Raw genomic sequence first — 135,825 nt, 5'->3', positions numbered from 1 at the left:
GCCAGATCAAACAGCAGAGTTCAACCTCGGAGTCCATCAGCTATCGTCTGACGAACGAACAGTATTGACGACTGTAACGATACCGGTCAGAGCATATCGGATGTTTCGTGTATCAGGTCTGCAGATGACCAATCCGCTAAATATAAACAGAAGCTGCAGCGTCGGTGATGAGCACGAGGTGATATCACCGGACTCGGGCGCTATCACTGCTTCGTCATCGAGACCTTTCATCAAAAAGGAAACGACTTGTTTGTTCTTGTTGTTGTGAGTCTCAGATTGATTCTGGTCATGTTGTGGCACAAAAGGCGACTGTGACACCACCATTCCTCCTTTACTGCTTTTCCCTTTATTATACAAGCTCTAAAAACTGACCTTGTGTGGACCAGTAGACCTCATGGGACCAAATCCCAGTCCTAATGAGGCAAAACCTAATTTCCGAGGTCCTGGTTAAGGTTAAAGGGGTAAGTAAGTGGTTAGGCTGTCCACAGTGAATGCAAAGTCCTAATAAGGATAGCTTTGCAACCCTGTGTGTGTGTGTGTGTGTGTGTGTGTGTGTGTGTGTGTGTGTGTGTGTGTGTGTGTGTGTGTGTGTTTCAGTATCCCAGAGGTCTTGTTATAGGATTAAAGAACCCAGCAGTGACAGCAAGCCTCAGAGGACTATAAAAGTACAGCAAATCATGGCTTGGATCAGACACACACACACACACACACACACACACACACACACACACACACACACACACACACACACACACACACACACACACACACACACACACACACACACACACACACACAGCGAGAGAGTGATTTCCTGACAGAGTGAACAGTATGTGGGTTAAGGAACGAGGAGGCAGACAGGAAGTGATTACGAGGAAGATGACGTTTTAACGAATAGTTTGTTAAATACGCTCATTTCCTTGATTTTGCCAGAGGACATGACGAGAATATCTAAACCCAGTTAAATATAAAGCTGTACTGCTCATCACAGTAAAGGGAAACTGCTGGAAACCGCTGACTAGGTGCTGTTAGACCGTATCAACCAAGCAGCAACAAGTTATATCTGCTTGTATGAAAACCTCAATTCGTGGGACCATTTGCAGTTGCCAGGTAACCAGCAGAGACGGCAGGAAGTTACCTGTGATACATAACTCCAAATATTTAAAAAGCAAATTGATGTTTGTATATATTTGTTCTTCATATTTGTTCCGAGATGTGGTTTAAATTTTCTCATCTGATTTGGCAACAATTGATTAAATCATCGTATAGACATTAGTGAAAGGTGTGTCAACAAAAAACAAAGAGAAGCAACTGTTGTGTGTGTGTTTGTGTGATTGTCTGAGGTCTCATGTGAGCCGTCCTCGCCGTACCCCCTCCCTTCTCCTTCCTCCCCTGAAGCCACAGCTCCTGCCAAGCAGACGGCCGTGTTGATTTTCACTTAACGTGTGGGTTTAGCTGTAAATGTCAGCGGATGAGCGTCGAGTCTGCGTCTTGTGGAACATGCATCCCCGCACGCTGCTGATCCTCGAAGCAGTTTGATTTGGCAACAGCTTTCAAAACGTAGCAGATGACAGATAAAAGTCTGATGCAGAAATGTGAAGTGTTTTTTTTATATACAGACAAAAGAAGATAAATAACTTTGTGTTTAATGGAGCAAAAGCAAAATGAAGATAAATGAATCCCAAGTTATGTGATTATTAGGTTTTCGCACTTGCACGGCACCTGAGACGCCTCCGAATCCGCATCAACAATAAATATTAACTCAGTAACACAGCGAGTTTCTTTGAGAGGTGACAAGTGTATCTCCCAGTTGCACACATGCTCCTTCTCACTCTTCCTTGTAGTAAAATCTTTAAAAGGTAAATAAATAATTTCAAAGTGCTGATTTATTTTACCGCAGGCCCGAGTGTAATGATGCGGAAGACGGTTGGAGGATCTACTGGGGTAATGAGGCGGTTTATGGGCGTCAAAGAAAATCCACCAGTTAATACATATCGCAGATGGGGCCACACACACATATGTTCACGCACAAGATCAGACACACACATGCACATACATGGACCTCCGCTACAGGCTGTCGGCCACTGTTAGCTTGTTTTTAGTGGTAGCAAATATGGAAGGTTTCATCCCTGCATGTTCGGACTTGATTCAGCGACTTTTCATGTTTTATGCCAGCAGTGAAAAAAGCTGAAAATCATCCACGATAATAAAAATCACACATAAATGGCAACTTATATATTTTTTTCTACATTATTTTTCTAATCAACATAAAAAATAATCGATCTTCAGATCAGATTAACTGTTACCGGGTCACTGTAACTCGCGTTCACGCTAATTAAGCTCGGTGAAAACAAAGGAGAAATTTCTGCTGCGCTTGCCACTACAACTTTAAAAGAAAAATCCATATTCAAATACTCTGTTGTACAAGATAGCGTCTCTCTGTGGAACGAACCCTGCCTTACCAAATAAATGTTAATTGATGCGGTTAGCGTGACAGGTCAGCAGTCTGGAGATCACAGAGCCGCTCTCAGATGTGAGAGAGGAATCCGGTTTTAATAGCAGCTCAGGAACACGTTAACACTGTGTGTGTGTGTGTGTGTGTGGGCACGTGCACACTGCTGTGGGGGTGTACTACGGAGTTTGATATATGTAAATGCACCAGGTTGAATCATTTATGAAGTCACATACTATACATGTTATACATACTGTATTGTTTAATGTTTGTGTGTGTGTAGGAAGGAAAGAGGGAAACCAGCACTAGATACATTTGGTAATTGTTCAAATCAGATATTAGGCTACTTTGCCTGGAAATGGTTTTGAACAGTTCTCGTCAGTAATATAATACGCAGATTAAAGTACGTTTGTATTGTGCTTTCTTACATAATGGCAGCAAGAAAGATATGAGGGGTGTGGCATTGCTTATTGAGATGAAGAAATGCACGAGGGGAGTCAGTTTAAAACTCACATGGACATGAGACTTCTAACTTTTGCCATTTGTTAAAGATGGTAAAATGCTGATTGAAACACAAAGTCTTTATTTCATAGATTTGGAGCCTGTACATGTTGAATACTAGAGACCCAACAATCAAACCCTGTGGGACTCCATATTTAGTGTCTGCATTGATGATCAAATCAGTACTGCAGTATTATAGTCTCAGTGTTGTGATGTGGTCGAAGGAAAGACTGAAAGTGGAACTAGATCCAATTACATCGAAGAAGTTGTTGAGTATCTCAACTATTTTTTCCAATCAAAGGAATATTGAAGGGAGGGAACACACGTGGGGATTATCCAACTTTATTACACCATGTTGAGTTAGGGCCGTATCTCAAAAATGAGAACAATTTTCCTGCAGTAAAAAGATACTGCATATTATAAAAGCCCAGAAAAACTAGAACTAAGGGATTAGAACCAGTAAGAAGGAAAACTTCCTGTTGAATACAGATTTGTGTGTGTGTGTGTGTGTGTGTGTGTGTGTGTGTGTGTGTGTGTGTGTGTGTGTGTGTGTGCGTGAATGTATTAAAACTGGTGTACCATCGGTCTCTCTCGCTGCAAGTGAAAGTAAATGCTCCGCTGTGTATTTCCAGTCGTATAAAACAGATTCACAGCGAAGGTGATGTCACTGCGAGGGGAGTTGAAAGGGTTGCCATGGTGACAGGCGAAGGCAGTCGTGTTTGGCCCTGACTGGGTGGGGTGCCGTGATAAACACACACACAAGAGTGCATGGGTACGTGTGTGTGTGTCTGTGTGGAGACACGTCTTTATGCTTTCGGTGGGTATGTTTGTGTGTATACATTTGAGCGTGGATGTGTGTTTGTGTACTCTCTGTGTCATCCAATTACCTCCACACACACACACACACACACACACACACACCTCTTCGCTGATGGGCACCGAGCTGTCTCATTATGAAGAATAAAAACAGAACCAGAGGCTATTACATGAGGCTGTTACTGCTCGGTAAATAGACGTCTGCAACAAAGCGTGTGTGTGTGTTTGTGTGTGTGTGAGTGTGTGTTTCCTGTAGTCTTGAGGTATGCATTGCGGATTTGTCAGTTTATGAGATAGCACATCACACATCACTGCAACTTTATTATGTATTTAGGATATAAAGTTTTGTATTTGTATGTGTATTATTGGTGTTCAGACAGCAATGGTTCATATAATTCACAAGAAAAAAGGGATTCAGGTTTAAATGAATAATTATATTAATTATCATTTTCCCAAAGGCTTTTCACAAAATCACAAAATAAAATGCAATGAAAGAAAATTAAATATCATAAATTCTAAGGGTGGTAGGAAAAATACAAGAGTAACAGGAGATAGTAGTAAAAGTAGTGACAATAGAACATATGTACATCTGCAGGTGTGTGTGTGTGCATGTAAGAGAGGATGTTATAAATAAGTCATAACCATAATCTTTTAAATCAGACACTTTAGTTCATATGGTACAACCCCTGTCTGTCATACCAGGTATATCAGCACTGAAAATGTCCCAGAAAACGATTCCTAGAAAACTATTCACAGTCTGCGTGTTTTCACTCCCTGGAGGTGCAGATGAGGTTGGATGCTATGATGCAATTTTTTCAACTTGCAGAAGACATGATGGGATGTCTATAAATCTCAATATTGAATCAAAGTCCATGATGAAATCCAAACCCCAGATGACTGGAGCTAAATATTTACTTCTGATGTGCTTTGCTGAACATGTTACATCTTACTGTGAGACAGAGGTCAGCTTTCATCATTTTACATGCAGTTGGATGACTTTCCTCTCACTGTGGCTGACAGTTAATGGTCACTGGTTCCCAACAGAGGGAACTTCCCATAGACTTTATATAAAGATGGACGACATGACTGCTCCCTAAAAACACAGCCCTAGAGTCTCAATCCCTCGTGAATGGGAATTGAGATCACCTATAATAGAGATCACCTATAATAGAGTGTGGGACAAATAAAAACAATGGTCTGGAACCCCCCCCTGTAAAAACAGAGACATGTTGACGGTCTTTTCCTCCTTCTCCTCCTCTCTGGAAGGTCTGGTGGCTGACAAGAAGGATTTAGCTATCGAGGAGGTAGAGGACGAGAGAAACCTCAACTATAATCCTCCGGCTCAGAAGACTCTGCAGGAGATCCAGGACCTGGACAAGGACGACGAGAGTCTGGTCAAGTACAAGCAGACCCTGCTGGGGATGGGACCACTGGCAGGAGGTTTGTGTGTGTGTGTGTGTGTGTGTGTGTGTGTGTGTGTGTGTGTGTGTGTGTGTGTGTGTGTGTGTGTGTGTGTGTGTGTGTGTGTGTGTGTGTGTGTGTGTGTGTGTGTGTGTGAGTGTGTGTGGTTATTGACAGAAGAGCTGGTGATTCACACTGGTACAGAGTGTAACTGCAGCTTTAATAACACCATTTACTCAATATAACTACTTGGTGCGTAGTTCCTTTGAGTTATCAAGTTCACACACACACACACAAACACACACACACACACACACACACACACACACACACACACACACACACACACACACACACACACACACGGTGCCACCTGCTTGCCTCAGCATCTCCAGTCCAGCAGTGGTCCTGCCAGCTGATATCGGTGGAATAGCTCTGACTCCCTCACGACTGTAACTCAACACCACCTCATCTACATCCTAGGATCATGCAGCACAGTGAGAAACACGTGAATCTGAAATCTGTAAGAACCATATTTGTTTTTTCTTTCTCTCCAGACGCCTCTGGGCCCAATGTCTGTGTGACCAGGATGACCCTGTTATGTGACCAGGCTCCTGGACCCATCACCATGGACCTGACAGGTACACAGCACATTCACCCACAGCCACTGTCGCAGGCAGGATTCATAAAACTTCACAGGTTAAAAAGAGAGATCTCAATGAAGGATGATGGGTATGGTCCAAATCATGAATACCCAATACTCATGCGATGATATAGCTAGTATTATTCATGTATTTATGTAGTAATACTCCTGAGTACTTATTGACTGTTGGTCTCTTGTTTATTCTCTTGCTCCTCTGTCTTGCTTTACCTCTCCACCCAAACCCTGAGCACTTGTGGATGTGGTATGATGCTGCTCTGCCCTCTCATGTTACTGATATGCTCTGGAGCAAGGCATCCCACCCCACTGTGCTGCAGTTGGCGTGCAGAAAGACTGCAGTGGGTGTGTCCATGCTTGAGAGAGGAGACACAGCTAAATGTTTGCTTAGTGGGCAGTATTGACATTTTCCCCCGGGTGCAGGCGAAGGCGACAGGCAGGGAAGGAGAGTGAGGTGTCTGTAGGGTTGTGTGTGTGTGTGTGTGTGTGTGCATCCGCAGTGCATTGTAATCACGGGGCTGCAAGAAATTATGTCACAGAGGACAAAGTTGAGGAAAAAAATCAATCTGTGTGTGTCTGTGTGTGTGTGTTCCTGACTACACTGCATTCAGAAGTTGCTTTGATTTTTTCCTCGTCTGAGAATTTCCCTGCCTATCGCACACAGAATGTATCATCTACCTACCGTGTATGTTCATTCACACTCGAAAACTCCCAATCACAGACTGCAAAGACTAAAAAGAAAGGCCACCTGGTTGCTAGGCAATGCTGACTTTGTACTTTACCTTTTTCTCCATCTCAAACACAGAGAGCTGTGAAAAGTAGCTCACTGATTCGGTGCTAGTTACAGAGGAAATGAGAGGCAGATGGAAAATCACACAGGATTTTCCTTGAAAACCATTGACCTTTGACCTTAGACCTCCAATCTAATCAGTTCATCTTTGAGTCCAAGTTAATATTTGTACCAAATTTGAGGAATTTCCCCATGGAATTGTCCAGATATGGCGTTCACGGGGAATGGGACAAACAGACCAACGTACGGACAACCCAAAAACATTAGCCTCGCTTGCACAGAGGTATAAAGACCATTCACGCTCATGTTCACACTTATGGTCAATTTAGAGTCTCCAATTAATCTAGTCTGCGTGTCTGTGGACTGTGGGAGGAAGCTGGAAGTACCTGCAGAAAAAACCCACGCAGGCACAAGGGGGAACACGCAGGTCGCATAATAATTGACTTGAATTATGCTGTTCATGCTGTGGAATTAGAGAGAAAATGAGAAATAGGCTCGTGCTGCAAGAGAAAAGCGTCTCCCATCATAAATCTACAGCGTAAGCAGCAGTGTAATAATCTTTTCTGCTGGTGTATCACGTTACACACAGATAGCCGAGCCGGCACCAGGCTCCATGTGAAATGGACTTTCTGTCCGTGGCTGAATGCATTAGCGATCTCATTATACACTATAGGCTGTTACCAGTGCAGCACGGTGCCCTAATTGATGACGGGCATTTACTGCTGTGCATGTGTGTGTGTGAGTGTGTGTGTGTGTGGACAGAGAGAAGCTGCACTATAGCTGCTCTACACTCTGAGTTTAAGTGAAGAGGAGAAGGGAGATGATGCTAGTTGTCCTATCAGTTTTCACCTCTGAGATGTTATTTGGGTCAGAGTCTCGACCTTAACTTCTCAGTACTGAATCTGATGTGATCTGTCTGCAGCTCGTCAGACCTCTGGCTCTCGGGACAGCTGGACATGAACTCTGGGAAATGTCTGGAAAAATTGGATCCGGAACATTTTCTCAACTTTCACATTTGAAGAAGGCAGCAGGAGATTGTTCGGGACGCAGACAGTGAAACTTATACCCGAACAGGATAATGATCCTTCAGTGAGGAGGATTCACTACAAATTGTCCCCCTGACTTATTAAAGAAAGAGACTAAACCCAAATATCTTTGAAATAATAGGATTCATTCAGTCTGTGTATAGGATCCTTGCTTTCCTCGTCTTAATCCATCACTTACTTTCTGCCTTAGATATCATTCATTACATCCCAACCTTCTTTCACTCCATGTGAATGCAGGCCCACTGCCTTGCTTTCAGATTAATCTTCCGCAAGAGCCGACAGTCATTCCAGCTCTCGCCGCGGCTTCTGTTTAGATCAATGGGCCTGAATGTTTATGCACTGAAATATGAAAAACGATTTTCATCAGACTGAGCTGGCAGCAGAAAAACAACTTGTGATATATTTCAGTGTCTCGGTGGATACGGCAATAAGACGACCAGAGATAGAAATTCGATGTGGTCGGTCAGCCGTGCAAGAGCTGTGACCTAGTTTGGGTTAAAGGACACGTTACACATCAAATTTCAAGAGGATTGTAACATTTTACTACAGAACATGTGCTGTAAACTGTGATTTCTATGCGGGGAAATCAAACTTTTATTATGACGGAGGAGTCCACTACCACCTACGTCCTGTTTTAGCTCTGAAATGACCATAATATCCGAACTCATACATGTCTCAGTTAATGACGCACTACACAACAATATGTCTACACTATAATGTTAAACACAACCCTACCTGCACTTTGATATATGGTGCATTATAAACTGTATTGTGTATTTTGTGGCCTGCTGCCTGACCAATCTACACAAAGCAATATCCTTGCCTGTGACTTCTCGGTGCTCCGCTGCCCTAAATGCAAGCACGCCGGCTTTGTTAAACTTTCATGCAGCCTGGGTTGTTTTGCTGAGCAGGCTACATATAGTGCTGCTCATTTACTCGCTCACAACGAGCAGCCTCTCCATGTCAGTCACTCATCTACCTGTCACCATTCTGTGTTGTGTCGAGGATCATGTCAGTAACACACAGCCTCTGTAAGGGTGTTGCACTTGTAAAATTTGTGTAATAAAAGGAGGAATGGAAAGTAGGGACGTTCATTCAGAAGAACGGCATGTTGGCTTAAGGGGACCTGAAACCCGTTTACACAGTCACATAATGGGGACTTGTCTTCCTTGTGGTGACGAAAACCAAGTCCCCGTAATGTAAATGATACATTTTCAGGTGAAGACATGACTTAAGTTGAGTTTTACGTTAAGGTTAGGCTTAGGTTAAGGTTATGGTTAGTTAGTGTAGTAACTACGGTTAAGGATAGAGTTAGGAAATCAATATATGTAAAAGGAGACATGACTATGTGTGTGTGTGTGGGTGTGTGTGTGTGAGAAGAGAACAGGTAGACAGCTCTCCACACTGACCTATTTTTCTCAGTCAGACGCTCCCAGGAGGAGGTCGGCATCTTTTCCTCTCGAGAGAGAGAGAAGAGGAGGAGGAGGAGGAGGGGGAGAGGAATCAGAGGGGGGGAGAGGTGAGGATCTGCGGAGGCGGATGGATTGACAGAAATAAGACAAAGATACAGAGCAGTAAAAATAAATCTCCAAAAGTCAACTGTTGAGGAGCAGCTTTATTAAGTCCGTGACATATACGTCAAATCACAAGGGAAATATATTTTATTTTCAGTAAGGGTGAAACATTAGGAGAGTTGTATACAGTAGAAGTGACGGAGCCTAGACCCTTTGTTGGAGGCCTTTAATGTCTGAATGTGCCACAAAAAAATGCATATACAGTATATATATGTTTCTTTTTAATATAGGTTACACCAGTGGGAATCAAACCTGTGACACCAAACTGAGTTCTGCACTGTCTGCACTCAGTGTGTGTGTGAATCTTATCTGTAGGTCACTTCCTTTCTCTTCCTGTCTCCGTCCTCGCTCCCTCCACTGATGTCTGTATGCATTCACCCCTCTATCTCGCCCTCATCTCGTCCGTCCTCTCTCTCCATGTCCATTAGGAAGCACTCAGGACGGATGGTTGAGTTTAAATTGAGATATAAAGTGATTAGGTGGTGGATGCATTTCTGATTGCTGTGTGTGGGTTTTTTATTTATTTATTTTTTTTACAATGGCTCGGGATGCTTCTTCCCCTCAGTATGAACCCATTCAACCCCACAGCACGGCAACAGCAGTGTTACTGTGCAAAGACGGTGTTTTGGTTTTAGCAGTAACACTAAATCACCAGTATTATGACAGAGTTGTACAGAAAGCATCAGACCTTCAAGTGACTGTTCATCTTACAGAGCGGAGAGGGAAATGCTTCAAATCCCCAGGTTCAAGGATATTTCTTGTTTGGCAGTACATTTGCTACTGCATTAAATTTAACTGAGTTGACTTTCATGCCATATTCTGTATTTGTACGGAATATCCGTCCATCCCAGTGTTGTGAACACGATATCTCAAGAATGCTTACAGGGAATTTCTTCAAATTTGGTACAATCGTTCACTTGGACTCACAGATCAACTGTTTGGAATTTAGTGGTCAAAGGTCACAGATCATTGTCACTGTGACCTCTCAAACTATATTTTCTTACCTTGTGAACATGATATCTCAGGATCACCTCCAGGAAATACTTTCAATTTTGGTGTGAACATTCACTTGGACTCACGGTGTTACTGATTACATTCGGGTGGTCAAAGGTCAAAGTCACGGTGGCCTCACAAAAGATTTGTTTGGGCCTCTTAAACATAATATCTCAAGTCCTCCCTTTAATTTTAACGTAGAATTTTGACCAGTTGTCATTTGTTCTCAAAGATGAACTGAATAGATTTCAGCTGTCAAAGGTCACTATGATCTCGTATTGTTGTGAATGCAACACGTCAGGGACACCTGGGGAGTTTCATTACATCTGAAACAAACGTTCACTCGGACTCAAGATAAGAAAAATGGGAAGGAAGAAGGAAAAAGAAGAAAAATAACAACAAACTGCTGAAAATGTCAAATATAAATAGAAACTAACCTTTTCAAAAACCTGCAATATTTGAAGATGAATATTCACCAATTCCTCCAGAAGCAATCTCTGGTTTTATTGGTTCTCCTACCGTATTACAATATATTTGCAGAGTCGTATCATGAGTCATTTTCCAGCACGTGTCTGCAGTGGTAATGTAAAAGATGATGTCATTAGGGCCATGTTGTCCATGTGTGATGCTTCACTGTTGTTTTGTTCTCGTGTGTTCGCAGGAGACCTGAACTCTCTGAAGGAGAAGAACTTCTCAGTGCAGGAAGGAGCGAGATACAGACTAAAGATTCACTTTAAGGTACGATGGATGGGTGAGGTCACAGAGCTAAATAAAGCATGTGCATTAAAACATAGAAGGATGTGTATAAACAAAGAGAGACCATGCTGAGTAAGCCTCTGTGTCCTGCTCAATCGAACCACAATATCAAACAGGAACATTATCATATTTAATGAGCCTTTTCAGTGCTGTTCCATTGTAGAGTGCCAGTAAAGGTTAAAGCTGGACAAGCAGTAAGTCATGTGATGTCAGTAAGTTAGTTTCTCATGTTTGACGATGGATTATCATCTCTAAAATTATAAATTTGTTACTTTTATTTTTATGAATAGCAAACATTTGGCTCTGTTGACGACAGTGAATGACATTGAACTGAAATTAAAACAGTTTCCAGAGGATGAAGCCGACTGACTTTAGCACCATCAACAGGCTCAACAACTATCATCTGGATTTCCATTTTAATTTTGTACATACATTCATTGTGCCCAGAGGAGGAACTCTGGTCATTTTCACTTGTCCTGGTTCCGATGGTTGATGTTAGACGTGCTGAGAATAAACAAACAGTTGAGAGAGCGACTCTGCTGTGCTCTGAGGACTCCTGCTGGACAAACGCCTTCACTGTATAACCATTGTGTTTTGTAGACAATTGTGGTATTTATAATTAAAAAGTAATTTAATAACAGTTAGATAGATACATTGCTACCTGCAGTTATTGAATGTCTAATAGGGTTGATGCTGCTACATGGAGTGTGTTTACCCTTCATGTTCCACTTTCCTCCCACTGACAAACACACAAACCCTTCTGAGCTCATGTATTCAGGTGAACCGGAGACTTTAAATTGCCTGTAATGCGTGAGATCTTAGCAAAGATTTAATGAAACTGTGTGTCTGTCTCCAGGTGAACCGAGAAATTGTTGCTGGCTTGAGGTACCATCATGTGACGTCCAGAAAAGGAGTAAAAGGTAAATTCATAAAGATGAAATAAGACCAAATAGAAAATGACCCCAACACTGACAAGGAGACAAATGAACATCAATCATTGTACATAGTTATATTGTGTGTTTAATAAACTTAAATGTCCCCATTTATACCTAAAAACATGTGAGTATGAGTTTATATTTGTCTGTGTCCTATTTTTCAAGTAAGAATATGACTTTAACAAGAAAGTGTGAGTGAAGCTGAAGTCATTTTATGAAATTTGGGCCTATATTCAACAGACCTCTAAGAATTACACTTTTGTATCTTCCTGCAGTGGACAAGGTGTCGTACATGGTGGGAAGTTACGGCCCAAAGCCAGGGGAGTACGAGTATCTCACCCCGGCTGACGAAGCACCCAAAGGCCTGATGTCACGTGGCCACTATCAGATCAAGTCCTACTTCATCGACGACGACAAGAACGTCTTCTTGTCCTGGGAGTGGAACCTCGACATCCTAAAGGACTGGAACGAATAGAGGGGAGAGAGAGAGAGAGAGGAGGATGATGCTGCTCTCTTCCCTCCTCTAACTCCTACTCTTCACCTCCCTCTTTTCTTTACACCGCCCAAAACTGGAGGCTCTACCTCTGCCTCCTCCTCTTCCTCCCTGTTCTCCTCTTCTACTTTTTCTCCCCTGTCTGTTTGATGCAGGTCCCATGAAACCTGTGAGCAACTGGGACGTTTAAAGGAGAGAATCCTTCCTTTCTCTATTAACTCCGGGTTGTAACTGCATTTTAAAGTTATCCACATGAAGGAGTCTTCCTTCAGTTTAACTTTCAGTCTCCTTCCTCCTCATACTGTTATATTTCCAGGGGCCCGAGCTGAGAGGGGGACCCCAAGAACCCCCTTAAATACTATAATGGGTATGTACAGTAGACTGCGACAACCCCGTGGTCAGAACCCCCCACGAGGCCCTTGCCTCTATCTTTCTGCCAAAAGCTTCGTAATTTTAGAGGTTTGGATGGAGACGAAAACTGTATCATGTATCATGTGTTTCTTAGCGAGAGGGTCCATTTTGGTTTTATGTAGGGTCCCCTCAGGTCCCTTTAAACGCCCCTGCATGTTTCCATATGTTCATACAGCAGCAGGTGATTAAAGGAAATCAGTTCAGGCACAAAGGGAAGAACAATATACATATGATTTAAGGGATAGTTCACCGAAAAATGAAAATTCACTCATTATCTACACACCACTATGCCGGAGGAGTGGGTGAAGTGTTTGAGTCCACAAAACACTTTTTTTTCAGTGTTTCAGGGGTAAACAGTGTTTAGCCCAGGCGAACTCGTCTTCAGACATAATAAAACAACAGAAAATACACAACATGCCTCCATACTGCTTGTGTGGTGTCATCCAAGTGTCCGCAAACCCAGACATTCATATATACGATTCGAAACAAGGTCATTTCCACCGTGTTTTAAGTCCACTACCGGAAGTGGCTAAGCTAGCAGACAAAAGCAGACAAAACTTGGTGTAAATGACCTCGTTTCAAGTCGAATATGAATGTCGGGGCTTGCGGACACTTGGATGACACCACACGAGCAGTATGGAGGCATGTTGTGTTTCTTCTGTTGTTTTAATACGTCTGAAGACGAGGTCGCCTGGGCTAAACACTGTTTACCCCTGAGACTTCTAAAGTGCTTTGTGGACTCAAACTCTTCACCCACTCCTCCATCGGCACAGTGGTGAGTAGATAATGAATGAATTTTTCAGTGAACTATCCCAATAAGTCCTGGAAAGACTTGTTTCAGGTGAAGGGCCCCATATCTTGCACCCAAGCGTGACGCAAGTGTCACTAAAGTTTCAAACCAATGCAGTTGTTGTTTGCGTGTTCAGCGCCCACGTTGTCTCTATAGCAAATGTATGAGGTGAGGTCAGGACCGTTGTTGTCTTGAGGCTGTGGAAAAACCTGATCTTAGTCAGAGACGCAGTATGTCACTGTAAATTTAAGGTCGCGTTACGTTCTTTCTTGGAGTCAGTCGGGCGGGATACGTTAATTTCTAGATCCAGGATATCAAAACCTCCAATATCCACTACAAATACATTTTAATAAGTCCACTTAAAATATGAAGAAAATAAGTAGTTGGAGTTCCAAAACGTAAGAATGGCAGTTGTCTCAGATTTGTCATATGAGTTGAAAACATTAGAATATAAGGAATCAAAATGTCACCAGAAATTTTACTTTATGTGTTTTCTTATGTATTTATTTAGTTTCTACATGTTTTTAATTACATGCGATAGGGTTTTTATTGATCTGTCTGTTGATCGATTAAGGGACGAGGTTCAACCATCTTCTATCTTATTTTAATATTGGGTCCTCCCTCCTGATTCTCACTTTTTATTGCAGTCATGTATTTTACATCGGTATAAATCCTCAACTTCAGTTTTGATACAACATATAAAGGAATATTTTAGAGTCCTTTGATAAAATGACCCACTAAACGATCAGAACATGACTTTCCAAACCATTCATTCACTGGTATGAAAAGAAAAATGAAATCACTTCACTTAGATTATTTTATCAAACTTTTTTAGGAGTTTTGTTTGCTTTTAAAGCAGCAGTTTGCTTTGTGGAGCTTTTTGAAAGAGCAGACCAATGAAAGACGGAACCTGAACTGTGTATATTGTAGAAAGAGATGCATGTATGTCCTTGAGTATTTGATACTATTCACACAGTGAAAATAAACAAACTTCGCCCTTTCTGAACCGCTCTCCTGTTCCGAGGACACAAGATGTGAATAAAAATATACATTTGAAGGAAACACTTTAAGATGGTAGCTGGAGAACAGTGACGTAGTGTCAGAGAAAGGACAAACTGATTCCCCCTTAAAAAATAAAAGAAATATCATTATTGTGTCAAGTCTTTGGATATGATATTATCATCGTTGCTGAACATATTGATCATTGAACTACCATTTGAAACTGTTGTGATCTAAAACTAACTGTAAATGTTGGCTTGTTGGGTGTTGCATGGTGTAACCGGATTCTCTCTCTTCCTTTTTTTTTTAACAACTTAACTGTAAAAACTTTAATGTGGTTTAAAAAGAAAAAAAAAGATGCTGATGCAATATCCAGAGCTCACTTGTTGCCAGATACTGCAGATCAGTATTTACATGGGACATTTTAAAGGCACAGATAGCAGCAGCAGTCTGTGTCTCCTCCCCCCCCCCCCAGGCTGCAACAGTCAAGTGCTGCATCGTCAAATATTGGTGTCAAATCGAGCATCCTGTATCTTTTAATAAAGGCAATTCAAACAACCAGTGACGTGTCTCCTTTGAAGTATTTGTCCTCTGGAAATGTCTTTGTTCCAATAATCTAAACTAAAGTAAACCTGTGAATGTCCAGCCTGTAACTCACACAGAACACGGGCACGTAGTGAAAAGTGACATGAAGAAGATCCAACTTCTGCCTCATGTGCCACATCTCCTCTCAAATGAAGAACTTTGCATGACGACTAAGAGCCAGAGTGTGGTGCTAGAGATCAGACATCAAACCAAACATCGCTCCAAGATGGACACCAAACCCGCAAAAAAGGTCGGACCAAAACAATATGGTGGCAAACTGTGACGGCCGAGCTCAAAGAGACGGGTCTGACATGGGGAGAGGCCCGACACGTAGCCCGGGACAGGCCTGTAGATGGAGGCAGATCGTCGATGCCTCATTCCCCTCAAAGGACAAAGAGGATTAAGATAAGAAGAACTCACAGGACAGAAAAAACTTGAGAAATCTGTCTTTTTATTGTCTGCTTTCTTACATTATTGACATGATGTTAAAATGTGAACACGGCAACATGTTAAAATCCATTCTACATGTGGATTAAATCAAATGTTACAATAAAGAAATGTACATGTAAGTTAAGTTCTAAATCCTTTGCCGAGACATGTAAAGGAAACATAGAAATACTAATGCTTATTATCTCCTCTGCCAGGGTTATTATTGACAACAAGATATTGACCTTTGTCTGACATTATTTGTATTATGATGTTTACATTAGTTGAATATTCTAATCATAGTCATGTCAACATGTTGCAGATCATAGTCTGATTCTAACGACAACAAGAAATAACTGCCGTACATGGCAATGTCACAAAATGCTGTGAAAACTTCAATAGGATGTTATAATGTGATTAAGACATAAACACGTCTACATGATCCCACTAAGGTCGGAATTCTCCAAATTCCTTCATTTGATAAGGTAAAGGTAATCAGATGCTGTTTCTATGGCAGCGTCTTATTCAGACGATTAATCAGGTTAATATCAGAATATTTTTGACCCAAACAATCTGTTTCATGATCCTTTTCTCCCACTGTTGGGTAAAACACTTGAGAGCAGGTTTATCCACATCACCTGCTCAGGGACTGGGTCACAGCCACATGACAACTGACAGCTCTTCTCCATCCTTCTTCTGTCCTCACGTGTGGGTCAGTCCTCCTCGGAGGCCGTGGGTACTGCGGCGGTGGTGTTGTTGCTCCTGAGCGCCTGCTCCAGCAGGGCTCGCTGGGCTGTGGCCGGCAGATAGAGGAAGGTGTAGAGCAGAGCCAGCAGCAGCAGAGCCAGCAGCAGAGGCAGGCCCCAGTCCGATGTCATGATGGGCTCCTCACAGCGAGCCTGCAGAAACGACTTGTTCTGCATGATGCACGGAAAAGTCACGAGACTGATGCAGGTGTGAAGTGCAAGAGAACTCTAAGTCTAAGAGATTGACAAAATACAGAAATGCGTCCAACGACCAAGGCTTAAATAATCAGGATCATCAATTTAAATCAATTAAGGTGTTATTATTCCTTAAATTAGGCATATTTCACTCTGCTGTACTGGATCCAGATGAAGGGAACACACCAAATCAGTCTGGTGTTCTGGTCGTCTCGTTCCAGACTCAATCCAAGAGTTTCAATTCCTGGAAAGATCCAGAGAGCAAAAAGCAGGGAGTCAGCCTGGAGTCAGTAAAATCCACGGTAATGCAACATCCAGGTAAGTCTTCATTCACAAAGCCGGAAAATTATTCCTCTGCTTCCCTCACATGCAAATAATCTGACATTTGATGATATTTCAAGTTCAAAGTAAAGCAAGTTTTGTAACATAAGCAACAATATACGCTTGTTATTGAGAGTGATCATCATAACTGTCTGTAATATCTGAGAGCTTGAGGCAGCGACTCTCTCCTCTCTCCTCTTGATCCTCTGTCATCTGACGGAAATGTTTGTGATGGAAAACTGCTTTGTGCCACGTGCCTGTGTGTGTGTGTGTGTGTGTGTGTGTGTGTGTGTGTGTGTGTGTGTGTGTGTGTGTGTGTGTGTGTGTGTGTGTGTGTGTGTGTTAGATATTGATATCCTTTGTGTTATGGTTCATGCCCAGGTAAACATGCCAATCTGCCATTCAGCTCTTTGAGATTATTTTCTCTCAAATATTACGCAACAATAACCTCAGACACAATTATAGAGACACAGTGCTTCATCTGACACACACACACACGCACGCACAGACACACACACACACACACACACACACACACACACACACACACACTCAAGGAGAGGCCGAGCGGGTTATGAAATGTCAATTATATAATAATTCTTAATCTTCTTAGCTGAAAACACATTGCTACCTGGCTGCGTTCAGGGATTACTGGAGGTCCCTGCTCTTTATTCAACCTGTGCGTTTCAGCACAGTATGTTCCACACAATCAGCACTTTGATAATAATCCAGTGTGACATGGAGAAACGTTGAGAGGAAATTTAGATCCACAGCACAGAAGATGATTAAAATTTCTGAGGGAGTAGATTGAGAGGATTCCTCCGAACATGCGAATGCTGACAAATCACAAGATTATAAAGAAAAGACCCTGCTTCTAAAAACCCAGTGACTATTTTAGGAAAACTGTTATGATTTATATTTTTTAATTAGACTTGCCAAACACTATTCTAGTACAACATACTGGTGATAAGGGGCAACCATGTGAAACTCCAAATAGCCATAATTAGTTAGCAAGTACAGTGTGTTTTTCATGTTTTTTATTATGTGGAGCAACTTTTGCTGACAGCTGTAGAAATAGAAAACATGAGCACTAGTGAGACACCAACGTCTCAGCGGCTTTCAGAGGCCGCACGGCGACACGGTGGTTCAGTTTTTACACGGTGGCACCACAGACAGATCAGAGCTGCTGAGTCTGCATGTTCCTGCACTCCAGACCTTACCAGTCTGGAAGGTGATACACCACAGAGGGTAAATGACCTTTAGAGCCTGGTGTATGCTGGAAGGTTAAAATGATTAATGGTGTTACTGTCAAAATACACATTTTGTTGATTTCTTTCAATTAAAATAATAATAAATTATAAAATGAGATTGTCCAAAAAAAACTGACTGGTACTTAAAGCATCACTGTCCCTCAAAATTTGACTGTGACAAAAAATATGAATATGATCTAAATTTGCATGATAAATGGTTCATAATAATCACCTGAACTTTTATTTATGACATCATTCATCATATGTGTTATACTCATAGACTGTATATACTTCACATTCATCCTTGATAGTACAATAATAAGACTTATACACAGTGTAAACTATTTATACATGTCTTTAATGATGTTACACAGACGGTAGGTGTCGCTGTTCGTCTTACACGGTGGTTTGTCCTCCGCCATTACAAAGCAAAGAAGAAGAAGAAGGAGCGAGCAGCTGCTGGATTCCTCGTGGGTTTGTTTACATTCGTGTTTTCACGCGAACTTTCACTACGTCAGAAACATCCCACGTGTTATTTGCGGGTTGTCTAATCCGTGGTGATTATCCAGATTATTTGATAACCAGCGGGATATCTAGTTTGATGACGTTGTTAGCTTGGAGCAGCTAGCAGACCAGTGGAGCTAACAGGCTAACCAGACAGCTAGCAGCAGGTTGTTGTGTCTGTGCTTCTCCCTGATGAGCAGAAATCACCTCTTTATTATTATTCAGTTAAAAAAGTAACTCAGACACGAGAGCAGCTACGACCTGTTCCACACATTCAACCAGTTTAAAACCAGTTTAAACACTGATGTGCATGTGGCTGGTTTATGTTCGTCATGGACAGTTTTACAATGTTCTCTTCATTCATAGTTACTATGAAATACTAACTTGAGGTACTTTCTCTGTTTATTGCAGTATTTCTAATTTGTGCTTCTATTCTACTACATGTCAAATAGGAGTATTGTACTTTACTCTGCATAAGATTTGACATAACAGTAGATATACAATGTACTAATTTAAATGTGACTAAAATACTTTAAATTATCATACACTAGGTCTTAAATATGGTAACGTCAGTCCTGCTTTAAATTCAGCATATCTTTGATTATGGGTAATTATTATATTATATTCTAGGACTCTGTTCTTCCTTTATATCTGTTGTACTTGACATTGGTCTTAAATTTAACTTGTTGAAACCTGCAGAAACCCTGATAATAATAATAGTAATAAAATGGTAATAGAATGACACTGCACAAAATGTTATATTTGTGTGTAATGGGTCATTCACAATGATAAATACTTCTTAAACGTCAAGGCAAATTTGTTTAAAATACACATAAGAGGTCAAATTTAATTTCAGGATCCAGATGTTGTGCCTGATGCAGTCAGGGCCTACGTTTTTACCAGAGAAGGTTTATAGTTAGATAAATACATAGAGGAATAACATGATCATCCATATTCTCTCCACAGGGCTACAGGTGTTGTGTCAGTCCATCGCTGCACATGATGACCACAGAGCCAGAGAGCCTGGAGAGCCTGGAGAGCCTGGAGAGTCTGAGTGTGCTCTACCAGAGCGATGACTTCATTGTGGTCGACAAGCACTGGGACATCCGCATTGACAGCAAGATGTGGTACGAGAAACACACCGTGCAGGCTCAACTCCGGCACCGCTTCCCTCAGCTGGCGGACCCGAGCACCTACTACGGATTCAGGTCCGAATCACACTGCTACCTAAATCAGCTCGTGGACATTGTACTCATAGAGCATTATAGTCTCATCATCTTTCTTCTTTCCCCTGCAGGTTCTGTCATCAGTTGGATTTCTCCACCAGTGGGGCCCTTTGTGTTGCCCTCAATAAAGCTGCGGCCGGCCGCGCCTACCGCTGCTTCAAGGACCGCACTGTCACTAAAGCATACCTCGCCCTGGTATGAACTACAAACCATAAGGATTCAAACACACACACATGCATCTGTTTGTCTGCAAAGCTGCAAAACTCATATTAAACTCACTTATGTTTGATAGAAAGTCTCAATAAAGTTTAAATTACTTACACATTTTTGCTATCTAGATTCGCGGCTGCGTTGAGGAACAGACGCAAACTCTGGACTTCTCCATCGGCAAGAACTCCTCAGAGGGAAAAACACATATGATGTGTATTGAGGGAACAGAAGGTACATACATTGGGCCGGGTTAGCACTGTGTGTGAGTGTGAGTGTGAGTGTGCGTGCGTGCGTGCGTGCGTGCGTGTGTGTCTGTGTCTGTCTGTCTGTCTGTCTGTCTGTCTGTCTGTCTGTCGGAAACTTCAGCCTTTGTTCATATGTTCAGCATGTTTTTTAAATTTTCCTCTGTAGCAAATTTGATAGAGTTGGAAATGATTCATATAATTGTGACTAATTCAGGCTTCAAATGACCAACTGCACTGCCTGACTATTTATTAAACTACACCAGGCTGACACAAACATGACTAATAGATTCATATTTCTCTCTTGTCAAATGTAAATATAACTGCACACATTTTCTTCTTCTTTTTCCTGCTCATGCTCAGTCTGTCCTTCTCTTGTCAGGCTGTGAAAACCCCAAGCCGTGCCAAACCGGGCTGACAGTGCTGGAGTATGGGCTGTATGATGGAGATCCTGTGACCAAGGTGCTCCTGCAGCCGCTCACTGGTAACAGCACTCGTTTGTTTCCTTTCATATATACACATATATTCACCTCAAGATCCATTCTGTAACAAATGACACTACAGCAGGTTTACACAAGGAACAGGGGTCATTGCTGGTGAAACGGCTTCATCATACATTAAATGATGAAATGATTACATTGAAGCTGAAAGATGACTAACTCATCACTGACTAATTAAGCATACTGTGTTGTCTACCCTCTGTGATTGATTGGTAAAAAGATTCATATTTAAGACCATAGTAATATATTATTTCATCTTGAGATATCATGTTCATGACAAGGCTCTTCTTCCCTGTTTGACACCGCACCACTTCTTTCCCCCTCAGGCCGGACCCACCAGTTAAGGGTCCACTGCAGCGCCATTGGCCACCCCATCGTCGGTGACTTCACCTACAGCTCAGGAGCGGACGACGCCCCGTACCGCATGATGCTGCACGCCCACTTCCTCCACATTCCCTTGGATCCACAGCCCCTGCTCGTCTCTGCCGGAGATCCCTTCCTCCCCGCGGTGGATCCCAAGTGGCTCCCGGAGCGCTCGTTACGTACACTGACGGCCACTGTAGAGGCCCTGCTGGAGCGCAGGGTGGAGGAGGACAGGAAGGTTAAAGAGGAGGAGAAGGAGAGCGCAAGAAAAGAGGAGGAGAGGAGAAGGAAACGTCGCAAGGAACAGAGGACTGAGAAGGAGAGCGATGAGCAGAGGAGGCAGTGTCAAGAGTGGCTGAGTGAATGGGCTGGAGACTGATAACGAGTCTTTTGTGTTGTTATTTATGTTAATTTATTTTAGCTTTTTACTTATGAAAGCCACGTTGAACGTGTATACTCCACCAGTGTAGTTTTTTATTGGCATATGTGGTTGTGGACCAGGACGTTAATTCCCTCACAAACCAGTTATAAACATTAGGTTAGAAAACTTACTTGTGTGCGCCTGTAAACTGCTTTTTAACAATTCAAACCACTGACATCTACCCACGATTGGACCAGCGCCTCTGCACTAGTTTACAAATAAGTGCCTTGCTCAAGTTTACCTTTATAGTTTTCAATAAATCTATTCCTGTAGATTTATTTAGCCAAGCAGATCATCTCAATGTGCCAAAGTTCTGAGCCACTGATTCACAGAAATTGATGTGAAAATCAAAGTAAAAGCTGTTATATGTTAAATGGGCTTTTAGTGTCAGTTTCCAACCCTCTTCCTCGGTCTTTGTCATGTTTTATGGTTTTACAGCTTTTGAGTACACTATTAAAAATAAAAAGAATTTTGTGTCAATGTTAAAAATACAGATCTCTCCAAACTAAGCGTTAATAAAACTGTACTAAACAAAAATCTGTGATAAGTTTTTTGTCTTTGACATTTTAATAAACTATCTCTGAGCAGAGAAAAAAAACAAAAAAACACACTGTTTCAGTGTCGTATCTGACTTTTCCAAGGAACACTGTGGGTTTGTGCAACTGCCAGAAGGTGACACATTGAACAAGACGCCACATGTACACCTGCTACCCACACAGCATAAAGTGGCAGCACCAGTCAGATCACAACTCTCCCTGTGTAGTGTTAGTCCCGTATGAAGGTTGCCTTTGTGTTCTGTTGTCATCAAGGTGATCTTCAGGAATCTTTCAGTCGTCTGTTATCTATCTATCTATCTGTCTTTCTTTTCTCTTTCAGTAATTAATGCTCCATTATTGTTGTAGTTACAATTTACTTATTCTAAAAATCCAATATTTTAAATTGTGTTTGTCAGATCTCAAAATTAAAAATGTGTGATCACCACTTCAATGCATTGTTTTCATTCAGTTTGTGTGAGGACACTAGGCTGTGTTTACAGAGAGGGGTGTCAAGAGAACTACGTTACCCACAATCCAACAAGAGCAGTGGCCATAGGCTCACGCGTCTCTTCAGTCAGACACCAGGAAGTGAGGCGAGCAGGAGTGAGACAGAATCAAGAGTCAGGGAAACAGTTTAAAGATTCAAATCAAACTAATCCAGGTGAACATGGCTGCTGAGGTCTTCTCCTACGAGAGTCTGGTTCACGCTATATCCGGAGCTGTGGTGAGTTAACTTCAACTTTCTCCATGTTCGGTGCAAACTGCAGCTGTCAGTGCGCACACGCTGTTTTTTTTAACATCTGCCAAACCAAACTCCATTCAAGATACTGCGAATTCTGATGATTTAGAAAACGATGCATGAGACGCTGTGTTTGAAATCCTAACGTGCACATTAGTCTTCGATTCGGGAATCAGCAGCTGTTATTTATAATCTACCAATGCCGAATTGAAGAGCACCATTTGCTGACAGGAGAAGACCCACTAACTTCTGCTTTACTGCATGATTCCTGCTATAGAAACTTAAATCCATTCAAAATTATGAGATTTAGCAATGACATTTGGTGTGGGTGTTTTTTTCTTTCTTTTCTTCATATGGAACAATATGACATGTACAAATATTAATGTTGCACAACTGACTGTTGCCTGTTCCAGGGAAGCGTGACTGCGATGACAGTATTCTTCCCCCTTGACACTGCCAGACTACGGCTGCAAGGTGAGCAGGATAACAGAAATGTGCAAGACACATTTTCTATCTGTAAAATCCTGTTACGCTACTTATATTTGCTTTGCATTGTACTATTTTCTATTATCTTTATTGTTATTATGGCAAATTTACCCATAGTGGGACTAATATAGGATTATTGTATTGTATCTTAAATGTAGTCTTTTGTTGTTGTTTTGTATTTTCTCAAAAACCACTTGTTGTTTGTTTGTGTTCAGTGGATGAAAACAGAAAGGCCAGATCCACTCCAGCCATTCTGGCAGAAATTGTCAAAGAAGAAGGACTGTGAGTGGAAATAATCACATTTTTCTCAGCTTTGTCAGTTACTACATGTAAAACACAGCCTTTGTTTACATCCTGTACATACTTTGTGTACATTGTCTTTTTGAATACTACAAATGTTGACGCCAAGGTGGAACATTTTCATGTCCAACAATTAACAGCTTGTTTAACCTCATGGTAACGCCCGTAGTGGTTTGGTATCGTGTCTTCTTTTGAAATCGTTTTCCCACAACACAACTGACACACAACACCAGAAACCATGTCCTATGTGGAGTTTAAGAAGTGGTCTGAGATGTGTTCCTGTGTTTTCTAGTCTGGCTCCTTACAGAGGCTGGTTCCCCGTCATCTGCAGCCTGTGCTGCTCCAACTTTGTCTACTTCTACTGCTTCCACAGCCTGAAGGCGAGATGGCTGAAGGGAAAACCGTCAGCACCCAGTACTGACTTAATCGTTGGCATCACTGCAGGTGAGATGGTCCTTGCAGGTGAGAGTAGAAAACCAATCAGAAACCACAACCCTATAAAACCCTATAAATCCTAATAGTCCATCTTGCAAATGTGATTGTGTCAAGAGATAAGTGTGAGCCGTCCTAATTGTGTCAGCCACATTGAAATCTGAGTTTACTCAATATTACTAGATTTACAGATGTTTAAATTAACCACAGCTGTTTCTGGTGTTTCAGGTATTGTAAATGTTCTCGTCACCACACCCCTGTGGGTGGTCAACACCAGACTGAAGCTTCAGGGTTCCAAGTTTCGCAATGCAGACATCCGGACCACCAACTACTCCGGCATTCTGGGTAAATGGACATTGTCTATATGTTCTTAGAATTTATTCACATTTATTCACCAAATACATGATGATTATGACCTAATTGTACGTTTGTTTTGCTCCTGCAGATGCGTTTGTGCAGATTGTCCGCCAGGAGGGCGTGGGAGCTTTGTGGAACGGGACCTTCCCATCCCTGCTGCTGGTGCTGAACCCTGCCATCCAGTTCATGATTTATGAAGGGCTGAAGAGGCATCTGAAGAAAGGAGTTCCCAGGGAGGTGAGAGAGACAAGGACAGAAACGGACGAGGGAGGGGAAGGAGGACAGAGACATCTGAAGGAAAGGGAAGTGCATTTAAATTAGAGACGCAGGCTAGAAGAAGGAATGGTGGCCAAGAAAGTCCAGATGCAGGGAGGAGGATAGATGAACTGAAAACTAAAACTAAAATTAAAGTTGAATGCTTTTATAACTTATCATATATATATTTAAGAACACAAATACTGGAAATGATCCACTGAAAACAAGTAAACCTATAATAATTAATAATAATAATACAGTTAATTTCTAAGAGATGTCTGTAAAACGGCACATATACACCTGTGGAAAAGTATAGAGAGGTTACTTCAGGTCATCCCATTATCTGGATGAGTAGACGCTCGATATGCGTCGACATGGTGATTCTCACATGACTTTCTCTTTGGCTTAAAAACAGAGGTGAGAGGGAATGTAGAAGCAAATATAACGAGACAATAACATTTTGACATTTTCACTGTCTACAGCCTCATTTGTGGATAAACACATTAGCTGAGGAGAATCGGGTGAACACGGTGAGGGAGCGGAGGACCAGCTGGTCTGAGCTCTGTTCTTCTGATAATGTTACGTAGAATTGTAACAAGAAATGTAACGAGCTTTCTTTTTCCCTCCCAAGCTGTCGTCCATTGAAGTCTTCCTCATCGGCGCTGTGGCCAAAGCTGTGGCCACCACTGCTACATACCCACTGCAGACTATACAGTCCATCCTCAGGGTAGGTGCTATGTGTGTTATACGTCTGTGTACGTGTTATAGACTGTTTATAGAGATGGTCGACATGACAGATCCCCAACAGTGAAGCCTAAGGGTCTCGATCGTCATGTGGTGGCTGTCTGCAGTGTAGGTCATAAGCTCCTCCATGTTAGTTGATGGGACATGCACCAAACTAAAATGTCATCAAATACATTTTCTCAAAGGTCTTTGTTATTTAAGTTAGTTCTAATCACACTGATGTTTGTTCGAGTGCTTATTTTTGGCTTTACTTATCTGATTATATGAAAATGGGGTGAAACGTCATGATTGACAGCTGAGGCTCACTAAGGATTGATCTAAATGTTGCTGGCATCCAAAAGACGGCAGCGTTCGTGTCTGGGATATTTTGGCTTAATTTTTGGATAGTAGGAGAAAGTGGAGATGCATTTTTATATACAGTTATTTAGCTTTTACAGTTTTTCATACTTTTTTCATTTACCACAGTTTGGACAATACAGCAGGTCAACAGACGAGTCAAAAATCCTGTCCAGTCTAAGGTCTATCAAGTGTCTACTGGTCAATAGAGTCAGGTGGGTACACACACACACACACACACACACACACACACACACACACACACACACACACACACACACACACACACATTACATATTTATGTTTGTAAAGATTTTTAGTCTCATGTCCTCTATTTGACCTTTTATATAATTCATAATGCGATGTTGAATCATACATTTGACTTAAAACACCTCTAGCAGTTCAAAAGCAAGAAATTTAATATCAAATGTAGAAATGCACTTGTTTAAATGTTTTCAGACAAGCAGGTCAAACCTGCTTTTCACATATTCAGACTAGGACTGTTTGGTTTCAGATAATCTGGCTGAGAACAAACAAATTAAACCATTAATTTTCACTTACATCAGGTTTCACATTGCACCAACTAACCTATTTTTGTCAACATAATTTGAGAGAAGCACAGTTCTAGAGAACACATCTCCCAACATCCGGCGTACAACTTGCCCTCACGGCCTTCTGACAATGTCCTGTGACAGTGACACTGATTCTCTGCTGCAGGAAGTACGGCATGTTGGGTCTGTTTAAAGGCCTGGAGGCCAAGCTGCTGCAGACGGTGCTGACCGCTGCCCTCATGTTCCTTCTGTATGAGAAGATCACCAGCTACACCTTCAGCGCCATGGGACTGAGCCACAACAACTACAAGAGACGCTAGCGAGACGCTTCACAGCCGCTAACAGTCACCTGCGTTAGATCATTGTATAAATGTATGAATCACTACTTATAGACCCCATGATGGTGAGGTCGAGGAAATCTGTCACATGACACTGGAAAAACTACGGTTATTATCATAGTCATGATCAGATGAGAAGTGCTGCCCACCGTGTAGATGGGGCTTCACACACAGTTTGTTAAATGTGTGTACAGGAAGGTGAAGGGCTGCTTCAATGCTCCAGTATTTTTATGTATTTTCCTGGGACCTGGATCTTTTCTCAAATACATCTGCTCAAGTTTTACTAAATCTGTCAAATGCTCAGTTGGAGTTTGGGTCCTGCTGAACTGGCCTGTGGTCGTTTATGGACGAATTCATTTCCACTGTCACTGAATGTAACATGAGAACCTACAGCCTTGTCTGTGTGCATGTGGGTCAGAGGTTTTACCACCACAAGTTTTTATTTTTGAGTTGTTTTTATTCCTGTCAGTTCAGATTGTGAGTGTGTGTGTGAACTCAGACACAATCATGTCACTTGTTTTGAACCTATGTAAAGACTGTGGATCATTGTTAGAAGAGCTACAGTATATACTTTACATCAGATGTGTTATTCTTGTATCCCTACATCAAAATACAGCATCAGTCTCCTCCCTCGTGTTTATTGTGTGTGTGTTTGTTTATAAAATAAATAAATAGTTGCGACCACTTCTTCAAACGTAAAAAAACCAAACGCAACATGCCTCCATACTGCTCATGTGGTGTCATCCATGTGTCCGTAAGCCAGTACATATTCATATTTGACCTGAAACGGCGTCATTCACACCATGATTTTAGCCTAAATGTCTGATATCCTCTTCTTATAGTTACTGCTGCAGTTCTAGTGAGAAGAGACAAGGAGCAGTAGAGGACATCCAAGCACATTTAGGGTGTAAATGACACCGTTTCGAGTCAAATTTGCTTAGTCGAGCAGTATGGAGGCATTTTATATTTTTCCCCCCTGTTTTGTACGTTTGAAGAAGTGGTCACCATTTACTTCAATAGTATTGAATTTCTACTGCGACGCTGTTTACCCCCTGAAACTCCAAAAGTGTTTTGTGGACTCAAACACTTCCTCACCCTGGCCCCTATCTGCATAGTGGTAGAGTAGATAATCAATGAATTTCCATTTTTTTTGGAGTGAACCATCCTTTGAAGTCTTTAAAGTCATTAAAGCCTCATGAATTGAATTGTGTGCGTTTTTTTTTTTAAATTGTAATTGGCTGAGTTGAATTAAAGTAGAATCCTGGATTAAATGTTAATTACACGTGATCTCCATCGATGTAAACACGTAGATAATTCACATATATATCTCTGTCTTTGCTTTAAGGCGCGTGTCAGTAGTTAACGTTTCTCTAAGTCCAGTGATCCACCGGTTCTCACTGTGCTTCACACGTGGACCACGGAAACACAGACTCACAGCAGCCGGACGGGTCTAAGTCGCGCTGCTGCGTCCGTCCACATGGTTTACACGTCGGACAAAAACGTAACGTACGTAACGCGGCGGCGGCAGCGGCAGCGGCAGCAGCAGCCCTTTTCAGCATTACGTAAGAATCCCAGCGGCCGCGTCTCTCTCCGCAATAACAAACACTTCGAGGTCGACTCGCTCCTTCTTCCCAACCAAACATGGCTCCCACACCCGCCAAGGAGACGGAGAGGCACTGCGTCCTGTGCTGCCAGGAGGTCGACATCTTCGCGCTGGGCAAGTGCGACCACCCGGTCTGCTACCGCTGCTCCACCAAGATGCGGGCGCTGTGCGAGCAGAAGTACTGCGCCGTCTGCCGCGAGGAGCTCGACAAGGTGGGCATCGCGCCGCCACTGTGGCCCGGGGATGGAGCCCCGGTTCGTGCTAGCTAGGCCGCGTCCTCCACCACCCCCCCGGTGCTGGTGGTGATTGTAGAGGAGGGAGGGAGGGGGGGGGCAGCAGAGTTTGAAGGGTACAGTCAAAGCTGGTTTTATTATGAATTGGAAACCACTGCTGGTTAAAACATTTTTTACAAACAGCGGCGTCTGCTCACTGGTTTTTCTCTCGCTGTCGTTAGCTTAGCTTAGCTTAGCTAGCACTGGTAGTTCCATTAATGTGGGCTAGCTAGCAAGCTCCATTTAAAAGTCCCAAGTCACTGTACTAACCACGTGACTACAGTGTGTTCATTTGATCTCAGTTATTTAATGTGTCAATGAAATGAAACTGTTGTGTCGATGTCAGCTGTCAAACTCTCACGTTAACCAGCGCGTGCACGCCCCATGGTTCACTGTGCTTCCTCGGCCTCTGTACATGAGATACCTGTGTGTGTGTGTCAGCTGGCCTTTACTTCCGGGGACTCGGACATGTGTCACTCAGCGTCAGATAAGTGGACTTTAGCTCATGTCCAGTCCAGGTGGACAGTGTCGTGTGACACGGGCCAAACTGGGCCACTCCCTCCTGTGATCATCTTCCCTAAAAACGAAACTGAGAGCTGCGTATTGCTTGTTGTGGTTTATTTGATGGATCCTGTCTGTGACTGTCTTTCCCTTCTGGGCTTTGCACAGTAAGTGCATTCCCAGAATTCCACGGGGTACTCTACACAGTGTGGGATAGCAGTGGTGCATGAGCTGAGTTTTTACTTTCCCATTACAAAACCTGCCTTTAGGATATAAGTAATAGTTTCAACTGTGCATTGCAGCCTTTCTCATGTTCTTCCCGACTGTCACGTTGCCCTCAGGTGGTGTTTGTGAAGAAGCTGGAGGCCTTCTCGTCTCTGCCCTTCCAGCAGTTTGCATGTGAGAAGAAGCACGACATCTACTTTGGAGACGAGAGGATCCACGCTCAGTACAGGTGCGGTTCTGCCCCACTGTGTTCAGACTAATTCTTCAGATGTATGTGAGAAGGCAAATGTCAGATTCCATTGCCCTGCACATTTTCCAGAACTTTTCCCTCACATTCATATTTTTGGAAAGTTCAGTGCGAGCGAGTGGGTGTGTCGATGGTACACGTGATGGATGCAAAATTGAAAAAAATTACCCAATGTAATTACATGGAAAGTTAACTAAATATACACTAATACGCACAGTAATAAGATTGTGGTTTTCTACCGGAGACCTTCCAAAAACCACATCTCTTTGACCATGACGTGTAAACTTTAAAATGGCAACACACACACACACAACTGTACTTAAAGTGACTAATGCCACACACCTATATTCTGAAAAGCAACTTTGTCATCTTAGGCATGCAGGAGTCTGATTGACTTGACGCACAGAAACGACTAAAAGTAGGAGCGTGAATTAAGCAATAGCTCCAGCATTGTCTCCTCATGATACTATTCCATAATGTGCTCTTGTTTTTAACTACCTCTCCTCCTGTCTCCAAATTACAACAGCTACTTCTCTGCATTGCATTGCAAATACCAATTTTGCATTAAGCAAGTATTTTTGTTTTTTATGTATGTGTGGGAATATACCGTCTGGCAAGCAGGTAAGGATGCAGTTACTGTCAAGAGAGCATGCACCTAAACTTTCTCTATGTACCTAAATTATAATTGACTCTTATTGTTTGACTTTTCTTGTTCTTGTATATAACTGGCTTTTTTTGCCCGGATGACTTCCACCATTTTACCAGGACCTTTTGGATTAGCTTCTTATCACATGTCGTGTGTTTTCTCAGGCATCTGATGTTGTCAGAGTGTGTCCGCTGTCCAGAGCCAAAGATCTTCGCCAGGTTTGAGGAGCTGGAGCAGCACATGAGGAAGCAGCACGAGCTCTTCTGCTGTAAGCTCTGCTCAAAGCATCTCAAGGTTAGTCTTTCCAGGTCCACCACATGTATAAGTACATCAAATAGGAACTAGTTATTAGAAGCAGTTTAAGGCCATTTTACATCTATAGAAAACGCATCAGATATAAACCTTTTTTATTTTCAAGTATAATGAATATTGCAGTTTCCCAGGCCAGGTGAAAATACATGTGTTTTCTTATATAAAACTCTTTTGAGGACATTTTCTTGACACAACATCAACATTATAGCGCTGTCAGACCCTTATTCTTTAAACTCTCCCGCCAGATCTTCACCCATGAACGGAAGTGGTACAACCGTAAGGAGCTGGCACGTCATAGAGCACATGGAGACCCAGACGACACCAGTCACAGAGGACACCCGCTCTGCAAGTTCTGCGATGACCGATACCTCGATAATGACGAGCTGCTGAAACACTTGCGCAGGGACCACTACTTCTGCCACTTCTGCGATGCAGACGGTTCTCAGGAATACTACAGGTGTGTATTGCTGTTTCACAGACCTGTTTGGTCAGGAATCTTCAACTGGTGAAAGCCAGTTGTTTATTTATAATTTAACTTTTCACCCTGTGGCCGACAGTGATTACCTGTACTTGAGCGAGCACTTCCGAGAGAGTCACTACCTGTGTGAGGAAGGGCGCTGTGCCTCAGAACAGTTCACCCATGCATTCCGCTCTGAGATCGACTACAAGGCCCACAAGGCTGGAGCACACAGCAAGAACCGGGCAGAGGCTCGACAGAACCGCCACATCGACCTGCAGTTCAACTACGCCCCGAGACCACAGAGGAGAAATGAAGGTTGGTGAGGAGAGCGTTGTTTTGTTGTTTTTCACCATTCACAGTACCGGACATTTGAATAGGATTATTGTTAATATAACTGTGTGATGAAGGCAATGAATGTGAAATAAAAGGAGGGTGCGTATATCCGCAGGTGTAATGACAGGAGAGGACTATGAGGAGATGCGTCACAATCGAGGAGGAAGAGGAAGGCCTCATGGGGGAGGAGGAGGAGGAGGGGGAGGGGGACAGAAGAGCTGGAGATATTCCCGGTGAGTCTAAACCATCAGTTCTGTGTCTAATACATGAGAATCTGTATAATAATATTTAATGGTCACATGACATTGTCTCTTTCGTACACATGCACACATTCTATCTATCTGTGTGTGTGTGTGAGTGTTTTTCTATTTACCTCTGTGCGGTATTTAAATGTAGCACTTGTCATTCACTGAATGCTTCACTGTTTATTTTGTATTACTGTTCAATCTTATCTTTAGTTGCTGTTGGAAGTGACTTCTAGCCCATTTTCAGTCCTTGTGTATATTTGTCATGCTTGTTGTTGCATTTGACTGTAAATGTGTGTTTGTCCTTGCAGAGAGGACGAGGACAGGCAGATGGAAGCTGCCATGAGGGCCTCCATGGCGATGAGTCGACAGGAGGAGAGAGGAGCAGTGCAGGAGAGGAGCACTCCCAAACACTGCAGAGAGGAGAGGACAAAGAGAATAGAACTAGAAGAGCCCAGACACAGGAACGGACCCATTGAGCCGACAACCAAACCTCCAGGTGACAAAAGCTAAAAGATGTTTTTCCAAGTGCTTTTATGTGTTTAAGTTGTGAAGGTTAGTGATTCTGACACGTTTCTTGTCACCTCTTTGACAGTCAGAACAATGAAGAGCAGTAATCCAGGAGAAGAGGATGACTTCCCAGTTTTGGGAGCCACAGCTGCAATACCCATGTAATATTTTATACACAGTACAAAACCAAAAGTCTTGCATTACTTAAGTGAGCTGAAATGTTCAATCTCTCTTGTTGTGTGTCTCCCTCCAGTGTAAAGCCAGCTCCTGTAGTAGTTCCAGTCGCCCCTGTAGCTTTGAAGGAAGACGATTTCCCGAGCCTGTCAGCTGTTGCTGTGACATCCCTCATGACCCCGGCTTACTCTGCACCACCTAGGAAGACTTCCTCTTTCCAAGAGGAGGATTTTCCTGCTCTTGTGTCCAAATTGCGCCCCCTCAGACCCACAGCAGGCACCAAGTCTGCTTGGTCCAGCAAGACGGCCGTAGCCAAACCAGTCATCCATCCTCCACCTTCCTCCAGACAACCGCCTCCCCTCTCATCTGCTTCCTCTGGCCCTCAGCTCCTCTCCTCCTCCGCTTCATTGTCTTCAAGGAGGAAAAAGAAAGTAGGGGAGAACGGGAAGGCAGTTCCTCTTTCCTCAGATGATGAGAGCGGAGGATTGACGCAGCAGGAGTTCCGCTCAGTGCCCACCATGTTGGATATCTCCTCTCTGCTCACCGTTAAAGGAGGCAGCAGCAACAACAGCAGCAGCAGCAACAGCAACAGCAAACCCTCCACCATGACCTCCAGCCCTTCAAACCTGACCCCCAACCCCGATGTCTTTACCTCCAAAGCCAGCAAGAAGAAAAAACCGCAGAAGAACACGGCTGCTCCCTCCTCGTCTGTGTCTTCGACTGTGACGACACCTGTAAATACAATCTCTGTGGAAACGGCTGCACAGAAGGAGAACGTCCCTGAGAAAAAACGCAACAAGCCGCTTTCTAGCACTGTGACAGCGGCACCGATGAGCGGATTGACAAATGGCCACACTGAGAAATCGCCACCCATTAGTAAGGAGACAGTAGCAGTGAACCCTCCTCCCAACACAGACCCTCCTCTTCATCAAGAGGAGGACTTTCCTGCTCTCATGACAAAGAAACCTCCACCAGGTAATAATAAGAATAATAACTTTATTAGTAAAGTACAGCATGCTGTTATCTTCAATATTCTATTATTATCTTTTGTTTTACATCCAATCTCTATTCACAGATAATCAAACATCAGCAACTTGTAAAGATGCCATGAAAAACTGTTCAATTCAAGTTTAATTTTGGGGGTGTGAATTGTTTTTTCTTTATGCTAAATCATTTACAATTACAATGCTGTTTGCACACGCATGTTGCTGCCTCTCAGAGCTGTCCATTCAGGTCTGCGTACGGAGCGCACCCATTGACTTAAACCCTAGGAGCTCACTCAGTGTTTTACCTGTCAGGCTTCAAGTCCTCCTTCCCGATGAAGGCCTCAGCTCCTGCCTCTTCCTCCACAATGCCCCCACCTCCACCTGGTCTGGGACTCTCAGGCCCGAAGCCTCCACCAGGCTTCACTGGGATCCCCCTCAACAGCAACGTGGTGGAGCCGGCTCCTTCTGCAGTCAACCTGTAAGCGGCTGTTTGTGTTTAACAAATCTAGATTTTGGTGATTAAACCGTTGACCCAGTTCCTTGCTCTATTACAAAATGTGTTTTACTCATGTATTCGTCCCCTCCAGGCTGCCCAAGTTGTCAAGCAGTGGTTACCTAGTGCCAGAAGACTTCCACCAGAGAAATCTGGAGCTGATCCAGTCCATTAGGATGTACCTCCGCGACGATGAGACAAAGTTCAACCAGTTTAAAAACTACTCTGCACAGTTCAGACAAGTAAGTTAAAATAATGAGAATCTTTTACAGATGTTGAACTCTCATCTATTAATCACTAGCTTCTCCTGGAACTGTGTATTTTTAAATTGTACATCAATAATTATTACAACAAAGAATCAGGGTTTAGAACAGAAACTTTCCAAAAAAACTTTTGATAACTTGAATCTTTATTCCTAGGGTGTGGTATCAGGAGCTCAGTATCACTGCAGCTGTAAGGACCTGCTCGGAGAAGACTTTAACTGCATCTTCAACGAGCTGCTGGTGCTCCTGCCGGACACCGGCAAGCAGCAGGAGCTGCTGAGCGCCCACGCAGACTGCAAGGCCCTGGAGAAACAGTCGGGGAGTGGGGGAGGAAAGAAGAACAAGAACAAGAAGAACGCCTGGCAGATGCCAACCAGTGTGGCCAGCATAGCAGCTGAGCTGGAATGTCAGGTGTGCCCCACTTGCAGACAGGTGCTGGCCCGCAAAGACTTCAACTCCCACAAGACCCTGCACATCAGGGATACTGATGAATTTCCTTCCTTGCAGTCGATTAGCCGCATCATTAGCTAGCCCCTCGTCTGCTCCGTTTGCCATCATGGGTGTATTTTCAGTGGCCCCTGTCGCCCTGTCAAAGCCCTGCAGAAGCCAGTATGTAAAACAGGCGCCTGTTTCCTGCGTGAGCGTGTCTCAGAGGAGCTCGGGGTCTATATCTCCATAGTGAAGCTGAATTAAAGAAGGTTGATGGTGTTTTTACTTTCTGATGAGGGTTATATTGATCGGTTTGCGTGAACGGTTTCACAGTGTCACTGGGTTGCTCCAGCTCAACTTTTCCTTCAGCTCGCATCCTTCGAGGACGTCTCTGGTTGCCGCCGGCTTTGTATAACCACAACCATCATTTTATTTAATGGGAGACAAGCTAAGGCTTTACTTGAAGAATGTTCTGCTTCCTAAGACAAAATTGTATTGAGTTACATTTTGTAGCATCATTCGTTGTGCTTTCACACAGATAACAAAAGAATCTGATGTTATGTCAAAATCGGGTAATATTTCTGTATAATTCCCCAGAGGGGCTGTTTGTTTAAATAACAAAATAAACAGACGTCTTCAGTTCAACATTTTTAGCTACAAACTTATTTAACTTTAGCTGTTTAATTGCTTTTTAATGTCGGCTGGTTCAAAGAGAGGAAAGTGTTTGAGTGACGAGGTTGTTCCCTGTCAGAGGCGAAGGAGGGAGGGAGGGAGGGTGGGTGGCAGGAAGAAAGATTAATTAGAACAAATATGGTTCACGGTTTAAATTTTGTATGATTTTTGTGTACAATTTTCATTTATTCTGTTCATGTCACTCGCCAGTGGATCTGGTTTCTTAGTTGACTGATGGGCTGATCAATCGGAGAAGTGGTGTTGCACAAATTTTCAAATGGAAACTAAAAAATCCTAAACAATGAACATGTGTCCTTGCCTGTTTTTCACCGTGTATCTTTTCTTTTCAAGGATGAAATGATGACATGAAGCTCCGTTTCTATTTAAGTCTCCAGGTTATAATAATGAGACATTGGTGGAGACTGTTTCCTCATGTTTAATGGACAAAATCACCCGATTGATTAGGAAAAATTGCAATTAAATAAACAATTTCACTAGTTGTATGCTTAATAATCGATGTACCATCCTTTCCTTCCTAATCAGCTGTTTGTAGTGCAGTGGTGTGTATTAGCATTAATTCTTACTGTGCATGGAGAAAGTGAAACTAGCTGAAAAGAACTGCAGACATACTCGGATCAATTTCTAAAAGGGAACATTTGTTTACATTAATAAAAAATTCATCAACTGATTTTTCTGCTCCTCACTTCATTCCTAAAATAGTGAAAAAGAAATCTACAACTGGTATTTCCTCAACTAGTTTAGAGCGATTATCCCGAGTGGAGTTGATCAATGGTTTCCTAAGTGGTCCGGACGTCACACATGAAACTCAGGGACAGAAACAGGCAGTCCAAAACATGGTCTCTTTTTTATTTCGAGTGACGGTCAGACTGCAGTCCGGAGACATTCAGGTAATAGACAGTGACACACATCTCTGTACACAGCGTTTTTACACTGAAGAGGTCAAACGCCTTCAGAACAGGAAGAAACGACCCAGAAGAAACATGTTAAAGGGGGAGCACACAAAAATCAGTGTTCACTTGTTGGGTCGATGGAGTTAAAATGTTTTTTTTATCATCAGTGTTATATGGGGGAGATATTTTAACATCAACAAACTGTATTATACTGGAATCCCCACAGGTGATGGCACTGGCTTTACTACAGATCAGAACCTTTTTGTGTCCGTCGAACAAAACGTCACACAAAGCTTTGATTTCGGTGCTGACGGTCAAACAAAGTATTTCCAACAAAGAGTGCATTCTAGTTAATAAATAATTACTATTATCATTGTTTATTTTTTTTTCATTAATACAGGACAAACCAATTCTTGGACATCATCACACACAGTTTCCATTTACTTCAATAACGTACTGTATTTTACAATCGACCAATAACCACAGTAGTGTACATGGGCCAGAGCACAAAACACATATGCTTGTATTATTTTTTATCTACCACACAGACTGAAGAGACTGAAGCACTGAGAACAATAATACAACCCGACAGTACCCCAATAGTACCTCCATCAGTACCCCAGTCACACCCAACCATTCAGCTGGTTACTAGCAGGCCAACATAACCCCAGAGTTAAAGGACTACAGTTGTGGTTTTTCATATTTCCGCATGCTTGTATATAATTTAAATTATTGATGAACATAAGATTTTAAATTGATTTCCTTTACTATACGATGGACAATAAACTCTGTCTCTGTTAACACTTATTTAGCTTTAAATCCCAGACAGGAATCAGGACAGACTCAGCCACTAATGATGCAAACCACTACATTTAGGTGATTTCAGAGTTTAAGTGCGTTAAATGGTTTGATGATCATCCCATTCAACATTATTGCAGCATGACAGTGCATTTGTGTGCAGGGGCCTGACTTCACCCAACACAGACACGTGACATTTGAGCGTCCGCTTGTGAAAAGCTGCGTATTATCAGGCAAAGTCAAACCTGATGGAGACAATGAGCAATAATGCCAGATGTGATGAAAACAAAAACGAGTGACTGTCTGAAACACGAGGAGTCCATCAATCCAAAAAATGAAAAAAGAACCACAAGTGTAGACCTTTAACAGCTCCACATAGATCTAACAGCATCCCACCACCACACACGAGTACCTGAAAGTATTTGGAAATCTAAAACCCCAACCAGTCAAATTCCAGCACCCAGTGTTGCACTATTTCCCAAAATATCCCTCAGTTCAAGTCGATCACTCACTGAACTACCCATTCACAGATAGTCAGGTGAAAGAAAAATGCAGAAACCCATGCTCTTTGTTTTTAGTACTTTTAAGTGATTGAACTAGCAAAGTATAGAACAGATAGGGCTTTATCTCCGTTTACCTACAGAACAACTCTATACGTTGATGACTTACCTCTAAACCTCTAATAAGAAGAAGTTGCTTTAAACACTGTCTCCTGTTTTGTCTATTAGCTTTCATAACAGAAATTAAAGCGTCCTGCAGCTCAGGCTCCTGGATTCTGGTGTCGGATTTGAGGTTTTGGAGATTTAAAGTCCACATCAGGGGACACATATTTCCCCCCCTGGATGTTTAAAAAAGATATACACACTCGTGCATGTATTGATGTGATTAACAAGATCATGAGCTCGAGGTAACGTCACTAAAGAGAAAGTTGTTTGGGGACAGTTCTGATAACAAACAGCGATTAATACAACACAAGAGGGAATCCTGTCAGCTGCGTCATTGGCCGGCGAGTCTCACTTTGCAAAACACTGTGGAGTCAACTTAAGAATGACACAGTATTCAATATATAATGAGTCCTATACAACAATTCCATGCATTATAATCATGATTACTTTGAAAACTCAGGAGAGCCTCAGCGATCCCTCTGCTGCAGAGTCTACTCAGGTCAGCAGGGGGCGCCGCCTACATGGGATCAGATAGAAGAACAGGCGAGATATTCTACAGGTCGATTCACTTTAACAGGAAGTTTTCATATTTGGCTCTTTTCATCGTCAAAGAAACACAGAAAAAGTCATTTCTTTTCATTTCGTAGCTTGAGATATTTTGACTGAGACACTGATATAATATATTCTGCAGAAAGACGATTGTTATTCGGTGGAAATTATCGAATGCTCCCAACAGATTTATGATTTTCCTCCTCTGCACTAAAACTCTGACAAACGCACGCTCAAGAAAATAACTTTTAAGCGTCACAAAGTTCACACGAACACGCAGGACCCACGTGTCTCTCTCATGCACGCGTACGCACGTGCACTTACACACTTGTACGTGGACGTCCTCACTCACACACACACAGACACACACAGACACACACACGGAGAATACATATTCACTGATGGCGAGTGTATGTGAACCACGACACAAGAGACACTGCTACACACCGACATCGTTGGCATGATTACTATCTACATCATTAGTGACCCACATCCACCCACCTCCGCCCCCTGTCACCATGGCAACAAATTACTCTCCCCATCTCCTGGTAGATGGCATTTTTTTTTTTTGCTTTTGCCTGAGACTGTACTGATCCGACAACCTGACCTCCCCACCCCCACCTCGCAGGATCAAAGCTCATCTGTTGCCCCCGGCCCCTTTGCACTGTGATTACGTCAAATCCCATGGACATTAACAACGAAGTAGTAACGTGGTAATCAACGGACAGCAATAAGAACACAGGGCAGTTTGGCAGCTTCTAAAACGTAAACATAAACACACCTGACTTGAATCTCCCCACTTGCCCCAATTTAAACGTACGACACTCAACACAGGGCACTGTCTCAAAATACTGTGACATACAGACATTGGCACCATGGATGGATTTGGAGATAACACAGCAAAAGCCCCCACACCCCACATGGAAAGTCGGGTCGTCTTGCGTCTCTCTATCGGCATTTTTTAGCCTCTTTTGGTAGTTTCACGTCGCTTTATTTTTCCCTTTGCTGTCATTTTACGTCTTTTTCTAGGATGTTGCACTGAATCTGTGCGTTTTAAACCCATTTGTCGTGTTCATCCGTGCCTGAGACCGATATATAACTGAAAAGTGACCCTTGGAGCTATCGTGACAACGTCCTCGAGGAATAGTTTGCATTGCGATGTTGTTTTCCTGTAGAATAATGGACTTCAAAATACCAAGGAAGACAAAAAGATGGCGTAACGATATATATAAATCAGCGAGGAGCTTTGCGGATGAATCTGTTCGATACGACGTCCGACAAACTTCACCGGGGGAAGCTCAACAATTTAGATCGACAATTTCTCCGTGTCCCACTTGCCTGAGATTTTGCGAGTACAATTCAAAGTCGTGTCAGTAATTTGAGACAGTGCCTGAACTTAATCTGGCGGTAACTAGCCTACCTACGCTACGGTACATACCTACCTACATAAGAATGTGAGATATTGCACTTGGTCACGAAACATTGTCATCGTTGTTTTTTTCTTTTTTACTTTTACAGCATGTGAAAATCTACTAAATTAAGTCACTGTCTGAGACGCACAGCACAGTATGGCACTTAGTTGATGTCTAAGTTTTGGAAACATGCAGATTCAACACACGTGGTCACGTTTCACTGCAGCGGGGAACGAGGGAGGAACGGCCAGAGCGCGTGTAGCTAAAGAAACATTCCCCCGTAACGGCTTGGATGAATGAAAGGAGGAAGATGGGTGAAGGTGCCACATGTGAGTGCCCTCTGCGGCGCTTTATTTAGTAACCAAACACGGCTTTGTGGTGGAGTCGCTCAATCGTTAATGCCTTCATCTGTTTTTTTCTTTTGACAAAATAGTGTTTGAATACTGCAAAGCGGCCTCCTCTTCTTTATCTCCTCTTCTTGGTATTTCTTTATTTTTCATTTCTTTTCATCCGCTCTGATCCGAGGACGCTGCGTTCAACACGACTACGCGTCTGGAAAAGTGCCGACGGAGCTGGAATGTTGAGGAAGGAACAGGGAACGAGACGAGGAGACGGAGAAGCGGAGGCCATTTTTTTAACAGTTGCAGAAAAATCAGATCAACACATAAACAACTGCACGTGTAACATCACAGAAAGTGATTTTTCTTTTTAACTTTTCAACCCTTCCCCCCCAAAGCTTCCTCTTCCACCATCGGGTCTGTCAGCTCTAGTAAATGGGAACCTGGTATGTGGGTGCTGCGTTGTTCTCAGTGAAAGGTGGGCTCTGGTAGGTCTCTATGGTCTCAGTGGTTACGCCTACTGGTGAATTGGAGGGGTACGGCTGGGTGGGGGCGCCGCCATCCATGTGCTCCGTGGTGAACAGGGTCATGTCTGTGCCCAGCAGATACTTCTGGACCGCACGCACCGTTAGACCCGCCTACAGGGGGCAGCAGGGTGGAAAGAGAGAGGAGCATCGTTAAGAAAAGCTCTTGTTGCTGCACCAATCCAAGTAAGACACAGAAATTACAAACGTTCAGTATTCATAAGCAGATATTAGGCAGGAAACCATCTTTTAAAGCCAGAATTTGTGTTTTTATTCTATTTATAGTAGTTATATTGTAGTTATTAAATAATTACAACCACTGGAAACTGGTGGAAACAGCTAGCTTGACTGTGTATTTTAAAAAAAAGACACAAACTCTGGGTCAGGAAAGTGAAGCCAATGCGGAAGAGCCCAGAACCTTTATTCTGTCAAATGACCAGCAGAGGGTGACTTACTTAGGCTAATTGTTTCCCCCTGTTTACAGTCTTTGTGCTAAGCTAAGCTAACTGGCTGCTGGCTTCATATTATTCATATTTATTTTATAATTTTCGTGTATCCAAATATATCCCTTTAACACAAAGATGTTGATACACCTCCAAACTTAAAGTAAAGGTTCAGTGCACAAGATTAACTGTGGTTCGGCAGATGCATAACCAGTTCGGGTCATGGATGGATCAAACAGGGGCGCGACTGATCGGGAGGAGGAGGAGGAGGAGGAGGAGGAGGAGGAGGAGGCCTTAATCCTGAGGCTTTGTTTGAAGTCATGTTAATTTTTCTCTTCAAAGTCAAACAGCTCAGTGAAAAAAGGAATGTCCAACTCCTGATCCCAGAGTTCAGTTTAGTTTCCTAGTGATTTCCTTAAACGTAGATCGTGTAGTTTAACTTTAAGATTATTTTGTAGTAACTCATTTGTTTCTGTCGTAGGTCCTGATTCATCCCTGATTCTAGAGAACCTGCAGGACTGTGATTTGCTTTACTTCCGACTAAGGCTTTGTATCTGCACCTTGTATAACTTTTTTTTAATATCCACAAAGGTTGTGTTTGTATTGTTGCATATGTGTGAGTGTGTGTGTGTGGAGTTGCACGTCCTCACCCAGGTGATTATGGAGAAGAAAGAGAAGGTGATTGCTGCCCGAGCTGCGTCCGCCCCCGCGTTGAGTGGCAGCTCATCAGCCGTGGTCCGAGACCACTGATTGGCCAGGAAACAGAAACTTACAAAGTACAGGAAGGTCCAGAAACCTGTCGGAACACGACATCGTGTCACAACACAGACGAAGATGATAACATACAGTTTTTCACGTCGTAGCCACCTGAAGCTGCTTGTTGTTCCCTTTTTCGAAATCAAAAATACTTTCTCATCTCTGTGACCCTTTAAAGTGAGTTTACAGGTTTCATTTCTCTTGTTCTCGTGCATGAAAGCATTCAGCTGAAACAAAGAAGTGAATGTGCTGGGTGTTTTGGGGAAATCCCTTTCAATCCTGCCTTTGAAACTGATCAAGCGCTTAAAAGGAGACTATTTATGGCTTATGTGTCTCTAAAGTTGGCCCACTGAATATAACGAGCCACTGAGTATAACGAGCCACTCCCATCGTGAAACATCTCCACGGGACTGAAAACAGTGCTTCCTCTTGTCAACTCGGTTTCACCTCCTCACCTGAGAAGCCAATCTCAAGCATGATGGCCTTCTTCCTGTCTTTGACAGAGCTGATGGAGGAGAACTTGTAGTCGAGGAGGAAGAAGAAGGAGCACGCCAGCAGGCCCACGAGGCCCACGAACACGCCGTAGTTACAGGCGTCGGCGTTCTTGTTGAAGACGCAGTGGAGACGCTCGCTGCCCATGTTGACATAGCCCTCGTTCACGATGGAGGCGAAGACCACCAGGGAAAATATCTGAAGACGGAAAGAAGAGAGGGATGTTAACGTTCGAATGATTATCTCTCTCCTTGTCTCTTTTACGAGCAGAAACACAGGCCCACTGGAAACAGGACTGTGGCAGCACTACAAGAGAGAGAGAGAGAGAGAGAGAAAGAGAGAGAGAGAGAGAGAGAGAGAGAGAGAGAGAGAGAGAGAGAGAGTGGCTTAGACCAGAAGCATTAACCTAATTTCCTCTCTCTCTCTCTCTCTCTCTCTCTCTCCTCCTCGACTGACTGAAGAGGTGGATGCTTCACTTCCCCTTAAGAATCACATCGTCCCGAGGCGGCGTGTGTGCCGAGTGAGGAAACGCGATAAAGGTTGCTATGGGCTCGCGTTCTGCCACTTTTCACTCCCCCTCATTAGTAAATTCCAGTCTTATCAATAACACCACTATAGCTGCGTGTGATCTCTCTGGTTTCTCCTCTGTCGTTCCTCTCACTGCCTTTGCTCCGGACTCACACACTGACACTGATCAGCTGACTAACGCTGCATGGCAGAATAGGGCCATGTGCACACACACACACACACACACACACACACACACACACACACAGAAATGTGCTCACACTTGGGGGTTTGGGTCATATGATGGTGGAGGTGCACACAATGGGATAATGTCAGGTCCACATTTTAAACTAATCACATGTGTGGATATAATCTGCGCAGACACAAACTGGTGCTTTTCATGAATCCGTCTGGTGAAGCCGCTTATGTGTCAAAGTGCTGCATCTCCAAAATGGAAGGAGAAACTTTCACATGGCAGGATTTTAAAACACGAGAGCGTGTAGAGAGTGGATGAAGGAGGAGAACATGGAGGATTTACTTTGAGGGAAAGTCAACTACTGACTGTTTTTCTCTGGCATTTACTTTTTTAACTCTGCCAAGTCTGTCTGTTTGTTGGTTGGTAGGTTTGTGAGCAAGGTTACACAATAAAACTGGACGGATTACCAGGAAACTTGGATGTCAGGGTAAGAGAAGGGTCAGGGAAGAACTCGTTCATTTTTAGTGCCGATCCAGATCAGGGAGTGAATCTAGGAATTTGTTTCAGCTTTCTTCATCATTACCAGACATCGATTTCTCAAAGAATAACTTATGGATCTTGATGAGAAAGAAATCAGACACATTTAAGGAACTCGTATCTATAACTCTGTGGAATCTGGTGTTGTTTGATTGAAAATAAGGAGGCCGTCGGGCCCATGTGCTCATTCACTCATGCTTCCTGGTTGTAGAAGACAACATTGATTCGTACATTTTGTCTTAGTTCCTTTTATTTTATTTTATTTGCATTACCTCCCCCTTCTTTATTCGCTTTATAATTAGACTCTCTCTGTGTGTAGGATGATGTGAAGATGAAGAGAAAAGCAGATTTGGCAACATGCAAAGAAAATAAGAGGTTGAAGTGAGAATATCTCTAACATTTGCTCACCTGCTGATTGATTCCTATTGTGATTAACTCATTTACATTTAAAGGTTCAGTGTGTAAGATTTAGGTGAAAGGGATCTATTGGCGGAAATTGAATAGTGATGTTTTCTTACTAGTGTGTTTCATCTAAATTGTACATATTGTTCTTTTCTTTACACTAGAATGGTTCCTTTATATTTAAATACTTTATATTAACACCAGGAGCGGGTCCTCTCTACGGAGGCCGCCATGTTTTTTTACAGTACCAACTGAAGGCTACCACAGGTTCTCTATCATGTTTGGGGGGGGTGAGGGGTATTCAGCTGCAACATGCAACGTCACCACTAGATGTCACTACATTCTACACGCTTAACCTTTAATGCCTTTACTTCTGACCACTATAACCACCAGAGTAATTATAAAAAGCCCCATTGTTCAGTTACAACATGGTTCATATGCACTGGTGCAGCCATGTTGACGATGTGATGGGAGCTCAGTGATGAATCCTCCTCACCTGAGCTTTAAAGCAACAAATGGAACACAACCAGCACAGAGCTCGTGATGAGGATGATGAGGATGAGGATGACTTGCTCTCTGTGTTTGTTTCATGTCAGTCCTCGGTGCTGGTGAGGAAGATGTTCTCCGTGTCATCCAAAGGTGACGCGCTACATCAAACGTCAGGGCACGACGCGTCTCCGCGCGGCCCCTGCATGCGTGCGTAATGGAGTCCGCGGACCAATCACAGGTGAGGTGACGGGACGACGACCGTTTCAGGGTAAATCGGCAAAAAATCATATGAGCTGATGATGTGATTGAGATTAAAAACCGTGTGTGAGTGTGTGTGTGTGTGGTAAATAACGCAATTGTGTTTTACATGCAGAAATAGAATCATGATTGTGATCAGCAGCGGGGACGAGCAGGCTGCTGAATATGAATTTCTCTTTTTCTGTCCATCCCGGTTTCGCTCTGCTGCACATCTGCGCGTGTTCAGGATAAATGTGTTGAAATGAAAGCGTGTGGGTGAGGACGGAGATGTGTGAAATAAACATCTGTATAGTGAAACCAGTGTCATGGTGTCAGATGCCCACCAGGCCTGCTGGGTTACACCCTGTACCGATCCATAAACACCCAGCATCAATTTCCTGGGTTTTATTCCATTTTACGCACGGTGCTAATTAACCGCGCCAGGGTTTTGCGGGGTCTTGTGTTTGCGGTGAGAACACGTCACGAGTCTGGCACCGCAACGACAACACAGAGCCCCCCTCTCTCTCCAAACACACACAGGCGCGCACAAACACACAAACAGCAGCACCACAATAAATAATAATTAATAAAAAAAGAAAACGCGCTCCTACCCATGACAGCACCCTGAGGATGGTCTGCGGCTGCTTGGCGAAGGTGATCGGGTCGATGCTGGACCCGGTCCGGCCCGCTCCGAACGATCCCGCTCCGTCCATCTTCTGTGGCTCTCTCTCGGTGCGCTCCTGGCGGCTCCACGCTCCCGGCTCCACGGCTCCGCGGCAGGCTGCTGCTGTAGGGACGGGTCCTGCATGCGCGCACCCAGAGGCGCGCGGGCACGGCGGCGGTCACGGTGAGTAGAGTGGGAAGGGGGGGGCGAGATCGTGCCCGCGCTATACAGGCTGACTGTATGTTTATTTTTATGATTAACTCTTTATTTGGTTTTTAAACACTAACAGTCACAAAGAGCAACTGCATGGAACTTGAGCAATAGAATAAAACATTACAACAAAACAGTGATGAAATAATAATTATAATATGACAAATAGGAAAATGTCTTCATTGTTCATTGTTTCTTCATCAGTTAACTGCGTATTTTACTTTAAATTACTGCTTCCACTCTTTTTCCTCTTTTTCCACGTCATACGGATGTGGGCCACTTCCGGCAACGATGGGTCACTTCTGGCCTTTATGTGGCCCAGACTAAATGGATGTGGACCTAAAGTGGCCCAGTTGTCCCAAGATAAATGGCAAACACGCGGTGCTCTATAAGTGTAATATGGATGTGAACCTGTGAAGGTGGCCCATGTGGTAAATGGTGGATTTGGCCCAAAGACCACAAGACAAATTGGGGTCACCTTTGGTTGACAGGCGGGATTGAGATGTTAACTTGAGGCCCAGACCTGTAAACAGGAGCTGATCGCCCAATCATTCCATACAGTGTGTGCCGAATGAGGGTGGTCAGATAGAAAGGTTTAGATTTTTCATCAAGATTATACCAAACTATCATTTCAAAAATGGAATCTGCCTATAAAATAGTCTATATTATAGAATGTAATCACACAGCAAGCATGACTTCTTATTTGTCAAAGGCAGACACGACCCTGCAGCTTTTACCAAGGTAAAGTAAATGTTGTCCTCAAAGGCCCTAAAGACTTTCGACGACAAACTATATAGGGAGTGAAGAATTCCTGCCTGACTCCTAATTCATGAGCCATGGCATGAAGAGCAGTCTCGTGATGATGTAGTATGTGCCAAACGCTACAAGAAGTATAGTCATAAGTTTCTTATCATGGGATATTTGCAATAATCGTGACATGTGACCAATGTGGTGTCGTCAAAAACGCTCATTCTGTCTGAGCCTCAGCCAAAAGACAATTTACACTGACATGAAATGAACAATCACGTTTGTGAAGATGTGACCAACAACATATCTGTATTTATTAATGACGCAAAATAACATTTAATTTGAAAATTAAATTATTTCAGCACCAAATCATAATTAAAACACACAAACACACACAACATGGTTCAAGAAAATACATTCTGCAATCATCACTATGTAAAATATAAATCTATATATTTCTGTGACATATTTGGTATTTTATTTTTATAATCTAATCAAATACATAGATTGTCAAACAAGATTTCAAAACACAGCTTACAGCCTAGAAACCAACATGTTTAATTGATGAATCCAATTTGTGATCTGAAAAAAACAAACAATCCAGAAGCTAAATTGGTCAAAAACACACAAGCATGAGTCAGAAGAACAACGTAGTGAGTGTTCCTCCATGTTCTCAGTTTCACACGTAGAATGTATTTGTAACTCTCCTCGTTAACTTGAATTAACAGCAGGTCGAGTGTAACTTCAAGTCCTGACCTGAGAAACAGTTATGATTATAGTTATAATAACTAACCACAAAGCAAGACGAGCCTTTTGACCTCACTCTTCACATGTAGGTTTTTCCACAACACGAGACCTGAGCTTGTTCCCACAGTGACAGGAGGAAGTTATTGTCTCCGCCTCAGTCCTCACGTCCCTCAGCGCTCCCGACACAATCCCTCAATCACAGGAACCATCTTTCCACCCGTCTTTCCACCGCTCGTCCACACGGGAGCAGTCGAACTCGGGCTTCCCCAGCCGGACGTTGACGCCGTTGTGGAGACGACAGAACCACTGAGAGAGCGCGTGGCGACTGGTGGTGTCCGGGTGGTTGGTTTTTAATCTGCGGAGAGGAAATCACGTCAATTTGAGAATTGAACTCAAGGTATCTAATACAAAACACAATGTTAGAACTCCACTTGGGCTCCCCCTACAGGTGGGAGAAATAATTCACGTTTTTTTTTTTATCAGTGTAGCACAAGATCTGACAAGGGAGAGAAATGTTACAGGGTTTTACACAAAGGTGACAAATAGTTTTAATTGTGGTGACATTGTTGATGAAACCTAACAAAACTAAAGAATTAAAAGTATCAGATTATATCATAATAATAATAATAATAATAATATACCATTGTCCTGCCAGAGATTCATAATGACACTTAAAGATTTGACACTAGAGACCTGACCTTCCTCTGAGGTCTTCTGCACATTCATCACAGGGGAAGAACTTGGAGAAAAGGTGGATGAACTGTCCCATCTCCTGCTGCTGTGAGGAGGACGGACGCTCGGGGTAATACGCCGCCATGGTGTGCAGGAAGGACCAGGAGTTACGTCCCAACTCCTCCCTGTCCAGCGGACACTGTGGGTCCTCTGGTGGCTCGGACTCTGTGGCTCCGACCCCCTGGAGGACGACAACAGACGTTCAGATACACAGTCACACACAGGTAGGTGGGCGGTGGATGATTTGTGGGGCAGTTAGATGTAGAAGTCAGATCCTTGTATCGTGACTACAGGCAGGCTGTTGGAGATCAGTGTCAAATAAGATAAATACATAAAACTGAGGACCACTAAAGTTAGGACATTAAAGTGTTTGGACCAAAGATGGAGACAAACTGCAAATATTAGTCAAAGTATTGATTAGCTGACACACACGAGGGTAAATGAAATATCTCTGTGTTTTGGACAGAATGAAGGCGTCGCTTGAACTGTCAAGAAGTTTTATAGACAAATAACAGAGAATAATGTGCAGATGAATCAGTAGTGAAGGTAATTGTTGGCTGATCTGAGAACCAGGTCTTCAGGTGTCTCAACAGACAAACTCAGTAATAAAGCAGCAAATCTCTGAGACGCTGACAACAGAACAAACCGCTTCATATCACAAACTATCAAACAATCCTTCAATTTAAAAACTCTGCCACCACCTTGGCCTCACGTCACCTGAGCAGCCGCTGTCGTCTGTTTCTTCTGGGTCTTCATCCACGACTTAAAGTCCGTGCAGGCCCGACACGGCTTCTCCTTCGGCTGCTCCCCGCTCTGCTGCGGCTCCTTCCCGGGACCGTCCTCCGGTGCCGGGCCGCCCACCGGGAACGGGAAGGCTTGAAACGGGCCGGAGGCTGCGGGTCCTCTCGGTCCCGAGGGCGCAGCCATGTTCGCTCTCCCGGTCTCAGTGCATTAGCTAACAACCGACCGAGCTGCGGCACCGACACACACACAGGAAGAACCAGACTATACGGACGTGTAAGCTGTGTTTAATACTCGGGTCTGTGAGCTACGGCAACCGACGCTGTTGCACGTCCGGTCCCCGACGAGATGTGCCGGTGATGGGTCAACGTCTCCTCGGACTTCCTTGTTTCACCCGGACCTTTTACGGGCACGCAACCTGTTCCGGCTGCTAACGTCGGTTCCCCCCGTGCATGCCGCCGAGTGTCGCCTCTGTCAAAGTGTAAGATTCAACCATCTTTAAACATATTTAAAACTCCTGACATTACATTTATTTTTACACAGACATTAATGTAAACCTCCCGCGCGATGACCCGCTGCGGTTATCGCGGCTTTAAAAGCTGTTTTGGTAGCTCTGTTAGCCTGCTAGCCGGGATGCTAACAAAGCTAACAACTGTGGAGTGACACGTTTGGTTGGTGTGTGTGTGTGTGTCTCTGTGTGTCTGTGTGTGTGTGTGTGTTGTGTATCCTCTCCCCCGTGTGTACAGTGCAGCTGTGGCATCACCTGGACCGTCAACATGGGGATTCTGGAGAAGATCGCGGAAATTGAGAGAGAAATCTCCCGGACACAGAAAAACAAAGGTGAGAGACAGAGAGAAGACCGGTGGCTAAGTGTTAGCTACATTGTGGATGAACTGTCATTTACCTGGTGTGTGTGTTTGTGTGTCTCTGTGTGTAAGTGTGTGTTTGTTATTATACTCTATTATACTTATATATGCTATAACATGGCCACCTGACACCACCATGACTAACAGAGCTCACTTCCATCATTGTTTTTCATCTCAAGCTCGAACTTGACTCGTTAAATTGAACTTGAGTCATCAAACCTTGTCACTCGTCTCTCTTTCCCTCCAGCTACCGAGTACCATCTGGGTTTGCTCAAGGCCAAGTTAGCCAAATACAGAGCTCAGCTCCTGGAGCCCTCGAAGTCGGCGGGGGGCAAAGGAGAGGGTTTCGATGTGATGAAATCAGGAGACGCTCGTGTGGCTCTCATCGGTTTCCCCTCCGTGGGTAAGGTAGGTCGACAAAAGGGGGGACGAGGGGGATGTGGCTCCCGGGGGGGGTCCTCACACAGGCTAAAAGAGAAACTGATTCACAATACGATGCTTAACTAAGTCTGTGACGCTCTGAAGATTGTGATGATCTCATGAAAACCCTCTGTCCTCCAGTCGACCTTCCTCAGTTTAATGACATCGACAGCCAGTGAAGCTGCTTCCTACGAGTTCACTACCCTCACCTGCATACCTGGTGTCATTGAGGTAAACACACACACACTCACTCATATCAGTGCACACAATGTAAAAATTGTGATAATTGTGATTAAAAACAACTTAATCTACCATTTACACTGTTATTTCTTCCTCTTCAGTACAAAGGGGCCAACATCCAGTTGCTCGATCTGCCAGGAATCATTGAGGGTGCTGCCCAAGGTACGAGTTACTTCCCTGTTGTTGCATTTAGTCTGAAGCAATCACAGACATGCAATGTTTTTGCTCAAGTGTTATAGTTTCATTTTTATCAGATATAGTCGTTAATGATTTATTAAAAAACAATTCCTACTCGCTGGAAATAGCGAGTGTGGCAGTAAGGGTTCGTTTAGCTCTGACAGAAGACCGAGCCATTGTGTTTAACTGACCTTGCACCTTTTGATAGGTAAGGGTCGAGGTCGGCAGGTCATTGCTGTCGCCAGGACAGCAGATGTGGTCATCATGATGCTGGATGCCACCAAAGGAGAGGTTCAGAGGTGTGTGACATTTGTTAGAAGGGGTTATTTGTTGGGGCATGTGTGAGTCTGCTGTGTTTTCATCAACAAATTCTCACCTTTACATTTCCTTTTCTTTCTAGAGCACTTCTTGAAAAGGAGTTGGAGTCAGTGGGCATCAGACTCAACATGGCAAAACCTAATATTTATTTCAAGGTACAGTTTCTCTTATCTTTTTTCTCTCTCTAGGTTTCATCACACACATTCAGAATCAGGTCATGATCATCAACAGTTAATTTTACGGTCATCTGTCTATTAGTTTTAGAGAAATGATGCCATGTAAAGTGCTGGTGAAGTTTTAAAGTGATATAAAGGAAGATGACATTTAAAACCTGGACTGAATCGTTTCAGCAGTTGAAAACAAAGAACCTTTGTGTGATAATTTTTTCATTTCCAGGAAGAAATACTTAAACTGTCAGATTGAATTTCAACATCTGCTTTTTTTTGGCCTTTCTCTGCAGCCTAAGAAAGGTGGTGGCCTCTCCTACAACTCCACAGTTCCTCTCACCCACTGCTCAGAGAAGCTCGTCCAGCTCATCCTTCACGAATACAGTATCCTTCAAGGACACCGACAAACATTTTCCTGTCCCTCTTACTCGCCTTCTCTCCTCCTGTCTCTAGGTTTCCCACCAGTAATTGACCTTGTGGAATTGAATGGATTCACACGGGGAAGTCGGGGGATAAAATCCTCAAGTCGTGGATTTAACTCGTTAATGACTCACGGTAGCATCCGGCGGATTTCCTTAACCGCTTCTCCTCAGAAATCTTTAACGCCGAGGTCCTCTTCAGGGAGGACAGCACGCCGGACGAGTTCATCGACGTCATCGTTGGGAACAGAGTTTACATGCCTTGTCTATATGTAGGTCAATTTATATAATTGAAAAATGGTTTGAAAAGGATTTGATTAGTTCAAAGATGATTTTTCTAACTTCAGCAGCTCGTATTGTTCACGAAGTAAAAAACGTCTCTCTCTGCCTGTGTTTGTTTAGAGTTTCTCCCTCCCTCATATAGTTTGTGTGATTCTAGGTGTACAATAAGGTGGATCAGATCTCCATCGAGGAGGTGGACCGCCTGGCTCGCAGACCTAACAGTGTTGTCATCAGGTGTGTGAATACCAGCGTCTTCTGGTGGAAACGTGTCATCTTACTATCTGTTTGTATGTATATGACTTTAACGGCTTTCCCCCTTTCTTCAGTTGTGGGATGAAGTTGAACCTGGATTACCTGTTGGAGACGCTGTGGGAATATTTGGCTCTGATTTGCATTTATACAAAGAAAAGAGGAGGTACACTTATATATTTGTCCTCTTTTATCCATCAGTTTATCACATTTAAATGATGCATAACTTGTATATTAAATTCTTAATTTTCCCATTAGAGCGCCCGGACTTTAATGATGCCATCATCATGAGAAGAGCAGCGAGTGTAGAACATGTGGTACGTAAAAATGCATATTGTTCACACATGTGTACATTCATTATAACTCTGCCTTAAGTTTACATGTGAAGAGTTTATATAACTGATGATGAATATGTCTGTTCTACTTTCTCCCTGCAGTGCCATCGAATCCACAGAACCTTAGTCGGCCAGTTCAAATATGCACTTGTCTGGGTAAGTTCAGGTTTTTTAAAGGTATTGACCTGAAACCTTTTTCAGTTGCCTCCTCTCCCTACTCAAACAAACTGTACATTAAAATAAACAAAGACAGAGCTTGGATGTTACAAATGAGAGGTGTTACATCGTACACTGACAGCTGGAGATCTGATGGTGGCAGTAGAGCTGCAGTGGTGCACAACACACCCAAAAAAGAAATCATGCACCAAACTAAATTTTAAAAAACCTGCTTCTGTTCTGGATGTGAACCCTTCTGTGTTCTGGGCCTCCAGGGAACCAGCACCAAGTACAGCCCGCAGAGGGTCGGCCTGACGCACATCATGGAGCACGAGGACGTCATCCAGATCGTGAAGAAGTGAAACAAGCCCCTGACCGGAGCGAGGAGAGACGGAGCAGCAGGAGTTAAAATGAAAACAAAGTACTGTACAGTAGATACACAGCAATGGGAAACGCCCACCGTTCTTATTTTGTATATGATAACCAACAAAACCGGGAGAGACAGACAAGATTTGAGTTGTGGACAGAAACAGGTTTATTTTACCTTTTAAGATAAAGGAAGATGCGTCAATGATTCTGAGAGAAAATGGGAAAAACAATAAAGTCCCTGAAACATTAAATAAATGGTTGTTTGCTTTTTATTATCATCTTCTTATAAGATCAGTTTCTTTCTACAACAGCTCACCTGGATTACATGTGATTCCTGGACTTGTTTGTGCTGTTTATACAAAAATTAGGACATTTGACTTGGTTTAATCACCTTTTTTATTTAAATAAAGCTTAACCACCTTTTTGTCTTTACCTGTATTTACTCAAATCTTCAAATTCATTCATTTTACATATAAAGTCTAATTAGAAAATATATTTTGTTATATTGGGGATGGTATGCTAATAGATGCTAACAGCTGAAAACCCACAGAGATGAGGGGAATAACACATTTAGGTACCGGACACAACAAATCTGCTTCTTCACCAGGAAGTCAGAGCTACAAGAACTACAGAATGGATTCCAGGAAACTTGGTGAAATGATGAGAAATGGTCTGAGGAAGAACCCGTCACATGTTGGTGTGGATCTGGACACTGGGTGGATCCGGAAATTTCTTAGTTTAACATTGCGAGATAAGACATTTTTTGACATTTGTGTGTACGATTTGGTGCAGCTTGATTGAATTGAACTGTCGGGGCCTGGCTGGAGGGACAGTATGTGCCAGTCTAGTTTTAATTTCTTTATATTCTGCTGGGTTAAGCTTGTGTACTTCTCCCTGTATGAATTAGGTGTTATCATAACCTATAATAATACATCATAATGTATTTATGTTTTGTTTCATTGATGCGAAAGTGCAAATTAAAATAAGAACTTTAATTGACAAATAAATGTAAATAATGTAATATTTCCCTGTGAAATGTAAAGAGGTAAAAGTATGTTAGAAAACCGAAGGACTAAAGTACCAGTACACCAACCTCAGAAGTCTGCTGGAGACAAGAGTACTTGAGTAAATGCACTTCATCTATTCCCAGAACTATATAAAATGCAATGAATTAAAAATAAGTCATTTTAATAATAAGTGGGGATGAAACAAAAAGGCCTTAAAATAAAGTGCTCATTAAATGTGCACTGCTTCGCCTCACTGTAGAACACTGTTATTGTCTATAACAGCATCCTGCACACCTTGATGTCTCCTCAGCAGTACAGCCGGTGGGGGTCAGTCACCTACGACCCTCCACCCCTGCGGCCCTGCTGTCCCCCGGTGCTCCGAGGCAGACTGGGCCTTTTCTTTCAGACAGTGCCGACTCCCAGCCAATGCTCCCCATTCACTCGCACACACACACACACTCGCACAATAGCACCATTAAATATTCACAAGCAGCTCTTTGGTGTGGGAGAGGTGGACTGAGTGTGAGGCTTCACGTGAGAGAGGGAGAGAGGGAGGGAGAGTGGATGTGAGTGGACACTGTGGGGCCTGAAAGATGCCTTGAACATGTCTCCTCCGAGCGAGCTGTGGATGGAGAGATTCTGCTTTGGAATAACCTGAAGAGGAGGGAAATGATGGAGGGATAATACCGAGGGGGGAAAGAGAAGACACAAAGGTACGCTCCACTGGGTGTGTATTGTGTGGAAGCAGGCATGACACTTGATGCTGCTTGGCCCCATATGGCATGGCTAAGTGTGTGTGCGTGTGTGTGTGTGTGTTTGCAGTGCCAGTACACACAAGAGTGAAGTGGGTGTTTGGTGTTTAAAGCTGAATTCATGGAAAGTGAGTTCAGTGGAAGTGAATTGAAAGCAGCAGAAAATCCAGTTGGCGTCGCCGCCTCTCACCCACTCGTCTCCTTTTAAACAGATTCAGTGAAAACGTGGGAGTTTTCCCAGGTTTGATCAAACTAACTGTACCTGACAGTATAAGAGCCGGAGCTGGAAGTGGCTGCATCATCTCCACGGCTTCTGTGTTTGCTGACACCTTCCAGCTCCTGTCTCATCAGTGTCACAACAATCATTTTGTGTTTTTACTCCTACACACACACTGAGGCAGCACAAAAACAAACACCACACTATCATTAGCTCTTTCTAGGTGCTGTTATTAATGAACCAGTTTCCACTTTGAGACCCAGCAACGCCTCCATAACTTTTAACTGCGTTGAAACCTAAGAGCTTGTTTCCCCTCAGTTCACCAGCAATGATTACATCTTTGATTTTTATGTAATGGTACAAAAATATGTGGGGTGGCACGGTGGAGCAGTGGGGGTCCCTGGTTTGAATCCTGGGTCTTTCTGTGTGGAGTTTGCGTCTTCTCCCCCGTGTCTGCGTGGGTTCTCTCCAGCTTCCTCTCTAAATTGATCGTAGGTGTGAATGAGAGCAAGGGATAAGCCAAATGATGAACTGTACAAATCATCACCAGGTATAAAAGGTGAATCTTTTACTGGTGCTGTCTTGACCTTATTTGGAAATAAGTCAGATATCATGCATTGCTTGTTTTCGAAGAGAGAACCAACTCTATTACCAAATTTTGACCAAAAGTAAGATAAGATGCATAACATATTCTTCATTGTCCCAGTAGGAAATTTGCCATATGCATCACAGTGTCTGCAGTATAAGAGAATATAGTCAAATACATTCATAACACATTCATCTACATCCTAAATTTACCTCTGGATCAATAAATTATCTATCTATCTATCTATCTATCTATCTATCTATCTATCTATCTATCTATCTATCTATCTATCTATCATGTACATATAGTGGTAAATAGACAGTACGGTCTGCTGTGGTGTATATTTTACTATTGCACTAGTGTTGAATGCACATACACAAACATATTTGAGTTATCTAATATAAGAAATAAATATGAATTATTCACTGATGACACAGAAGTAAATGACCCTTATAAACAACTGTGCAGGACCAGAACAGTAAAGTTATTTGTGATCGTTATATAAAAACATTCTTATTTCTGGCTGATGAGATAAACGTGAATGAAACCAGCCACAGTCCATGTTCAGTATCTTGTCAGGACCCTGATTACTGAGGCTCTGCTGCCCTCTTCAGATTCAGTCTGCTCATTACATGGAGCTGCTGCTGACACGAGACTCCAGGCCTGGTGGCGTCTATTTGAAAGCTAAAAACACTGAAGAAGGAAAAGCCTGACTTACTGTCATCTCATCATGGAGTCAGAGAAGAAGGAATCCTGAAATGATGCTTAAAGTTTAAATGATGGAAATATGTTTACACTCATAGATATCAGTCCTCTAAATGTGCCTGATTTTTTATAAATCAAGATCTATAAACTACTCCCTGGGAAATGTTGAACAACGCTATGTCTCACAATGTTAAAGAAAATGATGAAGCACTTCATGTCACTGCCCATTTGTCCAGATCCACGACAAAGGTTTAATAGTTTATTTCTGTATTTCGGAACGAGATTCTTTTCAGCGGTTTTCAGAAAAATATGACAAAGCAAATTTAAGCCCACGTTTATGCAAAGGAAAAGTCTTTGCTTATTTAGCTTTACTCCTTTTCTTTCTCTGTCACAAAAGACTCATGGACGGAGCTTAGATATAATCTGCAAACAGGGATTTCTCAGGACTGGACAAAGACAAACAGACGATGATGCACAACATTGACCTTTGTAACCTAATCTCTTTAATGGCCTTAAACAAGGGGTCCGGTGGTTTCCTGTACTTCTTGTCCACTGATCTTTGTCAACAGACAAATGACCCTGTTGATGCAAATAGAGAAGCTTCACTCAGGAACAGAAACACTCATCGTTGACGTCAGACATGAGTCAGGACGACGTGTCTGTCTTGAGAAATCAAGACAAAACCCAAAGTGTTGTCCTCTAAATACTTGTCCATCATATTCTTCAGTAACTGGTAGATTTATATTTTTGTTTCTGTCACTATTTTGTACAAAGCTCCAGCCACATGCTTTGAAATGTGTAAATCTGTTTAAACAGTGACATGATTGTGTGCTAATATACTGCGTGTCGCACATTGGAGTGTGTGTGTGTGTGTGTGTGTGTGTGTGTGTGTGTGTGGGGGTGGGTGTGTCTAGGTTGTCTATAGGTTAGGGTTAGGTTGTAATAAGTCTCCAGTAAATGAGGGGAGACACAACTCTGTGTGTGTGTGCGTTTGTGTGTGTGTGTGTGAGACAGATGGAGACAGAGAGATGTGAGAGAGACGCCTTTTGTTGCATGTGTGTATGTCAGTTCCGATAAGGCGCCTAAAAACACACACACGCACAAACACACGACCTATTATGGTTGCTGAGGTTTCATAACAAATCTGTGGGCTCTGACGTTCAGACACCAGTGTGGGGGGGATGATAGCGTCCTGTGTGTGTATCTACGTGTGTGTGTGTGTGTGTAATCCTGCCTTTAACACACAATGGATGTGTCCAGTTGTTTACCTGGGCACTTACGCAAGGGGGGGACATGGTGCAGCTTCACACACAACACGGTGCAGCATGTTGACTCAGAAACATAATCACTGCATGTATTGATGTTTGAAGTCGACATGTACCTGAGCTGCTTCTGTCGTCTCACTGTAGATGTGCAGATAATCACTGAAGGCTCCATTGTGTGTCCAGATGCTGTGTGTCATTTAGGGGAACTGAAGTGAATAGTGTGTGTGTGTGTGTGTGTGTGTGTGTGTGTGTGTGTGTGTGTGTGTGTGTGTGTGTGTGTGTGTGTGTGTGTGTGTGTGTGTGGACTATTTAACATCAGCAGAGGGTCCCGATGAGCAGCAGGAGTCAGTGCGACCACACAGAAGCCAGTGATGTAGTTTTTTTTTTTAGAGTGGGTTCCTCCAGCATTTTGATATTTGTGGATAATAGATGTTTTTAATATCAGTCACTGTCACAGACAAGGTAAGATTGAAAGTCAAATGTTTGGTATGTTTATAAATTGAATGTAATGGATCGAGTAATGGGAGCTTTATGATTATTATATTATTGTTTTAATCTGTGGATGTAAAATTTGAATTTCAAAAATCCAAACTTTCTTCTGGTCACGTTTAAATTATCACCAAACACTAGAATCTAAATTCATTGGTAACACGTGAGCTTCCTATTTCCAAGTCTATCTATAAAAAGTCGACTCAGCCCAGTGCTGCTCTTTGACTGTGTGAGCAGCCACTAGCGTCGCTCCACTGTCAAGTCACAGGGTGATGTGGCAGCGGAGGTTAGGAAATGAATGGAGCTTAAAGGCTTAAAGGAAACCTGAGTCCTGCCTCCTCCTCCTCCTCCTCCTCCTCCTCCTCCTCCTCCTCCTCCTCATCCTCCTGTGTCACCTCCTCCGTCCACAAAGATCTCTGTCACTCAGTTATTTTCCTCCTTATATTTCAAAGATAAGAGTTTGAAAGGCAAATAATAAAATGTCTCCAAGTGCAGAGTAACGTTGACTAAATATTGACTTTGATAACAGATCATTGTCATTGTTGTCGATCCACTACACTGGTCCCCAGGGAAACAACTCTACAACTATACAGTGAATTGTGGTGGATGAAATTTAAATAAATACACAATTGTATTACATGGGAGTGTGTGTGTGTGTCTGAACTGTTAAGTGTAGAGTATGCTTACTCTAGTGTGTGTGTGTGATGTATTTTGTGCTGTGACTGTGTGCAAATACACTGCAATTGTAGTACATGGGAGTGTATGTGACACGCTTTCAATACCCGAGTTGTGTGTTTGTGTTTGTGTTTATCAGCTGTAAGTCTGTAGTTAGTCTCTCCAGATGAATCAGGGATAATCCTGCATTCAATGATCGCATGCAATCTCCATTATGAGATATACCTACCTGTGTGTGTGTGTGTGTTAGTGTGTGTGTGTGTGTGTGTGTGTGTGTGTGTGTGTGTGTGTGTGTGTGTGTGTGTGTGTGTGTGTGTGTGTGTGTGTGTGTGTGTGTTCCTGCTCCCGCTCATTAAATGGGCCTGTTGGCTGTGCTCTGCTCAGGTGATCTCCTTTATTAGTGCTGTGTCGCTGAGTGCGTCTGCTGAAAGCGTGTTGTCAGTGACTGGCACTGGAAGAGACTCTCCCCTTCGTCTCTATCTCACTCACTCGCCCTCCATTGTGGCATCGTATCACTCTCTCCATCCCTCCGTCTCTCTCCTTCTTCAGTTTCTTCCCATAACCGTTTTGGCTTGTCATTACACGCTTTTAAACTTTCAGTTGTCTTCTTCCTTCCTTCCTTCCTTCCTTCCCTCTCCCTCTTTCCCTCTTCACCTTTTCTGTTTGGCATCTTTTCAGCATTTATTTACTCCGTTGTTCATTGAGGCACCTTTTCTCCTTTTTTTTTGCCCCTTACCTCCGTCCAGCTCCCTCTCCTCTTTCTCCACCTCTTCCATCTGCGTTCTGTCCATCACCATTTCACTCAGTCGACCGACCACATCAGCCAGACATCAGATACATATCACACATATCAATTTGATCGCTTTGCGTGTCTCTTTACACGTTTGGCGAATGACAACCTTCTCTGTGTTTGCATCCGATGAACAGACGGGAACTTTTGAACTTTCCTCGGTGCCGGCGCTCCGTCTTTTACGCTCTTATCTCAGTTTCAGTCTTAGATGATGCCAACAGCTGCTGTTGTTGTTCCAGCAGAGTTTTGTCGTGGTCACTGCCCCTGGAGATACGTGATACAGATTTCTGCTCAGATGCTTCCTCAGGGTCAAACTTATTAATCTTCTGAAGGCTAATTAGCAGGAAGAAAACTTGAAGGTTAACCTGTTAACTGACCTACATGACTTTAGAGACTTTCCTCTTAGATAAATGCATTTAAAAGTCTGAATTTAAGTGTTTATTTAGCAGTTATTAGTTTTTCTTTACATTGCCGTTTCCCCGCTATCATCCAGCTGCTCTGTGGTGTCTGCCTGCTAACCCCTGACACCAGGCCATATGTATAATATATTGGTTGGGGAGCAGGCCAGGGTGGGGTTGACCCTTTGTGATATATTTAGAGCAGCCCTCGATGAATGTTTTATCTATGCTGCGTAGGCAGAACACAGGGCAGTCATTAAACATTCATATCTGCCACTGAGATGACCTCCTGGAATATCAGCCCGTCATCAAAGAATTAACCCCAAGCCTTCATCCACGAGCCAACATCAGCATCATCATTTATGTAATACCATCGTATCTCACACCCCTGAATCCATGTCACACCTGGCACTTCTACAAACGGGGCGTAGATGTATGTATGTGTGTGTGTGTATGGGAGTGTGTGTGTGTGCATTTGTTCTTTTTAAGGATTACAAGACAAATAATTAAACCATTTTTATAAATGAAATGTCATTCCAGAGGATCTGAGGTTATTAATTGGTAATTGGTCATTAATGTGAATAGAAAAATAGTACGAGTGAAGGATGAGGAATATCCTCTATAGCATCATGTGACTGAGAAATTAGAGGATCTTTGAATTATTAGGGTCAAGAAAATTACATAAAAACACTTTCTTTCCTCTTTTAAACTGTAATTCATGCTCTAATATTTCATTTCTAAGGGCTGCTTGGTTTTGGTTGATTCCAGTGGCCACTAAAAAAGGAAAGTTGCTCTAAACTAATGACCTCAATTAGATGGAGCGTAACGCTGACTGGAACAACAGTTGCAGCGAGTAATGACTCCTCCTAAAACCTAAAACTTTCTATATCAAATGTTAAAACTGTTGAATATAGTTTGTAGGAGAATATTAGCGTGCATCACTCTCAGCTGTGCTCCAGCCACTGGTGTGTATGTGTGTTTTGGCTCTGCATGGCTTCACCTCTCAGACACAGTTTAGCAACAGCTCAGCCGACCTGCATTATTCATACAGGAGCGAGTCTGCAGATAGGGTTACCCCGAGGCAGTATAGCCGCTGCATTAAGGTGCCGTTTGCAACTATAACTGGATATACACTCCCTCTGATGCACATACACACACACACACAGACATACAACGCATATGCTCATATGTTTTTACGCGCATGCGCCAGGGATACGTCGAGGCCTCGAGTTGAGGGCGAACACGGGAATGGATGAAGTTGCAGTAACCAGAGAGAGATGCAGAAGGTTGCAGGAGGTCACAAAGGCAAGCTGGCGTGGATATGGGAGGATACGGCCGCAAATGCAGCACACTCACACACTCAGAAGAGGACACCCCTGAAGGCCAAGACTCACACTGTTGCACGCACACCGGCTCTCCTTGGTGGGGGGACGTCCTGCCAAAGTTGGTGCAGCGGCCAAGATGAGGATTTACCGCCGGACTCACAGGACGCACTAACAATGGGAGACACACAATGGACTACACGGACTCTGTCACAGGGATAGCAGATTCTTTTATTCATCGTGCGACCCCGGGAAGTTAACAACAAACCTTTCAAAACGGATCAAGACCAGGAATTTATATTTTTTGCAATGATGGATGTTACATTTCTAAGGATTTAATTAAGAAACTCAGTGAGCCTGTGAGAAACAAATGGGTAAAACTGAGAGATACTAACCTGTAAGATTAAGTATTTGATCTGTAGCATTTAAGACTCACTTAGCAGCTGCTTTTTAAAATTTAAAGCTCTGGGACAGGTTTCCATCTCTCTTTACACTCACAGAGTCAACAGCTCTTTTGAAGATTGAAGACTGTACTGTAATGCGAGTGAGCACTGGGCTGAGATTCCAACTCCATTACTAGATCGTATTTTGAAGGACTGTGGTTTGTGTTGGTCTCAGTGTGCATTTGAGACCAACTGACGTGGGACAGAGTGTGTTTCTCATGTTCAGATGGAGGGAAGAGAAGAAAAACAAATGAAAAAATGGGATTAAGAGGATGTTGCTACTTTTGTTCTTCTTCTCGGGAGCACATATCAACACTGACATTGATACGGACCTACAGTTCGGGAGCTTGTCCTTTCTCATCTTGTTTAGAATGAGTTTGAGTTAGGAGACATCATGCCACCTAAAAAAGGTGACTCAAAGTCAGCTGCCAAGAAAGGCAAGGCAGAGGAGCCTAAAAAGGGAGGGAAGGATGAAAAGAAAGGGGGAAAGAAAGCCGAGGAGCCACCAGCCAAGGGGAAAGGAAAGGATGATGGGAAGAAGGGAAAAGGGAAGAAACCTGTCAGTGAGTCAGAGGAGGGCTCAGAGGAAGAGGAAGAGGAGATTCAGAGTGAGGAAGAAGAGAGCGATGAGAGTGAAGAAGAACCCAAGAAGCCAGTAAAAGGGAAAGGGAAAGCAGCTCTGAAAGGTGCATCCAAGGCCATTGCTGTGAAGGGTTTTAAGCCTCCCTCTAAACAGCCACCTCCATCTGATGATGAGGAGAGTGAGGAGAAGGGGAAGCCCCCGATGAAGAAAGGGATGGCTGCAGTCAATCTGAAAAAGATGAGTGATGTCCATATTAAAGGAGCCTCTAAGGCCATGATGGGTTTTGCCACAGATGGACAAAAAAAGAACGTAGGCGCAGGAAAAGCACAGAAGGGTGTAGATGTCAAATCTCACCTCAAAGGAGCCTCCAGGGCCCTGTCAGGCATCACAGGGAAATCGTCTCCTTTTAGCATGCCCTCGAAACAGCAGCCACCAGAGAAAGCAAAGCCAAAGAGAAACCTTAAAAGCACCTCCCGTCTCTTCCTACGACTCTCGAAGAAAAAGAAACCCCCTGCTGAGGGTAAACCACTTTTGGGCACCAGCAAGCTTTTTGCTGGGTTTGGGGCTAAATCAGGTCCTGCCATCAAAAAGCCGGGTCTTTCTGGATTCAGCTTATTCAATAAAAAAGATGCTCCTGAAAAAGAAGTCCCGCCCCCTAAAAAGACCATAAATCTATCAAATTTAGGAGGGAAGGGGAAAATGGCAGCAGAGGCCAAGGGATTGGGAGGGAAATTCAAAGGTATGCTTGGGAAAAAGAAAGCGGAATCACCGCTCAAGACTAAAAGCTGGATGTTGGGAAGGATGGCGGCAGCAACCAACTGGCTGACAGGGAGGTTTCTGACAAGCAAGGGTCAAGGTCGACTGGGGATGAGAGCAGGAGGACGGGGGCGAAAGCAGCTGTCGTTCGCCAACAGGGACAATAGAGGGAGACAGACAGAATATTACAATGAGGGCTTTGAGTATGATGATGATGAGTATGGATATGAGGAAGAGTATCAAGACAGGGGGAGACCAAGAGGCATCCACAGACAACCCATGGCCTTTGACTCATATGACCCTTATGAAGAGGATATGGATTACTATGATGATGAAGAGTGGGAAGATGAATATGGTTACTATGATGAGGAGGGCAACTTTTATCATGAGGATGAGTTCTACTATGATGATGGCATGGATCCCTACGGTTACCCTTATGGCTATTATGAAGATGAGTATGAAGATGACTATGGCGATGAAGGGATGGAGTATTACTATGGTGAAGATGGAATGCTGTATGCAGTGGATCCAAACAATTACTACGGTGATGCCCTGGATAGTTTCTATGACCCATACAACCCTGAGCTCTATGGAGATTACTTCGACCATGATATATATAACTATGGGATGTCAGAGCCATATGGCATGATGAGTGGTGGCTATGACGTTGTTCCAGGCCTTTATGATAACCAAATGCTTGGATATATAGACCCTGCTGCTGTACAAAACCCCTATCAGCAACATTTCTATATAGATGCGAGGCTGGATCCAGCTGAGTCAGGACAACTTTATGCACAGGAGCAGCTGTCTTACCATGTAGCCGAGCCACTAGCAGAGCAGTTCAGGGTCCCCAGGCCCCAGGTAATGCTGTTTGGTAAAGACAGACTAGATGTAGAAACTCTGCCACCTCCTCCTGTTTATTCACATCCCCCCTCCCCAATGTATCTCCCTCCCACCCCAGCTCTTGCCCTCAACAATCTGGAAAGGATATCAGATATACAGTATGAGCAGCCCTTCCCCACATACCTTCCAACGCAGCCCCATTACTCCACTGTCATGAACCAACAACCAACCCACATTCCTCACAGACAAGCCCCCTCGCCCACGGCTATGGTCTTTCAGCAGGAGCTCTTTCAGCAGGAGCCCTTTCCTCTCCCCCAGTTTACTCACCCTCCTCTCTCTGTTTCTCCCAGTCACTTGTCCCCATATCACCTTCCACAGCAATTGGCCTCTCAAGTGTACCACCCATCCCTTCCCCAAGACCTACAAATGTTCCAGATGGGGCAAATGTCGCCATCAGTCACACCATTACAGCATGTGATGCCTCCACTGATGCGTTCACCATTGCACTCACCTGTGGCCTCACCTAGACCAGTGCGAAGACTGAGCCCCCTCCCATCCCCACAGCTCTCAATGAGGCCAGGATCAATGAGGTCAATTGCGCCTCCTTCAAATCGCCTCTCACAACAGCAGCACATGACCTTCCAAACAGGCATCCAGCCAGACCCCCATCTCTCTCCTCGTTTACATAGGAAAGGGCTCCCTCACCGGGCCTCAATGGCCGGTCAAAGGCAAACGCCCAAACATGAAATGCGACGACCACCGAGCCCACCTGTTTCTTCACCACACCAGAGAACAAGGATGTCAAAGAGGGCTCAGCCATCCCTGGCAAGAGGAGTGGAGGGAACTGGATTACGTAGGGGTCCATCGACTGTCCGACCTCAGTCCCCGGTTTCTAGCCCCCTAGCTTCACCCCGGGGATCAATGAGGAAGAGAGCAAGTCCACCACCTTCCCCTAGACTCTCTTTCAGACAGCAGCCCCCTCCAGATGCTGTGCATTTGCCATCTACCAGGCCACATTTCGTCAGAGGTGGAAAACAAATGTCCAAGATGAGACATTCCCGCTCTCCATCCCTACAGTCCCCACAAAGACAGAGCCCCCCTCTACCAGAAAGATCTCACTCCCCCCCTCAGGCATTCCGCCCCACTTCTCCCCATCGCCCTCCTTCCCCTTCCTCATCCCGTATCACCGGTCGCAACCTCCCCACCCGGTCCTCTACTCGCAGGCTGCGGGGGGGTGCAAGAGGTCAAAGTCACGTGCCCATGGGGACTGTGAAACCCTCCCCAGCTAACCCTTACTTACAGAGACGCAGCAGACACGGACCCCCTGTCACTCAGCATGTAGCCCCATTCAGGTCGTCTGTCCATAGTGGCCCAGCCTCTCCCACAGGACAAATAGGGGGCATAGCTGGAACACCCATGTTATCCCGGACAGGCTCCCGGCCTGCAGGGTTAAGGGAGTCAAAACGAATTGGTGCCCCCCAAGGAGGCTTCCACAGACCTGTGGGCAGGGGGCAACCGCTAGTCCGTATGCCCAGAAATCAGCCATCCCTTCAATCTAGGCAGTCATTCAGAGCACCTCCTCCAGGGCCTCCTGTATCCCCACAGCCATTATTGAAACAGAATGGCCCTCTTTCTCCCCAGCCATCAGTGCGTAGGCTGCAAAGTAGACCACAATCTCCACAACCACTGCAGCATCGATCACCTCTGCTCAGCCGTTCAGCTTCTCCCATGCACCATCTATCTCACCCACCCTCCCCTTTGCCCCACAGGGCAATGAGCCCACATGGGCTAGGGCCAACATCTTTTCAACCTCAACTGTCTCAACCCAGTCTTCCTCCTGGCTCTCCCCTACTATCTCATGGTGTTACCCAGTACAACTACACAATGATGGAACCAGGCCCATCCCCAATGCTAACCAATGCTTTACCAAACCCTCAGGTTGTAGGTGCTCCTTTTCATCCCTCTCCAATTCCTTCCTCCATCCCTTACTCCACCAATGCTTATTCTTCTCCTTTACAGATACCAACCTCCCCCCTAACACAGCATGAAATATATCATCAAACCCTCCCTCAAGTACCACCTTCTTCACCTTATGTAGGACGCATGCTCCAGAACCCTTATCCTCAGACACCTTTACAGAGAAGCGCTTCACCCTTACCTGGTGGGCAGGGGGAGATATCAGGTGGAGTACAGGTGAACCAGAGGGAGAGCCCATATGCCACTCTTGGTTTATCCAATGCTTTAATGCAGAACTCTCGTTTGCGCAGTGCCTCCTACTCGTCTCCTCTACAACGCAATGCCAACCTCAATACAACGGTCCCTTATGCAGAAGCCCCTCTTACCTCCTCTGTACACTCCTCCCCACAATTGTCTTCTGCTTTACTTAACTCTCAGCTAGCTAATGCATCCTATTCCTCACCTCTCCAGCGACACCTCTCCCCGATGTCTCCTGCCTCACCTGGTCCTCCTCCCACTACACCTCAACAACAGACTATAAGAGGTGCATCCCCACTCTTTTCTGGTGGACTCCGAACCTCTCAGATCCAGAGCTCCATGTTCAGGCTACCAGGTGGCACTTTGACAATGCCTCGGGGCCCTGTTGGGCCTCCTATTACCACTGATATTGGGGGTACTGTTAGTGGTGGTGAGAGGCTGTCACCCATGATGCTCTCTAATGCCCTGCAGAACCCAAGCCTACGCCAGGCCACCTATCGACTCCCTGATGGCTCATTTGTCACCAGAACTGAACCTGCTGAACTTTCCTCAGGTCCATCCCCACTCTCGTCACCAATGCTGTCCTCTGCCTTACTCAATCCCAGTATGCGACAGGCCACATATCGTTTGCCTGATGGCACTCTGGTAACCAGGACAGAGCCCACACCTGCACCTGCCCCTTCTTCACCAATGCTTTCCTCTGCACTTTTGAACTCCGGTGTACGTAAAGCCACATACCGGCTACCAGATGGAACTTTGGTCACAAGAAATGAGCCAGCATCTCAGCCTGTCACCTCTTCCTCTCCTATGTTGTCCTCTGCTCTTCTCAATCCTAATGTTCGTACAGCCTCTTATCGATTACCAGATGGTTCAATTCTGACACGTCAAGGAGAGGAGACGCAGACGGCTGAGAGTACAGTATCATCTCCGGGGCTATCGAGTGCCCTGATGAATGCTAACCTTCGTAAAGCAAAGTTCCAGCTCCCAGGGGGATCATCACTGTTTCCAAAGAACCAACCGCAAGCTTCCTCCTCAGTCTCCTCTGGCCCTGTCCTTTCTGGTGCCTTGCTAAACACCAACCTCCGGGGGGCCTCCTACAGACTCCCAGACACATCACTATTGAGGCAACCTGGTTCTGCTGATACCTCTGAGCCACGCTCTCTTGACCTGTCTAATGCTCTTCGTAACAAGAACCTACGATCTGCCACGTACCGTTTACCAGATGGAACTCTGATCAGCCGTCCTCAGCCTGCTTCTTCGCCCCGAAAACTTGACCTGTCTAATGCTTTATCAAAGAACCAAAACCTTCGTGAGGCAAACTACCGTCTCCCTGATGGCAATATCATGACACGGCTTGGGGCCCCTAGGACTCCAGAACCTCGCTCGCTTAACCTCTCTGGTGCTCTGCAGAACCCGCAACTCAGACAGGCCTCTTTCCGCCTCCCCTCCTCATACGCTGTAGTATCACCCCAGGTGCAGGGATCTGGACCAGAACAGCACTGGGCACAGGGATCTGGAGCTGAAGGCTTGGAACTGCAGCAAGATGTGGACGTGTGGGATGCAGAGAGGGTTCTACCTCACGGGACGGTGCAGAACCTCAATAAGTGGTCCATGTATAGAGATGGGGAGCTGCTGGAGCCCCAAGGCATGATGGAACGGGGGAATGCGGGGCATGAATCGGGGGAATGGAATCTCAGCAGGGAGGGGGAGCCACAGGGGCAATGGTTTGACAAGGTAAACGTTTTGAATGACACACACTACACGTTGACACACAACATGCACTTTCCTGTAAACCTTAAGTATTGTTTCTGCAATTGCAAATAAAAAATTTGGGTGGGGGACCTGTGTTATTAGTGGTGATACTTTTTGAAAGAGCAATGTATGATGAAGGAAAAATATGCAAACACCTCTTTGGTGAGGTGCAGGCAAACAGGTTGTCTGCTAACAACCATAGAACAAGTAAAAACAAAAGAGCATCAACACTTCCATGCAAGGAAATTAACATTTTGTGGTGGTTAATGAACATGAATAATATCCTGATTTTGGAGTATGTATTTGTTTTAGATGTTCTCAATCAGAAGCCTGCCCACCATGGCTCATCGGGAGCAAGGAGAGCAAGACGGAGTGGAGGATATGACGCAGCTAGAGTAAGTACAGAACAACCCATATACGCATGAGTTATGTTTTTCAGACTGAAGTCAATGTTATTCATATTTCGTTAATAAATTATACAGAACATGTGGTTTTAAAGCTTCAAAAACATGACGATTATGGATCACAAAGGCCAATTTTAAATTCAGTGCAGCTCAAACATGCAAAGTGGTGATTTACATTGTTCTGTCACATCCTTTAATAATCTGCTTAAATGCTTTGTCCAGGGAGATGCATGAGAGGACTGTTCTGCTGAATTTGAGGAAAAGGTTTGAGAGAGAACTCATATATGTAAGTATCTGAGGAGTACTCGCATCAAACACCCATATCTGAGCAGTTTGTGTGTGACTTTACAAATCCATCACTTCATTTCTTTATTCTCTGTTTCTGTTCAGACGTACATAGGTAGTATTCTGGTGTCTGTGAACCCCTATAAGATGTACAATATTTACGGGACGGACGTGGTGATGCAGTACAAGGGTCGGGCGCTGGGAGAGAATCCTCCGTAAGTAATGTGCACTCTCAATCTGTGGGGACAGTTAATTGAAAAATGCCAAACAGAATGAAACCCCTTGTAAATAGAGCACAACTGAATAGATCCATTTGAGTTAATCGGCACTGTAAAGATAACGTGTTGTATTTTGAAAGCTTTTTGTTTGCTCTATTGTAATGAAAGAACAAATGGACGATAGGATGAATACGTGCTATAAGTAAAGAAAGTAAACAAGCAGAGAATGATGCAGGTATTTATCAATTAAAACGAGAGGATAGATGGAATATTTGACGGAGAGAGTTTGAATTCATTGTAATGATTTTGGTTGTGTTGTAATCAAAGTTTCTTTTCTTCAGGCATTTGTTTGCCATAGCAAATGCTGCTCATTCCAAAATGATGGATGCCAAACACAACCAGGTCATAATAATCAGGTAAGAGGCGGCATCTATAATGCTCATTCAATTCCTCTCTCCTCTGCCTTTTTAAATCACTTTTACATATATTTACATATATTTGTAAATCACACGTCACAGTTTACCAACATTCAGGTAAAGGTTTGGTTCCACGTCATTATACAGCAGCAATTTATTACTTAATGGTTCTTACTGGTACATAAATGTATAGAGTGAAGGAAAACAAGGCAAGGAAGAAAGAAACAAATTAGTGTGTTAGAGGGAAATAGAAGTATTTCACACAAGTATTTTTGTATATAGTTACACACCTACTCTTGGGATTATGTCATATATTGTCCTTTTCACTGTATCATCTCAAATAATTAGACTAAGTTTTTGAAAATTCGCTCCTGAAGACATATAACATATTGATGAAAGTGGAGCAATCCTAGTAGTTACATCGTTATAAGTTATACTTTCTACAAAATGAGAAAAACTTGAATTTTCTCCTGACCTCAATTTTATTTCCTAGTACTGCCACATGTACATCTAACTACTGTGTAATTTATTTCTCCTTTTCCAAAACATGTAATTGTTTTCTTCCATTGAAAGTTAGTTGGAATCACTAAGTATATTTTAGTCGTACCTGATTACAGACTGAAGTTTTATTTATTCATCCTCATTGTGCAGCTACAATATATTTTTTGTCCTATAACATGAGCAAACCTCCACGGCTTTGTGCTGGTTTAACCTTGGTGTCTTGGATTCCATCTTCAGATGGATTAGTGTTTGTAAATTCATGAGTGTCTGTCTGTGGTTTACTGGCCAGCCAACTTAAGACAGAGCCATACCTCACTCCTCTGTCACAGGCGCGTCGCTCTGCATTACAACCGATCGGCTCCGGGAGCGAACGCACAAACTTACACTCACAGACAACAAGTCAATTTACATCAAAATCAAGATGTAAAAAAATACAGGGTCCTAACATGTGTAGCACATCTACACGCCTGTACATAGACGTGTGCTTTTTGAAACAATCATACATAACACACAGATACATCTACACACTCTGGCACACACCTGGATCACTCTAGCCGTGTTCGGAAGGAGACACCTGTAAGGAAAGCCCAGCCAGGTCTGGGCCAGGAGCAGATAATGTTTCAGACATGTATGTGTGTGTGTGTCCAAGTGCACGTGTGCTGGAACCTGTGTTTGTGTGTGCGTCACCGTGTTAAGGGGTAACCGAGGTCTGGTGTACAGTGACCAGCAACGGCCCGGTTTTGAGCTAACTTAACCCAGAAGTTGAAACCGTACTCTGGGATGTGGTCTGTCGAGGTGCCAGTCACACACACACACACACACACACACACACACACACACACACACACACACACACACACACACACACACACACACACACACACAGTTGATGCCAACAACTTAACACTAAGTACCCCCATTATGTAACCTTGGCGAAAGAGGGGCAGAGGTTTCTGTGTGTGTGTGTGCGTGTGTGTGTGTGTGTGTGTGCGTCAGAGCGTTTCAGGTGGTTAAATGCAAAAGTGGAACTGGGGCCCGGTGTAATTCAAGATTAGTGTGGTTTCACATCACTAAGACAAACACTCCAGCAGCAGAAGACAATGCCCCCCCTAAGTGATTAAAAGCTGGTGATTAAAAGAGTGTAATGATGCTCACAGAGCAGATAATGTTCACACTTTGCCCTCAACATGTTTTTTTTCTCCAGTCCATCCTTTAGCAAATTGGTTTATCCCACTTTTGCAGCCCATTATGTAAACTGAGAAGGTTCACACTGGCACTAGTTCTGTCATGAGAGAAGCCAAATAAATATGTGTCATTTAAAAATATGTACAATTCTTTCCTCTGCACGTCAGCAAAGCCAAAATTAGGGCATTGTTTTTGCCCCAGTGTGTGTTTTTGAACAAATGGCCGATTCGATGATTTAGAGTTTTTCAGACAAACTGAAGGATAATGTGTTTCCTTCATCGCCTGAGACATGTAAAGATAAAGCTGTACATGAACTGTGGAGTCATACTGGTTTGTGTTCTGTGAAGTGAGTGTGTGTTGTTGTGTTTCAGTGGGGAGAGCGGTTCGGGGAAAACCGAGGCCACCAAGCTAGTTCTTCGCTACCTAGCAGCAATACATCACAAATGCAACCTTGCGCAACAGGTACACACACACACACACACACACTTCTGGTATGTACATGATGCACATCCAGACACACACAACAAATACCTCATTGTGTTTTTTATTGTCTGTTTCATTGTCTGTTTCTCCGATGGCTCTCCCCGGTGGCAGATTGAGGTAGTGGGGTTCCCTGCATGTACTTTTACCTTTTTCAACTCATCCTCACTTATCCATTAATTTATGGCCAAAACAATAAGAATAGCAGGTTGCTGTGTTTTGCAGTGATGTGTGGCAATATTCACTATGACCTAATGTTTTATTTCAAATAAATAATGTTTGATGCAGAAACAACTTGTGGTTTTTAGAAAAAAACAAGCATTTATGCCACAGACCCGTTTTCATGGGACGTGGTTTATTGGGATGAATGTTAATGTTGATGTGCAGTGTTGTGAAACAATAGATTATCCATATAACATTAAACAATAGCACTTTATTAAAAAAGGCTGCGCCCTCCTGCTGAAGGCTGTTGATTAACTGTATGTTTTAAAACCTGGTAGATCCTTGAGGCAGCTCCTCTGCTGGAATCTTTTGGAAATGCCAAAACTGTGCGGAACGATAATTCCAGTCGCTTCGGGAAATACATAGAGATCTTTCTGGAGAAGTGAGTGTGAAATGAAGTTATGGTCTGTGTTATAATCTCAATCCTTCTCTTGTTAAACTAACCCTCTAACTCTCTCTCTCTCTCCCTCCAGTGGTGTGATCAGCGGTGCCATAACTTCTCAGTATCTGTTGGAAAAGTCTCGTATCGTCTTCCAGGTGACACATTTACTACGTTTTTCTCGTCCACCACTTCTCATTGTACTGTCCGTATATGGAAGTGTTGAGGTGAACTTGTGATTTCCTTTCAGGCCAAAGATGAGAGAAACTATCACATCTTCTACGAGATGTTGGCAGGTCTCCCTCCGCCGCAGAAGCAGGCTTTCTATCTGCAGGAGGCCGAGACCTACTATTACCTCAACCAGGTGAGGAAAGAATCTGCCTCAGGGTGTTGATACGTTCATTCAGTTCACAGATGTTTATTCTAATGGGATGATGACAGCTATGGACGACCTGAGAGGCAGAAAAAAATAAACTGTACATGTACATTGTCTCTCCGGCTCCGTCTGTACAGGGAGGGGATTGTGGAATAACGGGAAAGAATGATGCAGAAGACTTCCTGCGTCTGCTTGCTGCCATGGAGATCCTCCACTTTACCCCTGACGACCAGTCGGCCATCTTTAGGGTTCTCTCTTCCATACTGCACCTGGGCAATGTCTACTTTCAGAAACATGAGGTCATATTTTAATCCCGAGCGTTGAGATTGATGAGAGCAGAGTGATTTTCTTTTGGAGGAGAGATGAAGTCATTTCCTTTTTGCCTGCTGCCCTACAGGCTGATGGCCAGGAGGTGGCGACAGTGGTGAGCGCTCAGGAGATCAGAGTGGTGGCAGAGCTGCTGTTGATTTCTCCAGAGGGACTTCAGAAAGCTGTCACCTTCAAAGTCACAGTCAGTGCTGAACTTTTATCTCATGTGCATGTTGATCCATTCATCCTTGCACAGTTAGATACAGAGCAGCTTTAAATAAATCTAAAGTTTGGATGTGATTCCTATGCTGGATGGTTAATTACAGATATTTATATTGAAAATACAATAATCAAATAATATTTGAAGTATTTTACGAGGTGAAGGAGTTGTTTACAATTCGTGGTTCATAAAAACAAACTTCATAACAGGTCATAAGGAGATCTGAGTATTTTTACATGATAAAGGATGATGTTAAAATAGTTCGTGGTTTGGCCCTTTATATAAAATAATGGCTGCTGTGCTGTTTAACCCTCTGATCGTATCCACAGGAAACGATGAGGGACAAGATCTACACTCCACTGACAGTGGAAAGTGCTGTTGATGCCAGGTGAGAGACAGTTCCTGCTCCATGACACATGTACTGCATGCAAAGTTATTATTTTGTCCTCCAGATGTATTTCACATGTAATAACATCCTGAACTTCTACTGATTCCCCGCAAAATAATAATTTTCTGTATGTGTCTCTCACACACAAATCTGTGTTCTCCAGAGATGCTGTTGCCAAGATCCTGTACTCGCTGCTCTTCCATTGGTTAACAGAGAGGATCAACGCTCAGGTGTACCCTCGCCAACACACCCTCTCCATCTCCATCCTGGACATTTACGGATTTGAGGTCAGTGACTTTAATTGCCATGGGTTTATGTTTGTATTCAGTGTAATCGCTCTTTAGACGTGTAGATGAGACATAAAGAATCACCAGCTGTGTGTGTGTCTGTGTGTGTGTGTGTGTGTGTGTGTGTGTGTGTGTGTGTGTGCTACAACAGGATCTGGCCTTCAACAGCTTTGAGCAGCTTTGCATCAATTATGCAAACGAGTACCTGCAGTTCTTCTTCAACAGGATCATTTTCAGGGAGGAACAGGTGAGTCCTCGTTCACACCTGTGGGGACGCTCACACACACACCGTCCAGGTTTCTGATGCACGTGCACAGAAATCGTTTGCATTCACACTTGATGTGACATGATGATCTCAGTTAGTGTCATGAAACCATTAGTAAATGTAAATGCAGGCAGACACACGTGATAAATCCAACATGACGTGGTATTGTCTGTGATCCCGGCACAGGAGGAGTACAGCAGGGAGCAGATCCCCTGGCAGAACATCCCCTTCAACGACAACCAGCCCTGCATCGACCTCATCGCCGCTAAGCCTCATGGGATACTGAGGATTCTGGATGATCAGAGCTGCTTCCCACAGGTGAGGGGGGGAGGGGCGGAGTCACATTCACACATCTGCGACGTGCAACAAATCATTGTACATGTCACCTAGATTCTAGTTATTATTTGTTGCCAGGCGACGGACCACACTTTCCTCCAAAAGTGTCACTATCACCACGGCAACAGCCCACTGTACATGAAGCCAAAGATGCCCCTCCCAGAGTTCACCATCAGACACTTTGCCGGCCGAGTTACCTACCAGGTGAGCAGCTCCTCCCTGGGTCAAAGCATCACTCACACATGAACAGTTTATTCAAATTGTTAAACAAGCAGCAACATAAATACAGATTTTCCAATAATTTACGATGTGATCGATGCAGGTTTACAAGTTCCTGGATAAGAACTACGACCAGGTCCGACAGGACGTCCTGGATCTGTTCATCCAGAGCAGGAACAAGGTGAGAGGAGAGCAGCGTCTTCACGTGTACAGCCTGCGTGGAAATGTTTTCTCCCGTGAATAATTCATGTGAACCCTGTCATGTGTGGATGTCGTGTGTATTCGTGTGTGTCTAGATGGTGTCAAATCTGTTCGTGGCTCACGCCGAGCTCGTGGGTCAGCAGAGAGGAGGTCAGATGAGGAAAAGCAGCACGGTCACCAGAAGATACCAAGCGCCCACCGTCAGCAACAAGTTCCAACAGTCCCTGCTGGAGCTGGTGGAGAAGATGGAGAGGTGAAGCGGAGTTTGAATTAGTATCAAGCAGTAATTTCCTTTAAATTCATCAAACTCATTTTGTTTATTCTTCTATTTCAGGTGCAACCCTTTTTTCGTCCGCTGCATTAAGCCAAATAACATGAAGGTACATTGATTATAATTTTATATTCACACGGATCATTAGATGTAGGTAATGACAATCATGTTTTTTATTAGTGTGCTCACATGTGTACTTATACATCTGTGTTCAGCTGCCAGGTGTGATGGAAGACGACCTGGTGAGCGGCCAGCTGCGACACTCTGGCGTCCTGGAAACCATCCGGATCCGCAGGGAGGGATATCCGGTCAGGATGCCATTCTATGTCTTCCTGTTCAGGTAGCCACACCCTCTTTATCTCTAAATCCTTCAGCCACACCGCTGTCGCTCTAATGACGGTTTAATACACACCAGGCTGCAAAATACACAAACACAGAGGAGGTTTCGACCTATGAGAGTTTCATTTTATGCACAAACAAAATCTTCAGGTAGTTCCTAAAGTCTGATTGGTGACAAAAGGCCATTGTGTTTTTGCAGTATGGATCAGAAATGCGTCTGTTACTGCTTTTGAATCTATTTGAATATTTATTTTATTAACACGTGTCCATGCATGTGAATGTGTGTCATCCCCAGGTATAAGTCTCTGGTGGGGATTCGAGAGCTTCCAGCTGCAAATGGAGATAACTGTGTGATAATGCTCAGTAAACTGTGTCCCCTCAGACCAGGGTCTTTTCACGTTGGAGTCACAAAGGTGAGATTCTCCTGCAGTTTGTGTCCTGGTGTTGAGTAAGAGCTGCCATTTTTGTCTGATTGATAGATATTGTGGTTTAATTTATGAATACAAGTGACACAAACTCTTGTGTGTGTGTGTGTGTGTGTGCCAGATGTTTCTGAAGGAGGACATCTACCAGCTGCTGGAGTGTAAACGGGAGCGCTCCCGACATCTCGCCGCTCTCACCCTGCAGCGTTACACCCGCATGTTCTTCGTCAGGAAACGCTTTGTGGCCTTTCGCAAAAAGATCATCGGGCTGCAGGCGCAGTGCAGAGGCTTCCTCACAAGGTAACGTACAAACTATATGAATATTTAAGATACAGAACTGGATTCTGAATAAAGGAAACAATGACACTGTGACTTCTGTGGCACGTCTGCACAAAAGCTTCTCAGGACCGAGATCATCACATCTTGTGTTAAGTGAGATATTAAACCTCATGGTACTGAAATACTGGTTGTGTCCTCTAGGAAGCGCTATATGAATATGAGGGAGAGTCTGGTCCGATTCCGCTCCCTCGTCCACATGTATGTCAACCGCAAGCAATACATCAAGGTACATGCAGCAGGGATTTAAATGACATTGTGTTTTCATGTTTAGTGCAAGAGGCACATGACACATGAGTTGATAAGCATCTAATTGTTCCAGTTAATGTTCAGCTTGTGTTATCTGTGTGATCTGGCTGCAGATAAAGTTTGAAGCCCAGAGGAAAACTGATGAGGAGAGGAGGAGGAGAGAGAAGGTGAGATGGAAAGATGGACACCTGCATGGGATTTACTTAAGTGAATAATACATTTATTCATACATGTTTCTGTCTGAGAGACTTTCTGAATTCACTCTAACTCCTCCAGGAGCTGACCAAGAGGGAGGTGGTGAATGTCACACACCTGCTGATCCCTGCAGAGCTGGGCACTTTACTGCAGACAGCAGGAGGTGAGGAGATGTTCAGCACAGGGTCAGATACATAAATCTGACTAAACTTACTTTGGATCAACTTTATGTTCTGTAATCTTTTCAGCTTCAACAGCAATAGTGGAGTCGTGTAAATATACAAAATACTAATACACATTAACAAACATTAAAAGACTCAATGCTTGTTTCCTGTTTGACCTGCTCACTCTAGTCAGGAGGGAGCTGCACTCGGACTGTTTGGCTCTGCTCCAAGCTCCTCACATTCAGGAGGAGAATCAACTCACTCTGCCGCTGGACATCAACAACTACCCGTTCTACCGCTTCGTGCAGATCTACTTCAGGGTGAGACGGGCATCAGTACACTGACAGTAGTGCAGTCAGCCTCAGGACCGCAGATGTATTTTGAATATAGTCTATTATTCTTATAATACATGTAGAAACTGTGATGTTTTAACTCTGTAGGATCCAAAGTTTGGGATGCTGACGGCCCCTCTGGACTCACCCCTGACCCGGGTAGAGGAGGATCTCAGAGGGGAGGCTCTGGAGCTCTTCATCATGGTCGGCTGCCTCCTTTTTTAAAAACTCTTTTCTTAAAACATTTACCCATGAATCTGGAATTAAAATGATTTACTACGATACAGATTCACACACTGCCATACTTTTTTTATTATTACTTGGTTGTGTGTCCCTGTAAGTCAGAAATTCAAACACACGATTCACTAAGAACTCTGGTATCACACATCATATCTGTTAGTAACGGTGCAGGTCTGTGTTTTGTTTATCCTCAGGTATTACGATTCATGGGGGACCCTCATCTGAACGGGGCGCAGGAAAACATGTTTGGGAATTACATCATCCAAAGGGGCCTCACGTCTCCAGGGCTACGGGACGAGATCCTGTCCCAGGTGGTCAACCAGGTGTGGAGGAACGTGAACTCCGAGAACGCTGAGCGAGGCTGGCTGCTGCTGTCGGCCTGTGTCTGCAGCTTCGCCCCGTCGCCCAAGATGGACAAATATCTACTGAAGTAAAAAATATATACATAGATATCTTATATACGTGTGAACGGAAGATGACAAATATTTCCCCAAATCTTTATATGAGGCTGAATCTATGTTTAAAAAATAACTCAAATAATGTAATTTGACTACTTAGATTAACTTTCATACCTAAAAACCAGAAAAAAGGTTTCCAGGTTTAAATCTTCATGTAAACTTTGAGGTAAAACATGAAGGGAAAGTGGTCGAAGGGGCAGTTTAACATCATTGAACCTCCCCCAGGTTCGTCTCGGACCATGCTCCTGCAGGCTGCCAGGCGCTGCTTCAACACAGACTCATTCAAGCCAATCAGAAAACACAATTAGGCTCCGGCTCCACTCCCGAGACCGCGAGGACCTATCCGCTCGCGCTGCTGGAGTGGACGGCCAATCGGAAAAAGGCTAACATGGTGTTGCACGTGCACTGTTTTGATGGTGAGCTCTAGCACCACTTTATAAAGTTTGTGTGTGATGCCAGAACACTGCACACTACTTTTCATCTTCACATTTAGCTGTAGAACATATCTCAGACTAAAGGATAATCGTCCTCCTCTCCTGCGGTTTGAAAAGAGAAAAGCCAGGAGAAGTGCTTGAGACTTCTGGCAGCACCTATAATGGGCCGGATCAGTTACAACCACTTACCATTGATAATTTATTGCCAGTCAGTGTCAGGTGCACTCAGAGCTTTCTTCCTTTGACTTGCACCATTTATTGCCTTCTGATAACAATCTGTCTGGCTTCAAAACCACAATGGAAGTAAAGAGCGGCTGGATGTTTGCTGTCTCTCTGCAGGAGGGTCCTTCCTGTGTCCCGTCCACTCCTGGACTCGGGGAGAGAGTTTAGCAGGAGACATCCTGCGCCACAGGTGCAGATATTATACATCATCCATCTCCTGGACCATTTTATATTTCTTAATTTGTCCTACTTGTGCTTAAACGTTAGTTGAACTGCCTGGTCTTGCAGGGGCGTGTCCGACTGGTGGAGGGGGAGTTCAATTCTAATGAAGGAGCACGGCCAGTGGGTGGAGTTAGCGGGTCACGACTACGTGATGGACCTGGTTGCAGACCTGGAGCTTCCGCCGGACTTCCCCAAGCAGAAGAGCTACTTTGTCATCAGCACCGACGACCCGGCCAGAGTCCGAGCCAATGCCAGCCTGTCAGTGCACAACACACACACACACACACAAACCTGGCCATGGCTGAGAAATGAATGGAGCTCTGAATAATTCACCTCTCCCCTCGTCTCAGTGCTTTGGTCGGCGGCGGCTTTGACTCAGACGAGGAGCTGGTTCCATCCTTTCCTCTGAGCAGCAGCAGCAGACCGGCCTACAGTCTGCCAGACTCTGACGGCTACTACAGTCATGGTACACTCACCACAATATATATCCCAAACTGACGGCATAGATGAATAAAAAATATGCACAGAAGTATCACGGTGGGGGTGCATAGGGTGTGTTTCTAGTATTTGTGTCGTGGTTTCTTACATCAGACTGTAAAGTACGTCTTTAAAGCCTCTCTGCTCCGTGTGTGTGTCCAGTGGAGTCGGATGCGTTGAGTGATGGTCAGACTCAGAGGGGAATGGATCGCTACCTGGACAGTCTGTTTGACCCTGTGCTGTCAGACAGCAGCGCAGTGAGTACACACACACACACTCACACACACACACACACACACACTCACACACACACACACACACACACACACACACACACACACACACACACACACACACTCACCTGCAATAAACGCTTTCCCTCCTGCTTTGGAAAATACGTCAGTGCTCAAATGACTTCATGAATTAATCAGTTGGCTCGTAAACTGCAAAACACTGTTGCTTCCTCATAATAGACAGAACTTAACTTTATTAATCAGCTCAAAGTTGGGTCATGACTTGAGATATGAAGTTCAATCAACGCTTTAGTCGCACTGATAAAAGTATTGTCAGATGTACTTTCTTTTGTAACTTTTTGCAGAAATTCTCTTGTAAATAAAAGAGGTTGGGACTGAATTCAAAAACCTACATCATCGTTGGAATTATTATGAGAAAAAAACACAACAAAACATGTATGAAAGCAGCACGTTTTCCATCTTGTGTGTTTTAACCCTCTGACGTATGCTGGGACCCTAAAAGTGTGACGTCATGCTCCGCCTCTAAACGTGTGAGCTGTTGATCGATGGACGGAGGGAACATGTGAACCTCTGCTTCTGTTTGTGTATGAATGGAGCAGATTAGGTTACTATGGGACAGCAGGCAGTGTTATAACCGTCTCATCTGCAACTCCACAGTTTATTTATTACAACGACACTAAAGAGAAAAAGTCCCAAGGAGTAGATATGTAGAAAGTAGATTTTGTGCTGCAGAAATTCTCACTGTTTTATATTTAAAAAACATAAATATCCATATCTGGAGCTAAAATATACACCTTGTTGTTGTTGAGTATTTCCCTGCGTCTTTGCTGGTATTATTTCATTTATTATCATTTCATTAAAAAGTATGTTTCCCAGGAGAACAGTCATTTAGTTTTGCTGTGTCGAGACAGTCAGATTTTCTATGTTGCTTCTTTCTTCAGACTCTTCTGGGCCAGTTCCTTCTCGTGTGCCTGTGTTTGTGTGGAGCTTTTCGTCCAGCGTGTACTTCCTGGGGTGTATTCAGTTTCTGACTCACGCAGAGAGGCTACGAATCAACCTGTTCAACACACTCCCTCTTTCTTGTCTCCCATAGTCTCTCCCCCCCCCCTCTCGCTCTCTGATACACAGCCTTTTTGTCGTACTCTCCATGTCTCTCAAACTCCACGTTTTCAACATCTACAGTCTTCCCACTCCCCCTGCTGACTTTCTGTCACCGGATTCTCTCTGCCCACCAGGACATGGAAAAGACTGGAAGTTTGACGGCGAGGATGAAGGGAGGAGGAGGTATTGGCATCGCAGGAGGAGGAAGAGGAGAGGGGGAGAGCCCTGCGACCCCCAGTCGGCCTTATCCACCAGGAATACATCCTGGAGGTAAAGTGTGTTTCTTATGTTAAAGTGTTTCTGTTCACTGTCATGTAGTTTTTCTTTGGATTTGTATTTTGCCATCTATAGTTTCTAGTTTTCAGCTGCATGTTGTTAAACAATGCATTATTTCATCCATTCAATATTTTTTTATCTCATTTTTCTTGTTATGTCCCATCCTGTATTTTTTCTGACTCTTTCTTCTTTAATTAAAGTTATTTTATTTATTAACATCAACTCGACTTGACAGAAAACTCTTCATTAAATGTGACTTTACATTGAACTTATGTGATGAAATTACATGAACATTTTATATGTAATTTAAATACATAAACTTTGCATTTTAGGCAAAACTTTTTTGTCAGTGTAAACTTTCTAATGTTTTGGATCAGTGTGTTTTAAACCATCACAACAATTGATTAAAATACAGAAATCAAAAAGACAATCTTTCTTATTTCCTATCAATAGAATTATATATATATATATATATATATATATATATATATTGTAATTGCTGTCATTATTTCCATATGGTTTAACAGTGAAGGGTAAAACAGACTCACAGGACTCAGGTGTAAAGGTTCAGATGTACAGTTGACCGACGTTAATCTGTCGCTTAGAGGCTGTAATGAGCAGTCTGACCTCATCGATAATGCATCAGCAGCCATTCACTGTAACCACAGACTCTTCAGTGCCCGTCTATAGACACTGTCCCTTCTCAGTCTCCCTCCACAGACACTCTCCTGTCCCTCAAACCACCACACGCAGCAATGTGCTGAAGTCATTCTCTTCATTGTATGCCTCTGCGTTGTCGTGTTGTGTTTTCTCTGCACATGCACCTCGTGTTTCAAATGGATCAGTTCTTTGCAAATATTTTGTGTAGAAAAGAAAGTGACTCACTTTCATTGACTGCAGGGATTCACACAATTAACAAATCAGTTATAAAAAGCAATCCACAGGATGCCTTTAATATAATTTAATAGGAAGTTATTTTAGTTAAATATTTGTAAGACATTTATTCTGCTACGAGGGCAATAGGTCAATATCAAGCAGAGACAGTTCCTAACTCTCCCCCTGTTCCCTGCCCGCTGCTCCTCAAGCTGTGCCAGTGCTTCCAGTAGCAGGAGGAATGATGCCACCCATCCCCACCATGCCAATCCCCTCCCACCACCATCACCACGCACAACACCAGCAGCAGCAACAGCAACCGCCGCAGCCACCGCCGCAACCGCAGCCGCAGCCGCAACAATACCACCAATACAACCGTCCCCAACACCACCATCACCCGCAGCCTTATCCTGCCCCACATGTGTCACCCACTCATGCACCTGCTGCTCCCCCCCCCGCTGACAGAGATGCATCCCGAGTCCCCATGGCCCCCGGTGTCTCGGGGGTGCCCTCGCTCCCAGCCACCCCTGTAGTACCAGGCCTGTCTGGCATGAGCGGTGTGCCAGGTACAACAGACGGGTGTGCGTTGGTTTTCACTGCATGTTTGGCCTGAAGCATGCGGGCATGAGGAGGTTACAACGAATTCAATGAAAAAGCAAAATCAGATGCTGTGATATCTGTGTTACAGGTTGTCCTGTGTGCTGTGGTTGAAGTGGATGAGTTTACGAGGTCATTTGCAGTGGACTGTGGAAGTTTCTCTAAAACAAAATCCTTGTCATCACATAGTGTTTATGTGTTTGTGTTCCCTAGGATCGGAGCAGACAGTCCTGACTCAGCAGCAGCAGGCCATCATCAACCAGCAAGCCATCATTCTGGTTCGTCAAACATCCTCTCTCTCAACAACTGACACAAAACGCACCGATCACACTGGTCTTCATCAGATTGACTAGTCTGTTCAGATTTTATACACATTTCCAAACACACACATTCCTTTTTGTCTTTCTACAAAGCAAACAAGTGTTTTTAACGCTGTGAAATTACGTTAACAATTGGACAAGCAGATAAAGTGAAACATTAACCTTTAATCAGCTGTTTATTGCTTTAGGACCATCCACAAAAGGTAATTCCACTCATACATCATGTTGATGTGTATTCCTCATGTTAAGAATGAACAGTCACATGACGGTGATATAAGTATGTAGGTGTGTGTTTGTGTCTCAGGCTCAGCAGATGACAATGCAAGCGATCGCGATCCAGCAGCAAATGTTGTCGTCTTTCCCCCCCGTCGCCCCGGCTCCTCAGTCACCACCTTTCCAGCATCACACGCACTCACAGCAACGCTCCTACACACCCAGTCCGGTGAGCAATCAAACACGTGCACTGAACCAATGTGTGAACGTACATGCACACATGTGGGCACACAAGCATTTGAGAAGTATTGGCAAAATACACATGCATAGTTTTACTCGCTCTTTTCTGCAGAACAAAGAGGGGGAGGAGTCAGCGTACAGGCCTGGCCCTGCGTCTGTTCAACGCAAGATGAGTAAGTTTAACACTGAAGTTTATAACTGGAGGTTTTGCGGTGGTGTAAATGATGCTCTGTACTTTTTTTTTGTCTGGATTCCTTGAATCCAAACGAGTGGAAAGAAAAATACTGATGCATTGTGATGAAGGGATCTGAGGTTGGAGAGACCACATCATCCAATTTAAAATGTGAGACTCCAAGAGTTTCACTTTAAGGGGCAATTGTTGAAATATAAGACATGAGCCACAATGTCCTCGGCTCGAGTCCGACTGGCAGACGTTTTTTTCTTTCTTCCTCCTTTTCCAAACATCTCTTTACTTTCACTCTCTAATAAAACCTAAAACAAAATGAAATGAAAATGAAGGCCGATCCTACATGTGGGTGAAAGGTGATAATTCATGTTGACTGAGATTAACTTGAGTAGGAGAAGACAGGATGGGACGAGCTTCTTTACTTGTTCCTCAAAACAACGGCCATAATCAAATATAAACCACAAATTATTGCAACTATATATTATATTGTTATTTCTCCCAGATTGCCATCTATTGGAATTTTGTTGTTTTATCGTCATGAAGTTTTAAGGAGGTTTTGAGAAGTCCAACAATGTAAAGTCAGAACGGCAGTCGGTAAATTGTGAGAACTGAAGATTGTAAGTTTCCCTCCATAAAATCAATTTGACAGAAACGATTGTAATAGATTAAGAGCAGAGCCTTTCCAGCATGATAGAGCGAACTACAGAGTACAAGGTCGAGTCTAACAGAACAGGAATGGATTTAATAGAACTTTACACTGCAGGCTCAACACGTGGCCCGCCACCCGAGGATGTGGTCCGATCCCGTGTGAATAACACCGAGCGTATGGATCCTAGTCATGACATTAAAGACATCATCAAACACCACCAGCCTGCTGGCACAACAACTTCTACTGGACCTGCCCCACAAAGGTAACACACACACGCGCACACACACACACACACACACACACACACACACACACACACACACACACACACACACACACACACACACATTTATAGCACTGGCCCAAGAGATGTATTTTATCTGTTCTTCTTACATTCCTGTATGTGTGTAGAAAAAGTGATGGGAAGGCATTTGGAAAGAAGCCCGACCCTCACGGGGAAGCGATGGAGATCCTGAAAGACCAGATGTCAAACCCACCACAGCCGGTAACCTACCACCTCTCCTACAGTAGAATCCACACACAAAATAAAACATTATCTGACCTTTTTTAATGTGTCAGACTCAGAGGAAGCCTCAGTCCTCACAACACAAAGAAGAAGGAGGCGTTAAGGTTGCCAAGTCGACCAGGTCTCGCCCAGCAGCGCCATCTAGCTCCAGCATGAGTCCTGCGCCTCCTCCAGGTGACTTTTCCACATGCACGTATACATGTATGAGAACTTCGATCAAAACACATTTTGAAAGTGTGTGTGTGTACATGTGTGTGTGTGTTTGTGTTTCCAGTCTGCAGAGAGTTGCCAGTAGAGGAGGAGATCATTCAGACTCAACTCCACAGCAAAGCCAGTGATGAATATTACACTTACTCCAATGTCCCCTGGAAGCTCTACATGAGAAAAGAGGTGAATTTACACACACACACCAACACACCCACACACACACACACACACACACACACACACACACACACACACACACACACACACACACACACACACACACACCCACACACACACACACACACACACATACCTCTATACAACAAAGGGAACATTAAAATATGTTCAGTTGCTGAGCTTAAACTTTACAGATTTAATGAAACTTCTTGTTTAGAAATTCAAATATAATCTGGCGAATATTATTTCACCTGTCTTTAAGTGCTAGACATGTCCAATTATATGTGTCCAGCAACAATCTACTGGTATTCATTTCTACTGGTATTCACTGGTATTTTTTTCTGTCGACAGGTTTTCTATCCGAGAGAGACGCTCAACAATCCTCTTACTCTAGATCTGATCTTCAGACAGGTTGATTTGTGTATTCAATACTTATTTATAATGGATTTTCTTAATGATGCATTTGTTTAGGTTTGTTTAGGTCAGGTTTAGCAAAACTAGCAACTATATGGCAAAGAATTACATGAAAAATACACTTTCGTCCTGTGATTTTGATTAATAAGGAATACATGAAAACGTTATGTGTGTTACATGTTATATTAACATTCCTGAATATGTATTTGTGTACAGGTTGTACATGACACCTTCTCTGAGGCCTGCATCCGTATCACTCAGGAGGAGAGACAGAAGATGAAGGCTCTGTTCGGTCGGTCCACATTAGCCTCTGATGTCTTTTTGTTCAGGTTTCAGTCACTTAGCAGAAAGGGTTTGATAACCTCAACTCTTCATTTGTTTTCTTTGACAGCGGAGAACAACGTGGACCAGCTTTCAGGAACAAGTGATGAGAACATAAAGAAGAAAGTCGTCGCCATGTCCCGAGACTCATGGGACATCTACTTCTCTCGCCTCTTTCCAGCATCTGTGAGTTCTTGTCTCTTTCCTGGCGTTCAAATTCAAAACAGATGCAAGTGCAAAAATGTGTGTGTGTGTGTTTCAGGGCAGTGTGGGGACAGGGGTGCAGGTGCTGTCTGTGTCACATAAAGGCATCAAGCTGCTGAAGATGGTGAGGAGCAGCTCCTCTTCCTCAGACTACTTCAGAGTGCTGAGGCCTTACAGGTGAGATGGTGAAATGATCGGCCGGGGGCCCTGAAGCCGAGCCGTGTGACCTCACACTGACATCCCGGCTTTGCATATCACTTCCTGTGCAGCTACTCGGACATCCTGTTTGTGTCGATTCCGTCCAAGAACATGCTGGAGTTCAACCTGGCCAACGAGAAGCTGATCCTGTTCTCCGCCAAAGCCCCGCAGGTCAAACACATGATCGACTACTTCCTCACAGAGCTCAAGAAGGTGTGTCTGGTTTTTTGTTGCTTTGTTGGAAGATGATTTTTTAATATCCATCCATGCCACTTGTCCTCTTGAGGGGAAAGGGGTGAAGTCCTGTTTTGATTTATACTGATGCTGCATTTTCAGAGTTAGAAAGTAGAAAATATTGCAGACACAATTTAAATCATATGAAAGCAAGATTTGTTTTTACCCTATATGACTCTTATCAGTCTGCAGGTTACTCACACAAACAAAACATTACAACATGCACAGTGCAGACACAGAGGAACATGATCATGATGTAGTCTCACTCCGCCCGCTGTCAGTGGCTCAGTGTGCACGGTGGATGTCACCATGTCGTGTGTGTGTGTGTGTGTGTGTGTGTGTGTGTGTGTGTGTGTGTGTGTGTGTGTGTGTGTGTGTGTGTGTGTGTGTGTGTGTGTGTGTGTGTGTGTGTGTGTCAGGACTCAGAGTACGTGGTGGCGGTGAGGAACTACATCACAGAGGACAGGAGTCTGCTCAGCTTCCACAAAGGAGACATCATCAGGCTGCAGCACATGGACGGACTGGAGGCCGGTGAGTGACGCGAAAACACAATGGAACAGGAACCTGCTGCACAGTATCATCTCTGTGTTCTTTGCTTTGTGTATCTGTGAGTCATGTACAGTGTGTGTGTCTGCTTCTCTGTGCTTCACGCTGCCACTGTGTGCATATGTGTGTGTTCAGGTAAATATTACGGCTGCATCGTGAGGAAGAAGGTCATGCTTCTGGAGGAGCTGAAGAGAGACACTCCTGAGTTCGGTGGGTTTGGTTTGGGGCTCTGTGTGTGCTGGTTTCTTTATTGCTGGTTGTTTTTGGGTTTGTTTTTATAGCAGAACTTTAACTTTTGTGTTTTTACTTTTATTTTGATATAACTGATGATTGGTTTGCTGCTTGTCTTTGTCATAAAAGCCGAGAAAACATTATTTCTGGCTTTTTCTGGGTTTTCTTATCAACTTGTCAGTGACTGTACATACTATATTTCCTTGTGTGTGTCTGTTCCTGTGTGTGTGTGTGTCTTTGTGTGTAAACAGGCTGGCGGTTCGGGGCCGTGTACGGAAAATCTGGATTGTTTCCGAGTGAGTACGTCCGTCCTGTGGCTGCTCCGGACTTCTTGGTTCTGCCCGATGAGCGCGTGGAGCCTCGACACAGACAGGGACACGTCGCCGCCTCTGCTGCTGTCGCCGTGGCGATGGGGTCAGCGGTGGCTGCCCATGAGCTTGACCTCTCCACAGAGGTTTGTGGTTCACTCACACATTCAGCAGACTGTGTCCGACCGTAGTACAACAAAGACTCGTGATCACTACAAATATTGAAACGAGTCTGAATAACACACTTAGAGCCACGAGCTCAGCATGAATAAAACCCCTACATTATGGTTCCGCTGGTGTTTACACAGTATGTTGGAATGTTTTGGTTTGAAGAAATGGAAATATTTTGTAGATAATTACATCTTTGGTCTTCCTTAAAGTGGCACTGTTGCTGAGCTTTCTCTGTGTGTGTGTGTGTGTGTGTGTGTGTGTGTGTGTGTGTGTGTGTGTGTGTGTGTGTGTGTGTGTGTGTGTGTGTATTAGGTAGTAAATGAGATATATGGGGACAGTCTGAACATCGAACTGGACGATCTGCCTCTGCACGGCGGCCAGTACCATATCGCTGAGTTTGCCAAGAAGTACTTCAGAGTGGCCCGAAGTAACAGGAGGTCAGTCTCACACACACACACACACACACACACACACACACACACACGCTAATTTCAAAAGTAGATAGAAACATATTCACAGACATGCATTGCTGACAGCTGCCTGTATTCTGTTAGTAGTGATCAGAAAGCCAAAAAGGGGAAGGAGGGCAAAGACCCTGTTGACATGATCAAATTCTCCAAGGTAAAGTTCATTTCAAAACAACGCCCTTGTATTTGTATTCTCAACTTAATTTTCAACTTTAAAAAATATGTATTTGTATTCCTTGTCATGTCTTTGTCGCTCCAGTCTCCGATCCAGGAGTCTCTGATCGACTTCTCCGACAGCGGGATGAACAGAGTGGCGGCTGACATCTTCTTAGGTGAGAGGAGAGTGACAGAGCGAGGGATGGACGTAGAAGGGAGGAGGAGGGGACTGATAAATATGATTGTGTGCCACTTGGTGCAGATCCACATTAATATCAGGATCTAGTGAATTTAGATGTGGTTTCACAAGGAGACTGTTTGGTGTAGACTGAGGTTTGCGCTCTACTCTGCCGTTCTACTTTTATTTTTTTATCATCATGATCTTGAACTCTGAAACCTTGACCCTTTCCGTACTATATGATAAAATCTATGTGTCCATGGGAGTTTTAATGTTATATAATTGTTTTTATCCAGCCATAATGAAGTTCATGGGAGACTTCCCTTTGAAGGGGCAGAATGAACAGGACCTGGTCACCACTATACTGAAGGTACACACACAGACACACACTCTCTCTCACTTACATATTTTAGAGGGACATAAATGATGATGATCCCATGTGAACAGAAATTAATATGCTCTCAAATTGATCCTCTATAGTTAAGCGGTTCCCACGGCCTGATAAAGGACGAGGCCTACTGCCAGGTGATGAAGCAGGTCACCACTAACACCAGCTCCAAACCGTAAGACTCTTCTCCGTGTTTCATGCTGACTGGCTCTGAAGAAGTGATCGGTACCTGCACAGTCCACGGCAGAAAACCTTTCATTTGTAGTTGTGTGTTTGTATTTTGTGTAGGGACAGTTGTCAGAGAGGATGGAGGCTGCTCTACATCCTGACGGCCTTTCATCGCTGCTCGGACGTCATGAAGCCGTTTCTGCTGACGTTCCTGCAGGATGCGTGTTCCAGTCCTGGGGTTCAGTACCAAGGTCGAGAAGCCGTCCTTCCATCCATCCATTCATCCATCAGGGATTCTAATCAGGGAGCTAATGAGTTTACCGGCTGCTCTTCTTACTTGACAGGTATTGCCAAGGCCTGTGAGCAGAATCTGAGGAGGACTTTTCAATATGGCGGACGTGTGCAGTATCCCAACAGCATGGAACTCAAAGCGATGCTGGTTGGTCTTTGTGTTCTTCTCAACAGTCCCCTCATGAAAACACATTTAAATTCATTAGATTCCGGATTTTCAATTGGATCTGCAGCAAATTACACACACACTCAAAACTATGGATTCATCAAGATCCATGAAATATTTTGGGAGACGAACATTTTGAAAACTGCTGACCAATACTTCATCCTTCCACCAAATCTTTTTATATATAATCGAATTATACATTCCTTATAAATAACAGTACACTCTCCTTCTGATTGGTCGTGTGTGTGCAGGCTGGGCGGAGCTCCAAGAGACAGCTGTTCCTGCTGCCAGGTGGAATCGAACGGCACCTGAAGATCAAGACGTGCTCTGTGAGGGGGACACACAAACACACACATTTAAATCATACTGTTTGATTGTGCCATTACTCATTGTGATCTTTTTTTCCTTTCAGGTATCTCTGGATGTCATCGAGGAGCTTTGCTTTGAGATGGAACTGCACAGGGAGGAGGCGTTGGATGAATATGCCATCTTTTTGGTCACACACAAAGGTAATCCAGCTGGAGGCGAGGATCTGAAATTCAAATGTTCTTGGCAAAATCCAGGTTACCATGTGGAAAAGTAGATCATCGCCGACCTGTGTTTCTGTTTAGGTCAGAATGTGCGTCCCCTAAACAAACGGGAGTACATCCTGGATGTGGCCACAGAGGCCGAGCCAGTGGACGCCAACTACAGCCTGTGGTTCAGAAGAGTCATCTGGAGTCTGGCTCTCAAGCTGGACAATGAACTCTATGTCACCATGCACTATAACCAGGTACAGGTCTACTGTGTTAAATGAAGGACTGAATGTCCTGTTTCTGGTTAATCCACAGCAGTGTCAGACATTTTGCCACAGAGATATTACCTCTGACGTCCCGACTGCAGAGCTACCATCCCGTTTTCTGCTCCTGTGCCTTGGGAAGAGTACATCCACATCCTTCAAGTTTCCTGTGGGAAAACTTTATTTTGAAACATGCAATTTGAGTGTCCTTGTGTGGTTGACTTGACCACACGTTGATGTTGTTTGTAGCAAATGACAAACACTTTAAAAATCACACAAGATAATTCTCTGTGTCTCTGTGTCTAAGGTCTTGCCAGATTACGTGAAGGCCTTGCTGAGTGTGGTTCCTCAGGGTAAAGCCAGTGAGCAGCATCTCCAGCAGATTGCCAGGCTGGCTGCGCTACAGCACCGTGCCAAGGACACCGTCTACCTGCCCACCCTGTAAATATACACAGACGTACACGTACAGCATTCCTTTAGCAATGCCTTTTTGTTGGATACGTCACACTTTTACTGACTTTTTGTGCTTGTGAGTCAAACAGTGGACTCACAAAGACACATTAACACATACACACGGGTGCATCCTCACACAATATAGGCACAACTTTGCAAATCTGCATGCATGTCAGCTGCTTTTACAGAGAACACAACATGTATCTGATGGAGCCCTGGCTCCCTCTGTGTGTGTGTGTGTGTGTGTGTGTGTGTGTGTGTGTGTGTGTGTGTCGTGTATGTGTGTGTGTTATTAGACATGACGTGCAGGAGTGCGTCCCCCCGCAGTTCTACGGCAAACAAGGTTCACAGCATTGGCTGAATATGGTAACTCAACACATGCAGCAGGTCCAGCCCTTGAACCCACACCAGGCCCGTGCACAGTTTCTTGGTAAGACCGCAGCTCAGTGTGTGTCTCTACGTGACAGTAGCCTCCATAGACACCGATGTTTTTAATCAATTTTTGCATGATTCAAAGAGAAGTAGAAAAAAAGACACAAATTTGAATCCCAAATAGTAGAAAAGGTTTCAGTGCTTCATCCCCAGTCACATCTGACGTCTTGGTGTGTTTTTTATACCCAGGTCTGGTCAGTGCCTTCCCCATGTTCGGCTCCTCCTTCTTCTACATCCAGAGTTCGGGCACTGCCTCCATCCACGCCCCGTGCGTCCTGGCTGTAAATCTCAACGGACTCCACTTCCTTAACAAGGATACTCATGTACGTCACAGACAAACATCCACAATCCCATGTTGCAGATGATCCACTCAAGCACATGTCCAAGTCTGTGTAATGTGTGATTCATGCCCACACTGCAGCTGGATGTGTGTAATAGTTGGAATCTGAAACAGGCCAGGTGCTCGTTTGACTTTGTGTTGACCTCAAAAACTAGCCACTGATTTAATGATTTCAAAAACCAAGTATTTGGCTCCTCCTGCTGGTTATACAGTTTTATTTCTACCTTTCATTGCCTTATCTTGCTAAACCACATATCAAACATATACCTCGATAAATATTTTTCAACATGCTACACAATCTTGTATGTTTTGACTCTTCATATCCATCCGTCACTTTGTGTATGTGTGCATTCCTGTCACGTCTATTTGTGTGTGTGCACTCTGTGATTAGGAGGCCATGGTGCGTTTCCCTCTAAAGGAGGTCCAGTCCACTCGCACCCAGAGACCGACTTCAGGCTCCAGTTACCCGTACGTGGAGATCATGATCGGGGACCTGCTCAACCAGCGCATCACACAGCTACAGCTGGAGCAGGTAGATGTGTGTGCATGATGCAGGGATAAAGAGAGAGGAGAGGGTGGGGGTGCTCGAAGACGTGCTTTGTTTTGTTATTCATTCCTACCATAAGAGCCGTGTTGATTCTTTATCTGTTTGTGTGTGTGTGTGTCTTCTCCAGGGCCTGGAGCTGTGCCGAGTCATTGCCATGCACATGGAGAACATGTTGTCAGTCAGAGAAAAAAGACTCACCTTGCCACCAAGCGAAATCACCTTGCTATAGTGCGCACACACACACACACCACACACACACACACACACACACACTGTATGCCTCTTAAATGCACTGCATCTACCTCTGTTTTAAAAATAGAATATTTTGATATTTAATGATAATATTTCTTCAATGTGATGAATGTATGGTGATGCTGATCACCATAAGGAACCATATCAACTAATATGCCCATTATTTTCTAATTTGATAGATTGGTTTTTAAAATTTCATTAACCAGTTCATTTGTGAGCTTGTTTGGTCCAAAAACTAAAGATATACAATTTGCTAGAATTAAAAGACCCAAGAAAACCTGCACATATTCACATTTAGAAGCTGGAAGCAAGAATATTTGGGGGATTTTGGTTTTTAAAACCTGAGTTGAATGATAAATCAATTATAATATTAACTTCCTGTGGACTAATTAGTTAATCAACTAATAATTTCCACTCTAGGCAACTCAGCAAAGATCCTGTATTGTGCACAAACTTTCACACAGGCACACTGATGAGTGAAATGCATGCATGGGTCTATCATGCAATTGGCTGCTTCAATTTGACTTTAACACCCCCACTTTAGAGGAATAGTATGATTTGATTCATGTTGATCCTTGGACAACACTGAAGTAAAATAGTTGTGGTCTTGGACTGAACAATGGTAAAACCCCCCTGCTGCAATTGGCTCTGCACAAACAACTGCAATGTGTGAAACTCAAATGAGTCACTGACAAATCCCCCCCCTCAACATCAGTGAATGCCTATGATTTGACATAATTCTTTATTAATATCTGATATGTTTTTTAAATGTTCTTATTTTTACTTTGCACTAGGAACTAGGAACTATTTATATAAAATATAGTGTACAATTTATATGGGTTTTTTTGTAAATAACTTGTACATAACTGATTTGAATGTGAAATAATGAACATTAAAGTTTGTAGCATAAAGTGTTGTGCTGTTATATTTATATATTATTTATCCCATCATAATAATAATATTAATCATAGGAACAATATTAACACATTTTTCCAAATTAACACGAAACCTTCTTCTTTATATTCGAATATAAAAACGCACATTTACAGATTTTGCGCTCAACAGGTTTCACTTTATTAACGCTCAGTGGCTCTTCACCGCCGGGCGGCTTCATTTTAATCACCGCACCGCCCGGTTATCGCCTCCCATAGACTCCTCCACTAGGTGTCGTGTACGCTGCGCGTCCCGTGCCACAAACCGAGCACCCTCCTCCTCCGGGGCGCGGGGCGGAGTGGGCGTGTCCTCGCGTCTCTCTTGTCTCCGATTGGCCGACGGTGACGGGGTTCGGTGCGGTGTTGAACCGGGAACAGGAACGGAGGGCGGGGGCTGCGGTCAAACCCACCGCGACCGAAGAGGCTCCAGGAGCGAGAGAGCGAGAGAAGGGAGGGAGGAGAGAACCGCAGCCCGCTGCAGCGACGCAGCCCCGCGCACAGCCTGCATGGGGCCACTCGGTTAGCTAGCACTTAGCATCGCCCGCTCCTGCCGCCGCGGACCCCCGGCTCGTCAGCTCCGTGATTTTCCTCCCCGGTTCCCCCCCCCCCTCCTCCTCTACCCGCCCAACGAGCCCTCCCTGCCCGGCGCCAAGATGATGAAGTTTCGGTTCCGCCGGCAGGGAACCGACCCGCAGAGGGAGAAGATTAAACAGGAGCTGTTCGCCTTCAACAAGGTAAAGTAACGGGACAGGAGGAGAGAGTGTTTCCTCCTCTTTATCTTCTCCTCCTCTTCTCCTCCTCTTCTTCCTCACAAACTAAACACAGCATTTCCTCTGAAAACAGGAGCAGGACTGAAGTTAAGCAGCAGCAGCAGCAGCGTTTGTTTCTGTGCAAACACAAAGTAGCTTCAGTGCCGGAGTGGGACGTGCAGGGGGCTTTGTTACTCTGTGTGTGTCTGTGTGTGTGTGTGTGTGTGTGAGAGTTGCTAATTGGCCTGTTAATCAGCTTCCACCAAAAACGAGGCCCACGTCCACAGTGAACCGTGGAGACGTGTCTGTGGTCAATCACCAGCAGCTGCTCGTGTCAGTGGGATGCTTCACGTGCGACTTGTGGATATTGATCAAAATGGCTGTCAGTGCTGAGGCAGTGCACCCATCAACAATCAATAATTATCAAGGTGCCGGTAGCCAAGTATCCTCTGCTCATGAAGAACAGTTTAAAACCTTCACTCCAGAGCAAAACATCTTTAAACTTAAAGCGTCACCGTGCTCCTCTCTTGAGCTCCCCCTACAGGTGGGATAGCTAAGTGCTCCCCATGCACACAGCTGTACGCGCGTGCATTTGTTGACAAGCAGACGGAGAAGAAACCGGCAACCTCCGAAGCCAAAGAATCATGTCGACTGATGTCAAGAGGCTTGTTTGGTTAACTTGCCAACTTAACCTCTATCATAATCGGTCTCTGATGATAAACTAGCGAATGGACAACGACACAGCCCGACGTCAAGCAAGCAGAAGAGGACAAGACACTTTCTTTGTCCAATAACAACATGGCCATGTCAACATCTGTCCTGCACCCTTTGGCCTCTTTTAGCTCTCGCCAATAGTCACTCTTGTTCGGTTTCTTATTTGTTCAATTTCCCTTGTCATCTTCTTCATTTCCTCCGATAATGTCCTCTGTGGTTTCTCCAGTTGCTCTGCCAGGATGTCCACACTGTAAACGCCGAGCTAGTTGTCTCTTTAAACTAGCTGCTAGCCCCGGCCCTGGTTGCCAGAGTTACGTAGTCTCAGGTGTCCAGGGAGCGCCGTGGCAATGACAGTCATGCCATTCCCCCCATTATAAGTTTGTGTAGCATCGAAATGATTCTGCAGGTGTTATTTGAAGGTATAAAAACGACCTAGTGTTGCTTTAAAAGAATCAATAACGTGACATTGTGTTAAATATCAATATTGACTGATGTGATTTCATATCCAGCCCTAGGAGCTACCACAGCACTGTTAAAGCTCACAGAGGTATTTTTCCTCAGACCTCCACATTGTTTCAGTTGTTTGAGGATCTGTGGTTGAAACCCAGAGTGTCAGGTTTCATACAACTCAACTCTGCCATCACATCAATATGAATATTAACCAGTTCATGTACAGTAAACCTCAGCTTCCTGTGTTAACATTTACACACACACCCTTCCCCTTGGGCCTGTGTTGACGTCTTGTTTAGGAGCTCTTGGCCTCCACAAAGTTCAGATCCACTTCTCAGGAAGAGTCCTGGAAGTGGGATGCAGCAGCCATTTGTCTCAGGAACGTATCTGTAATTGTTTTGTATCAGCTGCATAGTGTAGTGTCTTGGAGGAGCTGCAGCATCACCCTGTGTCGAGGTGAGCATCGCGGTGGCCTTGAACCCAGGTTAGATGAGGTCGCTGTCAGTCTGCACACGGTGTCACTCACAGAGTAGAGCGGCGTGTTCCAGAGAGCGGCGCCGTCAAACCTTTTGATGTTGAAAGCCACTATTTGTTTTGCACAGAAGGCAACACTCATGTTCTCAGTGTAAACACAAGATGTATCTGTCATGAATGAAGAACCTTCTTTGTCGTGTTTGGACTAATAAGTCTTTATAAAACTTAAGATGATGTTTTGTTATCAATTGGTCTTTTTGTTTATAAAATGTCAGAATTTGGAAGAACTATAGTTTCCCAAAGCCCAAAGTAAAAACAAAAAAGTCCATATTGTGTTTATTGTCAGACCAACACTCCCAAAACCCAAAGAGACTTCATTCCAGCACATTTTCTGCATTTCTGCACAAAGAAAAAGAGCGAAACCGCATGTCCATGAACAATTTTCTGCACTGTGACAACACACGTACACACACACATACTTGGCACCAGCTGCCACAACAATCAGAGGTGGTCTCTCACCAGGAGTGCTGCTTTGATGGTTGTGTGTGTTTGTAAGTACCCTGGTACTGCGGAGAAACTGAGGTTAATGTTTTACATCATATCTCAGTGCCAAGCTCATTCCCAGATTTGTTTGTCGCAGAAAACGCTCAGTGGTCCTTGGCCACAAAACTCTAAAGTCCACTCGACCCCCTAAACAAAGGTTCAGGCATCTCTCTGCATGTGTTTTTCCTCTGGAGAGCGAATTGCTTTTCCGATCTGTCTCGTCTTCTGGCAGAGGGGAAAACTCTGAATTTATGTGAATCTCATTTAAGATAATAAAACAATGCTGCTGCCATTAGAGCTTTTTAGGAACTTTTATTAAGGGCGTCCTCCCTTTCAGACGCCTCACTGACCTCACAGTCTGCAGCAGCACACAGACAGAGGAGATTGACTTTAAAACGAGTCGTCTTGTAACTGCTGTTAATGTCTCTTTCATCTGTTTGTCTTTCCCACTCTTTCTCTCTGCCTGTCTGTCTCCAACAGACTGTGGAGCATGGCTTTCCCCATCAGCCCAGTGCTTTGGCCTTTGACCCCAAGCTGCAACTTATGGCCATTGGAACAAAGTCAGGAGCCATCAAAGTGTATCCTTTTTGACATTGTCCCTCCATCAGCTCCGCAGTGCAGCTCCTGCTCTTGGTTTTGTCAGTGTTTCATGCATCTGTCATCCTCTTGTGATTTCTCGTAAGATTTTGTCCCCTGTGCATGTTTAAGGATGAGAAACCGCAGCTGTCATTGTGATTCAAATAACACCACGTCTACATAAAGGTTCCACGCTCCTGTTCTATTTCAGTCTCAGTGAGCTGTAAGGTGGGTGCTGCATTTCCTATTTTCTTACAGCGCTGTTTTGGTTTTCTTGCTCAAAGCTATTTTTGTAAGGATGAGGAAAAAAGTGATAGGCTGTATCTGCGGCAGAGCTGTTACTATAACATCAGTTCAGTGGAGTGTGTGCTGTGTGTGTGTGTCTCTGGGAACTGGCTCTGTCTGCACCACTGAAGAGGACGGATCTGTCATTCACTACTAAACTGACAATATTCCAGAATCGTGCCTGTTATTATAGGTTAGGATTCCAATATCTGTTATTTTGTTTTTATTTATTTATTTAACTAAATGTCTGATATCTAGGAATATGGGGCCATTTCTAGAACACATTTTAGTACAGAAATATGTATGAATGATCAGACTCTTTATAAGTTTCAAGAGAAATTGGAGCTAAACTTGGAACAACTACCCAAACTGTCTTTTTAAAATACTTTCATATTTTGCTGTGTGACCTACAGTAGTTACTGGAGTAGTGTTAGCACAGTGTTTCTCTGTGCAGGGGATATTTTAAGTACACTCAATTTCTGGTGGTTTAGATGTTATGGTCAAAATAAGGGTTTGTTTACAACTTAAGTGATCATCTGACTGCTGCTGTTGTTGCTGCCCCTTCAGTACTCAGCTGCAATGTTGTTACCATAACTTCACTTCACAGGACGAGTATAATGTCATAGTTGATCGACCTCTTGGCCAGAACTATGAAAATTTCACCAAGACCCTCAAACTTTGGAGCCTCAGACATACCATATATGCATTTTTCTAGTTTGTGGTCAGTTGGAATCTAACCCTCAACCCTGGTGGTGACGATGCAAGGCTCTGACCGTTTTAGCAAAACAGGATGAGTTGGAACACTGAGTAAAGCTGTTCTGGGTATGAGTAGTGGTTTGGCTCATGGTGTGCACGAGGACAAAGCTGTAATTTGACTCTGCATGTCAGTCAAACATTAAATGTTGATATAGCGGCAGTGGCCGCAAATAAAACGATGCATGGGAAACTCAATCATTTCTGTTCGTTATGAAACTGTAGCTGACCAGTCGACGTCAGCTGAGCTTCGTGTTGCCCAGGACGCGTTTACACAGATAAAGGAATGTATCCCTATGTGTCTTAAACCACGTCTGAGTGATCGGATCTCCAATGCGTCTCGGGTCCATTCCCACCTGCCGTCCCCTTGTGATCAGATCACCTGAGACGGGTGTTAACGCCACGTCTGAACGGGGCCATGATTATAACGATGGTTCTGTAATTAGAGCAGCAGCCTAACATCAGCATGTTGACGTGTTGTGGTTTGCTCAGTGTTGGGTTACCCCCTGTTTACTGATGGAGCAGGTGAGCCTCAGCTCAGACCACTGTCATCCTTAGAAAATGTCAAAGCGTGTGTGTACACTTTAAAGCATGCAGTGTTTTTTTTGCCATGTTGGTTTCGCATTTTTGCCTCACATGTTTTAAGTCTGTCTCGCATGTTTTAAGTTTGTCTCGCATGTTTTGTCTGTGAGGTGTAGTGGAGAGAAGGCGGAGGGATTGATCAACACAGACATACCAGGGTTTGGATTCTAATGTATGTTCGTACAAACTGTGGTTGTTTAACCAGTTTGTGGACATGAATCAGTGGGAAGGGAGCCTGAAAATGCAACATGGTTAAGTGTAAAATCCACATCACAGGAGCAGTGATATCCTCCAGACACAAGTGGACATGCTTGTTTGGTAGAGACGCCAGAAAATATCACATTATTATTACTGTCAAAATGAAAAGCTAAATTTATTATTCCGACTACGATCATCGCAATATCTGTCAAAATAGTAACTAGTAATAACTTTTTAGTTCAGTGCTTCTGGCTGTGTGTGTTTGTTTTTTTTTGTGTGTGTGCGCGCGCAGATGCATCACACTGGTGAATCAACTGTCTGAGATGCAGCTTTCCGAGAGAGGGAAAGAGAGAGAGACTGGTGGTACCAGGCGCTTGCACCTCAGAGAGAGAGAGAGAGAGATGAATGGATGGAGGGAGAAATGGAGGAGGGGAGAGATGGCAATAAACAGAGGCAGTAAAGACAGGGGAGTGTGAAAGAGACAGACGAGGGGGCAACATAGCATGACTAACATGGGTATATCAACAAAATGACTGATACTGCAACATCCTACTTTTTTTTTTCTATAACAAAGTCCCAGCTGCTGGTGGAATTTCTGGAAAGTCAGCATGTGCTTTATACCCACAGGGAAAACCTGGAAAGTTTTCAAACAACATGTCATTTTGCAGGAATGTGACTGAACGATCACAGGATCCTGTCTCACACGTTAGGTGCATTAGAGCAGTTGGTCTCCACCATACATATTATGTTATAGTTTATTTTTACAGTTTCTTTTATTGAAAAATGTCCCAATATAGTATTTCTTTACCTTTGCAAGACGTCTAATATCATTGAGGTGAAACTAGAGCTACAACAATTTCTCAATTAATTCATTAGACTGTTGATTTAATCATGAGATATTTTCTAAAGCCAAATATTTTATGGTTTCGTGGTTGTTTGATTCTCAATTGTGAAAGTTGGATTTGTTTATTTCTTAAGACCTTTTATGTCACCTGACCTCTATGGTAACGTGGTGGCCATTTTTCAGCAGCAAGTCCTCACATTCGAGAAGAGGGAACCACAGTTTATTTTGCTTGATCGATTCATTCATCACCTGATGGTTTCACCTCTGCTGTCAGGGCTTCAGTAGATGACTGACAGTCACAGATTTCATCACAATTTTTGTTCTGAGGTTTATAGCCTTCATTTTGACCAAATATTTGTGCGTGTGTGTGTCTCCACATTCCCTGATAATCTCACAGACTGACTGACTTCGGTTTGACCTAGACGAGCTTCCCAGCATACCTGTGTACAGCGAAACACATACTCACACACACACACAGCCTTCCAGCCCTCACTGCCAGATGTGTGGTTCTAGTCTCGCACACTGATGCCCGAGCAGTGGTGCACAGTGTGTGTGTTGAGTGGAGTACAAAGTCTGGCTGGGTAGATGTAGAGTTGTAGTGACTCAGTTACAAAGGAGAAAGTGGAATTTTGCAAAATGTTCTGAGAGTTTATGTATGAACTTCTGATTTCAGCGCAGATTTATTATTTTTTTTCCCACATGTGCTCTGTTTCAGCCTGTCGCTCGAGTTTCTCACTTGTTCTTTCCTTTTCTCTTTCTCTCTCTTTCTCTCTCTCTCTCTCTCTCTCTGTGTGTTTATAAAAGCAGAGTCATATTACGCCCTGAGACTTTTCTGCTTCAACCACAGACTGGGGCTCAGCAGAGGGAAGGGGACGATGTGGTGTGGACTTTTATTGTGTGTTTGTGTGTGTGTGTCGACAGAGATGATGTGGGGGTGGTGGGGCGATCTTAAAGAGTCTGTCTCCTGTCAGGGAATGCATGTTGCATTGCCCTGGGTTAACTCTCTGTGTGTGTGTGTGAGAGAGATTGGGTGAGTAAGAGCTTTGTTGCTGAGTCTAGTCTTAATAAAGGGAGCTTTTGAATTGGTTTCCAAGACGACCAGTGCAGTTGCCTGGGATGAGAAGTGCTTGAAGACTGGAGGGTTTTAAAAGTCTGCAGCTCAGCACACAGAGTTTCTTGATAGAAACGAGTCAGCGATCTGTAAAAAGGGCAAAAAATAATACTGCTGAGCACAAACATCTGAACCATAGTTACTACTTGCTTAACCCTAAACCTAACTTTAACTTATATATGTCATTAAAATTTAAGGTTTTTGTCCCCACAAATGTGACTGAATTAGCAGCTTTAAGTCCCCACAACATGAGTAATGTCTGGACCACACACACACACACACACTTGATGTAAACTAAACTAATGTGAAACTATGGGCTTTGATTTCATCCAGTATGTGCTGAGTCACACTGAAACTTTGTGACCATGAATCTTCAGTATCGGTGAGCCAACAGCCAAGCTAATATTTACACACACACACACACACACACACACACACACACACACACACACACACACACACACACACACACACACACTGCAGAGCTTTGATCTGTGTATTTGTGGGTGTGCTCCAGCTGTCAGTTCTCCCTCTGTCTGTGTAACATCCTGTTGCACACACACACACACACACACACAAACACACACAAACACACACACACTCTCTGTGATTTTCCTGTCACTCCAAAAACTTTGTCTTCTCCTTGTTTGCGTCTCTTCAGATTTCAGCCGCGGTCGACCTGTTTTGTCATTACTGTGGTCGAGCCGTGTTTTCTGATGTCATCGGGTTGTCGTCTGATTTTTGCGCTCGCCTGAAGTTCAAGAGAAGTTTTCACTGCCCCGGTGTGATTCATGCTCTCCTGCAAGGCGAGACCACAGACATTTTACATAGTTCGGTGACCTGTGAACTGAGTTGACCGTGTCAGCTGCTGTAGCTTATCGTGAAGGAATCTGGAATTGTTTACCGATGCTCGAAGTCAACACCATTATTATAGTTTGTGGTGAAAACAGTGAATTCCCCATGTGCTCGTTGGTACCACTCAGTCATTTCCCCTTTTAAAATTGAACTGCAGCTTTTCCTGTCATTCCCACAAACATTTCCAGCTTTTCATCTGTCACATTAATGTTTTTCATATACAGACTGTGGTTTGTATTACAGGCTTATCTGTTGTCTCCTATAAATATTACTTTATGTAATGGTTTTTTTTCTACGTGTCGACTAAGGCAGCATTTAATAGCAAGGTTACGAGCAAATCATTGCAACGCAGCCTGTGGCATTCCTCCCACTCTTCACCTCTTCTTTTTTATTCCTCCTCTCACCCACACACTGCCTCCACTTATTTGCCATATATAAAGTAATTCATCCAACACTGCATGCTACACTATTTTTAGTCCTCTACTCTCTCTTTTCCTCACTCCTCCTGTCATTTGTTGTTTTTGTTTTGCTCCTCAACTGTCCCCGTCTAGCTTTGTGGGTTTTTTTTGTTTTCCATTCGTCCTTCAGTCACTCTGTCCCTCTGTCCTCTGGTTGTAGCCTGATCCTCATTGATATTCCTGAAGACTGGCAGGATCTTTAAATCAGCTTCCTCCTCATTCTGTCCTCTCCATCTCACACACACACACCCTCCTCTTTCCCTCTCTTTGGTCCATGCCGTCCTCCTCTTCAGGCCCCCCCGACTGACGCACACTCACCCGCCCAGTTGGCAACAAGTTGGAGAGGTCTGTCCGTCTGTCTGCTGAGATTAAGGGTGGGGGGTCTCTGCGAGTTGGACGGAGCGGAGAGTTTGTTAAATGAGAGTTGAGGAGAACCCAAAAGAAAACATTCTTCTAAACTGGTGGTTCAGAGTTGAATGATTGAGGCCTGAAGTGTTGAAAGAGTGAGAGAGCGTGAGAGTGAAGAAAAGAAGAGGAAGTGAAGGAGAAATATAGAGTAATGATGGTGTTGATATTGCTCCATTTAAAAAAACCCTTAGGTCAGTTGTTTTCAAATAAGATCCATGGCCCTTTATTATAATATACGGCTTCACAACTGAATTCATTAACGTTCAGGGAAGGTAATACAGTAGTAATTGTTTAGTTGAAGTTTGTAGTGTGCTTCGTTGCTGACCTGACAGTCATGTACTTGTAGTTTGACTGCTGCCGTGTCGGGGGGGGTGAACATGCATTGAGTGAGTGGGACAGAAAGAGGAGTGTGGGAGGTGGAGAGGTACTAGCTGAGGGAGAGGATGCAAATGAGACCGGATTGTTTCTCTAGTGGGTGGGTGGAGTTGTTTGGCTTGTCCTGTTGTAGACTGCCTTTTGCCAGACATGTGAAGAGCTTGTAACTATTCGTCTGTGTGTGTGTGTGTGTGTGTGTGTTGGGGAGGAAAGAGAGTTGGAGAAAATGATTGCAGAAGATCCCTCAGATGATAAGACTGCAAACTCTAAAACTACTTTTATAAACTATTATTTTAACCTTTTCTCTGGGCTAAAATGTCTTATTGTCTTTCTTTGTGGAACTTGTACATTCATCCTTGGGTTTAGCGATCTATCCTTCCTTCCTGTCAATTCTTGTCTTCACACACACTAACACACACACAAATCCCTGTGTGTGTGTTAGAGGGTGTGCTAGCTGTTGTCTGTGTGTCCGCATGGAGGACAATGCCTTCTGTTTGTCTGTATTCAGACCGTGAAATCGCTTTATCCTTGCTAACGCTCTCTCTCTGCATCACCGGGCAATTGCTGTGTGTGTGTGTGTGTGTGTGTGTGTGTGTGTGTGTGTGTGTGTGTGTGTGTGTGTGTGTGTGTGTGTGTGTGTGTGTGTGTGTGTGTGTGTGTGTGTGTGTGTGTGTGTGTGTGTGTGTGTGTGTGTGTGTGTGTGTGTGATTATGAGTTACTGTAGGCCTTCATTGTTTGCATTTCAGGGATCTCTGGTGAGCGATGAGACAAATCTTTGTCATACAATCAGAACATGCAGGTTGATGAATGGTTTCCTTTGAACCAGTGTGACATTCAGCAGGTTGCTCAGAGATTCAAGTCTCTTATCACGTAGAGTTATTCTTTTTCTCAAGTAAGTGAAAGGTTGAGTATGGGCTTGTTGCTTTATACTTTTAAATAAGTTCATCTTCAATTTGAGCATTTGATTAAGGAGACTCTCTTGACTTCCTGTAGCCTCTGGTGTTACGGACGTGTGTCTGTGTCTTTGAACTGTTGAATAAGCCTGATCCTCGTGAGGCTTCTTTCATCTGACATTTCTTTTTATACATAATATATACTTGACTCCAGAGGTCTTGAATTTAAACATAGTTTTATGTATTTTGAAGGAGATTCATCAGCCCTTGATGTTTGTCAGAAGTGTAATCAGAATAACTAAAGAAGGGAACCGGCTAAAGCCCAGTTAAAACAGAGCAGGGCCACTGAGACGATGTCAGTTGGTTGATTCTCTACTTCGTTCCAGACGGAAATATCTCAACAACCAATTGTTGGATTATGGTGGAATGAAGTTGACTTCTGTCAATTTAAATTCAGACTCTTAGTTTGTTCAATAGTTTGATTAATGACCAAATTAAATTAGATCATGACATGAATGTTGGAGTATTTGCAGCGTGAGATGGGAAGGGTGACGCATATGTTATCTGCCCACTACTATTGAGGACCAGTATGATGAGCAGTGGACAGATCGAGTGGGGCAGGGAGCTTAATTCAGTGGACCCACGCACATGCACACGCACACATACACATGCATGTCGTCCCTAGTTAGGAGTTGATGACATCATCACCGGGAATCCCTCCACCAGCTGTCCTCTGACATCCCCACAACCAGAAAGTGTTTGTCATATGTGAACCACGTGCCACATTTGAACTCGTGAAGTTTTTCTTACTCTTTCACTTCCTCGTCTCACACATTTAATTTGTCTTCCCTTTAATTTACAATACAAACCTCTGCTGTGCGTTACAGCTCCACTGACTGTCAGACATATGTATTTGGGGTCTGTGGACTGTAATGGGAGACGTGGTGGCCTGGTTCCTGTCAAAGGTGCTGCAGACCAGCCAAGTGTCAAGGCTCTGACAGTCTTAAATAGTCATTAGTGGTTTTATTTTTTCCCTACATGCTGACAGCTTTCTTTGCACAGCCAGCTTAAATTAGGAGGAACTGCTGCGGCCATTATTACATGGCTGGGACACTGCTACAAACCACCGCTGCCCATCTGTTCTCAGTCCCTCAGATCTTTTTCACTCGGCTGTGATTTTCTCTTTTCACTTAAGACGGTTCAACAGTTAAACTCGTCATGTTCTGTAGCATGTACAAAAACACTGATCAGGCCCAGTTGATTCTGATGGCAGGAGGGAAAGTACCACGTCACTTTGAAAGAGGGAATCATTGTTGGAGTACGGATGACAGGATATTTTTAAGACATTTTCCAGAGGGGCTGCATGTGACGGACACAAATGTCCGAGTCCATTGCTCTGCACATTTTCTGGAACTTTTCCTGCCAGCCCCGTTGTTAAATATCCAGAAAATGTCCGAGCAGCAGGAGGAAATGGTCTGGAAAATTCACTGTGACCGAGTGGGTGTGGTGATGACGTTTCTAAAGTGCAATAGATGCAAAAGTAAAACAGAGAATAGAAATGTCAGGATGAAAAAGAGGTGTCATACATATAGAAGACACAATGTAACACAATACATAATGTATAAGTCATGTTCTACCCCCTGCTGCTCGACCCAGGCACCACCCGTCGTTTAAATGTTTCAGACGTTTCCTGTTGTTACGAACGCGTCTGACCTGGACAATCTCTCGCTGCTAATCTGCTTTGTACTGAATCTACTGCGCTTCCATGGAAGACGTGAGAGTTTTATCAATCTTCTCATTTATCTCTGTAAGAAAACAAATGAAGCACATTTTCCCTAAATGTCAATCTGTTCCCGTCAGGCAGTAGAATATTTAACTTTGTTCTCTAACGGTGGTTTATTTGATTCGTCTCGCTCATATCTTTTGTTTTTCTTTTTGCCTCTGCTGCCATTATCTGGACTTGTGGTTCATGACCCATGAGTCGATGCTCTCGCCCACCTCCAGCTGTCTGAGGCATGTATTATTGCGGCAAATAAAACCCAGCGGCAGGAAGTGACAACACTGAAAGAATGCTGGTATAACACTCAGCTGGGCCTCCAGGGGATCAGGACAGGGAGGGATTTAAGTTTAGGGGGAAAAGGGTTAAAATCAACATGGAGAATGGTGCTGAAGGAATATCTCTGACTTTTATTTAGATTTCCTGGATGTCCTACAGAGTGGTGGGAAAAAGAGAGGGTGGGAAAATTGTAAAAATGCAGAAGGTTTTCCCCGGGCATGCTGGGAATAGGAAAGAAAAAGACCCATCAATGCTAATGAGAGTAAAAACATGAAAAGAGGGGGATATTTGTATGGTTAAATTATATATTTTTCTCAGATAAAACTGAGAATAATGAAGACAATGTTGAAGCAGCTCCGTAAACAGTCGTACACAAACATGAGAACCTTTTAGATTTCCCTATTTTTCTGTATTTTAACCCACATTCCTGCAGGCTTATGTAAGCTGGCTGCTAGCGGGTGTGTGCGCTAATTCGCAGTTTATCCAAATTCAGCCTAATTGTCTTCATGGCGTCACGGTAGTCTTTATTTTATCAGCTCGGCTTCATTTACTGGGCTTGCGGAGGAAGTGCTGTGTGAAGATTACTGTTGATTATACACAATCACGCTGGTTTTTGATCATCTGCGTCATCCGGTGCTGGTAATTGCAACGAGCCTTGTTTCAGTGTCCTGCTATTACACCTAACCAGCATGTTCGTTCAGGTTTACGGCTCAGAATGACCAGTTGTAACTGTGTTCACATTTTAATTCTACTCTAGGAAAGTGTGTGTGTGTGTGTGTGTGTGTGTGTGTGTGTGTGTGTGTGTGTGTGTGTGTGTGTGTGTGTGTGTGTGTGTGTGTGTGTGTGTGTGTGTGTGTGTGTGTGTGTGTGTGTGTGTGTGTGTCTCTCTCTCTCTCTCTCTCCGTGTCATGCGGTGAAACGTAGACGGTGCTGAGCTGTCACCAGTGTGCGTGTCAACACTGTGTAATAATTGTATTACACAGTGTGAGTCTGTCTGGAGGAGACGTAGGTATGTGCTTGTGCTTTCTGTTTGAAGCCCGTGACCTTCCACACAGTCAGAAAATCACCTAGTATGTGATGTCTAATGCGTGAAATGAACTTGCGCTCGAGTCTGAGGGGCTTTATGTGAGAAGGGAAAATATCTGAGTTTAAATATGATGGTGCTTTTAATATGCGAGAGGCTCGAAACTGGAAGAATACCAAGATCTCAGGATTAAAAAGAGGCTCCCGAGACGTCTACGTGGAAAGATGATGAGATTTGGGAGCTTTTGGTGATAAGAGCCAACGTCTGTGTCAGTGTCAACAAAAACATCATGCTTTCTGCAGCAGAATATTGTCTGCATTAAAGCGGTTACACCTTCTAAATTAATGTAAAAGAATAGGATGTGGTGGTTTGGTGGAGAACTTCTCCGCACCCGTCTTGTCGTTGAACAGTGTAAAGTTTTTCCATGCTGTGTATTTCCTTGACGGGATCCTCACAGTTACGGGGCCCCTGGTGTTGAGTTCACAGGACTACACCAAGACACCACTGCAGTCACACAGATCCACTTCCTGCCTGGACAGGTGAGCTCCACCTCAGCAGTTTGTGCAACATTAGTAAAAAATGAAATGGGGGGGTCAAACAGATGTGTGATGTTTGCCTTGTTTGGTTGTAGGGGCGGCTGCTGTCGCTGCTGGATGACAACACCATCCACCTGTGGGAGCTCGTGGCCGGGCCCCCCAGAGAGGTGGGAGGAGTTAAGAAAGAGGGTGTGGCCTCTCTCCAAGAAGTGGACAGCTACAGCCTCCCTGGAAGACCTGGCATCGAGAGCTGCAGGTATGTGAAATAATTTATATTCTTTTTTACCTTTCTACAAGGAATATTTCAATTCAAATGGTCAGTTCCACCCCCTCTTCCAACCTGGCTGCTCATTGGAGAGTCTCACGAATATCTGTTTGTCATTAACTTGTGTAAAGAGTGAATTCAGATCTACCTGCAGCTTCACTCTTCCTCCTCCTCCTCTTCATCACCTTCGCAGTGCCACTCGGGTGACCGTACTCCTGCTGCTGAGGTCATGTGACCTGCTCTGCATTGGAACGGAGGGAGGGGGCGTGTACTTCCTGCAGTTGCCCCGCCTGTCACTGAGGGACGACCAGACGCTGCTCCAGGATCAGGTCACGCAGAGGTGAGACTGTCGCATCAGTGACTTTACAGACAGCAAGTATCAGTAGACAGATAAAAATGGTTAAGTCTGATAATAGTGGGATGACACACTGCAGGTGGATACGTTTGTTTAATTGATGTTAACACTGTTTAGCCCAGACGTTAATGCAGTCATCCTCGCTGGATCTCTGGCTTTCTTTCTTAACTATCACTTCTCTCTTCTCCATCCCCGTCACATGTCTTCTCTTCAAACACTCTAGTTTCCTCCAGTCTGCTCCAGCTGAGCAGGTCAGACACACACACGTGCATGCAGAGACAAATCTCCTTGTTGACCCTCGCAGCAGCGCAGGCAGGTCAGGGTCATGTGGTTCAGAGACCATGAGAACAACGAGGTCTTCGGGTTTTCAGGGGACAGGAAAAGGCGTTTGAGACGTCCCATCCTGTAAAACCGATGAATGATGATGCCGGTGCTTGTTGTCAAGTCGAACTGACTATGAGCATGTTTTGTGGATGTGGTGTGAAGGAGGAGCAAAGAACCGGATGCAGAAAAGGATGTATTTGGTTGCACTGGTGCACTCATTGTTAGAAGTAGCACAGAATTGAGATGCAGTCACTTGGTTTTGGGACAAAGTTACAACAGATGTTTTTATTTGGACAAGAAGTTTGCAGGACAAGTGCAGTGTAATGAAATGGCCACAGTTTGCAGTGAATATCAGTCGAGCTCAGAAAGCTTTGGTTCGGTTTTTCTTCTGAAGTCACGTTTAATCACGCAAGTGTTCAACAAGCGAGTTTCTGTGAGATTTCAAGTCTCTGGAAATCGCCACTGTGAAATTGTTTCCTACCAACGGCAAGTGTGTGGTCTGACGTTCTGGCCAAATCTTTCAGTCTGTGTGTTCTGAAGATTATAAGATTAAAAATTGGTTAAATCTGTCATTATGTCTGTGGTCTCCAGCGTTTTTTAATATCGGTCAAGAGTTGAAAACCCTCTAGTGTGCAGCAGCTGAACATTTAATATGACAAACTAGACATGTCACTCAATAAAGCACAAACCTCCGTCAAGACACATCAAAAGTTCAATCAAGCTGCACCAAGTTCCCTGAATCTGTTAGATTTCTTCATCAAGATCCATGAATTATCCCCTGGGATAAAGAAAGTAATAAGAAGTTGTCCCTCAGTTAAAAAGAAATCGATTCAGTAGCTTCTGACCAGCAAACTAACGAACAAGGGCGAAAACATGATCTCCTTGGTGGAAGTAATAAGAAGTTTTTCAGGCACTTGAAACCCGACACAAAATACTGTGTGAACTGGCGATACAGCGGCTGAACACTCAGCAAAACTTACATAATGAGGCAAACGGGAAAGGCCGACAGTTCAGAGAATACCCAAACACTGGGAAACCACATAAACAAAGACCAGCTGTAGTCGCAAATAAACATGGCGATAGATTTGGTGTTTTCTACAGGACTGTGAAGTGTTTCTGTTACTCACTCAGCCGCCAGCGATCGTGTGCAGCCATGTATGAAAGTTCAGCAGACAGAACTCAAGAAAAACACCGGTGTTGGTGCACGATGCATATCCTCAGAATAAACTGAACATGTGTCACGCAAAGCTGCGCAATGAAAAGTAATGTTTACACATGCATGTTTGAGTGTTTAGTTTATTCTTGTGCATTCTATGAACTTTGTTTCTTCATGTTTCATGCTGTCGAACGTCTTTGCTGCATTCCTGTGTTGATACTCACTGACGGGGCATCACAGAGCTTCTGTTGTGCTTCCTATTTATTCTGCCGTGTGTGCGACTGTCTGACTGGCCGGCCAAACCCCTCATTAACTAGGCTTGTTAGGGGAACTGGGCAGAACTGAGGCCTAACAAGGGCCCTGATAAGGCGTAGGCGTGTGTGTGTTTAGACAGTGCAGCTTTGTACCAGCGGCCAAAACGCGGTGTTCCGGTTGGGGAAGTGTTTCAGCTGTTTCTCCAGTGAATGCACACACTCACACACAGACACACACACACACACACAGCGGCTCATCACCGGGACTATGTAGCAGGATGCTGGATTCCCTGAAAATACTTGTGAACGGAGAGACGGAGACAGTGGAATGCTTTGTTGGGAGTGTTTCTGCCTCTGTGCTTCCGGAGAGAGGAGCTTCCTCAGTGAACCCTACAAAAGCAGCCAGAGTTGTGGGTGTGTGTTTGTATGTGTGTATGTATGTGTGGGTGGGTGTGTGTGTGTGTGTGTGTGGTTCTGCCTCATCCACAGCCAAGAGCCCAGAAAGCTACAAGTTTAATGGCCTTCCTTCTTTGTTTGTTTCGTGCCATTTTCTGTCTCTCTCTCTGCTGCTCCCCTTGTTTTCCCCCCTAAGTCTTCTCCCTGTCCGTCTCCGAGGGAATCCTCTGACATCTCGAGGGTGTGTCCTGCTCCACATTCCTCTGCTGCCTCTGAGGAATGTCTCGTTCACAAGCTCCAGCAGTTCAACTCCAGCTTGATGTTTATTTCAATGTTGTTGTTGTTGTTGTTGGAGTAGCAGCCTGTTGTGTTACTCCAGTTTATGCAGAGGGTTTGTGAACTGTGTTGATGACGTTTTAACACTTTTTGAGTTATTATTTCCGTTTTGCTGAGAAAGAAAACAGCTTATATTTTTTATTACCGATTATCAAAAGTCAGGATTTAGGACTCCTCTCCAACAACTAACTGGAACCGTTCCCCCATGGCCCAGTCCATAAAATGCACTCAAGCCTGTGCACGGAAGTTCATTCTTCACTTCTGGGAAAAAAAACCATGTGGAGTTTTCTTTGGCCAAGTTGAATTCATGGTGTGGGATGTGGATATGCTCCTTGATCTTCCTCTGCTCACCCACGGACTCCTGATCAATTACCGTGACCTCTTCCCAGTCGTTACTGTTACTGGTTTTGGCCTGATGGCTTAATGGTCCAGGCCCCTTCACAGATCATCATTCTACCTTCTCTTTTTGAGCCTTTAGGAAGTTGTAATTTCTGACATGCAGGATTATATACGTGATGATGATCTGTGATGGTTTCTGTTTTGTTTTTTTCTCCAGCCTGCCAGATGACTACAGATGTGGGAAATCTTTAGGGCCGGTGGAGTCACTTCAGGAGCACCCGCAGCATTCTGGGAAGATTCTGATCGGCTACAGCAGAGGCCTGGTGGTCCTATGGGATCTGAGCACTCATCATGCCGACCAGCTCTTCCTGGGCAAGCAGGTACCTGGCGCAGTTTAAGTTTCAAAACTTTTTGGCTTTCTCAACTGCCATAACACCTGCATATCACAACAAAGTGTTTGACGTGCCACACTTTACATTAAAATAAAAGCTTTGCTATTTTTGGTCGAGCTGATCACAACCTCGGTTTACAGAATAAAGTTAAATGCACATTGATCTCGATCATTTAAGCTTTTAACTGCTGAAAAATGCACTTGACTCTAGTCTTACTTACAGTGTCAACTCCAGGTGTCAGCAGGTTATACTGGGATCGCCTATATAAATAGCTCTAAACTGCAATTCTTCTTCTTTTGTGTGTGTGAACCACCTGCAGCAGCTGGAGAGCCTGGTGTGGGAACGCACTGGAAAACTGTTTGTCAGTTCCCATAACGATGGGGGCTACTCTGTGTGGCCTGTCACCAGTGGCAACACCTACAACCACCAGCCAATGTCCTCCAACATCCCGTATGGTGAGAAATGCACACATAACATAACACAACACACACACACAACACAGTGTTTCCTGGCCAATGTATGATGAAGGCATGCTGGAGCACAGGTCGTCCAGGTCAGGTGGACGTGGTGGTTTGGTAAATAAAGATGAGTGTCCGGTGGCAAATTGAGCTGCGTCTGGTGACATATTGTGTTTTTTTTGTTAGGGGGACAATTAGGGTCATGGTTGTGTGTGGATCCACATTGCTTTGCTCCTCATCCAGATTCAGGAGGCACAGGGAACAGGCAGGAACTTGGTTTTAGTCTAGAGGAGTTGCTAGTTCACAGCTATTCAACTAATTTCTGACTTTCTTTGAGTGACCCTCTGATTATAAGGGTCTGAATTTTGAGCTTTGCACTGCTTGCCTTGATTGCTCTAAGCTTTAAACACCTCTGCTCGATGTTTTGAATATTTTACAACTTCACTGTTCACTGCTTTTCTGTCCCAGGTCCATTTCCCTGCAAGGCCATCAGCAAGATCCTGTGGAGGACAGTAGAGACGGGGTGAGAGCTGAAGCCTTGTGTCAGTGACATGTTTTTCCTTTCAGAGGGTGTTTGATTGCTGCAGTCAGACTGTGCAGCTTGGATCTCAACAGCAGAACATTTTTACTCTCTCTTTCCTACTCTTTTTCTTTTGATCTCCTTTTACTTGTTTTTTTTATGTCCCCATAAATCCAAGAGTTATTGCCTCCCACCCCAAGAACTCTATTTTCTTTAGTTTAGTTGAAGTGAGAAATTGGGAGAAAATTGGTGTTGATTACTCAAGTTAGGAAAAAAAGAGTGAACTTTTATTATTTGCACTTAACCCAGTTTTTTTTTGTATCTGTTGATTCCCCACTCATCGTCTTGCAGTGTTGTCCCAGATTATGGATAAAATGAACATAAATAAAATACTTAAAAACTCCTGTGTGTCTCCAGTTCTCCGGTGCTGTTGTACAGTGGGGGGATGCCCAGAGCCAGCTACGGCGACCGCCACTGCCTGACCATCCAGCAGGACAAAGACCACGTCACTTTCGACTTCACATCCCGAGTCATTGACTTCTTCACTGTTCACAACACCGAGCAGGAGAAAGGTGAGAACCTGGCCGACTCGAATGATGTGTATCCATGGATTCTTGAACATCAACACTCTTAAAGTCAGTAAAGTCTGTTTGCTTTTCACACATGCACAACGCAGCGGGAGGTTTTCTGCACAGACGCTTTCATAACCGTAATAAATCCTCTGCATTGTTATTATTGCTTAGTTCTCACATCGGATTCTCCTGAGTTTCTGCAGAAAATCCAAAGCCTCTCACTCATGCACCTCCTCCTGAGAGAATGTCTGAAAGCAGCTTTATTCCATCTCGTCTCTCCTTCTTTCAGAGTGTGATGACCCCTCGGCAGTGGTCGTGTTACTAGAAGAGGAGCTGGTTGTCATCGACCTCCAGACCCCCGGGTGGCCCACTCTGCCGACTCCCTACCTAGCTCCTCTCCACTCGTCCGCCATCACCTGCTCCTGTCACATCTCCAGTGTTCCTCCTAAACTGTGGGAGCGGCTGGTCAACGCAGGCAAAGCACAGCAGGGCTCGCTACACACAAACAGGGTGAGGAGACCACTGAGATGTGCACAGTACAGTACAAATGGAAACCTGCATTATAGCAGCAACATGTCTGTCTCTCTGTTACTTAGATAGCATAAACATACAGTGAAGAAACTTAATCTACTGTTTGTGTAACTGAAATCCAAATCAGGGCAAAGATCGATGATGGGTTTGGTCCGACTCATGACTATAAAGCTGTCAGTTCTCCTTAAAAATATGGAAATAATCAGATTCATGCTCCTAAACTATTTTCTCAAGTAAAGCTTTGACCAATGGTTTTGTGTTAATCCCAGAATATCCTGAGTAAGGCCATTATCAGATCTTTTATTAGATACAATACTTAAATGCAGAAATGCAAATACACAATTTTTAGACTGTGGAAGTTGGAAGATTTGTTTATTTTTAGATTTAAAGACCTGGTTTAAAGTTATAACTATTGGGTTGTATTTGTGTTTTCTTTCCGATTTACTTATTTTATAAAGTCGATATCAAGCCTCAGTTACATTTCGTTTGATAACGTAATCTTGAGAATCTTTGCAGAATAAAAAAAAAAAAAAGGCAAATATCTGTATCTAACTCCCTAATATTGGTATTGGCCCCGTGAAAATCCAAATTGGCCGAGCTTGAGTATAAATGGATAATAAGTGTAACCGATCCGAGTGAAGGTATTACACTGAGTGGATGTTATTATTCATGGTGCTTGTTTGTTTGAGTTCACTGGCAGCTTGGCAGCTCCGAGGAAACCAACAGAAGTGTGACCATCAGTCCGCTGGTGCTGTGCGAACTTTGGGAGCAGGTGTTGGCAGTTAAAGGCTTTGCAGCTCAGATCAGCTGTTTGATCAGTGGCACATTAAACACACACACACACACACACACACACACACACACACACACACAGCTGGTATGCTTGTAAATCATGGCTGCCTCTGTCGGTGTCGGAGGCCAAACCAGAGCCGCTGGCACTATAGCAGGAGGATGTCAACAGTTGTGCATCTCTGAGTTCACATGCTCATACATGTGGCTCTGCCCATGAGTCAAGGCCAGTAGGTTTTGATGGTGAAATGGAAAAGCCACAGTAATATGTTGTTTTTCAGTTTTAAACTTCAGTTCAGTTGTTCCTGCAGCTTTTTTAAAATATAATGACTTTTTCTCTAATCTTTGTTTGTGCAGAGTTGGCCCATATGTGGAGGGAAAAACCTGGCACCCCCGCCCAAACAACAAGAGCTGCTGTTGACAGGGTACACACACACACACACACACACACACACACACACACACACAGGCTACGTCCGCACTGCAGGTGCTTCTAGTTTTCCTTTTTTTTTTCTGTCATGACACATCTCTGGCACAAATCTAATGCTTTCTAATAAGTGTCATCTGCAGGGAGATGCTTTGTTTTTCATTTCTGATCCGACCCACATGAAAATACTGGATAGATCTAGATCTTCATGTGACTTGCCAGAAATTTGCAGCATAGCCATGATATTAACAAAACCGTGTGATAATTGCCAGCATTTTGCTAACTACAGATGTTTGGCGCAGGCAAAGAATGCAAAAATAAACAACACAGAGAGGAAGGAAACATCTGGTTTAATCGAAACTTTGAGGAAACATCACAGTTCAAAGAAAACTCATAAATTAAGTGAAAATTGGGTGAAATCAGGAGGACAAATCAAATGAGTTAAATTGGATATATAATAATGAGTATCTGCATTTTATAATATTGTGTGTTGACAGACATGAGGACGGCACTGTTCGCTTCTGGGATGCCTCGGGCGTTGCTCTCACGCCGCTGTACAAACTCAGCACCGCCAACGTCTTCCACACGGACTGTTACCCCTGTGACGACCCCCAGGACCCAGGAAGTGACCCGGACATGCAGCAGGAGGAGGAGTGGCCTCCCTTCAAGAAGGTGAGAACTGAGGAGTCGGCATGAGAAGAGGCTAAAGGAAGTTAGGATAGAGTCTAGGTTATGCTCGCCATCCCAGTCATTGTGTGTGACAGCGTGCGTGAGCAATGACGTCACTTCATCTGGTGCCGAGCATCAGATTTGGCTGGTCGCTTATCTTCCAACTTTCTTAACTTGGTCGGAGCAGCACTGTTTGTGTTTCTTCTTCTTTGTCGTTTTCCGGTGGCGTCACTTGAGAGGACTGTAGTTACTTGCTCCTCAAGCGCGAGAATAAAAGGGAAAGGAGTTGGGAAGACGTCAAAGTTGGCGTGTGGAATGACCGATCCATCAGGCGTAACCGCAGTTTAAGAGAATTAAAGTCTTTTCTCCGAGATCAGGCTCAGCGTTGTTTTACAGGCTGTGAGAATACAATCAGTGTGTTTTTTATACACACACTCAGTCCTGTTATAGAACATCTGTGGCCTAATTTTCCCATCTGGATGCTTTCATGGTTTTCAGACAGACCCACCCCATTGTTCCTGCTATTAAAACTTGACTCTGAAGGATCCGCAGTCAGATTCGGTTTTAACGGTTTATTTTCTGTGCAGAATTACAGTGAAATGAAGTGATTCAGCGTCGCGGAGCACAAACGTGACGTGGGGTGAATCTGGATGGAGACGGTGACAGAAAATGAAAATGGGTCATGAAGCAGAAACTCAATGAATATTTAAATGAGCTGGCTCTGCAGTTGGAAATGTTAGTGTTTGGATGATAAGTTTAAATTATCTGGGATCATTCATGGATTTAAACAGAGAACGTTCATCCTGAGTGATGCATTTAACAGTAAAAAAAAAAAAGAAATAGTGTCCACACCTCTTAAGCCTATTTTCCCATTCCATTAACTCAATTCTTTTCTTTCTATTCACCCCCCAGTCCACCTTTCCACATGTATCCTGTGGTAACAGAGCTGCATGTTCAGGAATGTGGCCCTCATATGGGATGAGGAGCCTTTCTCTTTTTTTCTACTCTATAATGAAAACCAGACCAATCAGCCCACTCGTTCTCTCTCTCGCTCTGTGTGTGTGTGAGTGTGTTAGTGACCAACTTCTCCTACTCCTTGTTTTGCCAAGACACAGCTCCAGTGCGAGAGAGGGGATTCTGTTGGAATTCCTACTGTGTGTGAGCGAGCGAGACAGATTGATGCACATGTTTTGCTGAGTACGTACGAGGGGGAAACGGGGGATTGTCCTGGCATTTGGCAGCGATTAAGAGCAGAGGGGCTGCTGCAGAGGGAGGATGAGCTGAGCCTCAGAAGGGCATTGACGTCGATCTGTGCCTTTTTTAACTGAATTAGTTTATGGCCTATTCGGATAATTATTCCGAGTGAGACACTGTTTTACAAGCGCTGGTGGGAAAAGCTGAAGGGGTGAAGAGTTTAGTGGAAATCGTGCATCAGCGCCATCAGTAACGAATCAGCAGCTGCCACCTTTTCTGCTCAAATGCACGTGAGAGATGTTATTTCACAGTTTTTGGTTTCGGGCATTAAATTTGCAAGTTGTTTATTCCGCTGTAACACAACTGGCTGCAGATCATGAGCCTCAGAAGTCGTTGGCATCTTACTGGTGCTGAAGTAGCTGCAGTAACATCAACAGCAGGTGGCTTGGTGTTACTGCATCACCCCCTTATTCACATCTAGTGTTTCAAACTGACAAACAAATGTTGATTCACCTAAAACACAAGCCTGTGCCTGTTTTTCTTTTAACATGTGGCCCCAATAAATGTGTGCAGGTGGGCTGTTTCGACCCGTACAGCGATGACCCCCGACTCGGCATCCAGAAGATCAGTATGTGCAAATACAGCAACAAGCTGGTGGTGGCTGGAACTGCTGGACAGGTACTAGAAGCACATTCAATAACATGTAAACGCCCTGAGCTCTGTGTTTTGGTTTGATGCATCACACAATAGAATGTTTACGTATTATTCTGAGGTCAATTCAAAATGTGTTGTTTGCCCTGGATGCCAGAACAACAAGAAAATCTTTAGTTTGGTAAAAATTTGTATCTATTTGAAAGCCTCAATCTGCTCAGTAGATGATAATGGCCCCTGAGGTGTGAGATGTGCACAGTTCAAAGTTTGACAAGAGGACTGATGCTGCTGTTAGAGGAAAGTTCAGATGATCTGAAAACAATAGCTTTCGTCTTTTGGAGATGACGAATACTGATATTTAGAAAACACACGTAATTGAATGTTCAGACTCTGCTGCACTTAAAAGGTGCGTTCTGTAAATACTGCAGCTCACGGTACAACAAAGAAATGGAGCTCTCAAGTTTCACTTTTTGGAGTGTTTTGAAAAACTGCATCATTACTATTGTCACTCATTTACAAGAACTGAATGAGGCCAGATGATTCTTTGCTTCTTCCATGTCTGCAGGTGATAGTGATGGGTTTGAGCGACGAGCCCTCGGACCACTTTGTGGACGTGTCGGTGGTCGATCTGCTTCAGGACCGGGAGGGCTTCACCTGGAAGGGCCACGACAGGCTGGAGCCGCGCCTCAAACCCGCCCCCTTCCCCCCAGGCTTCCAGCCTCTGGTGCTGGTGCAGTGTCTGCCCCCGGCCTCAGTCACAGCGGTGGCGCTGCATGCCGAGTGGAACCTGATCTCCTTTGGGACAAGTCATGGGTTTGGCTTGTTTGACTACCACAGACGAAACGCTGTGCTGGCCAGGTTAGGGAGCTCGGGATGTTAATATCTATTCTTCAAATAAAAGATGTTTCAGAATTCATACTCAATCTGTTACCTCTTTTCTTTACATTCTCTTTCTCCTTCTCTTCATGCTCCCCTAGGTGCACCCTGCACCCTAATGACTCCTTGGCGATGGAGGGCCCACTGTCCAGAGTCAAGTCCTTAAAGAAATCATTACGGCAAAGCTTTAGACGCATTCGCAAGAGCAGGGTGTCGGGGAAGAAACGCCCAATCACCACACCCACCAGCAAGGTGAATGGTCATTAGAGGTCAATGCACAGAGCAAACAGACTGAATCATTTCCTGACTTTAATGACTGTTATGTGCAGGTGCAAGAGGCTAACGCTGCTTTAGCCGAGCAGGAGGAAATGGCTCCTATACAGCGAAGGATTGAGCCCCGGTCAGCAGACGACTCGCTGTCTGGTGTCGTCCGATGTCTTTGCTTCGCCGACACCTTCCTGCGTGATGGTGCGTTTATTTACCGGTCAGGAGTGTGGACTGGTTGTAGAAGTCTCAGTCTGATAATGCAGCCCTGATTCATTTGGTTTCTTCTGCTTCTTACACCAGGTACACACCACGGCCCCACTCTTTGGGCGGGCACCAACTCGGGCAGTGTGTACGCCTACGCTCTGGAGGTCCCCGGCATTGGCTCGGGACGTGCGTGTGAGCGGGGCGGCGCGAGCGAGGGCAGCGTGTGCGTGGAGGCGCTGCTGGGCAAAGAGATTCAGCTGATGCACAGGGCCCCTGTGGTGTCGATCTGCGTGTTGGACGGCCGGGGGAAACCGTTACCGGACCCATACGAAGCCTCCCAGGACCTCTCCATCGCGCCGGATATGGCCAACGCTCACTCTGTCCTCATTGCATCAGAGGAACAGCTCAAGGTGGAGGCCGAAAAAACACTTTTTACATTTGTATTACAAGACATATTGTGTTTGTGTTGTTTCATTTCTAAAGACAGTTCAGTTCTTATGGAAACCAATGATGTCTCTTCTCTCTCTCTGCCTCCAGGTGTTCTCTCTCCCCAAGGTGAGCGCCAAGACCAAGTTCAAGCTGACGGCGCATGAAGGCTGTCGGGTGAGGAAGGTGGCCCTGGTGGTCTTCAGCTCCACGACTCAGGAAGACTACAGCGAACACACACTGGTGTGTCTCACCAACATGGGAGACATGCACCTCTTTAACATCCCGGCCCTTCGACCACAGGTGGGTTCAGCTTGACCTGATTCTTTTTGTATAGTAGCTGCAGTTTTAATGATGCACTTTATGTTTCTTAGGTTCGTTACGACTGCATCCGCAAAGAAGACATCAGCGGTATTGCATCCTGTGTCTTCACCAAGAATGGACAGGGTGAGTAGAAGGAAAAAGTGAAACTTGCAGTCACAAGATTTCACTTTCGTATTTAAATTCTGTGAAACAAAAAGGACAGAGACGATGACAGTTTCATTTCAAAGCAAGACTGAGATTTCGGCTTCTGAGACTTCTGCCTTCATCCCAAATACAGGAGAGATGAATGGAGCTGTGTTTGTTTTATAAAAAAAAGTCAACACTAGTGTCTCTGTCCAGGATAACGTGCACATGTTTACAGTTCTCAGGTTCAAGTCATAATTGCCTAATTGTTGTTTGTGTGCTGTTCCCCTCAGGCTTCTACCTGATCTCTCCCTCAGAGTACGAGAGGTTCTCACTGTCTGCGAAGGTCGTCACTGAGCCGCTCTTCTCCGTTCAGCTGGATCGATCACTAGAAGCCACACTTGCCTGGTAACACACACAAACAACCCCTTATATGTAGAGGCACCGTTTCCATTAGTGCAGATTGAATTTAGATGCTTTTCTACTTCACTTCCAGATACATAACCCTAATGTCATAATTTAAAAACCCAGACTGTAGATGTGCTCAAGAAAAATGTTCATATCAAACTCCCTAAGAATCTGTCTGAGCTGAAGCAGATCTGTCGGAAGAATGATCCAAAATTCCTCCTGATCTTCGAGCAGCTTTGCAGCTACAGAAAGTGTGAATGCTGCCAAAAGAAAAAATACAACTAAAGGTTCCAAGGGTTCACTTATTTTTATCCTCCAGCACTTTGAATGTTCAAGAAATGTATTCGATAAAGACATGAGATTATAATATTTTGTGCACAGTGAGCTTTAGCATTTTATATTTGTTTATACTTGTGGATTAGATGAAGATCAGATCAGAGTTTCCAACCGTTTAATGCAGAAAACTGCATCTAAGGCCTGTCACAGAGCCTCGGTGGTCCCTGGACCCCACAGCTGTAGCTGACAAACCTATTGTTCACAGTGTTTTCTCTGGGGCCACGACCAGCGTGAGGCTGCATGTAAAACCAAAGAAATGATACTTTCTCTGTTATTGCTCCATCGGTGCTCCGTCTACTGCCAAAGTAAATGGTGTGTGTTCATGTGTCTCCTCAGCGATGGTATGACGACGCAGCCGCAAGCCAACGGAACCCACAAGAACCAGATGAGTCAGGCTGAGGGTAGGTACACACACACACACACACACACGACACACACACACACTGACACACACACACACACAGCCTCGCTTTTCTGTCTTCTTTGTATTTCTCTCCCCTTTGTTATTCTCCCCTTCATCACTTTCTCTCTCTCTCCCTCTCTGAACCTCTTAAACCCCAACCAGGCGTTGCAGGGGTTCCCCTCTGGTCTCCATAGTAACCATTCAGTATGCCCCAGTTGCCTCCCCTGCCCAGCACCCCCCTTCCCTCGCTGACAGGAAACGCTGGTTGTTGTGGTGACCAGAGCCGAGTCTGTCACAACATTGTAATGTTTTTTGTTTTTAATTGTTTTGCTGTCATGCACCTTAAAAATAGTTTAGGAGACAAAACAGATTTGACAGACTTCATGAGAAGTATATTTGATTTCTTTTTTCATGGTAAATATTCGAAGAAGCTCTTTCACTTCTAATTTAACAGTGAATCTCGAACCAGCCTCCGTTTTGTAATGTTCCCCTTCTTTTTTTTACTCTTAAAGATATTTGCCACAGTTTTATTTAACTTTATCGTTGAGGTCTGATGCAGAAACCTACTTCCGCCCCTGACTCTCTGGGTTTCCACCTCACAGGACAAACAGAGGAGCTTCCGAGTTCCCTGTCCTCTCCCAACCTGGACACCCCGCTGGACTCCCCCCTCAGCTGCGCCGACCTCACCCTCGACTCCACCGGAGAGCTCACCGTGGAGGACGTCAGGGATTTCCTAACGTGGGTTTACACACTTGTATGAATAAGTGCACAGCTCCCACTGATCTGATCCTGTCAATGACTTTGTGGTTTGTGTGTGTGTCCTGCAGCACTGTGGACGAGGCAGAGAACAACCTGAAGAACATTAAAGAGGAGGAGGGACACTCGACTGGCATCCTCATCAACTGAACACGTAAGAAACGAAGATCCTGGTTACAGTTACTTTAATGTAGACTCATATTTCTCCTGTGTGTGAGTCTGAGTAGACACACACACACACACGCACACATGCACACACACACACCTGTTTCTAATGGAGCTGGTCCAGAGTGTGGAAACTTCAAAGCCTTGTTCTGTCTGAGCTCTGCATTCCAACAACAAGCCGTCCACTGGTTTTTTTCCCCCGACCAGTCTGTGGAGCTGAAATCGTTTCCACTGAGGGAAACTGAAAACACTCGTGTGCTTTTCACTGTTTCTTAACGTAGCTCTGGAAATTAGTTTTCACTCTCTTTGTACTGTACATGGAGCTGGACCAGCTTTAACTTCTTTATTCCTTCACAATTAAGTCTTATTTGATTTGTGCTCGACCTTCGCTGTAGAACAGGCACCATTATCTTCTCTGCACAGCTTTTATACATGTTTAACTAACACGTGTGTCCTCTGGAAAGTTCCTCCCAGAACCAAACACACATCTATCATTACATCGAGTGAAGGAGTGAATCTTTACATGTGCTGACGTGCTGGAGTCTTTTAGCTCCTCTGCACTTATTGCACTCATCCATCTGGTGTCATTAGTCTGTGCTCACAGGGGCAATGAATCAGGAGGTTGTTGACATCTCACTCGTCTCCTGTTGTATTTGTAAACACAGCTTTGCTTCACTTTTTTTATAACTCTGCTACCCCCAAGTGGTGGAATCTGAAAATACAGATAATACACTAACCATTTGCTTAATTTATATATAAATATTCCTTTTACTAAAGAACATTGTGGACTTCATGTCGTCTTTGAAACAAGCTTCTTGTGTGTTTTAATGTTTTTATTTATTTCATCCTCTGATTCTTGTTGAAGTATTGACAGGAAGGGGCACAAGTGGCGTGTGAATGGAGCAGATTTCCGTGCTGCACCACAGACGTCTCCCATCAGCCCACTGTGGAGCCCCCCCCCGCCCGCACTCTGCACTCTTCTGCCCGGCACGGACTGAGAGGAAAGCCTCACCATGGACAAATGACTCAATGTTGAAGACTCGGTTTGGCTTCTTCTACCGGAGGGAACTCAAATCTTCTTCTTCTCTAACCACTTTGGAAACATGAAATCACCGGAGACAATGAAGGTCCAGCTGAGGATCGCCTGGTTCTGGACAGACTTGGACGTGATGATTCTCATTTCATGAACTACAGGCTGAACTTTCTGTCGTCCATCTTGACGCCCTGTGTGATTATTCCTCCTCGGCCTTTCCCCTGGATGCTTCCAGCCGGTGGAGGCAGTCTCGCTCAATGACTGTAGCTCCGCCTTCCAGGAAAGAGACTTTAACGGAAAACGTTTCCATGTTGTTATTTTTCTATCCAGAGTTTTGTGGCGTGCTCGGCTCGGTCTGAGTTTCTCCCACAGATGGAACTGTCGATTCCTCGTGCACACTAGTGGAAGTGAAGGACTGTTCTGCAGGCTGCTGATGACCTGAAGATGTCCAGCAGAGACTGAAAGAGGGAGAGTTGTAGCGTTTCACAGAGATCAAGACTAGCAATGAAGTATTTTGAATATTAGAGTATTGAAAGTTGTAGCATTTCTATTCTTCCCCCCCCTCTACGGTGCCAATAAGGGCAGTTGAGTTGCCTTCACCCAGAGAGGAGGTGGAGCATAAATCAGCTGTTTCTGGTTCAAACCGGACGTCGCACACAAGCACATTTTCTCCCCAGGTTTTAACAGGCTCTGCCTTGTCTCTCGGTACTGAAGAAAAACAATCTGAAGGGGTTTTTGCAAAGATTTACACTGTTAAATATGTTTTTATGGCTTTTGGAGAAGGTAAAGATGTAAAGAAAGAAATATAGAGTTGGGGGGCACAAGAAGAAAGAACTGACAGCAATGACAAAGGGAACCAGCAGAGGAGGGAAGTGAAGGTGTTCTTGGTATTTAGGACTAGAGCAGATTCAGGTGAAATTATACTTTGAAACATGTTGAAAATTTCCCTTTTACTAAATTAACGGTCTTAAGTTTCAAAACAGATTCTTGGTTTCTCTCAACTACCTTTTTTAAATTTGTTATATTCTGATTGGTCGGTGCAAAGTGAGGAAGAGGTGGCCGGTTCGATGTTTTATGGTACGACACAGCTGCAGCCTCAGTGGAACATCTGGCTGCTCTTTAATGTGACGTCGCTGGCAGTTTTACAAACGGACGGTGTGATCTGAAGTTACGGAATAAGTGACGGCCTGAAGAGTTAGTTTGTTTCTAGAGGTTTGCTTTGTCCCTTCTGGGCTCCTGTAGAAACGTGGGACACAACATGGCGGACTGACGAGGACCCTCTCCCTCTGTCGATATGAAGGGCTCAATGTAAGCTGCACTAAAACCGTAAAACAAACACAGATGAAAACTTAAAACGGAAGATAATAATCAGTTGTTTGCCAATAGATCCGATGTTTAAATCAAATCCTTGTTTGGAAGACGAGGATGAAATCCGAGCTCCTTCCTCCCCTGAATGTTTGGACTCGGCACGTGTGGCAAGGGAAGCAAAGTCAGTCTGAAAGAGGAGTGGGATGTTTCTGTCTGTGAACGGGTGCATTCTGGGTAATATTGGCTAGACACAGACTTTTTAAGTTCACCACCACTTTTTTAAAGAATTCACTGTATTAATTAAAACAAAAAACTGATCCAGTATCTATATCTAGTTCTGCTAAAGACAGGTTTAATACGAGCCGACGATAGTAAAACCGCTCGGTTCTTCTAGCTTCTCCATCACCTTGTGTAAAACGTAAAAAAGGGACCTCACTACTAATGTAGCTCAACAGGTAGGAATCATGTTCACGCTTCTTTTTTACTCTTGTGTTAGTTTCTTTTTTTTGTTTTTTTGGTGTTCTGGTTGAATAATTAACCCTTTCATGCTCCAGCTGGCACGATTTACCTTTAACTCCACAATTACGATTCGTTTGTTTCTACTTTGTGATTCAGTTTCGTGTGTAGGATTTTAATCAGGTCATTTAGCTTTTTTTTTTTCGGCTGATGAAAAATTGTGAATGTTAATAAAATTATTTACTCTCTCATCTGGATTTTTTATTTTTTACTCGATTTTACATGATGGTTGTGGCTCGATGTCTCTTTCATATTACAGACAGCTTGTGCAGCTGCTTAGCTTAGCATAAAGGCAGGAAACAAATACGATATCTCAGAAACACTTTGAAGGAATCCTTTCACATTTGTCACAAACCTTCACTTAGACTTAAAGATGAACTAATTAGATTCTGGTGGCGAAAGGTCACAGGTCAAGGTCAGTGATAAAACTGATGAAACAGAATTTAGTAAAGCTTTATTGAATATAAATTACAAACCACTCACTGTAGTTTGATGCTGTTTCCTTCTTATACAAACATGGGAATGATCACCAGACAAGTCAGATGTGCAGCGTGAGAATTTATTTTTATATAAAATACATAAATAAAGCATCTGAAGGTGGCATCAGGAGCATGTGCACATATTCATACACACACACACACGTGTGTAGGACTCAACATACTCACAGGCAAACAGTTCACCCCACAAAATATAGTATAAACAGACAAAAAGAAGAAAGTTGCAGCCGTGTGGGAATACAGAGAGAATTCATGTCTTGCTTGGGACCAACACCTGCACACTACACAGGTCACGTGATCACAAGAAGCATCGCAGCAGTGTTTGCAGCCCAATGTGACGCTGGGGCTACTGAACATCAGTGAACCGAAATAATCAACTACTGATCTGAGAGCAGCGGAAGCAGAAGTCAAGACACTTGTTAAAAGATATGAACTGATATGGTGCATGAGATCTCCCATTTAAAGTGTGCGATAAAAATAAAGTTAAGCTTCAAAACCAGCAGAAAAAATAAAGCAACACATTTACATCAAAGTCTGATTGAAGCGAAAATTTGAAACGTTGTGCATTTACTCTTTCAAAAATTATTTCACCACAAGTTTTGGAAGCAAACTCTTCAGCTCAAGAAAAGCAAAGAAATTAAACATTTTGACAAGTTTCCCAGATATTTCTGATTGCACATTTAAACATTAAACATCCGTCTCTCAATCTTTAACTTGCACACTGACCTCGAGATTTCTTTGGGTAAATTAACTTAACAGTGTTTTATGTTGACGTGTCTGAAGCATCGTTAAATGAGACACTGAGCTTATAGAACAAAGCTTCAGGTCAGTGGTCAAGTGAAAGGTGAGAGAACAGATGGAGCGTGGGAACAGAGCAGATCCCGTTTCAGTGAAGGGGGGGGGAGTAAACGCAGACATACCGTGTATATTCCACACGACAAGAAAAAAATATATATATTTAACATTCCTCCGAAAAACAAATATAGTGCTGTTTTCTGTTGAGTTCCTCAAAGGTGTGGGGAAAAAAACAAAAACTGTAAAATAAACTTGTATCTTCTCTAAACTGCTTCAAGTGAGATGCACACGACGGCACGAAGCCCAGAGGAGCGACCTTTAACCTCCTCCCCTGAAAACTATCGACCACGCAGAGCAAGCCACGTGAAAGCAGCGACACAGATCGATATGTCGGGGGATTCACTTCCCTTTGGGTTTTTATAAAGCCTTTATACACCTTTGATCTGTTTTATCGCGGAACATATTTTCTCTTTTTCGTTCAACAGCAGCATTGAGACGTGCTGCCAAGAAAAGCTTGTAGAAAAACTGATATTTGTCCCAAAGACAAGAAACGGAGAACGCAGCCTAAAAAAAACAGCAGAATCCTCACTGAAATAAATCTTTGTCTGACAGTAACATGTTGGCCTAAAGTCCATCATCATCATCATCATCATCATCCTGATAGAAAATACATGGCAGCGAATCAATCGAGTGTTGGACTAAGCGAGGGGGGTTTTGAAAGCGCCCCAGGCGTGGAAGCAGCGTATGAAGCAGTGAGGCTCGTTTCCCTTTCGCACCAGTCGCAGCTTCCTCGGCTGCTCGGTGTCCTTCGAGCGCATGTGCTGGATATAAACCTGGAGAGGAGGAGGAGGAGGAGATGGTCAGTAAGATGTGGGTGGAGAAGTAAAGAAACTAAACGTGAGAAGACGATCTGCAGGTTCTCACTCACCTGACACGCTTTGAGACTGAGTTTGATCTCCACCTGGCTGGTTTGACTACCGACCCACATGTACACCTGAGACACAACAAGGAAAATGAAGTGATGAAATCCAACTGATCCCGTTGCCATTAGAGAGAGAGACACAGCAAATCACAGCATCACTTATTGTTACCTCATTGCCGTTGTCCAGCAACATGATGTCATCGTCAGCCAAGTCGTCCTGGCAGAAGTCTGAGCATTTCTCCGACACAGAGAAATAACCCTTCTCATTGGAACACCTGAGGCACGGAGGTGGGGGTAAAGAAGAATGGAAGACAAAGGAAAGAGTTGAAGGAGGGAAGATATAACAGACGACAAGAAATTCTGTATCACATGTTCCTTTATAATGATTAAAGAGTTAAAAACAGGTTATGGTCACTCACCTGAAGAGCCGAGCGTATTTCATATAATCTGCATCTTCGTCGTATTGTTTCTGAGAACCAATCCCCACCCAGAAGAAGTTCTCTGGCTCCTCCCCCTCATTAATCACCTAGAAGACAAACGGGCTGATCAGTTTAAAATAGACTTTTAAACGCACACACCTAGATTTTTCTAATACTTCAGGTTGTATTCTCACATACAGCTCCTCCTTAACAAAATGTTACACTGCTCCTCCGGCACACACACACACTAACGTACCTGTTTGCTGTACGTGTCGTCGAACATGCTGTTCATGATGTCCTCAGCCAGTTTGGCCTCGTCGGGGTCGGCAGCTCGGCCCACCCACGTGTAGACGATGCCCTGATTGTCTGTGCTCTCAAATGGAACCTGCACAGAATACCTCATGTTTCATGTTTGCTTGGAGGAGGAGGAGGAGGAGGAGACAGAAATCTACAACTTTACAGAAAGATTCACAGAAAAAACCCAAACCTTGAGTATGAAGCAGAACTCGGCGTTGAGATTGCATGAGTCAGTTCCAATCTGGATGGTCCTGAGGGGGGGGGAGGCGCGGTAGAAACAAAATAATTTTAATGAGAAAGACACGACAGGGTTTCTGGAGGACAGCGGTGTTCTGACTCGTGGATGAAAACGATAACAAGCATCATATTAACCTGGTGCAGAGCGCACTGCCATTGGTGCGTATGTGGTAGAGCGAGGGCTGGGCCGAGTCGGTCTTCTGTTTCCTCTTCCCTTTGTGGATGATGAACTTCCTCTTGAAGTGGGACAGGAACTTCAGGTTCTCCTGCTGCTGCGTCATTCGCACCACCTACCAAGCAAAACAGGCTGCAGTCACTAAACTGTGATGAAGGTGAAGAAGATGATAAAAGCACTGATCTTTCTCCACACCTTCAGTTTTCCTGGGAAAAGACTCTCAAACTTCTTCTGCAGGGAGAAGGTGAAGGTGAGCCAGCCCATGTTGGAGGCCTGTCTGCCCTGCCAGAAGTAAACCACACACTGGAAGTCCTCCTCCGCCTGTTTGTCCTCCTCATCATCATCTCCTCCTCCTCCTCCTCCTCCTCCTCTTCTTCCACCTCCACCACCACTAACACCACTAACAGCACCTTCGCCGTCCTTCTTGTCTTTCTCATCATCCTCATACTCCACAGGGACCCAGTATCTGAGAAAGCACAGGGACATTAGAGCTCAATTTAACAGTCAGTGGTTTGTAACTTTCTGTATTATGACCTTTCCACAGAACATTAACACTAGAGATGTTCCAGATGAAATGACTCTGATGAAATGATACAGCCAAAAATGCTGGGTTGGGGATCGGCAAGTACACAATGTACCAATGATCACTTCCATACAGAGTTAGCAGCATAAAGCTGTTTTAAATGGTGACATCTAATTAACACCTCAATCATCAGCGCACACATTTCTCTCTCCTACACACATACAGACACACACACACACCTGCAGAGGAAGACGTAGCAATCCTGTGTGAAGAAATGCCCAAACTCTTCTTCTGGCAGCCGAGCAAACTTCTTTCCCTCCAGCACGAATCCTTCCATCCCATCCAGGTCCTCGTTCCACTCCTCCATCAGCGGCTCAGCCTGGAGACAGAAAACAAACAAAGTGTGTTACCAAACAGGGATTGTGAAGGAGGAGATTAACTGTGTGTGTGTGTGAGTTGTTGTTACCTCAGTGAGGGGCATGGCCGGCTGCCTGGGAAGGAAGAGAGCGGTGAGGTCAGCTTTCATCTGGTCTTTCTTCTCTGCGTCCTTCTTCACCTGGGAGAGAAAACACACAAATAGACATGAGCACCTACACATGGGACACATTTCAGTCCTATCATCTGACAAATCAACATTGTGGGAAAAACACACACTGACCTTGCCCTGCAGGTTGTCCTGGTCCTTCTGTTGTACAGTCTCAGCTGCTCTGGTGTAGTCCACCTTCAACACATCGTCCCAGTTCTTAAACTTGGACTTGTACACCTGGCAAAGAGGACGAAGACGAGAAGTGAAGAAAAGAAAGAGACAGGAAGTAGTATTTTACATTTCATTGCAAGGGTGTAAAAGATTTAAAGACAAACATTACACTAAGGAATGTTGTAAGTGGAAAATTGGTATATCCTCACAAGAAAGACAGAGAAAGCAGCAGCAGCAGCATTTGTTACCTGACACTCGTTGCCCTCCAGGTTGCGGGTGACACACACGTGTTTTGGCCGGTGCAGCATGGAGCAGATCTCCTGACCCAGTTTCAAGGCGGCTGCTCGGACGAGACGGGGAGATTTCCTCCCGATCCAGATGAACACGTCCGACCAGCAGTCCAGGATGTACACGCCCTTTGTGTCCAGCAGGGACTGCACCTGAAGAGAGTGATGGGGAAAAAAGAGGAAGGTGTGAAAAAGGGAGGAAGGGAGGAAGGTTTTCGTGCCTTTAAGCGATCATGCAGCTGCTGCACGTACCAGCCTCATCTCCGGCAGAGTGTCCAGTTTGATCTTGTGGTCTTTGTGCTCCACTGACAGCTTGTAGTTCACCTGAGGCAGCTCCAGGTAGCCCAGACCCAAACCCACCTACAGGTTGAACACAACAAAACATACGTGAATTGTGATGTTTATACACATCGTGCCTTTTGAAAACATGCGACTCTAAGCCGGTGATCAAGCAGAAAGCTTAACAGTAAACCTCCTACACAACCCTGACCAATGTGCATCACACCCACACCACAAGGTTATTATAAAGATGTACCTTGTATAGTTTAGGTTTGACGGGAGAGAAGTCATCTGGAACGTGTTTCTTGATCTCCTCCGGTTGTCCTCCCAGAACCTCCCAGAAACCTGGAGGCTCCTGGTTCTGCATGAGGGTTGTAATCTCTGCCTTCCCCTTGCGCTCATTCTTATTGATCTTTTCTGCAAATAACCTGGAAGAGGACAATGAGATCACTGCATTTATCGGTTGTGCATTTGAGTCCCAAACGTGGAAACTGACGTGAGATATGTCGACCAAGTGGCAGAGAAGTTTGTGTCGGCACTTGATTTGTGTCTCACCTGGCCTTTGTGGTGCTGCTGAGAGTGGCGTTGGCTCCTCTCCAGACAAAGATATCCATCCCTGTCTCCAACAGGAAGACGTAGCTGCCAAAAGAAGAGAGAAACAATGTTAAAGAAACACAATGTTATGGACATAATTACACCCCCGCCGAGTGAGACAGTGTACATATCAAATAGCCGTCGGACAAAAAGAGCAACGAATCAACAAGCAGACATAAGACGGATAACAAAGGTATTAGGAAAGGAGGGCGTGTGTGTGTGTGTGTGTGTGTGTGTGTGTGTGTGTGTGTGTGTGTGTGTGTGTGTGTGTGTTGGAGGGTGAGGTGAGGTGAATATGCAAGTGTGGTTCATATGAAAATCGTATGTAAAGCAGGAAGAGTGTGTGAGACGTACCGAGGGTCGAGGGAAACGGCCTTCACAAGCACAGACTCCAGTCTGATGTTTTTCTTTCCGTAAACTCTGTACAACCTGAGAAACACACAAGTTATATATTATGAAATATTGTTAGGTCAAAAAGAAACATTCACACCGAAGGACGATCAATTAATTACACACAAATGTGCAGGAAACAGCCAAATGAATTCAGAGAACAAATGTATCTGATTTGTGAACAGCTTTTCAAAACAAAAGCTGCAAGAATGTTTGACTGAATTCACAGAGTAAGATCTGCTTTCTAGAGAACGTTGCTTCCAGTCTACCTGACAGAGTAGTGAGAGTCCTCCACAGTGTAGAATCCACTGGATGTTCCTCCCTCGATGTAGGAGATCTCGTTGTTAAACACCTGCATCAGACAAACAGTCATTTACAGGAGTTTTAAAAAACTTTGTCTCTGTATCACAGCCAATAGAATAAATGTGTTTTTGTATTACGCACAGTGAGTTGCCCTTATGCAAATCTACTGTAAGTCTGACGGGGTTGGTATAACAAGTTTATTCAATATTTTGTTTTCTCTGTATAGGTATATTTGCACATTATTTGTATACATACTGCACTGAACTCCTCGCTCTCATCTCCCATCTCTTCCCTGATCGTCCTGCACTCTGCTCCAAGGAAGTTTCGGAGGTTGACAGCGTGGATGGCAGAGCCAGCCTTCTTGTCCAGTGTGGCTTCCTGACCGATCCAGTAGTAGATCTCCCAGTTCAGAGCTCCGTTATCATCCAGGAAGGTCTACATCGCAAAGAGAAGCATGTGAGATAGAGGAGGGGGATACACAGAGGAAATATGCTGCAGGAAAACTTAAAGATGTTCCAGCTAGATTCTTTTCCAGCCACAAATATCTACAGTAAATATTTGACATGTTACCTTGAGGACAATGTAGCAGTCCGCCTCATAGAACTTTCCATGGAAAGTTTCATCCACCAGGATGGGAACAAAATTCTCTATCTGCCACACTCCTACACCTGGAATCTGAAGGGAAGGGGAGCGTGAATGATACTATTCACTCTTTAAAACAACATTTATAAGCAGACACGTTGTCAAAAAACACACAATACCTGCCCCACGTCCTCAATAAAGAACTCAGAGTAGTCGAGCTGAGGCTTCTCCAGACTCTTGTCCCATCGTCGGAGCTTTAAATCTCCGTATTTCAACTCTCCGTTCTCCTGCAAATGAGCAGATTATTTGGTAAATTCATTGTAAATCAAACCTGTTTGAGTTAATTACTCTTCCTTAACTCATTTGTCAACTGCCCCTGAGGTAATTGGACACATTAATAAACCAATCAAACTCCCAGAACAGTAATTAAACCAAATAATGCTTTCAAAATAATGTATTCATAGTAGTGGCAGTGAATTGTATTAATAATAACAGGATTCACACGCTCTCTATGGATCCTTTCTCACACTGTTCGTTTCATATATACGTTTTCCTTACCTCTAAGTTCTTCTTATCGTGTGCGATGTCACTCATGCCCTTCAGCACCTGCTTCGCCTGATCGTCCTGAGAAGAGTCCTTCCTCCTCCTGAGCCTCATCTTCCTCGCCAGGTGATCTCTGGGGCTGGCTCCTGGACGCATGTACAAACAGATACAGATTGAGCCTCTAGAAAATACACAAACGCATTGATATGGTCCAAAAGTCAAGCTCCACACACAGCAACACACACACACACACACACCTCCTCCAGCAGCAGCCACAGTAGCAGGCGAGGCCCCGGCAAGTCGCAGCTGGTTCTGTAGGGAGAAGTCAATGTTGTAGCACTCTGCTGCTCTGTCCACTGGTTTAGGAGGCATCACCAGGTTGGGATTTTCACGCACGTCTAGAACCTACAGAAAGGAAATGACAACAGGTTTTAGATGGTTTAAAGACCTTATAGATTATAGAAATTATAGAAAACTAGTTTTATTTTTAATGTCTACTGGATGCATTGATATATATATATATATATATATATATAACTTAAAAATGATCCTCCATCACTTCATTTGGCTTCATAAAACCTTATCTTCATATTTTATTTCTGTCTAACACAATTAGATGGAACATGTCTTCAGTTTTTAATCAATGATCTTACACATACATGCAATGACTGAGTCCTGTATTACTTGAGTAGTAGATTAGTATTTTACCTCCAGGTCAGTCAAGAAGTGGATGGCCTCAGGCAGCGTCACCAGGCGATTTTTATTCAGCACCAGCTTCTTCAACTTGCCACACCTACAAAACAGCATGTTAAGAGAATCTACCTTTTCCAACACAATTGACTGTATCACACCCACGTTCCTTATAATGATCCATTATTTTTTGGGAAGTAGTGATTAAGAAAACCTGAACTAGAGAAAATTCAGTTCCTGCGTCAATCTCATTTTCTTATGGGATAAACACTTGAATTCAGTCTGGCATCTCAGCCTGAGTCTCACCTGCAGAGACCCTCGGGGATGAGCTCCAGGTTGTTGTTTGCAGCCATGAACTCAACGAGGCTGGAGAGTTTGCCCACACCGGGTGGAACCCCGTCAAAGTCCAGTTTGTTGGAGTTTACATACAGCTTCTTCAGTTTGGACAGTTTACAGATGGCGGACTAGGTGGAGACACACAAACTTTAAATGTTAGACATCTTACAGAGGTGTTTTTAAAAATAACCGGCTGATTACTTACAAAACACCCATGATTAAATACATTATAAAAATAAAACAATAAAATGCAACACTTAGATACAATACCAAGCCACAGAGACACATGCAAACTAATTTAACTTTCAAAATAAGAAATTATTGAAATTTTGTGTTTGTCGTTGCAACAACTGCAAACACATAACTCCCTGAACACTTGGACAGATACGGTGGTTTAATGGTTATTGTTCTTACCGGCAGTGAGGTGAGCTGGTTGCGGCTCAGATTAAGCGTTTCCAGCTGAGTCCACTGGTCAATGCACAGGGAGAGTTCAGAGATCTGATTACTGCTCAGGTTGAGTCTCTTCAGACTGCCCAGCGTGTACAGGCACTCCGGCACCCGACTCAGGTCGTTACATGACAGATCAACATCTGGCAGAGATATGAGGGAGACGAGGAAGTGCACTTTGTTAAAATATTAAAAAACAGCGGGTGAATTTCCCTCCAAGGGTATGAGGAAATGTACAGTGATCGAATTCTAAAAAAATGTAAGTGCAAATAAAGAAAGAATGTAGGTATGAATGTGTCTGTGTGAGTATGTCAGTGATAGTGTGTGTGTGGTGTGTGTGTGTATTACCTGCTAATTGTGTCAGTCCCTCCAGGCTGGTGGGCATGTTGCTCTGGGTCCTTTGCGTGTTCCTCAGGTGGAGGGTCTGTAATGCCACCATGGCCGGCAGCTGGCTGCTCGGACCCACACACAGACACACAAAGACAAGAGCAGCAGAAGAAACAATCAAAAGAAATACATTTAAAACTTTTAGACTTAACATGGGACCTGATTTAGATGGCAAAGAATAATAGTGTGTTTTACCGCAGCTGGGCATGCATCAGTGGGTTGTTGTTTAGTACGAGAGTCTGCAGATGCACCAGGCGTCTCATCTGGGGCGGCAGACTGTCCAGCTTGTTGTCGCTCAGATCCAGGTACAGCAGGTCTGTCAGGTTGATGAACAGCTGGTTGGGGATGGAGTCGATACCGTTGTGGCTCAGATTCAGCACCAGCATGTTCCTGCTGTTCTCCAAGTCCCTGGGGATCTCCGTCAGCTGATTGAAACTCAGGTCCTACAGGAGAAGAGAGACAGTTAAAGCTTGGGTCCAGAATTATGTCTGGGACAAGGATGTTTCATAACCAATTAAAAAGCAGGGAGAGGATGACATATGTGAAGTTAAAGTGGAAAAAATTAGTAAAAAGTGTGGGTAGAAAAGATTTTGAGATTATTATACCAGCACAGAGAGATCATCGAGCTGAAAGATGTCATCTGGGACTCCAGAGTTTTTCAGGTTGTTGGCTCTGGCTACCACCGCCTGCACACATAATGAAACACATAATAATTATAGTATTATAGCTGAATTATATACATATATGGTACAATTAGGAAGTTACCCACTAAAACAATGTGAACTTGTCAAAGCATTACATTGAAATCATTGACTATGATATAACAAAATGATTCTACATGTACTTTATATGCATTTTGTTGTGCGTGTATCCGTTACCCGTAGATTTGGTAAACTGGACAGTTCTCCATGCAAGGTGGTCAGGCTGTTGTGACTCACTGAAAGATGTTCCTGAAGAAAGAAAAAGGGGGTTTTCTTAACATATACACAACCAAGATATAATAATCTAAAACATCAAAATATCACATTAAGTGCCACTTGCTTTAATGCTAAGTTGTCTCTAAGCAAAATGAATTAACTACAAACAGGATAAAAGAGCATAGAAGTATAAGACCTACCTCTTCATTGCTCCTGTTTCAAAATAACCCCTAGTGTTCTTACACAGTAAAATTAAAGATAGATAGCATGAATGTAAGTGTATGGATTACATGGTGTCTGGCATTGGTTGTTGTTGTGGTTGTTGTTGTTGTTGTAGTATTGTACAGTTTTTTTATATTCTCTCAAAAAACAACAACGATTTAATCAAGTTAAAAACAGTTTATCAAAACACAGCCCAAGAACAACAACTGTGAGCAGTGACAACCCACTAATCTCGTTTATCTCTGTAAGAGATCAAGCATACTAGCGTAGATCATCTTTGTACAGTGGCCGGCTGAGCACTGCTTTGGAGAGTTAGATTAGATAATCCTATCAGATATACTGAGGATTAAAGCAGGGCTCTGTCCGCTCCTGGTCAGGTGAGGTTCTACAGGAGAAACACATCAACCTGCTCCTGTAATCTCCTCTGTTACCCACACTTACAGTATAAAGTTAAACATTGTTAAGTTTTGACCCAGAGACTGAGCACACTGATGACAACCAAGCGCTAATATCTGGAAAATGGTTCAGGTAATCTAGGTTGCTACCATAAAAGTTGTACTCATATTATTACCAATACAAAAACACCAGAATGTCTCACCAGCTTCTGCAGAGAGGCCAGCTCCTCTGGGAGGTAACACAGTCCTGTCCTGTTCAGCTTCAGCCATCGCAGGCTGCTCATACACTTGACGTGCTCTGGGAAGTATCCGCCCTGGAAAGACAGACAATTAGGAGACATAAGTGACTTCTGAAAACAATAAAGCTTCAACTGCCTGCATTAACTAATGCTTTGTTTTCTTTAAGTGTAGCTGTGTGACCGAGCGATTGTGATGATGCCTGTAAAACACATTAGTGACATTAATTTACCAGAATCATTTGGACCTGAAATATCGACGAAGGTTGTGGTGAGTAATTATTTTTAGAGAATGACAAACTCACGCAAAACATTTAGCAAATCTGAGTTGTGTGTTATACCTTCTCATTGGGTTCACACAATGCATTAATTCATTCTTCATTCATTTTTATTTTAAAAAGTATTGTTTACAAACAGTGAATGATTTGAAAGGAGTAAGAAGAAGTACAAACTCATTACTAAGAAACGTACTAATTAATTAATCATTAATTAACTAATAAAAGTCATTAAGTTATAATTATCTTATACTTAACCAGCTTCCTATGTTGTTTACATGCGCGCTATATTGTATATAATGTACAAAAATACATATACTCATACACCTACATACTCCATATCAAATATAGACGAATTTGCATTGTTATTTATAGCAGAAAAAGAGGAAGATAAACTAATGCATAAGCAGAATCTTGTAAATTATGAACCTTTGTTATGTAACTATTGAATTAAGTTGTGATAGTTATTGTTCTGTTGCCCAGCCCCAGTCTGCAAACTAGAATAGAATCTGACATCAGCCCTGTTGGAGTCAATGTTATTAAGGGGTTGTGGGTGTGACAGTATAAATGTGGACATCGGTCAGTTACAAATCAGCCACATGAGTTCATGGCCTGTTGTCTGTGACTCTCAGGATGTGACACATGAGAAAATGTCTGTTCTGGTCGTGTTGATACGAGGCAGAGGAAATGATGTCATCCCAGACTCAGCCAGTCACTGAGTAACAAGACGGACTCGACGAACCAGTGACTTCACTTTATTCATACACCTGTAATGAAGTCAGAGCTCAGTTGACTGACAGATAGTTGTCAGCTCACGTCAGATGTCCCCAGCTGTCACTGCTGCTCCTCCCCGCTGAGCTCAGACTGGGTCAGAGTTCACATGTGTGTCTGCAGCCACTCAACAAACCAGCAACCACACAAACCAGCAACCACACAAACCAGTGCTGCTCTTGGCCGCAGTGTAATCTAAGGTAAACACTGATAGAGCCCCAGTTAGCCGATGCTAAGCAGCTAGCAAACGTGACGTTGGAGACAAACTGGAAGTTACGCCAAACTACGGATGCTAATTCAAAAAGCTAACAACGACTTTTCTTTCTTTTTTTTGAACGTAAACTACTCCGTGTATAAACAGACGCACACACAGGACACTATCCGGACTCCGCTTAGTCCATGTGAAACAACTGACAACTGGCTAACGCCCAATGCTAACAGCCGCGAAGCTAACGTTTCAGCGAGCTACGCCTACAGCCTTCTAACTTTAGCTTTAGCCGCGTAGCTAAGCTAAAGTTAGCCTCTCGCCGGGAGAGACTGCGGGTTCGAATCCTTACTTTGAAGTCGTTTCCACTGAGGTCCACCCCCCTGATGAAGGGAAGAACTCCGGTGGCAGCCATTACCGCTGGAAGTCAGCTGCTCAGCCCGCGACTGTCTATTTTGGTGCCGAGCCCACGATAAGCTACAGGCAGGACGGGCGTCTTCGTCGTGGGTGGGGGGGGGGGGTTTGACGTAGGCTCAAAGTGGCTTCAGCGCCACCTACTGCTCCGGAGGGGGAAACCAGCGAGTGTGGAACCACGTGTGTGGGAAGTTTTGTTTACTTTGACATTTCAAAACTAAAAACTCGTTTTAGTTAAAAAAGCTTTTTGGGAATAGCTTAATTTTGTCCATCATGAGATAGCCCGGACTCTGTTTTTAATTTATTCATCTTTTGTTTTATAATGTCTGTATTTTTTCTTTTTCTTTCAACCTGTGACTGAATTATTTGATCAAAATATTAATAAATCCCTATTCATTTGTATTTGTATATACTTTAATAAAATATAATAATATATATATCATTTTATTTTATCATATTATATCATTTCATTTTGATAATATAATATCTTAATATATAATATCATACTATATAATACTATATTTACTATATTATTTCACATATTT

The 135,825-nt window shown here is 43.9% G+C and overlaps 11 protein-coding genes across 13 annotated transcripts in view; 8 read left to right on the top strand and 3 right to left on the bottom strand.

Annotated features, from left to right (window-relative positions):
• clcn7 (chloride channel 7) overlaps nt 1–745 on the top strand; it is a 21,775-nt gene extending 21,030 nt beyond the window's left edge. The window contains exon 26 of the mRNA XM_047343822.1: nt 692–745. The gene's annotated coding sequence lies outside the window, so the exon portion shown is untranslated. The remainder of the gene's footprint in view (nt 1–691) is intronic.
• The window catches only part of arhgdig (Rho GDP dissociation inhibitor (GDI) gamma), a 16,348-nt gene extending 3,197 nt beyond the window's left edge, over nt 1–13,151 (top strand). Inside the window, exons 2-6 of the mRNA XM_035181830.2 lie at nt 5,036–5,209; nt 5,728–5,811; nt 10,893–10,969; nt 11,844–11,907; nt 12,198–13,151. Coding sequence (XP_035037721.1) covers nt 5,036–5,209; nt 5,728–5,811; nt 10,893–10,969; nt 11,844–11,907; nt 12,198–12,397 — 599 coding nt within the window. The 3' untranslated portion in view covers nt 12,398–13,151. The remainder of the gene's footprint in view (nt 1–5,035; nt 5,210–5,727; nt 5,812–10,892; nt 10,970–11,843; nt 11,908–12,197) is intronic.
• A 5,376-nt stretch (nt 13,152–18,527) lies between these two features.
• Nucleotides 18,528–22,141, top strand: rpusd1 (RNA pseudouridine synthase domain containing 1). Of its 2 annotated transcripts, none has more exons than XM_035181818.2 (6): nt 18,528–18,608; nt 19,609–19,850; nt 19,940–20,063; nt 20,207–20,309; nt 20,703–20,804; nt 21,147–22,141. In XM_035181818.2, exons 2-6 carry the CDS (start codon nt 19,642–19,644, stop codon nt 21,560–21,562), a joined length of 954 nt encoding a protein of 317 aa, XP_035037709.1. In that variant the 5' UTR covers nt 18,528–18,608; nt 19,609–19,641; the 3' UTR covers nt 21,563–22,141. The 2 variants fall into 2 exon arrangements, with proteins under 2 accessions (XP_035037709.1, XP_035037710.1); XM_035181819.2 differs by having other exon boundaries at nt 18,528–18,612.
• Nucleotides 22,142–22,696: 555 nt separating this feature from the next.
• slc25a17 (solute carrier family 25 member 17) lies at nt 22,697–27,883 on the top strand. Of its 2 annotated transcripts, XM_035181815.2 has the most exons (10): nt 22,697–22,864; nt 23,293–23,353; nt 23,581–23,647; nt 23,958–24,109; nt 24,326–24,442; nt 24,543–24,691; nt 25,192–25,239; nt 25,341–25,436; nt 25,919–26,004; nt 26,507–27,883. In XM_035181815.2, exons 1-10 carry the CDS (start codon nt 22,808–22,810, stop codon nt 26,658–26,660), a joined length of 987 nt encoding a protein of 328 aa, XP_035037706.1. In that variant the 5' UTR covers nt 22,697–22,807; the 3' UTR covers nt 26,661–27,883. The 2 variants fall into 2 exon arrangements, with proteins under 2 accessions (XP_035037706.1, XP_035037708.1); XM_035181817.2 differs by lacking the exon at nt 25,192–25,239.
• A 222-nt stretch (nt 27,884–28,105) lies between these two features.
• Nucleotides 28,106–35,355, top strand: znf598 (zinc finger protein 598). Its single transcript, XM_035181775.2, has 12 exons — nt 28,106–28,493; nt 29,396–29,508; nt 30,337–30,466; nt 30,730–30,941; nt 31,042–31,259; nt 31,393–31,510; nt 31,834–32,021; nt 32,118–32,193; nt 32,286–33,181; nt 33,505–33,670; nt 33,780–33,927; nt 34,105–35,355. Exons 1-12 carry the CDS (start codon nt 28,320–28,322, stop codon nt 34,477–34,479), a joined length of 2,814 nt encoding a protein of 937 aa, XP_035037666.2. The 5' UTR covers nt 28,106–28,319; the 3' UTR covers nt 34,480–35,355.
• Nucleotides 35,356–40,004: 4,649 nt separating this feature from the next.
• syngr3a (synaptogyrin 3a) lies at nt 40,005–45,137 on the bottom strand. The gene is made up of 4 exons (XM_035181828.2): nt 44,917–45,137; nt 41,901–42,135; nt 41,340–41,485; nt 40,005–40,360 (listed from the first exon to the last, which is right to left on the bottom strand). The coding sequence occupies exons 1-4, from the start codon at nt 45,016–45,018 to the stop codon at nt 40,151–40,153; spliced, it is 693 nt and encodes a 230-aa protein (XP_035037719.1). The 5' UTR covers nt 45,019–45,137; the 3' UTR covers nt 40,005–40,150.
• A 1,073-nt stretch (nt 45,138–46,210) lies between these two features.
• Nucleotides 46,211–48,332, bottom strand: gfer (growth factor, augmenter of liver regeneration (ERV1 homolog, S. cerevisiae)). The gene is made up of 3 exons (XM_035181832.2): nt 48,123–48,332; nt 47,372–47,586; nt 46,211–47,028 (listed from the first exon to the last, which is right to left on the bottom strand). The coding sequence occupies exons 1-3, from the start codon at nt 48,330–48,332 to the stop codon at nt 46,866–46,868; spliced, it is 588 nt and encodes a 195-aa protein (XP_035037723.1). The 3' UTR covers nt 46,211–46,865.
• Nucleotides 48,333–48,483: 151 nt separating this feature from the next.
• Nucleotides 48,484–52,395, top strand: drg2 (developmentally regulated GTP binding protein 2). Its single transcript, XM_035181812.2, has 14 exons — nt 48,484–48,627; nt 48,893–48,986; nt 49,260–49,420; nt 49,574–49,663; nt 49,774–49,834; nt 50,058–50,148; nt 50,250–50,322; nt 50,628–50,718; nt 50,928–51,025; nt 51,193–51,269; nt 51,362–51,450; nt 51,543–51,601; nt 51,722–51,775; nt 52,051–52,395. Exons 2-14 carry the CDS (start codon nt 48,923–48,925, stop codon nt 52,135–52,137), a joined length of 1,095 nt encoding a protein of 364 aa, XP_035037703.1. The 5' UTR covers nt 48,484–48,627; nt 48,893–48,922; the 3' UTR covers nt 52,138–52,395.
• A 13,355-nt stretch (nt 52,396–65,750) lies between these two features.
• Nucleotides 65,751–91,641, top strand: myo15aa (myosin XVAa). The gene is made up of 65 exons (XM_047343818.1): nt 65,751–66,923; nt 67,254–67,336; nt 67,568–67,631; nt 67,736–67,845; nt 68,190–68,264; nt 70,322–70,412; nt 70,545–70,550; nt 70,931–71,034; nt 71,126–71,189; nt 71,282–71,395; nt 71,545–71,706; nt 71,805–71,918; nt 72,266–72,324; nt 72,488–72,611; nt 72,763–72,858; nt 73,063–73,194; nt 73,291–73,416; nt 73,535–73,612; nt 73,728–73,885; nt 73,967–74,012; nt 74,119–74,243; nt 74,538–74,655; nt 74,789–74,964; nt 75,145–75,229; nt 75,363–75,416; nt 75,526–75,607; nt 75,798–75,928; nt 76,049–76,144; nt 76,375–76,610; nt 76,864–77,054; nt 77,412–77,484; nt 77,583–77,774; nt 77,867–77,982; nt 78,156–78,250; nt 79,483–79,618; nt 81,308–81,372; nt 81,719–81,856; nt 81,980–82,040; nt 82,818–82,965; nt 83,115–83,208; nt 83,283–83,403; nt 83,504–83,619; nt 83,965–84,024; nt 84,244–84,319; nt 84,419–84,534; nt 84,611–84,729; nt 84,822–84,963; nt 85,404–85,515; nt 85,666–85,740; nt 86,013–86,215; nt 86,553–86,677; nt 86,798–86,861; nt 86,967–87,039; nt 87,338–87,411; nt 87,522–87,604; nt 87,718–87,848; nt 87,942–88,036; nt 88,306–88,383; nt 88,467–88,563; nt 88,666–88,826; nt 89,140–89,273; nt 89,582–89,715; nt 89,907–90,040; nt 90,449–90,589; nt 90,732–91,641. Exons 1-65 carry the CDS (start codon nt 65,766–65,768, stop codon nt 90,831–90,833), a joined length of 8,142 nt encoding a protein of 2,713 aa, XP_047199774.1. The 5' UTR covers nt 65,751–65,765; the 3' UTR covers nt 90,834–91,641.
• A 529-nt stretch (nt 91,642–92,170) lies between these two features.
• llgl1 (LLGL scribble cell polarity complex component 1) lies at nt 92,171–122,636 on the top strand. The gene is made up of 24 exons (XM_035181774.2): nt 92,171–92,522; nt 95,199–95,296; nt 105,594–105,675; nt 105,768–105,928; nt 106,131–106,277; nt 109,315–109,477; nt 109,809–109,944; nt 110,416–110,470; nt 110,885–111,039; nt 111,329–111,549; nt 112,717–112,784; nt 113,284–113,458; nt 115,223–115,327; nt 115,866–116,158; nt 116,278–116,428; nt 116,506–116,644; nt 116,744–117,057; nt 117,185–117,376; nt 117,448–117,520; nt 117,814–117,928; nt 118,601–118,665; nt 119,270–119,405; nt 119,495–119,577; nt 120,454–122,636. The coding sequence occupies exons 1-23, from the start codon at nt 92,442–92,444 to the stop codon at nt 119,571–119,573; spliced, it is 3,204 nt and encodes a 1,067-aa protein (XP_035037665.2). The 5' UTR covers nt 92,171–92,441; the 3' UTR covers nt 119,574–119,577; nt 120,454–122,636.
• Nucleotides 122,637–122,882: 246 nt separating this feature from the next.
• Nucleotides 122,883–135,376, bottom strand: flii (FLII actin remodeling protein). The gene is made up of 31 exons (XM_035181748.2): nt 135,219–135,376; nt 133,583–133,693; nt 132,724–132,795; nt 132,451–132,531; nt 132,041–132,288; nt 131,807–131,910; nt 131,426–131,601; nt 130,982–131,139; nt 130,694–130,778; nt 130,243–130,390; nt 130,001–130,131; nt 129,622–129,729; nt 129,431–129,535; nt 129,116–129,295; nt 128,827–128,909; nt 128,522–128,596; nt 128,129–128,212; nt 127,830–128,001; nt 127,547–127,654; nt 127,256–127,447; nt 126,969–127,073; nt 126,777–126,866; nt 126,550–126,689; nt 125,983–126,253; nt 125,748–125,902; nt 125,566–125,626; nt 125,335–125,463; nt 125,079–125,185; nt 124,829–124,934; nt 124,666–124,731; nt 122,883–124,570 (listed from the first exon to the last, which is right to left on the bottom strand). The coding sequence occupies exons 1-31, from the start codon at nt 135,279–135,281 to the stop codon at nt 124,436–124,438; spliced, it is 3,849 nt and encodes a 1,282-aa protein (XP_035037639.2). The 5' UTR covers nt 135,282–135,376; the 3' UTR covers nt 122,883–124,435.
• Between the last annotated feature and the right edge of the window lie 449 nt (nt 135,377–135,825).

This window comes from Hippoglossus stenolepis, chromosome 16 (assembly GCF_022539355.2).
Source record: "Hippoglossus stenolepis isolate QCI-W04-F060 chromosome 16, HSTE1.2, whole genome shotgun sequence".
Classification (NCBI taxonomy): domain Eukaryota; kingdom Metazoa; phylum Chordata; class Actinopteri; order Pleuronectiformes; family Pleuronectidae; genus Hippoglossus; species Hippoglossus stenolepis.
The sequence above is the reverse complement of the archived record's forward strand: the minus strand, read 5'-3'. Positions and strand labels throughout refer to the sequence as shown.

Bases quoted from the DNA above. Each gene is read 5' to 3' on its own strand.
- rpusd1 (XM_035181818.2), top strand. From the start codon at position 19,642: ATGATGACCACAGAGCCAGAGAGCCTGGAGAGCCTGGAGAGCCTGGAG. The intron at 19,851-19,939 runs GTCCGAATCACA...TTTCCCCTGCAG, and splicing joins AGCACCTACTACGGATTCAG to GTTCTGTCATCAGTTGGATT. The intron at 20,064-20,206 runs GTATGAACTACA...TTTGCTATCTAG, and splicing joins CTAAAGCATACCTCGCCCTG to ATTCGCGGCTGCGTTGAGGA.
- slc25a17 (XM_035181815.2), top strand. From the start codon at position 22,808: ATGGCTGCTGAGGTCTTCTCCTACGAGAGTCTGGTTCACGCTATATCC. The intron at 22,865-23,292 runs GTGAGTTAACTT...TGCCTGTTCCAG, and splicing joins ACGCTATATCCGGAGCTGTG to GGAAGCGTGACTGCGATGAC. The intron at 23,354-23,580 runs GTGAGCAGGATA...GTTTGTGTTCAG, and splicing joins TGCCAGACTACGGCTGCAAG to TGGATGAAAACAGAAAGGCC.
- znf598 (XM_035181775.2), top strand. From the start codon at position 28,320: ATGGCTCCCACACCCGCCAAGGAGACGGAGAGGCACTGCGTCCTGTGC. The intron at 30,467-30,729 runs GTTAGTCTTTCC...CTCTCCCGCCAG, and splicing joins TCTGCTCAAAGCATCTCAAG to ATCTTCACCCATGAACGGAA. The intron at 32,194-32,285 runs GTAATATTTTAT...GTCTCCCTCCAG, and splicing joins GCCACAGCTGCAATACCCAT to TGTAAAGCCAGCTCCTGTAG.
- syngr3a (XM_035181828.2), bottom strand. From the start codon at position 45,018: ATGGACGGAGCGGGATCGTTCGGAGCGGGCCGGACCGGGTCCAGCATC. The intron at 42,136-44,916 runs GTAGGAGCGCGT...TTCCGTCTTCAG, and splicing joins TCCTCAGGGTGCTGTCATGG to ATATTTTCCCTGGTGGTCTT. The intron at 41,486-41,900 runs GTGAGGAGGTGA...GTGTTCCGACAG, and splicing joins GCTTGAGATTGGCTTCTCAG to GTTTCTGGACCTTCCTGTAC.
- gfer (XM_035181832.2), bottom strand. From the start codon at position 48,332: ATGGCTGCGCCCTCGGGACCGAGAGGACCCGCAGCCTCCGGCCCGTTT. The intron at 47,587-48,122 runs GTGACGTGAGGC...GTCGTCCTCCAG, and splicing joins AGACGACAGCGGCTGCTCAG to GGGGTCGGAGCCACAGAGTC. The intron at 47,029-47,371 runs GTCAGGTCTCTA...TCCTCTCCGCAG, and splicing joins GCAGAAGACCTCAGAGGAAG to ATTAAAAACCAACCACCCGG.
- drg2 (XM_035181812.2), top strand. From the start codon at position 48,923: ATGGGGATTCTGGAGAAGATCGCGGAAATTGAGAGAGAAATCTCCCGG. The intron at 48,987-49,259 runs GTGAGAGACAGA...CTTTCCCTCCAG, and splicing joins CCGGACACAGAAAAACAAAG to CTACCGAGTACCATCTGGGT. The intron at 50,323-50,627 runs GTACAGTTTCTC...CTTTCTCTGCAG, and splicing joins AACCTAATATTTATTTCAAG to CCTAAGAAAGGTGGTGGCCT.
- myo15aa (XM_047343818.1), top strand. From the start codon at position 65,766: ATGCTGTCCTCTGCCTTACTCAATCCCAGTATGCGACAGGCCACATAT. The intron at 72,612-72,762 runs GTCAGTGACTTT...GTGCTACAACAG, and splicing joins TGGACATTTACGGATTTGAG to GATCTGGCCTTCAACAGCTT. The intron at 77,055-77,411 runs GTGAGCTCTAGC...GTCTCTCTGCAG, and splicing joins GCACGTGCACTGTTTTGATG to GAGGGTCCTTCCTGTGTCCC.
- llgl1 (XM_035181774.2), top strand. From the start codon at position 92,442: ATGATGAAGTTTCGGTTCCGCCGGCAGGGAACCGACCCGCAGAGGGAG. The intron at 105,929-106,130 runs GTATGTGAAATA...TCACCTTCGCAG, and splicing joins CCTGGCATCGAGAGCTGCAG to TGCCACTCGGGTGACCGTAC. The intron at 115,328-115,865 runs GTACTAGAAGCA...CCATGTCTGCAG, and splicing joins TGGCTGGAACTGCTGGACAG to GTGATAGTGATGGGTTTGAG.
- flii (XM_035181748.2), bottom strand. From the start codon at position 135,281: ATGGCTGCCACCGGAGTTCTTCCCTTCATCAGGGGGGTGGACCTCAGT. The intron at 130,132-130,242 runs GTGTGTGTGTGT...ACATGCGTCCAG, and splicing joins TGTGGCTGCTGCTGGAGGAG to GAGCCAGCCCCAGAGATCAC. The intron at 127,074-127,255 runs GTAACAAATGCT...CCTCTTTGCCAG, and splicing joins TGGAGGGCAACGAGTGTCAG to GTGTACAAGTCCAAGTTTAA.